Source organism: Orcinus orca, chromosome 10, assembly GCF_937001465.1.
Source record: "Orcinus orca chromosome 10, mOrcOrc1.1, whole genome shotgun sequence".
Classification (NCBI taxonomy): Eukaryota; Metazoa; Chordata; class Mammalia; order Artiodactyla; family Delphinidae; genus Orcinus; species Orcinus orca.
This window is the reverse complement of record NC_064568.1, coordinates 42,538,505-42,660,400: the sequence shown is the minus strand read 5'-3', so window position 1 is coordinate 42,660,400 and position 121,896 is coordinate 42,538,505. Positions and strand designations below refer to the sequence as shown.

The 121,896-nt window shown below is 50.2% G+C and overlaps 1 protein-coding gene and 1 long non-coding RNA gene across 2 annotated transcripts; one reads left to right on the top strand and one right to left on the bottom strand.

Annotated features, from left to right (window-relative positions):
- The first annotated feature begins 3,794 nt into the window (after positions 1-3,794).
- SCN5A (sodium voltage-gated channel alpha subunit 5) lies at positions 3,795-92,097 on the top strand. The gene is made up of 26 exons (XM_049693627.1): positions 3,795-4,110; positions 6,635-6,753; positions 13,834-13,923; positions 15,251-15,379; positions 22,378-22,469; positions 25,753-25,983; positions 27,369-27,432; positions 28,755-28,896; positions 29,399-29,596; positions 30,593-30,772; positions 31,402-31,773; positions 36,789-36,921; positions 37,860-38,095; positions 47,186-47,359; positions 48,645-49,001; positions 53,437-53,877; positions 58,142-58,262; positions 59,177-59,331; positions 74,267-74,440; positions 78,204-78,326; positions 80,165-80,446; positions 82,576-82,629; positions 83,219-83,356; positions 84,024-84,128; positions 85,326-85,596; positions 88,658-92,097. The coding sequence occupies exons 1-26, from the start codon at positions 3,838-3,840 to the stop codon at positions 89,896-89,898; spliced, it is 5,895 nt and encodes a 1,964-aa protein (XP_049549584.1). The 5' UTR covers positions 3,795-3,837; the 3' UTR covers positions 89,899-92,097.
- Positions 92,098-96,986: 4,889 nt separating this feature from the next.
- LOC117195851 (uncharacterized) lies at positions 96,987-113,023 on the bottom strand. Its single transcript, XR_004475723.2, has 4 exons — positions 112,520-113,023; positions 112,325-112,424; positions 97,997-98,362; positions 96,987-97,594 (listed from the first exon to the last, which is right to left on the bottom strand). It is a non-coding gene; the product is annotated as an uncharacterized LOC117195851 (long non-coding RNA).
- Between the last annotated feature and the right edge of the window lie 8,873 nt (positions 113,024-121,896).

Genomic DNA, 121,896 nt, shown 5'->3' with positions numbered 1-121,896 from the left:
AAAAGGAGGGTTCACAGTTTGCTCCCAGTGACTCTCAGGAGCCAGCAGAACTGAGGGAGAGATGCACCCAGTAACAGAAGCTGATGAACTTGAGACAAGATGGAGTAGGGGGTCCCTAGAGCTCAGGGGACACCGATAGGACAGGGGAAACTGGCCCAAGAAGAGGGATCATCTGGAAGAAGCTGTCCCAGCCTGGGGAGCAGGTGTAGGGCTGGTACAGATGGAGAAGCTGGTGAAGGTGAAGTTGGTGCAGGTGGAGAAGCTGCTACAGGTGGAGAGACTGTTGCAGGTGGAGAAGCTGGTGCAGGTGGAAAAGCTGGTACAGATGGAGATGCTGGTACAGATGGAGAGACTGTTGCTGGTGGAGAAGCTGGTGCAGGTGGAGAGGCTGTCCTGCGTGAGGGTGAGAGTCATGGGGTGCCGGCATCTAGAAGAGTATGATCTTTGTGTGATCTTTGAATCAAATCTTGTCCAGGCTCCCCTACATGATGGAGCTGTGTGAGATAGAGGCTCCTTGCACTTCCCCAGCCAGAAGTGGGTCTTCCCTGCAAAGCTGGGGGCCTGCCGTCCCAGGCCTGAGAGGTATGGCTGGGCCTGAGCCTGGAGTGTCCTCAGGTCTACCCCGATCTCTCCTTACCCTGGCATCACTGGAAAGCTTGCAGCCAGGGCTCAGCCAGTCTCAGCCTCAACAGGGCGTGGGCCCTGAGCTGCTGAAGGAAGGGCAGGGCCAGAACCAGGTGCAGGCAGTGGGAGAACAAGGGAGAAAACAGATCCCACCCACTCACAGTGAGCCACCTGTGGGGACCCAGAGACAGAGGACGCTCTTGGCAGGTTTACCTTGGAACCTGAAGCTGCCTGGCTGCTGGGGAGCAGGGAACTTCATCTGGAATCTGGTTTCACAAACTGCCGAGTCCCAGGGGTTCTGGTGCCCTGCTGGAGGCCAGCTGGGGCAAGACCCTTCCGAGGACCCAGGGCCCTGTCATTGGGGCTTCGTTATTACTATATTAAATAATAATATCTAATAAGTGTTGTAATTTTGAAGTAGCCATGGCATTAATGCTATTTGAGATACTGCAGCCCCTGTAATGGAACAGAGAAATAGCTGCATTTCTATTGGTCACAGGTATCGCTAACACTTCCATCTTGCTGCCTGCATTCATAATGGAAGGAAATGTTAAAGTTCAGAAAGAGGTTAATGAGAACGAGATGCAGTTCCCCCCAGATTTTTTCCCATTATTCCAAGAGGTCTGTTAGGTTCCTCTGAGCTGCAGAGGCAAACAAAGCTAGTCTCCTGACTGTTAGCAGTCGGGAGAGTGGTTATCCAGTTGCTGACTAGAGGGGAACCCCAGTCAGAGGGACTGGAAATTATCCATTTCTTGACCTGGGCGCTAGTGACTGGGTGAGTTCAGTTTGTGGAAATTCATCCACCTGTGTGTACACTTAGGATTTGGGCACCAATCTGTATGAACAGTTGACTTCAATACAAATTTTAAAAGCACCTTTACCAGAACAGATGTATATGCAGGTGCAAGCTTGCATGCACACGCACACACACACATGCACGCACACACACCACACACATACACACACCACCACCACACACACACACACACACACCGCTATGTACCAGGGGCCCTAGGTCCATGGGTGTCCACGTGTCTCCAGAACGCTCGCAGGCATGTGGACACAGATGGATACAGTGAGACAGAGAACACTGTTTTTAGGAAATAATTCCAAGTAAACGAGGAGACTTCCTGATTTACAGGACTAGTGATGGCTCACAGTGGAGAGGATTGCCCTGCAAGGAAGGGGCTGCTGTCATTCAGGCTGCCTTGTTTTTTAATAAAAAGAATAATGACTTTATTGTTTTTGAAAAATAATATAAGATCATCATAAATAATTCAAAACTGAAGAAAAGCACGAAGAAGAAAGTTTAAAATTACCTAAACTTCCACCAGCCGAGGAAAAAACGTCACCATTCATGTTTGGTGGCGAGTATTACGGACGCCTCTCTTTGTTCACGCAAAGATGGAGTTAGACAGGGACAGGCTTTTATTAAATAGGGATCTACTCCTTCACCTGCTGTTTTCAACAAAGATGTTCCTTTAACTTTACTGGAGTGAACCAGAAGAACAAGAGGCTGAAGGATGGGGTGGTTCTGACAGTGTCTGTCCCGGGACCTCTCTCCTCTGGCTTCCCTTCACACATTCCGTGCTGCATCTCCCTGCGGACCAGAGGCGGCCTTTTGAGACCTGGCTGTGTTGTGTTTGCTCACTGTTTACCTGTTACCTGGCCAGGTGCCTACTTCACGGTGATTGGAACCTGGGCCCTTGGCGGGGTGTGTGCAGGGGTCGGGGTGGCAGCCACTCACTGGGGTCATTGGTGACATGTGTCCCAGGAGTCAGATCAAGGCAGAGCTTGTCTTTGACGGAAAGGGATTCTGTCTTGGCAGAGATCTCCAACAGGTGCCCGGCCCTGCCCGGGTTTGATGTGGTAATTAGTGACACGGCCTCCCCCTCCTAGTGGCAGTGGCGTCCCAGTCAGGAGCTACGCCGACCACATCCTGTTTTGGTGGGGCAGTCGGGTACACATTCTCCGGCCTCCGTGTCAGAGTCAGAGCCTGTTCACACCAGGTCCTGGATCATCTGAGGCCACCGGGGGCCACATTCTCCCTGTTTGGCGTCACATGCAGCTGCTGGCTGGACGTCCTAGCGGAAGTGCGGTCACCATGTTCTGGTTCTGCTATTACTCGAGATGGGCCCTGGTTTGTTCAGACTCAGGAGGAGGGGAGTGAGGAGTCTGGGATGCTCCATCAGCGTTTTCCATCTCTGGAAGGATGCCTCACTCTGGGGATTTCTTTGAGATCCTCTCAGGGGGCTCTGTGGCAGCTGTGTACACAGCTCTGCAGTGCCAACATCTGGATGGCAGCTGCCAGGTTGTTACCCAGCTGTTGCCAAAAACCTGCAGGACTTGCCTGGGCCTCGGTGAGCAGATCCAGATACCCCCTCAGTGGCCAGATGTTGGAACCTCCGTGCCCCAGGTGAAGTCTGGGCACCCTCCCCCACGCAGGTGCGTGGTGCTATGGGAAGACCAGACAGACTGTCCCCCACCCTCTGGTCCCACCACTCAGGCCGAGGATCTGCCTGAAAAAGAAGCCCAGGGTTGGGACGTTGGCCCAGGAGGGCTCTGATCACCCTCCTAGGGTCCCAGGGTTTCCTGTAGAAGAGACAAGCTGAGAGGAAGGGCAGCAGTGGGTATCTTCTAACGCCCTTGCCCCTCATCTACGTATTCGTCATTCATTCCATCCTTCATTTGTTCAGGACCAGCCTGGCCAGAGATCTGAAATAAAAAGGTGACAGGCCCCCTCCCTGCCCCATGGAGTGTCCCCCTCAGCCCAGGGTGTGTCGGGATCAGTTGTGAGAAGTGTCTCAGAGTGGGCTTGGTTAAGGAACCAATAGATGTGAGTGTGCCCTTTTATATCAAGTGGGGTAGAATGAAGGGTCCCTGATGACCCAGTCACTCGTGCCTACTTGCATTCAAACGTGCTCGTTGGGATGGGAAAGGGAGGAACGACCCTCCTGCAGGTCCCCATGCATTCCCTGGAGCCTGGAGGGCTCTGGGTTTGCCCAGGCCGGCATCCGCCAAGTGTGCCTGTGGAGAGGTGGGGAGCATCTTTGCCAAGGTGCTGGTCCTTGCCTCCACCAGCCCAGCCACTCCCCCCAGGTCTGGCCACCCTGACCCCTGGCCGTGGGCACAGCATCAGCCCCATGTCTGTGTCTTTCAGCTTCCCTGCAGGTAGCGTGAGGACAGCCTGTGCCCCAGAAGCAGGATGAGAAGATGGCAGACTTCCTGTTACCTCGGGTCACCAGCAGCTTCCGCAGGTTCACCCGGGAGTCTCTGGCGGCCATTGAGAAGCGCATGGCAGAGAAGCAGGCCCGAGGTTCGGCCGCCTCGCAGGAGAGCCGAGACGGGCTGCCCGAGGAGGAGGTTCCCCAGCCCCAGCTGGACCTGCAGGCCTCCAAAAAGCTGCCGGATCTCTATGGCAACCCACCCCAAGAGCTCATTGGGGAGCCCCTGGAGGACCTGGACCCCTTCTATAGCACCCAAAAGGTGACTGCTGCCCACCCCCCACCCCCACCTCCCTGCAGCATCCCTGTCAGCACAGCAGACAGCGAGAGGGCCTCACCTGCATACGGGGGCTCTGTTTGGGGTTGGCTTCCCTGGGCCTTGGGAGAGTGAGTCATTAGTGATCTATATTCCCATCACCTTAATGTTAGAGTTCCAGAATAAAAGGCCAGAATTATGCAGCCTGAGATGGTTTGGTGCTATGAAAGAAAGAGCAGGCAGCCACACTTGAAATCTTGCCTCCCTGTGGAGTATCTACTTTGGGAATCATCTGTGGTTAGATTATTCTCACCCCTGGAGGACTCCTCCCGGTCCCGTGGTATGTGTGAATTGGAGTCGGGCCCTGAGTCCAATTTGGGCCCCAGAGCACAGCATGTGATCCCTCTCCTAACCAGAGACAGCATGTAGCCCCCATCCCCCACCCCACGGAATTTGCTAGGCACTGGCTGTGTAATGACAGCTCAGGCTGGGGGCCACGGCAGCAGCATCCTGGGCCTTGTGGGCTGGTGATGGGACCTTGATGGCCAGTGGGAAATCTGAGAGGGGTAGGGAGGGGTGGTCCTGCCATTGTCCCTCCTGAGTGTAGGGAGAGGAAGGGGCTTTTGTCCACTAGGGCAGGGTAACCCAGGCTTCCTCAGGCGTGGATTTCTGCCCAGGAGGTCAGTTCCCCCGTCTGGGTCCCCTGCCCGGCCTCACCTCTCAAGACCGTGTGCTCAGCCCTGCACCCAGCCAGACCACGGGCATGCAGGGCTCCTGCAGAGGCCTGGTACCCACCCCAGCTGCCCACACTTCGGGCCTCACTGCCGGAAGAAGGCGGGTTTGAATTTGGGGGAGGCCTTTCCCCAGAAGGCTGGGTGCCGAGGAGGATGGTTCCTACCCACGTCACTGCAGTTGGTCCAGGGCTGAGGAAGCGCTGAGGAAGTGAATGTGAGCACCTGGCGGGTATGAGTGTTGCGTGTCAGTGTCACCGGGCGTCTGAGTTGTGTGTCACTGTGCAATGAGACTGCATTCAGGAGACCAGGAGTCTGAGGGTGGGAGAGGTGCCAATTGTCTCCGTGTGTACACGCACATGTGAGTGGGTAGGTGGAAGGAAAGCCCACCCAGGCTATATGCACAGGCGGGAGAAGAGACCTTGAACCTGGTCTCGATTCCCCCCAGAGTTCGAGTGACTCAGGCTGGGTTAAGGTGGGGGCCTGGGGCCACGGTTGGGGTCAGAGTTAGACTAGACATTGGGATTAGTCAGGTTGGGTGGGCCTAGGTCCTGGTTGGTCAGAGCTGGAAGTGAGAATTAGGGTCGGGTTAAGGCCGCAGCTGGGGACGAGTCAAGGTTTGAGTGGAGCATCAAAGTGGCGATGGGGTTGAAGTTAGCTGGGACAGGAGGAGTCATGGCACGGGGACCCGGCTGAGAGTAGGCCAGGGCTGGGCTGGGCTTTGGGGAGCTGGTGGCAGTTGAGCCTGGGAGGAGTCAGGGACACTCTCCTGTCCCTGTGATCGGGGACACTTGAGTGGTGGCCCCAGGTAGGATTCTGGTCTCTAACCTCCCGTCTCCCCTTGCTGACCCCTGGTCACACTGCCTGCAGCCCCACCGGGTGATTCAGGCACCACAGCAGAACTTTCAGTCCTCATCTCTCTGGTCAGCTTTCTCCCCAGCCCCGAGTAAAAAGAACCTTATCTCAACAGCTCAGCCCTTGGAGAAGCACAGCCCCAGGCTATGCCACCTCAGCTGTGCCCGCTGAGCCAGGGCAGGGGGAATGGACTGCTGTCCTCAAGGGTGGCATCTGGCTCAAATGCCCACTCGATGTGCTCATGGCTCAGCCTCTAGCACCCATTGTCCGCTCAAATGCCCCGTTGAGCTGTGTAGATAGAATCTTCTGGAAGCACAGGGAGCGGGTTTACCCTGGGCTGCACATGATCCCCCGAGGAAGACACTAGGTTGTGTCCTCTGGGGTCAGGTGGGGCTGCCATCTGTCTGGACTCCAGGAGACACGGTCCCCGGGAAAGCTTCACTCTCCTGGGCTGGGCTCTGCATTTTCCTCATCCCTACTCCCACCCGTTAGTCCTCCCTGCTGACCCAGCTCCCTTATCAGACCCTCGCTCCTCAGTGGGCCTCATGGGGAAGCACAGAGGGGTCAGAAGGGAGAGGGGAAGGAGGGGGCATCAGCGGGGTCCTGGCCTCCGCTATGATAACAGCTCGGCTAGGATCGTGGAAGGCCTCTTCTGGCTGGGACTGTAATTTTCAAACGAAACTAAATCCACCCAACCTGACAATCCCTTAAACTTGATCTCATCCCACCCCAGCCGTGGGTGACCCAGCAAGGGTCCACTCACCTGTCAAATGTGCCGACTGCCCCTACCCGCCACCTCTCCCTCAGGCCCTCTCCTCTTCCTCTCACCCTACCCTTTCTCCAGAGTTCTAGGGCTCTGAGCCAACAGCTGCCCCCCAAAAGCCTCTGTCCTCCATAAGGGCCTAAGGGCTGCCACCCGACCTAAAGCAGCTCTCCGTCCACAGACCTTCATCGTCCTGAACAAAGGCAAGACCATCTTCCGGTTCAGTGCCACCAACGCCTTGTATGTCCTCAGCCCCTTCCACCCCATCCGGAGAGCGGCCGTGAAGATCCTCGTTCATTCATATCCTTGGCAGTCCGTCCCCGCTGTGTGGGCCCCAAACAGGACGGGAGAGGGGGGCGGGTGGTGGATGGGGCGTTTAGGGCTGAGGGTGGTGCTGATTGCCGGTCAGTCCTCAGACGAGCACACAGTTTTCACCTGGGAGCAGTTGGACATCAGTCTCTCGGACCCCACCCCGAATCTGCATCTGCATTTTAACAAGATCCCAGGGGATCGTGGACCCATGAAAGTTTGGGAGATTCGGCTCTGATCCTTCAGGAGAGAAATGTCCTAGAAGCTCAGCTACTGAGGATCCCAGAAGAAATGAGGCCGATCAGTGTCCCCTGGTTCTGGTCTTGGCTCCACATGTCCCCTCCCACTGCACCCCCGGGCCTGCACCTCCCCGCCTACCGGCTGGGACCTCAAGCAGGTCCCCGGTGCTCAGCCAAGGAGAAAACGCTTCCCAGTAAAGAGGCCTCTGGTTTATTCACATGTGGGCCTCTTCCAAGGGAGGCATCGCTTGCTTTTTGATTAGGTGTTGACAAAATGTCTGCAGTTTCCGAGTATCTCAAAGAACTCTGGTTAGCGTTAAGTTACATAAACCACAACCTAAAAAATCTTCAGGCTGCGGAGGAGAGCTCTGGGACGGCTGCAGTATGGTAAGGGACGGGTACTGGTCTTTGGGCCCTAGGAGGACCCCATTCGGGCCGAGCATGGGACAGGGAAACGGCTGTTCTCTGGACTTCAGAAAAAGGGCCCTATGCATGGAGCCTCTCGGGGCGGGGGGGCAGGTATCTGGCTGTATACATGGAGCCTCTCGGGGCGGGATGGCAGGTATCTGGCTGTATACATGGAGCCTCTCGGGGCGGGGGGGCAGGTATCTGGCTGTGGAGTCAGAGACATCTGTGCTTCACTGTGAGGGCCTGGGCAGCTTTGCTTTAGCTGCAGCTGACTTGCCTGTTAATTGAATCAATGATGCTGGGCTCAGTGGTGTGATTAGCTGTTAGATTGGTGGCTTGGCCCGAGAGCTCCCCAAGGTCCCCCCTCAGTTCCCCCCTCCGGATGGACCTCTTCTGAGGCGAAGGCGAAGGTCTCACCCATTAACCTCTGGTCAGGGCAGGAGGCTTCAGGAAAACAGCTGCTCAGTGGGGGACTGAGTAACAGAGACAGATGCTGACTGCTCGGGGGACATTTCCTGTCCAGGCAGGGATGAGGGATGCTCCTTCCTGGCTCCACTGTCTGCCCACCTGTGCCCCGGTGCTGGATCCCAAACCCAGGGACCAGTCAGAGGGCCCCAGGGACCCGTTTGTTTTCTGCTTGCAGACGCTCTCCAGCCCCCTCCAACTGGCTCCTGCCTTTCTCATGGAGATGCTGAGACACATGTATGTCCAGGGACCACCCCCTGCTCCCAGCCCATGCAGGCCATGGCTGTGGCGTCAGTAGGGTGGTCTCTAGGGTGGGCAGACACTGTGGGGAGAGACTATATTCAGGGGCAGCCTACCATTCACAGCTGCATCCTACTTTATGAGGCAAGGGTGGTCCTGGATTTAATTTTGAGCCATTCTGCAACTGTTCCCAAGCTCCCTGTAGGTGCCAGGCACTTTGCCCGGCACCCTGGAGGTGTCAAGCTGAATAAGACACTGTCCTTGCCCCCTTGGGAATTTTACAGTCCCCTCAGCGTGATTAGACAACCACACGAGGAGTTGTCATTTCTGCCAGCATGTGGGCATAGCCTGGTGAGAGCAGTGCAGCGGGAGGAAAGGCCAGCCTTCTTGCTCTGAGCCTGTCTCCGGCCTCACTCCAAGGGCGTGGCGTCCCCGAAAGCATGCTCCGGCTCCCACCTGGGGCTTCTCCTCCAGGTATGTAACCAACCCAGCTCTGTTTGGTAGCCACTGCAGCCCCTAGGGATGAAGCTGCAGCCCCAGGGCTCCTGCAAAGCTGGGCCATGGGGCAGCTGAGGCCAGGGAGGCGGTAGGGGCAATGCAGTCCCCAGCCTGGCCAGAGGGTCCACCGAGCGGTGGCACTGAGGCTGTGTAGGGCTGGTTCCGCCCGGCAGGACCGGCCCTGAGGTCACTGAGGTGGACCTTGTGTCCCAGGGCAGCTGTCCCAGGGAAGTGGCTCAGCATCTGGGAGGCCCTGTGCTGGGCTCTGAGCAGCTGCCTTGATGCTCCACTGCCTGGGGATGGGAGCACGCTGCTGGCCTCCAATAGCGCCCCTTAGCGGGCTTGGGGGGCACTGAGGGAGAAGAGGGGCCTGGATTGTGGGGTTTGGGAGCAGCCCCTCTGTGTCCTTGAGTCTTGCCATCAAAGTGTGGTACACCAACCAGCAGCAGCAGTATCACAAGGATCTTAAAGGAATTGCTGAAACTTGGGCCCAGAACCCGCATTTCAGGAAGGTCTCCATGATTTCTGCACACACTGCTCTAAGGCAGTCATTTCCAAATGTCAGTCTGCCAGTGGCACCTGGGAAGTTTGTTAAAAATGCAGATTCCTAGCGCCTTCCAGACCAGAATCACCAGTGTGAGGCCTAGAAATCTACAAGCTCTTCATGCATTTCCCTTTTTTTCAATCAAGATACAGTTCGCATACCATAAAATGTACCATTTAAAGTGTACCATTCAGTGGACTTCAGTATATTCATAAGGTTGTGCAATCATCACCACTTTCTAATTCCAAAACATTTTTGTCACCCCCAAAAGGAACCCCATGCCCATTGGCAGTCACCGTGCGTTTCTAATGCCCACAGATTTCAGGTTTTGAATTAGGAGCTTTCTCTCCATTTACACTTTTTTTTATTGTGGTAGAAAACATGTAACATAAAATTGACCATCTTAATCATTTTTAAGTGTCCAGTATAGTCATATTAACTATAGGCACATTGTTGTGCCATAGATCTCTAGAATTTCTTCATGTTGCAAAACCGAAACTGATTGTTGGCCTACATTTCTATAGCCATTCAAACATCTCAGTCCCCAGTGTGCAAAGTTCTGTGCCAGGCCCTTTGGACAGGGCAGTAGGGGCAAAGATTAACTTACGAGGGGGCAGGAATGCAGTCCCTGCTCTCCAGAAAGAAAGCCCGCTCACTTGCGACAATCCAGGCATTCCCAGTGACATGCTGGTGATCGTGCGATACCTCAGTTCAGCTTTGCTCTGGGCTCCACGCTTGCAGCGTGTCCCTGGGAAGTTGCCTAAAAAGTAAATATGGGCATGTAGAATTTTTTTTTCTGAAGTATTTTTGTTATAATCCTGCAGAATGTGTTCCTGCCAGGATTAAATAAAAGAAACCAACAGAACGCCAAATTCCACTGCAGTCACATTCAGAGAGCCCGCACGTTCATGGCAAGCAGCATTTTGCCTTCCTGGGTGCATAGGATCTGTTCACAAAATCCTCCCACATTCCCTTGGAAGATTCAAATGGGCAATCAAACTACATGTTTGTGTGTGTGTGTGTGTGTGTGTGTGTGTGTGTTAATTTAATAGCACAAATATATGAAAATACCCCGACCATTAATTCCCTTCTCTTTGATGCCTTAGGATCTGAAGACAGGCAGCCCCAGTTTCAGACTTTCCCCACAACCCAGGCTGGCAGTCCTTGCTGGCATTTTAATTATGAGGCTGGGAGTGGGTGTCTGGGGACAATGACACGGCAGGATTGAAGATGTTCAGCTGAACTCAGCCCCGGAGAGCTGGCCTTTGCCTCTGCCCACACATGAAACCAGCTCAATCATCGGCCTGAAACCACCAGGCAGTGCAAACAGGTGTGCCCTGGCCAGGAGTACACTTGACTTATCTCTCTGGTATTGGCTGTGTGCGTGGCTCCATGGGGGACCTAGGGATGCTTGGGCTGAGTCACAGGGACTAAAGGCTCAGTCTAGGTAGGAAAAGATCACATACACAGGAAAGACTGAGAATAATGGAAGGGCTGTCCTCAAGGATAGGAGAGCCAGGCAGGGTTTTGAGCGGTCAGGTGGCAGAGACTAGAGTCTGTGCACCTCACCCTCCATTGCTGTGTCTGGAAAAGCCAAAATTCATTCAGGGAGCACTTGTCTTTTCCCACCGTGTGACCCAGGCCCTGGCTAGTGGGGCTCAGCAGGGCTGTCTACTCTGGTTCTTCCCTAAGTCTTGATGCTAGACGTTGATTCACCTCTGTCTGTGTCCCGCCAAGTCCTCTGGTCCAAGGCGGCCTGTCCGCACTGCTGCTGTCTGCCAAGTGACCTTTTCTCCTCTCTAATGAGAGCTATGAGTGGTGTGTGCACTGAGAGAGGGCTTGGGAGAGGCTTGGCTCCCCAGACAGGGGTCTCCCCAGTTCTGAGCCTCACCAGGACTGACGGCTGGAGGAACCCTAACCAACCTTCAGTGCCTGTCTAAATGCCTCCTCCAGGAAGCCTTCCTGCCCAGCCCAGCCAGAGGCGGGTCTGGTTTCTCATAATACCCTATCTTGGAGCAGTTCAATGGCTAAGAGGCCTCCCTATCTCCCGCACAGAGCCACGCACATGTGCTCACATGAGGTTTGTTCTTAAAAATGACAAATAATTCTGTTCCTCTTCCTGGGTGGCCATCTGCTCACACTTTACAGAGCCCTTCACCCTGTGGTTTGTACCCACAGTCGTTTTCTGTGACTGCCGTAACAAACTACCACAAACTTCGCCACTTGAAACAACACAGACTTACCACCTTATAGTTCTGGGGGTCAGAAGCCCAAAAAAGTTCTCACTGGGCTAAAAGCAAGGTATCGGCAGGGCTGCAATCATTTCTGGAGGCTGTAGGGGAGAGTCTGTTTTCTAGGTTTTTCTGTTTTCTGAGGGCTACGGGAAATCCTCGGCTCTGGCCCCCTTCCATTTCCGAAGTCAACAGCAGCTGGTGGAGTCTTGCTCTTAGCATCATTACTTTCATATTTCAGGAATCATCTGATCCTCAGTTGGTTTAGCAATGGATCTGTGGGGATGAATAAAGTCTGGTTGAGGGGCTTGTTAACTGCCCAGTGAGGAACGCCTTGGCAGGGAGCTGGGGTGTGAGGAACGGGAATGTGTGTGCGCACATGCGCACGTGTGTAGGGGAGAAGGGCTGCTGAGTTGGGTATCTGATCCTACCCTTGAAAGCTGGAGAGGAACTAGGCCTGGCCGTGGAGACCCTCCCCCGGGCAGAGGGATGCACAGATACCAAGCTGAGGGAGGGACCTCGGTGTCTGGAGAGACACCCTCTGGCCGGGAAGGAATCAAGGTTCCCTGAGGCCCTGGCCGCTGAGCTAAGCAGCTCTGGTTTGAGTATCCAAACCCTGGGGTGTCCCAAAACCTGACCCCTCTCATCTCAGATGAGAAATTGGAGAATTCGTTATATACTGGGGGCCAGGTCTGACATGCTATTGCCTGATACCCTGGATTCCCTAGAAGGAGTGCTGGAGGTGTGGAGGGCATTCACCTAGATTCCTTGAGATATCCCACCTCTCTCTCCAGCTGGGCCACCAAAGTCAGTACCCCAGCTCAGCCCCATCTCCAGTCTGACTGCATGGGGCTCCCCATCGGGCCTGAGGCTGGGCCAAGCCATGGGAAAGGGTGGAACTGTGATGGGGAGGGAAGAGGCAGGCCCCCGGAGCTCAATTACTGCAGCTCCCGGGCTTCCGGTGGGAATCGCCTGGCTGGCAGCTGCTGCCCGCAGGGCTGAGGCCGGGACAAGGTGGTGAGCCTGGGGGCAGCTGCAGGGAAGGGAGGCCCAGTTTCCTCTCTTGGGCTGGGGAGAGGATTTGTGGGGCAGCAGAGTGTCCCTGTTCTAGGCTGGGCCTCTCGGGGGTGCCCCTACCCACAAGAGGCCCAGGGTCTGGCCCTTGTTCCTCTGCAGGTCCAGTAGAGGTAAGGGAGGCCATGGCGGTCAGTCAGAGCTTTGTTCAGCCTGAAGCAGTGTCTGGGACTTGGAGCCAAAGAGTCAGGGATCATGGTGACACAGTGGTTAAGAATCCGCCTGCCAATGCAGGGGACACGGGTTTGAGCCCTGGTCTGGGAAGATCCCATATGTGGCGGAGCAGCTAAGCCCGTGTGCCACACTACTGAGCCTGCACTCTAGAGCCCACGAGCCACAACTCCTGAGCCCATGAGCCACAACTACCGAAGCCCGTGCACCTAGAGCCTGTGCTGCACAAGAAAAGCCACCGCAGTGAGAAGCCCGCGCACCGCAACGAAGAGTAGCCCCCGCTCGCTGGAAATAGAGAAAGCCCACGTGCAGCAACAAAGACCCAACACAGCCAAAAATAAATAAATATATTTAAAAAAAAAAAAAAGACTCAGGGATCAGACAAGGCCTGGAGCAGTTCAGCGTGAGGCCAAGGGCCCAGAGGATGCCCGAGACGCAATCCCAGCGTTTGAAGAGCTCCCCTTCCGGTGGTGACAGATGGGCACTGCCATTCAGGGAGCCAGACGTGCTAAAAGAGGGATGCCTGGTGCCATGGGGGTGCAGCAAGCAGGAAGTCAGGGCAGGTTGCTCAGAGGAGGCCCTCGTTGAAGGAGGGAAGCAGTGCACTAGGTGGAGAAGAGGCCACGAGTGAAGAGCATGTGCAAAGGAGGGAGCAGCCAGAGATGTGGTCCCCTGCCTCCCCTCAGGTCACTGTGTCCGGACAAGGCATGAACGTTTTGGCAGAGGTCCTAGTTCAAAGGTCAGCGTGGGCTGCTCCCATAGAAGTGGAGGAGGGAACTCGGGGCCCTGCCACCGTGGCTTTCCTCTCCCTGAAACAGTGGCGCCTGAGGAGCTGTTTATAAACGCCCATCTCCCTCTAATTGTGGCCAAGGACAGGGCTCCCACTAGGCCATGGGTAAAAACCTCTGAGATCTGGGGGCCGGCCCCTCGTCCCTTCTCTCCAGGATGGGCCCTACAAGGGACTCTGCTGTTTGAATTCAGGTGTCTGGTCCCTGTCGGGGGCTGTGGAACAGGGCAGGTGTCCAGCCTCAGTGGGGAGGGGTTGGCAAGGACTGGGCAGAGCCCCGGTGTGTCTCCTGGGAGCCCCTGTCTCGTTGATCTGGCAGCCCTGGCCTGGCGGTGCCGACACCTGGGGCGGGACCCCCTGGCGGTGGCAGCCTGTCCGGCCCCCTGCAGGCGGCTTTCCTTGACCCTGCGCCATGCTCTTCAGCATGCTCATCATGTGTACCATCCTGACCAACTGCGTGTTCATGGCCCAGCGCGACCCTCCACCCTGGACCAAGTATGTCGAGTGAGTATCTTCAGGGCCTCTCCAGCCAGCCCCTCCCGCCCTGCCTTTTCCATTCCAGACTCTTGGCCTCAAAGTTACCCCAGCAGAGGCCCAGGGACTCACCCACCTGGTGGGGGGGGGGGTGGTCCTTGCCCTAGCCCTTCCCTCTTTCGCTGCTTCCAGTCCTGCCAAATTCATGCTTTGAGTTATGTCCTCAGGAGAGGAAGCTCTCCAGGTTGGCAAAGTGAGGGTTTCCCCCTGACCCACCTTAAAGAGGACTGATGATACTGGAGAAGGCTCTGAGACAATACTACTAATAACTGAGCACTTAGTGCATGCCAGCCACTATCCTGGAGCAATAAGCATCATGTAACCCCATAGGGCAGGTACAGACACTATGCCCATTTGACAGATGAGAGACAAAACTGGAGAAGTAACCACCCCAGACCTTGCAGCTAGGGGGCGTGGCAGCCGGGAAAAGGCCCAGGACTATTCCGACCTCAACACCACACTCTGCTGCCTCTTTTCCCTAAGTCCTGCTTCCTATAACCGTTTGCACAGTTTTAGAAAACTGTGCCTGGTTCTTTCTTCCCACATGAACGTACCTGACCCATAGGTTCTAAGTGGAACCCAACAGGCCTTGTTTTTAGGGGACCAATGAAATGTTGGGGACAGCCTCTCTTACCTAAGTGGCTTGCCTGGTGGTGCTCCTTGTTCACACAGGACCCAGCAGCACGGCCGGTGCTGGGGTCTGCATCCAGCTGCTAAGACCTGGAGACAAGCATGGCTGTGGCCCTGTGGGCCGCAGTCCCAGCATCCGAACATTTGGGATTGCTCAGCTGACCCCGGACACAGAGAACAGCAACCTCCCAGCCTCAAGTGTTAGAACATCAACCCCCTTTCCGAGCCCAAGGTAGACAGCTGTACCCACCTACCTGTAGATGGTTGAGGATGAGAAGCCTCCCATCACTGAGGATCCACAAACAAGAGTGAGGGGCCAGAACTCTGAGTGTCCTAACTGTCCCACAGTGGCCACCGTATGCCTGTGTACCTGGACCCCCAGGGCTGGGGTGAGGAGATACGTGGAGGGTCTTCTTACATCAAGACAACCGAGAGACAGAAGATGGAGGGTTCACATGGGCATGCACAACGCTGAGTAAATGGGAAGATGCATAAGTTGACCAGGTGTTTGGAACGAAGCTCCGGCCCCCAACTCCAGCTCTGCCATGGGGGCTTTGCTGGGAGCCTGGTCTGAGAGCCCTCGAGAGGGAAGCTGCATAGGGCTCCTGCCAACCTGGCCTGCGGGCCTCACCCTCCCTGAGAAAGCCCACCGGTCTCTCCTCCCCAGGTACACCTTCACTGCCATCTACACCTTTGAGTGTCTGGTCAAAATTCTGGCTCGAGGCTTCTGCCTGCATGCGTTCACCTTCCTTCGGGACCCGTGGAACTGGCTGGACTTCAGTGTGATCGTCATGGCGTAAGTACCTCGCCCTGTGCTGTGCGGGGTGTGGCCCACACTGACAGGCGTGGGCGCCACTCCTGGCCCCAGGCTGCCCAGCCCTCTCTGCCTCCCTGCAGAGGCAACATCAGCTCTGCAGGAGGAAGATGGCGTGGAGGCCCTTGGCTCACCCTGGTGGGGAGAGACGGGTTCAGAGTAGCTCACGCGGCCATGCTGGTTAGGCCCCCTGGCTCATCTGTGGCTCCGTGGCAGCCCTTTGCTCAAGGAACTTCATTAACATTCTGGTTTAGTATCCTCTGCTGTTTCTGTCAAGGGAAACCAATGGTACAACCTGAAATCTCTGGACCACTATGAACAGTGATCTGGATTCCAAGGTGATTTAAACTGCAGGAAAGAGAGCAAAGGAGCTGGAGAAGTGGCTGGGCATCCCCAGGAGCTTATGCCAGGTGCCCCAGCATGGCTGCAGTCTCCACTCAGAGAGTCAATGTCTGGCACATTGTGAGATGCCTGGTCACTGACATGATCCATTGGGTCCTCACACCAGCCAGAGAGGTCACCTGGATGGGGGTTCCTTACTCCCATTTTACAGATGAGAAAACTGATGCCAGGGACACAGTAAGCAAATGTGACCCCAGGCCTGCTGCCATGCCAGCTGAGGCCCCACTTCCTTGCCAGGGAAGGGACCCTTGCTTAGGGGTTGGGTTGAGGCACACCACTCTGGATGTCTCAGGCAACGGATGCTGGTTTCTGGTGGGGATGAACGATTAGGGCAGGCCTCCCATGCAGGAGTCATGGTCAGGGGCTCAGCCATCAAACCCTTTATGAAAGCCTGATGTGTGTGGAGAACCCAGTGTGTGCAGGGCTGGGCACCACACCTTGGCAAGAGCAGAGCTGATGAGGGTTATACTCCCTACCCTTATAGAGCCTCAGTTTCCCCACTGGTGAAAGGTCGGTGTTGAGCTGGGTGGTGTCAGAGGTTCAGTTCAACTGCCACTTTCTAGGATCAGATTCACTGAACCCACCTGTTCATGACAAAGTCTTTATTTACCCTTGGATGTGAGCGGCTCTGAGCTCATCCATGCAGTGGAGGAGAGAGGAGAAGAGGGAAACGACCCTGCTGATGGGGTGCTCTCTGCCCGGTGGTCAGAACATGCATCAGAACCCCTGTTTCTAGGCACGCTGCTTGTGAGCTGACTCCAGCCTGCTGTTTTACAGGTGGGGAGACTGAGGCTCAGAGAGAGGCCACCGCTTGCCATGAAGCCAGTGTAGATTTAGGCCTGGGCAGAGCTAAGTGAACAAGGGGAAGAGTAGTGGGGTGTGGGGGACAGATTGTGCAGCCTTACAGGCCATGATCAAAGCCAAGTGTGATGGGAGCCTGTGGGGGTTAAAAGCAGGGAGGGACGTGGTCTGATTTACATTCTAGGAAGATCACCCTGGCTGCTCTGTGGACAGGACTCTGTGGAGGGTTAAGGGCGGAAGTGATGGAGGAGCTCAGAGGCTATTTTCGTAGCCAGGAGAGAGAGGATTGTGTCTGGGACCAGGGTCCCGGTGGAGAAGGTGAGAGACGTGGTCAGATTCTAAGTATATTTGAAGGTAGGCCTGACAGGAGACCTCAGGGTGGCTATTGGCTTGAGCAGCTGGGTGGCTGGTGCGACCATTCGTTGGCCTGGAAAACAGAGGGAGGAGAAGAATCAAACATCCGGTCTGGAATGTATTAGGTATGAAAGCATCCAGGGTAAGATATCGAGTCGGCAACTGGATCTTCCAACCTGGAGTTCAGGAAAGAGGTCCACTCAGAGGTATAAATTTAGAAGCTGTCGGGATACAGATGGTATTTAAAGCCAGGAGACCGGATGAGATCATCTGGGAGTGTCGCCAGGGAAGGGAAGCCGCCTGGGGACTGTACCCTGGGATGCTCTAACATCCTGAAGTCCCGAAAAAGGAGGATGGAGCGAAGAAACTGGAGGGAACCGCCAGGGAGGGCTGAGGAAAACCAGGAGAGAGCAGTATCCTGAACACCAGCGGGGGAGTGTGACTCGACTTGAAAGAAACCACAAGGAGGCTGAGGAAGGTGAGAACCAAGATGGACCGTTGAAGTCAACAACATAAAAATGGTTGACGATTTTGACCTTGACAAGATGGCTTCCAGGGGAGTGGGGGACACGTGGCTGATGAGAGAAGGCTTGAGGGAGGGTGGGAAGAGGGCGGGGCGGGGGGGAGGCAAATGTACCCATCTGCTTTGTGGGGTTTGCTCTAAAATAGGACCCAAAGTAGGGTGGTGGCCAGAGGGGAGGATGGGTGAAGGGAGGACCTTTAAAGAAGGGAGGCATTGTTGCAAGTTGATGGGAACAATCCACGAGAGAGGGGAAGTTGGTGATGGAGGAAAGGGGGCAGTTGCAGGAGCAAAGCGCTTGAGCTGGCCCGAGGGGTAGGAATCCAGGGACTGGGTGGAGTGTTGGCCGTAAGAGCAGGGAAGGCAGAATTTCGAGTGGCAGTGGAGGTAGGTTGATAGAGCCGATAGTGAGAGGAGGAATTTCTTTTCTGATTGCCTCTGTTTTCTCAGTGGTAAGAAGCAGGATCATCATCTGAGAACACAGAGTTGGGAGGCAGGTCTGATGTGTGAGGATGGGGGGAGCATTCTCTGTCAGAGCCAGGGGATTGCACTCATGGGAATGGAATAGGGTGGCTAAGGCGGGCCCAGGCTCCAAGGTGCCCTACGGCAGGGGTGGGGTGGGGGGGCGGTGGGCAGTGATCCATGGGCCCCTGAGGGCCCGAAGTCACAGGAAGGGGCTTCAAGAGGATAGAGCATCTGCCTGAGCCTTTTCTACCTTCCCATCCTGGAGCCTCAGCAGCACTGTGTCATGGCAGCAATGCTCCCAGAACCCGGGCCCCTTGTCTGATGGCAGGAGCCAGGCTTTGGCTTGTCCTCAGCCCACGACTCTGGGAGATGCTCTGAGTCCTCCCCATCCAGCCCTTAGCCAGTCCTCCTGTCCTGTCTCATGCTGGTCAATCCCTGTGGAATCCCGCAGAAAACGTCTCCCCCCACTGGGAATCGCAGAGCAGGAGTCCCTTCCTCACCAAGCCCTCCTGCCTTCACTTTGGGCCAGAACCAGGGGAGAAAAAGCAGAACGGGGCCTCAGAGGCCACGAGACTATTTCCAGGTTTCCGAGTGTCTCACGGAAATGGTCCACTGACTTCCCCTGGGGCTGCCTGGGCCCATTGGCATGCCAGGTTTGTGCTCTGGGCTGGACTGGCCTGGCACTTTGATGGACAGTGCTCCTGCCTTATGAAAACAATGAATTACTGCCGTAGTAATGCTGTGAAAAGTGTTCTGCTATAGCCAAAATGATTCAATAATAAGGGGCTCTTAGAATCATCAGAGGAGCCTAAAGTGGCAACAAAGTTCTATTCGATGAAACTCCCCATCCCACCTTCCATTTTACAGATGGAGAAACCGAGGCTCAAAGAGAGCCTACCACTTGCCTAAAATTGTAGAATGAATCAGCAGCAATGCTGGGGCTCAAACCAAGTCTCCTAACTCGTAACCTTGAGAAGCACCCCTATTCTGATGTTTCTGGCTAGGCCTCCACCTGATCCCCAACCCCACCCACTTTAGAATTGTGGAGGGTTGGAGGGGGTGCCAGGAAGCCTGCCAGGCTCCACTTGCAATCCCGCAGCCAGAGCTCTTCCTGTCGCCCCCTTTGAGCTGGGCATTACCTGCGAGTTAGCGCAGCCTCCCACCTTCTGGGGTTGTTATGGAAACCAAACATGGAGGGGAAGGGAGGGAGGGCAGAGAGGAGAGGGTGGCAATCACCGCAGTAGCTAACGTGCTGTGCTGTCTGTACCTCTGCCTGGCAGCCCAGGAGGGGCCGTCTGTATGGAATGGGAGGGCTGCACAGCAAGATAGGGGCAGAGCAGGAAGAAGGCCAGGGTCTGCCTTCCTCATGGTTCCCCAGCCTCCAAAAGGCTCCCTCCTGCGCTGGGGCTGGTGTGGTGGGGTAGAATTCTCACCCACCACCGGCTGCTTTCTCTGTGTCAGGGCCCACGATCCACCCCCGCAGCTGTCTGCCCCTGCCCAGCCGCTTGGCCGCAGCAGAAAGAGTAGAAGGACTTGGAGGAGCGTTTTGGCAGCTTAGCAGGAGCAGAGCTCCACCCTGACCTGGGCCACTGCTGAAGCTGGCCCTTTGCTAAATACAGGGTCTCTCCTGCCTTGCCATTCTCCGGGGCCCCAAGAGAGGCTTTGGTGGGGGTCTAGGGCCCCCAAACGGGAAGTAGCCAGGCACTAGGTTCTGGGTCAAGTAAAAGAGGCAGCAGCCCCCGTGTCACAGACACGGTCACAGACACACCTTGTCCTCACCCTGCTCTGTGCCCCACCGTCAAGTCTTCTTCCCCCTCAGTATTGCTCTCCCACATGTGACCTGACTTCACCCACACTCAACCACTGGCCCCAGCCTGTTCTCAGCCACACAGCTGGCCTTGAAGGCTGCCGGAAGCACATACCCTGGGGTCTCAGCTTTCCTATGCCCAGCAGGTATTGAGCAAAGGGCAAGCACTGTCAGCGCTGGGGGCCCTGAGGGGGTGGGGAAGGCGGGGTCTACACTGGGACAGGCGAAGACGGGCTAAATCCAAGCAGGAGATGGGCAGGGCTTCACTGGAGACACGAGGGGACAGGCAGGGTCTGGAAGGGACAAGAGGCTGAAGCAGGGACGGTTGGTTCCCTCTCCATTTGGCACAGTTCTCTGCCCATTCCCTGTAACCAGAAGAGACAGCCTTGAAGCCAGTGTCCTGAACAAGAAAACTTTGTCCCAGGCCACACCCATTGGAGTAGCAGCAGAAAATGGATCCAGAGCCATCCACAGGCTGGAACTGTGGCTTCCATGTAACAGCGACATCGGCAGTGGTCCAGGTTCAACCTGGCAGTCCCATGGCCACACCATGTCTGGACAGAGAGTCCAAGCCTGAGAGGAGAGTGTGGGACAGAGGTCTGAGGGTCAGAGCCCTCACAGAAAGTAGAATAGCCATCAAAAGTTGAGAGGGAGCTTCGACTAAGTCAGTAGATGTATATGGGCCAGAACAAGGGAGGTGACTTCTATGCCCCCCGGAACACAGGGCTGCATCTGACTGTCGCGCCCAAGAAAGATTTGCAAGCTGCAGTGAGTCCAGCAGAAGGAATGGAAACCACACCATGGAAAGGATCTGGTGTAGACAGAAGGAAAGCTCTGCTGAGAATGAGTCTGCTGACTTCCCAGCTCTGAAGGGATGTGGAGAGTAAGGAGGGAGCAGTCCTCGTCCATGGGGCCCCATAAAGACGAATAGCACCATGAGTGGATGGAGAGGAAGCTGGTGTCAGCCCAGAGTCAGAGCTGGACCCAGCTGACCCGAGGACATTGAGTCCCTTGTCACAGCCTGCCAAGTCCCTCCCTGCAGACCCCAGAGCTTGAAGGCAGATTCAGGAACTCTGAGCCGAGTGGAAGGGCCTAGAGGTCCACAATGATAGGCAGAGTGAGTCTGTCAGCACTGTCAGCCCACCGTCAACACTCAGCCAGTGTCCCTGGACTGACGTCACTCAGACAACGGGTCGGACACAGTTGGTTAAACATCAGACATCCTGAGTCTGCTGTTCTTTGTCAAACATCAGACACCTTTGGTTAAATCTCAGACACCCTGGATATGAAACCTTTGGTTAAATATCACAAGTCACTTGCCACTGTCCCAACAGCCCTGGTCACACACTATCCATCCATCTCTCAGACATCCTGGTCATGTGACCCATCCACGCGTGTCTTCACGCTCTGCCTGGGCGGGTCCCTGCCAGCCAGAGACCGACTCCTTCCTCCTGTGATTGTGGAAGCTATGGATGGACGATTGTCCAAGTTGCAGGTGGGAGCCCCACGGCCACTCAACCCTGCTGAGCACCACTCGGGCCCAAGCAGGACACACACCGAGGAGGGCTGCTTGCCTCCCGAGGTCACTACTCCTGTGGACACCCAGGGCCATCGTGAGGAGACACCAAGACTGGGGTGGACTCATGGGAGAGGGGCTGGCACATCCCTAGGACCCCTCAACCTGCTTTTTTCTTTTCTTGTGTTGGCCGTTGCCCGTGAGTAGTTAAGAGCTAAATACTTGGGCAACCTCCCATCTCATCTTCCAAAGCATCATTTTGGGAACTCTTCTCCCTTTGAGTACTCAAGTCACCTCCACCTCCTGACTTCAGGGACTCCTGAGCCACGCCTTGTGCAGAGATTTGTGGTTGGAAGGAGGGAGTGGGATGCCCTCGGACACCCAGCCATGGCTCCACAGCGGCCTCAGCTAGACTTCAGGGTCCCACGGATCAGAGCTGCCAGGCACAAGCTGGTGACACTGCAGAAGACATAGAACAAAACCAGGACCAGAAACCCGCTTGCTTCCTATATCACCTGGCCTGAGCCTCCTGGAAAATGGAGTTTCCCTCTTTGCTGCATCCCCAGTCTCAGACGCCCCCCCATGTGGCTTCGTGTCATAGTCCCCAAGTGGCATGGAGAACGTGGCAGAGTCGTTCCCTCGTGGCGCTGGTTATTCACAGGACCATCACCGAGAGAGCCGCCTGGGAGCTTGTTCTGTGGACATCCTTAAGGCACCCTCACTGAGGTTCCCCGTGGCAGGAGGGTTGAGATCAAGAAGAAAACCTAGGGGAGGCCCCGGGTCATGCACAGCCCTCCCCGTGGGAGGGGGAGAAGGGAGAGGGCTGGTCGGGGGGGGCGGGCTGAGGTGCTGCTTTGTAATTCCCAATAACTGTGATTTGATTCTACAGGTATGTATCAGAAAATATAAAACTAGGCAATTTGTCGGCTCTTCGAACTTTCAGAGTCCTGAGAGCTCTAAAAACTATTTCAGTTATCCCAGGTAAGATGCCCAGGTTTGCCTCCCAGATCTCAGCTACAAGTGACTCTCTCTCCGTCTCCCCCACCCCCCTCCTCTGACTGTGTGTCCTACTGGCGTGTTGTCACTGTCTTGTGTGTGAATTTCCCTTGTTACAGATACACCACTGAATTTGTGGACCTGGGCAATGTCTCAGCTTTACGTACCTTCCGAGTCCTCCGGGCCCTGAAAACTATATCAGTCATTTCAGGTGAAAATCAGGTTAAACGCCAAGGCTGGAGGGACACGCTTGGGCCTTTCCAGCTACCTGGGAGCCAAGGCGACCCTCGGGAAGGCCCCTTCAAATGTGCCTGTCCCCAGAATACCTTTCCCAGAGCTTGGGTATGGGGGCTGTCTTCAGTGGACACGGCTGTCCCCTCCATGCCTCAGAATGGGCTTCGGACTGTCCACCCCAGCAAAGCCCACCACCATAGACCCCCGGGGGCACAGAGTACTCCATGGCAGGTCCTGGATTGAACCCAAATTCTTCCCAAGGTAGTGATTTATTTCCCAAATTGAACTCAACTATTGGAATAGCTGAAAGCTTGTATGTGAGTTGCTTCAGCCTGAAGCATCATCCTCCGTTAAGGAAACTAAAAGTACTGTTTGTGAGGGAAACCACACCCAGAGTAAAAAAGGACAGCTCAGGCATGGCCTTTCATGGCTGAGTGCCCGTTCCCTGCCTTGAGCCCCCTTTGGTGATACACACACAGCCGACACTGCAACCCCATTCTGTGAAACGGAGAGTACTCTGTGGACAGGTGTCACCGGGCCTTGGCGTCTAACAGCCCTTGCTGCATGTGCGGTAGAGGTTTAGCAAACCGTGCATGGTAGCCTCGGGAAGAAATTCTCCTTGACGCATGTTGGCAATTGTCCCGGGAAACCTTCTGAGGCCCAGACGACCTCTCTAGAAAGCCAGTCTACCCCATCCATCTAGGAAAGCTCTCAAAGACTATAATGATTTCAGAGCCTAGAGGCCCCTTCCAGAAACTTTTCTGAGTGCATCCCCACTCAGAGCTGGAGAAGGCATTTCTTTTAAGAAGGCAGCTGGAAACAGGTTGCATGTCACCGATCTGGAGAGATGTCAGAGCTGGTGAGCCAGATGGTTGTATCCACTCCTGACTTGGAAAGCCCGGGCGTCCTGGGCCCTTGGCCTGCATTTGCTATTGCTGCCCCCAGGGAGGCAGGGGCCCTGCTGTGAGCTCCCAGAAGGAGTTCAGACTCCCCCGGTGGGGCTAATTATCTAATAAGAGGAGCCCGCACTTATGCTGATTTCACACTGAGCCTCAATACTCCTCCTGGCTCTGAAGCCACCATGGGGTGAGCACAGGAGCCACTTGCCCGCACACTCCTCGCACATGGCCCAGACCTCTGCTAAGAGCCCGTAGCGAGTGGGGCACTCTGTTCCCATCCCCATGGAGCCCCCCAACGTTGTGACAGGCGTCATCGGCCAGGGTCTGTCCTCTAGGGGACTTCACAGCACACACCTGGCAAGGATAGGTAAGCACACTGACCACAACAATTAAGAAAAATCATCTTCCAGTTTGTTTTATTAAAAAAAAATAAGGCTGACAAAGGAAAATATTTCTCAGTCCGGGGTTAAGGGAGGGAGCCAGCCAACCCCAACCGAGTCCCACTGGATCTCATCAAAGCTGCCAGCAGCCCAGTGAGGCAGCACACAGCAGCTGCTGAAAGCGGTCATTAGGAAGATGCTGTGGTCACAGCATTACCGACGTCTCCCTTGAGGAGGTGTTCCCTGAGCTGAGGCTTAATAGCCGTGACCCTCTCCAGACCTCAGTCTCCTTTCCTTTAAAATGGGAATGAATCGGAATGGTTAGTTTCCAAGGGCTCTTCGCCCAGCCTGTTAGAACTTCAGTGGAGGGAGAATTTCCCACTTGATCCCCAGCACCCATCTCTTCCTGGGTCTTCTCAGAAAGAATCCCTTTACTTGGTTGGAATCATTCTTGCCAGAAGTGGACTCTCATCAATGTGAGAAATGGTTAAAGGAATGGGTCACCAACTGATTGTCCCCAAGGACACTATCTCCACAGACCAGGAGGTGCTTTTCAGAGCCTTGGACTGAGTGATTCAGGCCACAGATACTTTGGAGGCAGAGTTTAATTTGGGTATGTGAGCTGCTGCCCACGGCCCCTCACTTTGCCCCCACCATGCCCCACACTATGGGTGGATCTCCAAGCGTGGTGAGGAGAACCAGATGCCCACCGAGGGTCCTAGAAGCTCTGCTAGAGATGAAGTGTAGTTCTGGACTACAGAGGGCTCATGAACCCCGCCACCACCATCACCACCTCCACCACTCTGGGCCCAGACCCCTGCAAGGTCCACCCAGTGCCCAGGCGGTTGCCAACATCTGCCAGGATGATTTCACAGAGAACGCTGAGTGCCTCCGAGCCCTGGGCAGGCAGCAGCATTGGCGGCACTGTGGGAAGGACTTCCTCTCCCCTCTCCCATGTTTGCCCATCGCTGCCTCCTTGTCTCTGAGTCATGGGCACAGCAGCTGCGGGCACAGCCGCACAGGTGCTCCTAACACATTAACCGGCTGGACGATGGATGGATGGAGCTTAATCTGAGATCTGGCCGCTTTGATGGGGGGGAGGGGTGGGGAGGAGGGATGGGAGGTGAGTCCCTGCTGCTGGCAGAGAAGCCCCCTCGCTCCCAATGCTCTGCTCGAACTTGTGAACTTGCTGTAGGACCGCAGCCAAGTGTCAGACCAGAGGCGTCTACACTTGCTTTTCTGTGCGGCGCTGGCTTCTGCAGGGAGCTGGGCCGTGCAGCTAACAGATCACGGCCTCTTAGCTTTGGGGGGTGGGATGGACGGGGGTGGGTTCCAGGGGGACAGGGCAGAGGAGGAAAATACAAAACAGGTACCCCTGTGCCTTTCCCAAAAGTGGGGCCTGAGCCAGAGCAGGCCCCTTAGGACATCACCCACCATGGCCTTAGCCAGACCCACCTACCCCCCCCCCCCCCACCGCCCCGTCAACCTCCCCAGTGCACACACCACATTTCCCTACCAAGAATGGCTGAGTCTCTCCCCATCTCAGGATCAAGGCCAAGGCTGTCCATTGCCCTGGAGGGGGCCTGGCCCTCTGTCTCCTTTCCAGGAACTACATTTAAAGGGACAGGCCTGGCATAACTTGGGACTAACTGCGGGGGATAGGCTTTGAGTGTTTTCTCCTGCAAGGAAACAGCATTTTCCATACTTATTTCATTTATTTGGCTATGGACAGCAAAGAGAACTAGGCCCCTCTGAAAATACACAGCCAGACTGGACTCCCGCCCCAGGGGGACCAGGACAGACTCTCAGCAGCAGAGGAAAGGGAGGTTTTGGTCTGAAAAGCCCAGGAGAGGCCTCCTTCCCCTGCCCCCCCATCATGATGGCTCCCCCAGCCCGGCACCCCTCAGGCCTGGCCCCTGTCCACTGGAGCGGGGAGCACGGGTGCCGTGGGTGACTCCGAGCTCCTCCTCGTCTCCCCCAGGCCTGAAGACCATCGTGGGGGCCCTGATCCAGTCTGTGAAGAAGCTGGCCGATGTGATGGTCCTCACGGTTTTCTGCCTCAGCGTCTTTGCCCTCATCGGCCTGCAGCTCTTCATGGGCAACCTGAGGCACAAGTGCGTTCGCAACTTCACGGTGCTCAGCGGCACCAACGGCTCCGTGGAAGCCGACGGCCTGGTCTGGGAATCGCTGGACCTCTACCTCAACGACCCAGGTGCTGACTGGCTCCGTGGCCCAGGCAGGGCTTTGTGGGGCCACCAGGGCCGAGCATCTCCCACACAGGCCTCCTTCTGAGGATGTCCAGGCCCTACCTGCTCCCCCAGAGACCCAGCTGCGTGTCAGGGATCCCAGCCCCTGCCCTTTGGGGCTCTGGGAGAGAGGACAGGAGAGGAGCAGACTCAGCACCTATCCTCCTGAGTTCTCAGGCTAGATGGGGAGATAACACTTGAAGAATGGGAAGTATGGAGAGGTAGATAGGAGAACGGCAGCTACAACATTTGAAGGGTCAGGAATGGTGAGGAGACCAGCCTGCCAGCAGGGAGAGGGCTTTCGCTTGGGAAAGGGTGGGGGGACGGAGCTGGGGTAGTTTGTGAGGCTTCAGAGTAGAGGCCCCATTTGCTTGGCATGGGCTTTGTCACTTGACTTCAGTGATCCTTGTCAGGATGTTAAGTCCATACCCATGCACCCCAGGACAAGCTCGGTGATTGTACAAAGCCACGTGAGCCCCTCGAGTTGTTTCACTGCCCCATGGGTTACACTTCCATCCTCCGGGCTGATGACCAGCACCTCTCTTGACTAGAGCCATCAGTCTAGGCCAAAGGTAGATGCTGGTACAAGGCCAGATTCCAGGCCACAAGGACCCCGAGGGCCATTCTGAAGTTAAGGCCTCTAACATACACCAGCAGTCCACTGTAGAAAAAAGAAATAGATGGAAACTCAATGAGTAAATTTGCTTGTGATTCAGTGTGGCCACGTAGCAGCTGTTCTAAAACATATGTGTACACCAAAGTCACCTGGAAGGCTCTGGAAAACACAGACTGCTGGGCCCCACCCCACGAGTTTCTGAGTCAGTAGCTCTGGGAAGTTCCCTTTCTGACCAGTTCCCAGTTGACGCTTGATGCTGCTGGTCTGGGGACCACACTTGGAGAACTGACACCTAAGACTAAGGCAGGTAGTGGGGAGTGATGGGGGCCGATGGATGGTCACAGAGTGGAGGCGACAGGACTGATGTCCTACGTCTCATCTGGTCCAGCCCCAGCCATGTCTGAACAAACCCCTGCCTCCTGTTCGGGGCCTCTCTTGACCCAGGTTGGCCCCCTGAGTGATTGGGGCAGGGTCCGGAAGCTCCTCGTGGGGATTTCCTGAGTGCACCTGGGGACACTGGCAGCTGAAAGTCGGAGGAGGAGCCAGAGGAAGCCCAGGGAATCAGCCAGAGTTGCCTCAGACCTGGTCAGGCAGAGGGCAGAGGTCCGGCAGAGGGCAGAGGAGCGGATGGAAGACCCCCAGCAGTGTCTACCTCCCCAAATCCCAGGGTGCAGTCTGGAACCCCCAGGAGTCTGGGCCACACGTGCCTCTCAACATTGGATGCTTCTCTTCCAGAAAACTACTTGCTCAAGAATGGCACCTCTGATGTGTTACTGTGTGGGAATAGCTCTGACGCTGGGTACGTAGCACCCCCCCCCCCCCAGGGCCACCTCACCCAGCTGGGGGAGTCTCCTTCCAGTGCTTTATCAGCTGACTATGCTTTCAGTTTATGCCCTTGACCCCAGGGACAGCAAGACCTTTCCCTGCCTCCCTTCCCTCCCAGGCCCATGGCAGCTGCCCCCCACCTCCACAGGGAGACAGCTGGGAAGGGGTGAAGAAAGAGATGGGGGTTTGGCTTTTCAGGGAAGGCAAACAGAGCCTTGAAGATGGGACTGGACTTGGGGGGCAGCCCAGGAAACCCTGCAGGGCCCCACAATAGCCCAACCCTGGCTCCATTCCCTTCCCAAAGCCCCCCAGGGCGGCACCCACCCCCTCCTGTCTTCACTTCCTCCCTCCTCATCTGTCCATTAGGTCAAAAGTGAGTATGGCCTCCCCTGGCAGCCTAGACTCTCCTCCAGGGCAAGCAGGGCCTGGACCTGCAGCCTGGGTGTGGTACCCAGAGATGCCCAGTAGCCATGTGCAGCTTCCAGGGCCCTGTGCCCACCGGCACCTGGGTCAGTGTGACTGTGTCATAGGTTGTTACGGGGAGGGTCACACAGGCTCACCTAAGGGAGGTGCTCTTCGGGGCTGTAGTCCCGCATCTCTGAATATGTAGATCTTCCCTGCAGACCTCAGGGTCTGGGGGAGCAAGGCTGTGCCAGGGGTTCAAATGGCCGCAGAGCCCTTCCTATCTCTAAAGAAAAAGTCTTAATTTCTTAATTTAGGACATTAGCAAGACACAGAGTCCCCTTGGCTGCATCCTCCTCCTTGCCAAGTTCCCCTTGCCCCCATCCTCTCTCTCACACACTCACTCCACTCGTGACTCCATACCAGCGCTCCCTCTTTGGGAGAGAGGCTGTCCCCTCCAGACATGGCCGGGCCCCAGCCCATCCACCCTAGAATCATCCCACAGCCCCACGGCCGCCTGACCTTTGCCTTGGGCTCCATCCTGTTCACCTCAGCCTCATGCTCCCCCTGTGTGTCTGCACTGTGCCCAGCTCCCCTGGGGTAGGCAGGCAGGGAAGAAATCTGAGCCAGGCCCTTGGCACTTCCTCTGGGAGGGGAGAGGCAATGCAGACAGCAGCTGGGATGGTGTGTCACATGGGCAGAGGGAGCTGGATTTAGGCCTAGCAGCATACAGATGGGTAGAGAAAAGAGGAAGACGGTGTCCCGGGTGGGAGGCACAGCATGAAAAGTCACGGCGGCAGGACCCCGCAATGTGGCAGTAGGTTTGTGGAGCTAGCGTCTCAGGGGCAGAGGGCCCCCCACAGCATGGGGTAAAGTCTGTGTGTCTGGCCGTAGGACATGTCCCGAGGGCTACAGGTGCCTGAAGGCAGGCGAGAACCCTGACCACGGCTACACCAGCTTCGACTCCTTTGCCTGGGCCTTTCTTGCACTCTTCCGACTGATGACGCAGGACTACTGGGAGCGCCTCTACCAGCAGGTACGTGGGTGCATGGGGCCAGCAGAGAGCTGCCAGGAATGGGCTCAGTGTCTAGCACCAGGGCCCAGGCTGCACAAATGACTAGTCACAAGCGCCCCAGCAGCTTCCCCACTGGTCAGAAGAGAGGAGGCACAGGGGACGTTTGAGGGATGGGGACTCAGCAAGCAAAGAAACTTTCCTTTAGCTGGTGACCAAGTACCCAGCCCTCTATGTAGGATACTCCATGCTCTGTTAGTGGAACACTGGTCCACCCTATGTGACACTTCCTGTGTCAACTGAAATGTTCTGCCTCCTTCCATGGGTGGGGTACTGCCCCCTGTGTGCAGGTCACTCTCTTCAGTAGGTTAGGACACTTCCCTCTATAGGTGGGACATGCTCTACCCGTTCTCCAGGCTGTGGCCATTTGAACCCCTGGCACAGCCAGGCTGGGCAACTTGGGATTTATGACCTTGACCCGGAAGGGGCCCCAGTGAAGATGACCTCCGCCCCCTTGCTCCCCCAGACCCTGAGGTCTGCAGGGAAGATCTACATGATCTTCTTCATGCTTGTCATCTTCCTGGGCTCCTTCTACCTGGTGAACTTGATCCTGGCTGTGGTTGCCATGGCCTACGAGGAGCAAAACCAAGCCACCATTGCTGAGACAGAGGAGAAGGAAAAGCGATTCCAGGAAGCCATGGAGATGCTCAAGAAAGAGCATGAGGTGGGTGAGCAGTGTGGCCACGGAGCCTCCAGAACAAGCCTTCACCTGATTGTGGATGCCTATAAGTGTGGTGCCTGCTGGGTAAAAGCTGGTGGCTGTAAGTGATGCATGCTGGGTAAAACTGGCGCCTGCTGGGTAAAGCAAGTGTCTGGTGGGTGTAGGTATTTCCTGTGAATGTGGTGTCTGCTGGGTAAAAATTTGTTACCTGCTGGGTAAAGACAAGAGCCTGTTCATGGGGAGGTAAAAATGGTGCCTGCTGAGTAAAGGTGGGTCCTGTGAGTATGGTGCCTGCTGAGGAACGCTCTTCCCTATGACCGTGGTGTCTTCTGGGTGATGGTGGTGCCAGATGGGTAAAGGTGGTAGCTCCTGGCTAAAGGTGGTCACCGTGAGCCTAGTGCATGCTGGGTAGAAGAGAACCATGTGTCCATAGACGTAGTTTATCCTAGTCAACGGATGCCTTCTGATGGGGTAGTGAGGAAGATCCAAGGTCGGAGGCCTGAACAGGCTCAGCAAATGAGCACTGGCGATGCTGCCATGGCTGTCCCCACATTTCCACACATGGTGGGTGCCGGAGGCTAACTGCAGAGCAAACTTTTTAGAAGCTAGGCCAAGGACATCCACTTCCTTCTCACTGCTCCATGCCACATCCTGCAGCAGCCATTTTGACCAGCCGAACCTTCTCAAAGATCCCCTGCCCTCTAGTTCTGTCACTACCTCGGCTCATCAACACCCCCTCTCCCACCTGCCCCAACACTCCACTCTTGCAAGAACTGCCCACTTAAGCCACTACTCTCTTCATCCCTGGATCTGGATCTTTCTCAAAACATCCTGGGTCTGTCTGAGCTCACCTCTCCATGATGTACTCGTTTGGGGGGGCGTGGGCAGGTCCACTTAACTGTTGGGGAAAACAGGTGCTGAGAGTTGCCTGGCCTACCTTGGCCTGAGGTTGCATCATGTCTCAATGACCAAGACATCCCTTCTTCCACCATTTTTCAGGCCCTCACCATCAGGGGTGTGGACACCGTGTCCCGCAGCTCCTTGGAGATGTCCCCTTTGGCCGCAGTAATCTCCCACGAGGGAAGGAGCAAGCAGAGAAAACAAATGTCTTCAGGGTCGGAGGAGTGTGGGGATGACAGGTTCCCCAAGTCCGACTCGGAGGATGGTCCCCGAGCACTGGTAATCTCCGGCCGTGGCTCTGGCCCTTTCAGGGTGGATCCGGCATCAAAAGGCCATCGTGCTAGTCCCCTGGTGCTGTCACAGCCCCCACGGTTGCTCCCCAAGGAGAATATTCCTTGAGCCCCCTCCCAGCCCCTCCTGTTTCCCATGGCCACTCTTAGAGTGGAGGAGCCCTGGGCAGAGGGATAGGGTAGGTTTGGGTGTTAGGATATCCCCAACCTCAGCTAAGTCCCCAGTATTGGGGCTGGGACTGAGGGTCTCCCCATGGTGTGGATTGGTAGGAGCTCAAGGATGTGCCCAAATGAGTGAGGGACATGACTGATTGCCCCAGGCCCTGCTCGGGCCAGGCCTGTTTGCAGGGGCCTTCCTGCCCCCTTCTCCCCCAGATAAGCTTCAATCTCAAAGCCCCAGAGGCACAGGCTTCAGGTGAGCAGAGATCCCAGAAGATGCAGGATTGCCTCTAACGCTGCACCCCTCCTCTGAGCACCCCCGGCTCAGCCCATCCAGTTCCTATGTGGCCGACAAAAGCCCTCAATGCTCCAAGTTGAGCTGGGGCCAAAGCCACAAGTGATAAGCTGGGAGCACGGGGAGAGCCGTCTTCATCACGTCCCCTCTCTGTGTGCCCTCAGAATCATCTCAGCATCACCCACGGCCTCAGCAGGACCTCCTTGAAGCCACGCTCCAGCCATGGAAGCATTTTCACCTTCCGCCGACGGGACGTGGGTTCTGAGACAGATTTTGCAGATGATGAAAACAGCACAGCCGGGGACAGTGAGAGCCACCGCACATCACTGCTGGTGCCTTGGCCCCTGCGCCGGCCTAGTGCCCAGGGACAACCCAGTCCCAGAACCTCAACTCCAAGCCACGTCCTCAATGGCAAAAGGGACAGCGCTGTGGACTGCAACGGGGTGGTCTCCTTGCTGGGGGCAGGCGACCCTGAGGCCACTTCCCCAGGGAGCCGCCTCCTCCGCCCTATGATGCTGGAGCGCCCTCTGGACACGGTGAGTCCGCCCCGCCATGCAGCGCCAGGCGGGTCCCATCTCCCAGACTGGTCACCAGAGCCAGGTCTAAAAGTATTTACTTTTAGAGTAAAGTACTTTTAGAGTAAAGTCAAGTATTCACCAAGTATTTATTGAGCGCCTATTGTGTACTGAGCTCTGGGGGTGAATAAGCCTACCAAAAAAATCTCTGCTTCCTAGAGCTTCCAGACAGACAAAAGTTAAAGAAAGAAGAAGAATGTGTATGTATGCATATATGGTATGTAATGATGATGAACAGGGATGACAGTTAAATATTTAGCAGCGAGTAAGGCATGGGCACTGAGACACTGTGGTGACACAGGACCAGTGCCCTAGAGGTCTTGTGTGTGCCAGGTGTGAGCCCTGGAGAGTTGCGGATCATGGAGAATCTGGAGAAGGGCCAGAGTGGCAAGGGAACACTTCTGAGCTTCTGGGCGACAGTTATTCATCAAATTCAAAATATGTTGGCACTTTACAAACTGATACATGTCAAGTAATATTAGCCCAAGCTCTAAGTACTGTGCGAGGACGAAAGTGGGGAAGAGGGAAAGGGAAACCCCCTTATTACAAGGCATTTAAACAATGACCTGAAGGAGGCAAGGAGCGGGGAACCAGGTGAGGGGTGGTATAGCAGAGGGGTTAGCACCCAGATTCTGGAGACAGATGGGGTTTGCTTACCAGCTGGATGGCTGTGAGCAAGTTATTTTATTTCTCTCTGCCTCAGGTCTCTTGTCTGTAAAATGGATTTAAAATACCCACCTCAGGGAATTCCCTGGTGGTCCTGTGGTTAAGACTCCACACTGCCACTGCAGGGGGCGCAGGTTTGATCCCTGCTAAGGGAACTAAGATCCCGCATGCCACGCGGTGCAGCCAAAAAATAAAATAGTAAAATAAAATAAAACACCCACCTCAGGATCGAAGCCAGGATGAACGCGTAAAGCAATCAGGACACGCACGAGTACGTTGATGTGGTGATAATGTTGTAGTAACATACTGTCATTGCATCATCTGTGGGAAACATGTTCCAGGCCTAAGGAACAGCAAGTGCAAAGGCCCTGAGACAGAAGCATGCCTAGTGTATTGGAGGAAATGCCACGAGGGCAGTGTGGCTGGAAACCAGGGAGTAAACGGGAGGGGAGTTGGAGCAATTGTCAGAAAGGTGACGGGAAGGGAGGGCCAGATCATGAGAGGCCAGTCAGAGCTTTGATCACTCAGTCAGCCTATCCCATGACAGGCTGATGTCTGCCCAACCAGTCACCGAGTGCCCTTGCTGACCCCTGCCCCCAGCACAGGGCTCAGAGCAGCCCACCCAGGAAAAGGGCAAATGTGGGTCTCAGACCCTGAGGCCTGCAGGAGGTGGAGGAGGGCAGACCTTCTGAGGAAGCAGGGCAAGACAGGGAAACCTGATCAGGAAGGTGGAGGCAGGCTGAAGAGGGTGCTCACAGCCAGATGGCCTGTTTTGCTCCAGCTCAGACACTTGCTCTAGCTGTGGGACTTTGCACAGGCAATTAATCTCTCTCTGCCTCAATTTCGTCATCTGTTAAGTGGAAATAAAGATAATATCCACATCAGAAGGTGGTGGTGAGGACTAAAAGTGTTAATACCTGTCTGGTGCTTAGACCAGTACTTGCCTCATGTTCAATAATAATTATTATTATCTATGATTGTTATTATTGAGCAGGACGGAAGGAGTGAAGACTTGGGGCCCTCGTGCTCCTCTGGAGCAGGGAGTCAAGGAGAGGGTCCTGGGAATGCACTGGGTGCAGACCATAGCTTCTGGGTGGGTCTGGGGACCCACCTGGCCATTACCTGGAGGGTGGGGGTCTGGCTTCCCAAGAACACAGATTCCCAGTTGCTGCAGGTCCAGCCCTGGAGCCTCAGCCTTGTGGAATCAGGTCAACAGCTGGAGCGCTAATAGAATTCCCTAATCTCATTAGGGAGAAAATCATCTCATTGTACTGCACATGTCCGGAGGAATCCAAGTTCAAACACTTCATTACGGGGAACTCTGACTTCACCCATTCTCACTTCTGTGGGGCCCATTTATAACCTTAAAGGGATTAGCGGGCCAAGGGGGTTATCTGCAAAGTTAAAGGAATTAGTGGGCCAAGATGGAGATGTTGAAAAGTTAAAGAGATTAGCAGGCTGTAGGCCTCTGAGGATGCCTTCCCTGCTTCAACTGGGTCCCTGGTGACACCTCTGCCCAGTTCTAGTCTGAAAACAAAGCACAGTGTCGGGCACGTAGTGGTTTCTTCATCAACATAGGAGGCGGCAGGCCCAACAGACAGCTCACTTTAATTTGGGGCAGAGGGTGAAGGTTTACTTTGCCTGCTGTCTGTATGTGTGCCTGGCCCCAAAGGCAGAGGGAGTGGGGGAGGCATCTTGAACAGATTCTTCTCCCTCCTACCCACGCCCCTCCCTGCCCCCGTCATCTTAGGGACAGAGCTAGAACTTAACTCAAGCCCCTGAGTGCCAAGTATTTATCCATTTAACCCATATCTATCCAGTGCCAACCCTCTGCGTAGAGTGCCAGTCTTTAAGGCTCCAAGGATATAACAGTGAACAGAACAGACAAGAGCTCTGACCTCATGGAGTTGGCATCGTAGGCAGGAAGACAGAGAGTAAACTGATCAATATTTCTAGGGACCAGTAAGGGTCATGTGATAGATAGTTGCTAGGGGGAGGGCTGGGAATGGGGGCTATTAGTTAGAATATGCAGGGAAGTCCTTTATGTGGAGGTGAAGTTAAAATTGACCAACAGGTGATTTTAGGGAGCCAGCCACGAAGATGTGGAAAAATAGTGTATTAGGCAGAAGGGACAGAAAGTGTAAAGGCACTGAAGAGGAATAAGCTCAACATGTTTAAGGGATGAGAGGGGCCAGGCAGGGCTGGGTGTGGTGGAAACAGAAGGGGATATAAAATGAGTTTGAGGAATTAGGATTTAGGCTATGCAGGGCCTTGTAAACTATAGAAAAGTTTGGATTTACTCTGAGTAAGATGGGGGGAGTTGTTGATCAGAGGATTATCATGATCTGATTTACTTTTTAAGGGAATCCCTTTCAGCTGTGTAGAGAATAGAGGGGAGAGAAGAGGCCAGTTAGGAGGCTGTTGTAGTAGTTTTGGGAAAGAGATGATGACAGCTTGCACTAGGACAGTGTATCAGTCAGCTGTTTCCACAATACTGCTGTGTACCAAACTACCCCCAAAGTCAATGGTTAACAACAAGCCTTTATTCTCACGCTCACTTCTCTGCAAGTTGACCATGGTTTGGCTGGTCTAGGTTGACCTTGGCTGGGCAGCTCTGCCTCAGACTGCACATGGCCTGGCTCCATACTATAGGTTAGGCTCAGGGCTGCTCCCCTTGTCTTTGTCCCGGGCTGAAAGTGTGGCAGCTACTTGGGGAAGCTCTTTTCCTGGAGGATTACTGGAGCACAAGAGCAAGGCAAATGGCACAAGCACATTCAAAGCTTCTGTTCACATCATGTCCACTAACACTCCCTTGGCCAAAGCAGGCGTGTCACCAATAAGACAGGGAATTTTGCTTCAGTCACAGTGGGAGAGGAAAAGGTAAATATTTGCTGAATGATAACCCAAACTATCACAGATGGTAAAGGAGAGAAGTTGGGAGAATTTAAGACATGCTTGTGAGTTAAGCTGGCCAGATTTGTAGTTGCATTGGACCTAGGGTACTGCTGTTCCACCAGCTATCTCAGCTTTCTCAGGTGCCTCTGCTTGAATACTTCAATGACTGGGAGCTCACTCCCTCCCTAGGCAACAGTTCAAGGCAGTCCTACCAATCGCAAAAGCTGACCTGAACTTGAGCCCAGATCATTTTGGTACCCACCCCGGGCCCTGGCTCTGCCACCCTGCGTTGTCTAGGCCCATCTTCCCTCTGACAGATTATGGAGCCTCGCTCTTGCACGCTGAACAGCGCAGTGCCTTTAGCAGCCCCAGCTTGGGCTCACGGACTGTGGTCATGCACGGCCATGCTGACATGAAGTCTTTGCGGGCCCCTCTTGGTTCTGTGGGGGGCTCTGAAGTAAGCCTCGGGAATGTCTGCTGCCACCCCCTTCATTAGGACACACCCCGTCTCCATTTGTAGGCCTGGTTCTTTTACTTACAAAAATGACACAAGCACGTTGAAAACAAATCCAACAGTGCAGAAGTAAAACTCCTTGCCCTTCCCACACAATCCCATTCCCCGGATATAGCCACTTTAACAATTTAGTGTGTTATCTTCCAGATCTTTTTCTTGTTTTCTCATCAAACTGTTTGTCTTGGAAGTGCTCCCATGGGAACATATGTGTAACAGCCTCGTTCTCCTTATTGTCTGCGTCAGAGTCCCGAGTTGGACTGTATCCATAATTGATTTTAATATTCTTCCTATTGATCAGTTGTTTTGTTTTTACGGTATTTGCAACAACGCTGCAGTGAACATTGTTGCATACGTATTTTTGGTGCACGTGTATAATTATTTATGAAGTTTGATTACTAGACAAGGAAATGCAGAGCCAATGTAAAATTTTCTTGGTAGATGTAGCCAACCTGCCTCCACAAAAGCTCCCACCAGCTGTGTCTGAACATTGTGCTTTATGCTTCCATTAATGTCACCTTAGAGCACGGTGGATTTCTTTTCAGCTTTTGTTGACTCTGGGGAGCTTGGGGTCAATTAAGACTCCCAGATTGTTTTTGCATGTACTAATGTATATGTCAGCATCTGGTTAAAAGAACCTGGTACATGTCATTTCCCGTCCACACTCAGGAATCACCACTAATGAGAGATGGTGAAAAAAAAAGAGAATGAAGGAGATAATGATTGGCGAGAGGGGAGTTGTTAGCTGGGAGGGAGTTGGGAGCAAAGAAGCCCAGCACCCAGTGTCCCATCAAGACCCCCATGTGGCCCCCTGTGACCTCTCCAACCTGAGTCTGGGGCAGCTGCCCCAGATCCAGGCAGACCCCCGTCCCCAGGCTGATGCATATCTCCCGGTTACACCCAGACCACACCGTCGGAGGAGCCAGGCAGGCCTCAGATGCTGACCCCCCAGGCTCCGTGTGTGGATGGCTTCGAGGAGCCAGGAGAGCGGCGGCGAACCCTCAGTGCAGTCAGCGTCCTCACCAGCGTACTGGAAGGTCAGCCCTGGTGTCATCCAAACACTCCCCACTTCTAGTCTGAGCACCCTCACAGTTAGCCAGGCCTGAGCCAAGTTCACCCCAGCTGCTTTGCCTGCCTTGGACATCCGCACAGCTGTCCCAGACTTTTCAGTCTCTGTGGCCTGTCCTGGGTGTCTTTTCGTCTGTTCCAGCGTGTTTTTTCCTGGGCATCCTCAGGAGCCATGTCTGTGTTTCTTCCAAGCATCCCCACAGCTGTCCTGGCCTGTCCTAGGGGCTCATTGGTCTCATCCTGTCCTCTCCCAAGCATTCCCATGTCTGCTGGGACCATCCCATCCCAAGCATGCCTGTTCTAGCTTATCCCAGCCATCCCCATATCTACCCCAGGTTATTCCAAGCCTCCCACATCTGTCCAAGCCTGTCCCACTTTAGGCAACCTCACATCCAATCCATCCTGAACTTGGCACCCCCTGATTTGTCCTCTCCTGTCCAACATGACTTCTGTCCCAGGCATCCCCCCGCATCTGTCCTGACATGTCTCAGATATCCACATCTGTTCCTACCTGTTGGGTCCTGGGTGTCCTTATATCTGAACTCGCCTGTCTCAGATGTTGTCTCAGCCTATACCTCCCCTGAGTGTCCGCAGATCTATGTGGGAGTGTTGTCTCAAGAGAGCCCACATTTGTCCAAATCTATCTTGTCCCAGTTTTCCCCACATCCATCCTGGTTTTCTGTCCCTGTGGCCCTCTTCTCCCGTATTCCCAGAGTAAGGAGCCAGGACATAGGCCACTCTTTCCCTTAGTCATCCCTGCCCCTCTTTCTGTCCCCCTGTCATGTAGCAGCCCTGTCATCTCCTGGGTAGGTCATACATCTTTTCTGGAATACCACGAGTTATATAAGAGTTGGTCAACAAAAACAAACCAGCTCACTGGCTCTCTGCCCCGCCCCCTCCCACCCAGAGTTGGAGTCTCACCGCAAGTATCCGCCATGCTGGAATCGCTTTGCCCAGCGCTACCTGATCTGGGAGTGTTGTCCACTGTGGATGTCCATCAAGCAGAGAGTGAAGATCATGGTCATGGACCCATTCGCCGACCTCACCATCACCATGTGCATCGTGATTAACACACTCTTCATGGCACTGGAGCATTACAACATGACAACTGAATTTGAGGAGATGCTGCAGGTCGGAAACCTGGTAAGGGCTGCTGGCAGCTGACTCTCAAATGGGCATCGTGTTGTGAAGGGCTCTTGGCCAGCTGGCACAGCCTTTGTGGGTAAGGGAGGAGTGACTCAGAACACGAAAGGATCTTCTGAAGATAGGAGTCATTGTGGAAGACCTTGTGGGCGGAGCCTCAGGATCAGCTTTCGTGACAGATGTAATTGGGAGTGAGAGGTTAGGGATAAAGATGCCCAAAAGCTAGAAAACAAAAGTGAGTTGAGTGTGAGCCTGAAATGTGTGGGGACATGAGGTGTGGCAGTTAGTAACGGAGGAGGAGAGTGCATGCAAAAAGAGGCAGTTCTCTTAGGGAAAGGATGGATGGATGGCTGGATGGAGAGAAGGAGGAAGGGAAGGATAGAGAGATAGATGGATGGATGGATGGATGGATGGAGTGAGTAAATCAGGCAGAGCCAGATTTGAATTCTGACTCAGCTCTTACTAACTATGTGACCTCTAGCAAATTACTTAGTTTCAGTAATTGGTACAGTAAGTATTTGTTGAATTTAATAAATGTAAAATTAGTATGACAATATCAACTTCATAGGAAGCTAATGAGGATTGAATAAGATAATGTGTATAATGTGCTTGGCTCAGAGTTTGATAAACCATAAGCACTCAAAATAAATGATAGCTGTGGTTATTATCTTCGTTGTTGTTATTAAGGAGACTGTCCCTGGAAGTCAGAATGTCTGGGTTCTAATTCTGATTTCTTTCTTCTTGACACCAAATCAAGTCCTAGCTCTTCACTCTGAAGATGGAAAACTGAGGCCAGAGAGGTGACATAGTGATGGCATAGCTGGGCATGTAGCTGTTGTCTCCTGACTCTGGGGGACAGGGTCCTACTGGCTCTGTCCAGGTAAACAAAGGGTCGACCCTTCTGCAGAAGATCCTAGAGCAAAGCTGCAGAGAGCCCACTGGCCTCTGAAAGGAGCTCCTGGGATCATCACTGAGGTTGAGTGGGGGGAGGGGGTCATTCATTCCAAGCTCTCTCCTCTTGCAGACCCAGCCCTGTCTTGGTCCCAGCTGCACAGGTGGCCCCCACACGTAGACATGTCTCCTACACTGTGGAGTGTGAGGATTTTCTTCCCTTATTACTTACCATATCCAGAACTCTAGATAGTTCTCTACAGGGTCTATTCAAACTTTTTCACAAATGTGAGTCCGTTTTGCTGTGATTCTGCTTTTCTTTTCTTCTTCTGTATACAAACAGAAGGAAAAGCTAGATATCAGTCTGTAAGAGTCTTGTGGCACAGTTGTGCCTGCCTTGTGTTGGGTGGTCTTCAGAGGGTGGGTACATAGGATTTCAGTTGAATACAGTTTTAATGGAATGTGACCGTTGGGTTGGACTGAGCAGCAGTCGAGGTGATGAAGAGCACTGGTGGCTTCCCTGGAGCATTAAGTTGTGATTGAATTGCAGTCGTGTTAAATTTGTGGTTCAGTTATTAGTAATGGGTCATGTCATTGGATTACAGCTCTATTTTGTTCTGTTTGGATAGCTTTATTGCTAGTATGTAAGGTTTTGATTGTCTTGCAGTTAATATATTCTAGATGGTTTAAATATTAAATGTAAAGAAACTAAATCACAAAAATAAGCATGGGTAAATAATCTTGGTGTGAAAAAATCCTTTCCAAGCATGTCACTAAAGACAAATTCCATAAAGGAGAAGAATGATAGATTTCACTAATGTTTAGCCCATCATATAAACAAAGGCAAAAGGCAAATGAAACGTCTGTTCCTAGCAATACTGTGGACAAGGAAACCTGAGATGTTTCCAACTGTGAAACAAAAATACAGCAAACATTCTTTGACATGCATAATAAAGTTCACGAGAAAGTGACAAAAACCCCCAAGTGCCAAAAACAAAGAGGTACTTAAAAACCATAGCAGTAAACGTGTGAAATCGTTCTGTCGTTGCCCTAGGGGGTGGGAGGGGTGCTGATTTGAGTAATCTTGGGGGCTTGGATTTCTGTGAACACGCAGGGACAGGACTTCTATTTGGGACAGTGCAGGTAGGGTTTGGAACTGAGTAGCCCCATAAGAATATGACCCTATGTTCAGTAAAGTGGTGAACTCAAATAAATCCACACACTGACCCTGGGAAACAATAAGGAAGGAAGGTTGTCAGTCTCAGCCAGGGCTGGAGGGGGGTGAGGGGGTGGGGAAGGTAACCTCCAGAAGCTTGTGACTATGAATTTGACCTTATACAGATTTGGAGTTCAGATTTATACCTGGGTGTTCCTGGAAGCTATGTCTGAAAAATTAACACACAAAGTGATCCTGGCAATCATAGCTAATACTTGTTGAACACCTAATTTTTAGAACAACCAGTAAGGGGGATGGTATTATTATTACCCTTATTTTACTAATAAGGTAACAGAGGCACAGAGTGGTGAAATAATTTAACCAAGGTCACACAGCCAGGAAGTGAAAGACCCAAGATTCAAATCCAAGCCCTTTGTATCTAGAGTCCATCCTCTTACCTAGTGCCTTACACTGCTGTGCTGCAGCACTAGCTTTCTTCCCATCTCCCTGCTTCGAGTCCAAATTATACTGGAGTCCTTGTCAGTGTGGTAAGAGAAGAAAAAGAAGAATTATCTATAGAAACAATCCAAGAAAATCTACAGAAAGACAATTGGAACCAGTAAGAGAGTTCAGCAGTGTTGGTAGGTACAGACTCTGCATACTAAAATTAATTCTGCTCCTAGCCACCATCAGTGATCATTTGGAGAGTAATTTCTAAAAGTTAACACTTACAATAGCAATAAAAACTGTGAGGAATCTAGGAATAAATGTAGCAGAAGATTGTAAATTTTATATGAAAAAAATTACAAAACCATTGAAACATATAAAAGAATAAATTAGTGAAGAGATATGCCATTTTCATGGATAAAATTCTGAATACTGTAGAGATATCAGTTCTTACCAAATTAACGTGGATGTTTAATGTAGTTCTGATCAAAATCCCAACACATTTTTACCCATGGGATTTGAAAAGGCGATCCTAAAATTAATATGGAAAAATAATGTCTATGAAACAAATTAATGAATCAGCTGGGGAGCTTACCGTACCATGTATAAGATGTATTATAAAGCTATAGTAATTGAAACATTATAGTATTGGTGCAATATAGAAAAATGGACCAGTACTACAGAATCAAGAACTCAGAAATAAGAAATGCATATTTGGAGACTTGATAAATATCAGAGATGGCATTATAAATCAATATGAAAATGACCGACTATTCAATAAATAAGATTGGGAAGAATAGTTATCTCCTTTTTTTTTTTTGGCTGCACTGCATGGCATGCGGAATCCTAGTTCCTGGACCAGAAATCGAACCCACGCCCCCTGCAGAGGAAGCACTGGAAGCATGGGGTCTTAACCACTGGACCATCAGGGAAGTCCCCAGAATGGTTATCTCTATGGAAGAAAATAAATTAGATCCCTACCCCATACCATATTCATTAATTAGTTGCAGGGAAATGGATTCAACACCTAAAAGCAATAAAATAAAATTTTAAAGCTTTTAGAATAAAAATGTGGAAGAATATTTAAAATTTGGAGGTTAGGAAGGCTTTCTCCAACATACAAAAAGTTTATACCATGAAAGAAAAGATTGCTAAATTTACCTATGTTAAAAAATTTGTAATATGTGTACAATAAAGGATATGGTAAACAAAGTGAAATCACTACCCCAAACTGGAAATTGATGTTATAAAAAGTATTTAACTGGAAAGACATGGAATCCAGAATATGCATTGAATGCTTACACATCAATAAAGAGAAGAGGGACAATCCACTGGCAAAAACACAACCACAACAATGGACAGAAGAAATGACAGAAGAGGAAATTCAGATAGTTATAAACAGATGAAAAGAAACACAGAGGAATGCAAATTAAATCAACACTGAGATACTGTTTCTCACCCATTAGAGAATCAGAAGTAAAATTCTGTGTGTTGGCAATGATATGAAACAGCGGCAACTCACACTTTGTAAGAGTGTCAATTTGTTACAACCATTTCAGGGAACAGTTGTACAGTATCTGATAAGTCACGGATATGCATACCCTATAACAATTTCAGATATACATATTCTTGAGAAAGTCCCACATGTCTGTATAAGGAGACATGTACAAGAAAGCTCTTTGCTGCATTGTTAGTCACAGGGAAAATTGGAATCAATCTAAATGTCTATCCCTCCACTTAAAAATGGATAAATAAATTGTGGTGTTTTCATACTGTGCACAGTTAGAAGGAATATGTATACATCTTTCAGTATGGATAAATCTCACAAACATGATGTTAAGAATAAAAGGAACTTGCAAAAAAGAACACATGTGGTTATAGAAACCTTAAAACAATGCAAAAATACTATGCATTAAAACTGTAAAAACATGCATGGGAATGATAAACATCAAATTCAGGATGGTGATTACCTTGGAGTGAATGTAGTTCTATGGGTTTTACCTGCGATGGCAGGTGGTGATCAAGACTATACAGAAGAAGACAACTGTTTAGGTTCATGTCAGTTTCCATCATGTGGGCCAGTGACTTAACTTCTCTGTATCTCAGTTTCCCTATCTGTAAAATGGGGATAACAATAATATCTCATAGAGTTATTGTGAGGATTAAGTGATTCAATATATGTAAAGCACTAGTATAGTACCTGGCATATAGTAAATGCTATTTAAGTCTTTGCTATTATTTTGAGGGAAAAATGAAACAAGATTTGCAGCAAATATGGCAAAATGTTAATATTTGGTAGAGTTTGGTAGTGGGTACAAAGGACGCATCATATTATTCTATACTTGTTTATATGCTTAAAATATTTTATAATTTTTAGAAAGTACAACGACAAAGATAAATGACAAACCAAGAAAATTGCAATGCACACAGTAGATAAAGGGATAATACCCTTAATATATAAAGTATATATATAAACAACAACAAAAAAAGGCAAACACCCTAATAGGAAAACAAGTAAAGGATATGAACAGGCAATTTCACAAAAGGAGAAATACAGAAATCAAAGAAATATCCAACAAGGCAACAGTAAAAGATGGCTTTTGTCCTATTGGATTGGAAAGGTTAGTGGGACAGGAATTAACATTTTTATGAGGGAAACAGTTATCCCATGTGGTTCATGGATTTGGTTAAAACCGATCTCTGAGGATCTTTTAGCAGTTATGTGTCAGAATCTCTAAAAATGCTTGTTGGCTATGCAATTCCATTTCCAGAAATTTATACTAAGAAAATAATTGGGCAAGTTGTTTTAAAATATGTATGTGAAAGGATATCTATTATGGCAATGGTTTTTTAAAATTTATTTATTTTATTTATTTGGCGTCATCAGATCTTAGTTGCGGCATGCGGGGTCTTAGTTGAGGCATGCAGGATCTTTCGTTTTGGCGCGAGGGCTCTTCGTTGCAGCACGCAGGCTCAGTAGTTGTGGTGCGCGGGCTTAGTTGCCCCGAGGCATGTGGGATCTTAGTACCCCAATCAGGGATCAAACCTGCGTCCCCTGCATTGGAAGGAGGATTCTTAACCACTGGACCACCAGGGAAGTCCTGGCAATGTTTGTAATAGGGACAAAAGAATGCCCATCACAAAGAAATGGTTAAACTACTTACAGCACATCTGTACCGTGGAATATCCCACAACTATTTTTTTTTTAAAGGAAAAAGAAAATAATGCTGTAAGTGATGTTTAAATGGCATGGAAGGATGTTCACAAGGTGTTACATTTCAAAAGCAAGTTTACAGTGTGTACAGGATGATCCCATTAAAGACATTAGCCAAGGTCAGGAGAGTTTGGGGTTTCTCAAAAGTCCTCCCACTTTCTGGGAAGCCACCATTAGCACTGATGACTCCGTGTGCCACCTGCCAGGAGTCGGGGGAGGTGGGTGCCCACACTCACAGCCTGCCTGCTAGATCCCAGTGAGCCTATAAATCATGCAGAGCCGTTTGTATCTGAAGCCCCTGCCTGGGCCTGGAGTTTTCAGCAGCTATAATAAATGAGGCCAATGAGAACAACAACCGCCCTCTCTCTTAGGCAGTATCCACTTGACATCCATTAGCTCTAACTCTTAGACACCATCTATGGTGTTATTATTATTATCCCCATTTTACATATGGGAACACTCAAGGCTCAGAGAGATGGGGAAACTGGCCCAAGATCCCACTGTGGCAGACCCTGCTTTGGAACTCGGGTCTGGCTGCCGTTCTCTGCACATCTTAAACCATCCAGCTTTGATCTCATGTCCTTACAATGCCAGTGGTGATCCTTTGAAAGGAGTCACACCAAAATTCATGTACTTCTAAAGCAGTGGTTCTCAAGCTTAGCTGCACATTAGGATCACCTGGGAAGTTGATAAAACTCTCGCTACTTGGGTACTCCAGTCCAACTTAACTCGAATCTGTGGAAGTGGGACCCAGGCATCAATACTTTTAAAATTCCTTAGGGGGTTCAAAGCGCACCAAGTTTAAGAACCATTGCTCAAAAATAGCACTTCTCAAACTTCAGATCACCTGTGAGTCTGGTCACAATGCAGATTCAGATTCAGCAGGTCTGGGGCCTTCAAGATTCTGCATTTCTGAAGACCTTCCAGGTGATGCTGTTGGTTCTTCTGCTCATCACCTCCCCAAAGGCAATCCCCAAGAGCCTCCCTCTGCTGTCTTTTTCTTGCTGACTTCCAACACCACCTTGTATCTGTTGTTTTGCTGCCAGAACAGCTGCGAACCTGGGCAAAGTGAGGTGGGGGGTCTTTCCTGAGCTCCTTTACCGAGACATGCGTATTAGCACTCGTGGGTCTTAAGCACACACTCACTCACCCTGGCATCCTCAGGCAGTGGCCGGGGAGACCAGAGGGCTGGGGCCAAGGAAGGGCAAATCCAAGCCCCACCCTTAGGAGCTCTCAGCAAAGCCCGACGCAGGGAATGCAGCTGGGTGAGGGCCGTTGCTGAGTAGGGAAGGCCTCAGGAAGACAGGGACATGGAGCTGGGCGCTGCAGGAGGTCTAAGGCCCAACCACTTGCATGCTTATTCAGCCAATATTGATGGCCCGCCTGTAGGCTGGGCACTGTTCCAGGTACAGTAAGACAGGAAAGGTCCCTCCTACTGTGGAGTTTACAGTCTAGCCAGAGGAGACTCAATATACAAACACATAACTACCGTACAGTATGTCAGGGTGGCATCTGAGGGAACAAAAAATAAAGCAAGGAAAAAAATAATAATAAAATAAAAATAAATAAATAAAGCAAGGAAGAGGATAAGCACAATCGTGGGCGGGGCCCCGATTTTAAGTGTTGAGAAGTTTTGTTGAGTTGATTAGGTGGCTTTTAAGCAGAGACCTGAAGGGAGTGAGTCCTGTGGATTGGGGAGGGGAGGATCCAGGGAAAGGGAGCAGCAGGTACAGAGGCCCTGAGGAGGTGATGGCAAGGAGGCAAGCGTGGCTGGAAGAGTAGTGGGAGATGGGGTCAGAGAGATGGAAAAGTTATGGGGGCAGGGAAAGCGGCAGAACCCAAGGATGCCTCTTCACATGTGAGGGCAGCCTAGGAATTTGAGCAGAGGCTGGAGGATTTCGGGGGCTCTCCCTTCCCTAAGACCCCAGCTGGTGGAAGGACAGTTCTCTCTGGGCACAAGCACTAAAGGGACCACTGAAGTCACATGGGCTGGGCTGATGGGTGGTGCCCTGTATGGTAGTGCAGAGGTGCCCACCCACCTGCCATCCTAGTGCCCTCCCTGGGCCAACAGCAATCCCCTGCCCCCCAGCCCACTGCTACAGGGCCTCATTTCCGGAGAAGGGAAAGGGCTGGCGCTGGGGCCACCAACAGGTGCAGATGCCTCTCCTTCTCTCCTTCCAGCACAGAGTCTCCTGAGGGCAGGTGCCAAGGACAAGGTAACCCCCACTCCTGAGTGCTGACCTCAGTGAGATGCCTCAGCCATGCCTCTGCTTCTGACCTCCACAGCTACTGAGGCCCTCGGACCTCAGGCCTCCCCTGCAGAAGACCGCAGAGCCTCCTCACCACTCTCAGGATAACCCCACCCACTACCCCACCTGGCTCCAGGAAGGCCTGATATACAGGCACCAACTTCCTGCTAGCCACACCCTCAGGGGATATCCCCTCCTCCCAGAGCCATGCGCCCTCCTGCCATAGCAGTTGACACAGCTCAGAGCCGTAGGCCATGGTCGGGGCTGCCTGGCCCATCACACGATGGACTCCTTAACCTTGAGTCTCTGCCTTCTGAAGCTGGGCTGCTCAGGGACTCATGAGTCAGTGAACCAGGTGAAGCCCAGCCCCTGCCCACCTCAGGATCGTTTCTAGAAGGGAGAGTGGTTGCTCTAAATCTTGAAGGACTGCACTGAGTTCATCTCCTGGTTCTCAAATTTATGAGCTACTTGACCCCAGGCATGTTACTTAACCTCTCAGTGCCTCAGTTTCTGTACCTGGAAAATGGGGTTAATGATACCTTTCTCGTCGGGTTGTTGGACAGATTAAAAGAAACAATGTATGCAAAGCATTCTAGCCCAGCTCTTGGTACATAGTCAAGCCTCAAGAGATGGTGGCTGGTTCTTATCACAGTGAGAAGAGTCAGCATGTGGACAGGGAGGAAGTGGGAACAGCATGGGCAAAAGCCATGAGCCATGAAAGCGTGTTTGTGGGAATGTGTGTATTTGGCATGTGTGAAACTTCCTGTGGCCACACGGGCTGGAAGGGGTCTAGAGTTGTGGTGTCAAGGCCCACCCCAGCTTCCCCTGATCCCAGGTGCCTCCCAGAGCTGTGAGTCCCTGCAGAGCCTGCAGTGGGCCCGGCTGTTTCTGAGGCCCAGGCTGGTGGGTCATGCCTGGAACAGCAGAGTTGGCTGGAGGCATCAGGCTGGAGGTGTCCCCAAGGGACCGGGCCGTGGCTGAGCAGGCACCCACTGGGATTCTGGGCGCAGTCAGAGCTGGCAGCCCAGAAGGGGGACCCTACAGGAGCAAGAGTCAGGAGGCAGGGAGCCCCTGCTGCCAGAGGCTTTTTCCAGCCTAAACGTCGGGAACCCCTGATTCCCGCTGCTTCCCAGGTCTTCACAGGGATCTTCACAGCAGAGATGACCTTCAAGATCATCGCCCTGGACCCCTACTACTACTTCCAGCAGGGCTGGAACATCTTCGACAGCATCATCGTCATCCTCAGCCTCATGGAGCTGGGCCTGTCCCGCATGGGCAACTTGTCGGTGCTTCGCTCCTTCCGCCTGGTACACGGCTGGGCCCGGCAGGGGGCGAGTGGGTGGGGGCCTGGGGTACTGAGCCACACCCCCTCCGAGGTCACCACTCAATCACCCCTACTGTGATCTTTCATGCCTTACCCAACAGCTGTTTGCTAGGTACCCCAGGGCTGGTGATGTGGGGGACACAGAGGTGGGCAAGACAGAGGGAGATAGCCCTCCCTCCAGAGGGGCAATTGGTGCCCATCCATCCTGACGATTTGCAAAGCCCTTTGTGATTCACCGTGCCCCCTTTAGTCCTCATAGGATCCCAGGAGAGGAGCTAGTATTGCTACATTCCCATTCCACACTCAGAGAGATGAAACGATTTCCCAAAGCCACATGGCAAGCAACAGGTGGAGCCAAGTCTGCTGAGGCTCTACCTGCTGGTTTTGGAATCTGCATTTTTGAAACTTTAATGTGCACACAAATTGCCTGGGGATCTTGCTAAAGTGCAGATGTGGATTCAGTAGGTCTCGGATGATGTCAAAGCTATGCGTCTGTGGACCATGCTTTGAGTTCAAAATGTCTAAGAGGTCCAGGCATGGGGCTAGAGGTAGGTCAGGGAAGGCTTTCTGGAGGAAGTGGCTTCACTTGGGGCTAGGTAGGCAGGCTGTTGGGGGCAAAATAGAAAGCCTAGGCTGTGGGTTTTAATTCCGACTCCACTGCCAAGAGCCGAGGGACCTAGACACCATACCCCACCTCTAAGGGTTGGCTTCTTCATCTGTCAAATGAGGTAATAATAGTACCACCCTCATGTAGTTATTTGGAGTTCTGAATGAGCTGATCCATCCTAAACATAAGGCCTGGCACAGTGGGTGTTCAATAAATGCTAAACACCAGCTCCCTTTCTCTGTGATGACTGAGAGGAGGGAAAGATGGAGGTGACTGGGCAAGTCAGGGATGGTTTGAGCTCGCCCAGAAGGATACCTGATGAGGAGGGTTCTGGAAGAGGGACATTCCATGATGGGGAATCTACTGGGTGGTTCCTGGAAGTGAGACCAAGGTGGGTAGGAGGCTGGTGTGGGGACAGAGAGATGGGGTGGGTTGGGGGGAGGAGTCTGGAGCTGTTGACCTGACTCCCAGAGCAGGGCCCGATGAAGCTGCCCTCAGGCTGTGGAGAGAAGCAATAGTGTGTGCTCTTGGACAAACGAGGAGAAACAGGTGTCGGTGACCTTTAAGGGTGCCCTGGGTTCTCAGGCAGGAGCTGTCAGGGGTGAGGGTGTCTATGGGCAGTGGGAGCCAGAGCCCCTCACAAGGACCCCTCCCTCCCCAGCTTCGGGTCTTCAAGCTGGCGAAGTCCTGGCCCACCCTGAACACACTCATCAAGATCATCGGGAACTCAGTGGGGGCACTGGGCAACCTGACGCTGGTGCTGGCCATCATCGTGTTCATCTTCGCTGTGGTGGGCATGCAGCTCTTTGGCAAGAACTACTCAGAGCTGAGGCACCGCATCAGTGACCCAGGTGTGCTGCCCCGCTGGCACATGATGGACTTCTTCCATGCCTTCCTCATCATCTTCCGCATCCTCTGTGGCGAGTGGATCGAGACCATGTGGGACTGCATGGAGGTGTCTGGGCAGTCGCTGTGCCTGCTGGTCTTCTTGCTTGTTATGGTCATTGGCAATCTCGTGGTAAGTTGGCCGGTGGCCTCACACACACTCACTCACCTACCCATCCATTCATCTACCCAGCTACCCACCCACCCAGTCATCCATCTGTCCATTCACTTACCCTTCCTTCCATCCATCCACTCCCTCACTCAGCCATCTATCAAACAATCCATCCACCCATCAATCTCTCACCCATCCATCGATTTACCCATCCATCCATCTACTCATTTACCCATCATTCCATCTATTTACTCACCCGTTCATTCATTCACCCATCTGTGCACCCACTTACCCATCCATCCATGTATCATCAATCCATCTATTACTTACCCATTCACTCTTTCATCTCTCTACTCATTCATACATCTACTTATCCAGCCATCGATCCACTCATCAATAACCCACCCACCAACTCACCTATCCACCTGTCCACCTTTTCATCGATCTGCCTACTCAGTTACCAATCTCCCTACCCATTTATGCACTCACTCACCCAGTCATTCATCCATCAACGTCCATCTACTCATTCACTTACCCATCCATTCATCTATCCATCAACCATCCATCCATCAACCCCCATTCACACACACATGTGCACACCTGTTCATCCATCCATTTGCCCATCTATCTACCCATCCATTCATTCACCCACCTATCCATCCATTCATTCATCCATCACCCATCTTTCCACTCACTCATCTATCCCTCTATTGATTCATCCACCTCTACATCCATCTGTCAACCCACTCATCTATTCTCTCATTCATCAGTCCCATCCATCTACTCATTTATCCATCCAGCCATCTACTCACTCACTCATTTAGCTATCCATTCATGCACATCACTCATTTCCTCATTCTTCCATTTACCCATCTATTTACCTATTTATTCATTATGTATTCATTTTATATCCATTAATTAATTATTTTCTCATCTACTCATTGTTTTATTAGTTATTCACTGTCAGTGATTTATCACCTGGTTCAATTCAGCTTAACAAACATTTGTTGAGCTCCCATTGCATGCAGAATATTGTGCCAAATGCTATTGGGCATACAGAGATGAATGTGGCTCTGACATTGCTCACCACCTTGAGAGAGTGAGGAGGTGGAGAGTTCAAACAGGCCTGAGATAACTCTCAAGCTGGTCAGAATGGTCAGAGCCATTAAGAGGGAGCCCATGGGTGCTGAGCCCCTTCAGCTGGGGAAATCAAGGAAGGCTTCCTGGTGGAGGGGGTTTCCCGCTGACCTGATTGACAGGTGATGCTAGAGAGGGAAGAAGCAAGGTAAGCAAAGCACAGGCTCAGGCAGGTAGTGGTGGTCCAGGTGAGGTGGGGCCCGAGAGAACCGTGTATGTCATCCTGAATAGCTGTGGTGAGAGTCCCTGCTGTCCTGTAATGAGAAGCCCAGGTCTTTGCTCCCATGGCCACCTGTCTGTCCCAGGGAAAGTGCATCTTGCCTTGTGTCTTTACAATGTGGGCAATTCTGGAGTTGAGAGAGATCAAAATCTAAATGCCAGAGAAGGAGCCTTTGGAAGAGGCAAGTTTGAGAGGGGTCAGTTGTTCAGGGAGAGGTCAGTGTCCACTGTGGACATGCAGCCACCTTCCTGGGTACACAGGGGGACCACACACGCTCCAACGTCACACCTGCAGTGTCTGGCTACCACTGCCCATGGTGTGGGCAGCTCAGGCTCACAGCGGCTCACAGAGGGATTTTAGGTGATGTGAGTACTGTGGGCTGCAGATTCCAGAGCCCTTCTCCAGACCTGCCTGCTTTCTCCTCCCCTGTGACTTAACCAGGCCAAGTCGGGGTCGGTCTTCCTCAGCCTCCATGGGTGGAGCCCAGAGAGGAAGCAGAGTGCACAGTGCCAGTGGAACCCAGCTCTTTGGCGGGCCCTGCAACCCCCCTCCCATCCCCTCAAACCTGCCGCCCCTCAGGGAGCCCCTCACTCAGCCCCTGGCACAGCTCTGGGACTGCCAGACTCTGTGTGTTCCAAGGAGGATGCGAGTACACAGAGCTTTCAGCCCAGGGCCAGGCTGAGCTGCCCTCACGCACACACAGCCTGCGACTTCCGAGTAGATCTGCCTGGGGATGAGAAGATTAGAGGCTGCTGGAGGAGGGAAGCTAACGCAGCCCACGCGGCCCCCTCCCTGGCTGCCTCAGGAATTGGGCTGCTTCGGGGCGTGGGTGAAAGCAAGATTGTCATTGAAATGGGAAGTGATCATCAGGCAGGGGCTGGGGAGCAGCAGTGTGATTGACAGGGAAAGCACTGGAAGCAGCCGAACTTCTGAAGCCGGCGGCAGGGGAGGCCCTAGCATCTTCTGTGGGTGGACAAGGCTGCCCAGGCACCCCCTGCCCTGCCCCCAGCCTGGCCCCAGATGCCTGGCGGTCAGGGGATGTGAACCCAGGGTGGGCTACCAGGAGCTGAGGCAGGCCAGGCCTGGGCCAGTGTGGACAGAGGCCGGGAGCCTGGCCAGAGGTCAGTGTAGACAGCAGCTCTGCATCACATCACATGCGTCACCCCTCCAGTGACGACATAAAAGAGACTGCCAGGTGTCAAAAGTGATCATCTCTCTGCGGAGATAGAACAGGAGAGCCTACTCCTTAAGCTTTCCATACTGTCCACATGAATGTTAATGTTTAAAGCAAAGGCACGTTTCTGAGGCCTGGCACTCCAACCTTGCCCACTGCTTTCGCCAGAATTCTCACTCCCAGCTCTCTGACAAGCATGTCTCAGGGGCTTGTAAGAAGCCAGAGCAGGGACTCAGATTGGGTGTCCACCTTCACACACCACCCTGCTATAGGGGCCCCCATTCAACTGGACTCCCTTCTGGGAGTGGCTGCGGAGGGGAGACCTGAGCCCAAGGTGGGGAGATTGTGTCTCTGTCCTGTTGGCCTGGTGATGCTCATGAGCCGGTCTGACCCCTGTGTGGAACGAGCCCACCACCATCTTCAACTACCCTCCCCAAGCCCAGTCCCGTGTCACTCGGTAAAAGTTCTCTTTTTTAACAAAAGCTAAAACTTCACACTTGCAGGGTGGTTTAACAACAAGCAGTAGTCCAGAACCATCCAAAGACAGAGAGATTTTTCAAACCCCCCTTAGGGACGGACATCAAATCCATAACCCCTAATAAATAACTTAAGTAAAGACTGTGTGTTCCGGCACCTCTGAAGCCTCAGCCCCAGGTCCCTCTCCTCTATCCAAGTGTCTAATCCTGCACGCAGCACCCTCCAAGCACCCCTCACTGCCTGGACACAACTCTGTCTCAGTAGCTTGACCCAACAGGCGCCCAGGCCCCCAAGGGCTGCCACCTGGCCTCTTTTCCTGGCATCGCCCTCTTCTCTGCTCATTCTCCCATGTCCTTCACCTGGAAAGCATGGTCGGATCTGGGGAGAGTGGAGAGTGCTCCACAGCTGGAGCCCCAGATCTTTGAGTGGTGACCCAGCTTCAGTGGGGAACTCAGAGACATATCACTGCCCCTCCTTCACCAACAGATGCAGAGGCCTCTTCCCCGGAAAGCCCCAAGAGCAGATGGGTGATGGATGAATGAATGAATGGATGGGTGGGCCCTGCTGATCCCAGATTGGATCTCACTTCCCAGGGAGCAGCCCTGTGCTCACCCTGACCTCACTGCCCCCCATTACTCCCAAGACAGCAAGGCCCCATCTGCAGGCTTTGACATCAGATGAACCCATGGTTCTCCCATTGAACCTGGGCCAATACCCAAGAAACCTGGGTTTGAACGCCCTCAATTCAGACTGTATCTGAGTCCTTGGGAGGAGGGATTGATTCTGGCAGTGAAACGCTGGAAGAAGGACCTCAGTTCTTCTTTGAAGAAAGAATTCAGCAAAGAGACGAAGATTGTGAAAAAGATAAAAGCATTTATTAGAAGCAAAGTACATGTGGAAAAAACAAAATATCTGTGGAAGAAACAAAGTAAGTGTGGAAAAAACAAAGTATGTGTGGAAGAGCACACAGGCAAGCTCAGAGGGAGGGGCTTAGGTTGCTTAAATAGGGCCAGTTTTCCGGATTTTTTTTTTCTGGCCGATCATCTCCATATCTGGTTCTGGAGTGGGCACGCATCTCTCAGCCAAGATGGATTCCAGCTGGCGTCTTCTCCCTCCTTTTGTCCTTCCCCTAGACTGAGGACCTTCTCTGAGCATGTGTCAGGCCAGGAAATCCATGAGAATGCACCCAATCAGGGCCCAATGCTCCCGCTGGTATCCCAACTGAAGCATCAGCAGGAGACCAGCTGCAGCTGCTTAGCCTGGGCCTATCGCCTACCTCAGGATGAGAATTTGTCTTTCCTTTTATAGCCAAACTCTCTATATTCAGGAGTATGGGGGGTTAGGATGAGAGCCTAGGGCCCAGGGTTTAAGCCTCGAGCTATCTGCCTCTGGCAGTGCTCATCATAGCCCCGAGGCTGAGCACGCAGGACACGGCATTATCTCCACAGGTCCTGAACCTCTTCCTGGCTTTGCTGCTCAGCTCCTTCAGTGCAGACAACCTCACAGCCCCTGACGAGGACGGGGAGATGAACAACCTCCAGCTGGCCCTGGCCCGCATCCAGCGGGGCCTGCGCTTCCTCAAGCGGACCACCTGGGACTTCTGCTGTGGGCTTCTGCAGCGGCGGGCTCGGAAGCCTGCAGCCCTCGCCACCCAGGGCCAGCTGCCCGGCTGCATCACCACCTCCAGCCCCCCACCACCCTCAGAGACAGAGAAGGCGCTGCCAGCCCGCAAGGAGACACGGTTTGAGGAAGGCCAACGGCCAGGCCAGGGCACACCCGGGGATCCGGAGCCCGTGTGTGTGCCCATCGCCGTGGCCGAGTCAGACACGGATGACCAAGAGGAGGATGAGGAGAACAGCCTGAGCACAGAGGAAGAGTCCAGCAAGCAGGTGAGCCCCATCCCACATCCCAGCCCCGCACCGTGTGTGCAGCACCTACTGTCCAGGGGACCCAGCCTCACTCAGAGCATCTGCCCCAGCAGGTGTGGCCTGGAGGGAGAAGACAGGCCATCCCCCAAAAACCAGCCTCATGGAGGCATGCTGAAACCAGCTCTCAACCCTCTCTCCCCAGCCCAGCCCAGCCCAGGAGGGCATCTTGGGAGGGACTGCTGTCCATCATTCATCCCCTGGCTGGTCACGGGCAGCTAATTGTACAGAAAGGGAAACTGAAGCACGGCAAGAGAGAGAAGAGAGAGACTTGCTAGGAGTTCCTCATGCGTCTAGGACAGAGCTAGGACACTTGGCCCCCAGACCCTGCCCTGACCTTGTCACCTCCAGGACTAACAAGGTGGAATGTCTTGGTGAGGGAGGAATGTGGCCTCCAGACCTCCCCACTGCCCCTTCCCCTCCTCCCAGGCCCAGGGCTAATTCTGAGATTTAAAAATAAGCATCCCTAAGATGGCAGGTGTCAGAGACAGCACTATCTTATCTCCCAACCTGTTATTTTTAACACTTAGGACTAGAGTCTGGACAAACGGAATGGTACCCCTCACCGCCACCCCAGCTCCCTCAGTTTTCTCATGGCCTGAGCTAGGCTTAGATGGCTTCTCCCTATAGGTCTCAGGTCAAACAGCGAGGACTGGTTCTCTCTGTTTCGTTGGGCCCATCCTGGCCGCTTCCTCAGGGCCTGCACTGGGTGGGTCTGGCTGAGAAGAGCAGCTGTTCCCTTGCATGGAATTTGATCTGAGGCTCCAGGCTTGATTCCACATCCTCCTGCCTCCCTGTGGTCCCAGAGGCCAGCTTCTGCCCTTTCAGTCGGGCTGCAGGACAGCCACAGCGTCGGTTGGGAGAGGGGGAGCGTTGGCGTTGCCAGGACCACAGCGTCCAATTAGCTCCAGGACGTTCCCAGCACAGGAGTGGAATTCCGCCTGCCCCTCCTTTTCCTCCTCCTTTCCTTCTCTTGAGCCTTTTGGCCCTGGCTCCCTGGGGCCAGTGTGTGTGTGTGTGTGTGTGTGTGTGTGTGTGTGTGTGTGCGCGCGCGCTCACACGTGCGGGCACGCAAGCAAGCTGGGGTGCCATGGGAACTCCTGGGAAAAGTCAGCATGTCCTTCCTAAGTAGAGTTGCCAGCATCTGGGAGCTGGGCATCATAGCCCAGCTGTACCCTTCAAGGAGTGGGAGGAGAGGGAGATTTGTCTAGCCTTAGGCCCTTTGCCCGAACCTATCAGGAGCCTCCTTCAGCCTCAGGATGGCCGAGGGAGGGGTCTTCAGTGAGATGAGACCTCATGAAGAGGGCAGGAGGCAGTGCCCCGCTGCATGGGCAGGGCCTGAAGCAGAGCCAGGGTCCTAGAAATACTCCGACCTGGTAGCTCATGGGCTGGGGGGGTCTCTTCAGCAGGAATCCCAGCCTATGTCTGGCAGCCCAGAGGCCCTCCCGGAGCCCAGGTCCTGGAGCCAGGTGTCAGAGACCACCTCCTCTGGGGCCAAGGCCAGTGCAGCTCAGGCAGACTTGCAGCAGCAGCAGAGAACAGAGGCCCCAGCCCCAGGGTGCAGTGAGGTAATGCACACCTTTGTCCCTGAAGCCGGTGGGGCACTGCTGCTGGGACTAGAGGCCATGAGAGTCCCTGGGCACAGGCCTGCATTTGCTGCTGGGAACCACAGCCATTGTCACAGCCAGTGTGGGAGACCCGTCTGCGGAGCGGGGCATGGGCAGCCCTGTCCTGTTAGGGGAGACACGGCTTGGGGACCAGAGCCATGAGGAAATTCTGGAAGCAGCCGCTCAGGACCACGATGCAGGACTAACCCCAAACTTCTGCTTGTTCACCCCCTCCTCACTCGGTTCCTGTGCTTTGGTCCTGTCGGCACATGTTTGTCCTGTGAATCAGCCCATCCCAGGGGGCTGTGGGAGCTCTGAGAACAAGTTCTTGGCACACAAGCCACCAGCTGCTTCTCACCTGGAGAAGAGCAGAGGCAGCAAACACAAGGCCTGCTGGAGGGCTTTGGGACACAAAAGGGTTTTAATTTGAATTTGCTACCAACATTTAAAACCCAGAAGCTTTTGTGTAAAAACATCTGCATTTCTGGTTTCTCTTGAAAAACAAAAGTTGCAAGAAGAGCCGCCCTGCTGGAGACGAGTGGTAACCGCCGCCTCCTTGACACCGGCTGGAGCGCTCCGGTTTGCCAGTTCCCACCTGCCTGCCCTCATTCCATCACCTACCTGGCCCTGTAAACATTTGAGTTTGCAACCCCTGAGCTAACTGGACTGTGGCACAGCTGACTACACCCCACCTCGGCTCTGCCAAGCACCAAGGAAGATGGAGGTCATATGTTCAGAGACAGCACTCAGGGGCCCTTGAACTGCTGCCTGACCTCGGTCCTCATCCCGGCAGCTGTGACTTGCTCCAACAGGATATTTCTCCTTTGCCTTGTTCCTTATGTGAGATGGGCCCATTGGAGGCTTTGTGATCGTGGCCAGTTTGTAAGCACGAGGGCCTGGTGGAATCATCATCCTGACTGTACAGGTCACACTTCTCCCCCTGGAGAGTCTGACACACCAAGTCTTGTGGGAACAGGAAGACATAGGAGGAGCAGGTCACGGACAGAAGAGACTCCTGTACTAGAACGTTGACCTTTGAACGAGTTTTGTAACTTCATCACCTCTTCAAATCAGGTCACGGTGGGAACGAGGGAGAACGAGGTGGGCTGGGGCTTTCCTGGGCGAAGGACACCTCATCCCATCTGCAGCGGGATTCTGAGAACTTGTCCTCCCACATGACAGCTCCAGTGTCTGAAAAGAAAAGCTGCATGAAGACCTCTGACTGTGCCTCTCCCAGCTCAGTGCCGCTCAACGAAGCTGGGAGAAGGACATGACCCTCAAAGCCACGGGAGACCACCCTGCACCCAGGAGCACTCTGCATTCTCACCAGGATCCAGCCCTTCCTTATCGCAAACCTCAAGGTTAAAGAGGACTTTGAGACAGCGGTGGAGTGAGTAGTGGAAGGAAGGGAAAAGAAGGCAACTTTGAGAGCAGAGGCTGCCCAAGAGCTCAAACCAGCTCGCCCCTAAGTGGAGTGGAGCTTGAGTGGCATGAGGCTGGCCAGTTGCGCTGGGGAATGTAGACGTGATCTGAAGCAAATGAAGGCTGCCCTTCCTTTACAGATCCCCCTTCCCCACCATACTTATCATTAAGGTGGGCTCCTACAAGCAGAGCTGGAGCCTGGCTTCCTGTGCTGATGTTTCGTTGAGGGAGTGCCCTCAGGAGAGACCCATAAGGAAGTGAGAGAAGCAGGATGAGGCAAAAGAAGCAGCTCCAGATGGCATGCTGGCTGGATTCCAGCCTCAGCTTGGTGTCCTCCGTATCAGTCAGTCACTAGGCGTCACCCACCCCTGGCTTCGATGTAACCACCAAGCCATTTCCAGGGATTGCAGGTCCCTGGCTAAAGACACTTTTCTGGAGAAGGGGCTGGCTAAACAGTATTCATGGCAGCTGGAGATGGGTGCACTGGCCCAAAGAGGGGAAGTGGGCAGAACTACAACACCCCTATACACTGGCACCCCACATGTGACACACACAGACACTCATAAGGGCACCTGCACACACCTCTCTATAATCAAGTTATGTGGGATCAGGGCAGCAGAACCCTGCACAGCCGGGCAGGAAAGCTTCCAGCACCTTCTTGCTCTTGTTCCAGGCTCTGCATCACACCAGCACCCACATGAATTGAGTGAGAAATGTGGGCTGGGTTGCTGGCCTGTCCTTTGCATGTCTGACCTGGTACCTGGGTGTGCCCATGATCCTGGCTCTGACTCTGTTCTGGGTGTGGCATGCCTGTTTCCTCTGTGTGTGCCGAGCTGCCACTCTGTGTCCGTGTCCCAGTGTGTGTCCCTGTTGCACCCCATGTCTGTTTTACTTCTACCTGGATGCCTTCCCCATTCCCAGGGTTTTCCCAGAACCCTTCCGCGACCCCCTGTACCCTGACCTAGACACCAGTAGACCAGAATCACAAATGCAGGAGCCCTAAGGTCCAGGCTAGGTGACCTTCATGGGAGGTTCCCATCCACCCGGGCTCAGATTCCCCAGGTGTGCAATGGAGGATAGTCTGGGCACCTCCACTCTGGGAGCCCCAGGCTCCCCCAGACTCTGGGCCTGAGGCTGGAGGCTGCTACACAGCCCACACTCATGCCCTCACCCACCCTACCCCACGGTCCTGCCCACAGACACATGAGAACAGTTACTCTGAGGGGAGCACAGCAGACATGACCAACACTGTTGACCTCCTGGAGCAGATCCCCGACCTCGGAGAGGACGTCAAGGATCCAGAGGACTGCTTCACTAAAGGTACTGCCCTGGATGGGCCTCTGGCCCAGCCTCAGCCCTGCCCACCAGGGCAGGAGGACCTGCAGCTCCTGGGGGTAGAGGGCCATGTCGCACCCCACTCTGACCTGGGTGCCTGCCAATTTTCCCCCATTCTTCGAGACCCTGGGGGCCCCTCCACCTGCCTGTGACATGAGTCATGGCAAGTGTGCCCGTGACGTGCTGGGCTGGGCCGCTGTGGGTCGGCTGCGTGTGTGGGACGGTAGCATGACCAGGTGTCTCCACAGCGGCAAGGACTGGATCTAATTCCCCCTGTTCCCTCAGGCCCTGGCACGGCACCTGGCATATAATAGGCCCTCTGTAAATATTCAAGGTGGGTGTGGCACGTGGCTGTGCTGGTGATTGGCATCTAGAGCTTTTATGAATCCATGGTATATTCGGAGGGCCGCTGGGGATAAGACGAGGGTTTGCCCTCCATGTGGCACATCATTTGGGGCTATCAGTGAGGAGTCTGCCCTTCCTAAGGCTCAGAAACTGCAAACATGGAGAAAGACCAGGGACACAGCACCCCAGGGGGTTCTGGTACATTCCCCCAGGGGGAGAGTTTCCTAGATGAGCACAGGGCAAGCTGGAGCTCATCCCAACCCCAGCCTTGCCCCTGCCCAGAACTGCCAGGCCCTTCATCTACTTACTGGTTGCCTAGTCCATCCAGCTTATCCACAGGGTACCTGCTGAGTGTGGGCTCCTGAGGGCAGCACTCAAAAGTCACCCCTCCCTGCCACCCACCCCCTGCCATGGCCCCACCCACCATGTTACCCAGTTCATTACCCATCATTGTAACCTCTTTCAGTCATTCTTTCAACCATTCAACTTTCTGCCATCAGATGTGGGCATTTGCAGGCCCTGGACTGGGTCTGACTCCTCTCCCTCCCCCAAAGGCTGTGTCCAGCGCTGTCCCTGCTGCACCGTGGACACCACGCAGGCCCCAGGGAAGGTCTGGTGGAGGCTGCGCAAGACCTGCTACCGCATTGTGGAGCACAGCTGGTTCGAGACGTTCATCATCTTCATGATCCTGCTCAGCAGTGGAGCGCTGGTACCCTCCTGGGGATTGGGCAGGGAGGTATGGAGGAGGAGGGGAGGTAGAGAAAGGAGATCTCCAGCTGGAAAACCAGGTCAGAAACTGGGGCGGAGCCTCTGTTGAAAATGCATTCCCCCAGGGCCCCAGATCAGGACCAACTCATAAACTGTCAACACGCACAGCACATATGGAGGTCAGAGCAGAAAGGGCTCACAGAGGTCATCTCTCCAGGCCTCCTTGTTCCACAAAGGGAAGTGATTTGCCCAGATCACAGTGCACAGCTGGCATAGGTCGCAGGTCACCAGTCACCTACACCCAAGCCCTGGTGACACACCCACCTGCACACAGTGTCAGACACTCCGTCAGACTGGTTCAATGCAATTAACAATGCAGGCTGATATTACACTGGTAGCTCCACTCATTCCATGTCTTCTAGGGCTAGAGGCCAAGCTATGTAGTTCACGCATTATCACATTTAATCCGCATAGCAACCCTTTGTAGAAACATTAAGTAACTCACCCAAAGCCCCACCACTTACAAGCAGCAGATGTGGCATTTGAGCCAAGAGAGTCAGATTCCGAGTCCTTTGTCTTGACTTTCCCTTTGTTCAATAGATCTTTACTAAGCTCTCCTTGTATCTACTGGTCCTGTGAGCCGTGGAGGAGCAACAGGAGGAAGAGACTCTGGCTCTGGCCTCAGGGGCTCCCAGTCTAGTTGGAGAAATCAGATTCAGCAGGTTTGAGATAGTCAGATATCAGCTCGAGAGAGAGTTGAGTAAGAATGAAGTAGATGACTCAGGGTGATGGGAGGTCAGGGGGAACTGGAGCAATCAGGAAGACTCCCTGGAGGAAGCAGATGGAACTGGACTATGGAAAATAGGGAGGTTTGGTGAGGCCGGGAGGAGCAGTGAGGCACTCCAGGGATGCCCTATCTGGTTCCCAAGTACCTTACTCATCTCTCAGAGCCCTTCTAGGAGATGGAACAGCCCTGGAGAGGGTTGTGAAAGGTGCTGGTGGGCAGAGAGAAGGGTGATCAGAACAAACAGAAACTTTCCTAGCCCAGAAGGAGCAAGCACCTGATATTGTTGAGGAGTTTAGAACCCCATGGGTGAGCAACTAACAAGGAATGCTTTAGACTATAGAGCGGGAGAGGGCCACTCTGATCCCAGGCTGTTTGCCTCCAGCACATGCTGCCTCCTGTCGGGGCAGGCCATGGGAAGACATTGCAGCTATCACTTCTAAACCTCTGGGCCTCCCGTCCCACCCTGTACTGCCCTGCCCCTGTTCCAGAGTGGGCCTGGAGCCGTGGCTTGCAGGCTACATGCTGTTTTACCATCAGCAGCTAGAGCCAAATCTCTGTAGGCTTCAGAGAAGGAGGATTTGACAATATGTTAACGAGTTTTGTTTTTAAACAGCCACAAACAAGGGCAGCCAGAGCCATTTAGTCTGGGCTGTGGAGGAAAAGCTCAGCCTAGCATAAGTGAGGAGGAGTTTTGGCAAGCAAATGGTGAATCTCATCAGGGTAGAGAGCCAAGCACTGTAAAAAAAAAAAAAAAAAAAACCATCAATGATATACAGAGAAAAAGAAGTCAGAGTGTGTTATTTAAAGTTATAAACTTGTTTAACAGAAAGCAGAGTATGTATCACTTTGAAATTGCTGAAGGGAAAAATTTTTTAAGAACACAGAGATTTTACAGCAAAAGATAGGGGGAAAAAAGGAACAAGGAAGCATTAAATCAGGAAACAATATGGCAAAGGCAAGATCAAGCATGTGTTTTAATAATAAATGTAACTGGATAAAATTCATCTTTTAAAAGAAAAGGACTCTAAATGGACTGAAGAAAAAAATCTTCAGCTATGTGTTCTCAAATGACAAATCTGAAACACTGTGACTCAGAAATAGGAGGAAAGGAATAAGATATAGCAGACAAATGCAAACAATGACAACAAAAATCAGAGTGTTTTTGTTTGTTAATGTTAAACAAGGTTGAATTCAAGGTAAAAACTGAGATAAAACAAAGAGGGTCCAACCTATAATAAAAATACAACTATTATGAATATATTTGCTTGGGATTTCATAGCACTTATACAAAGCAAAATCAGAAAAAAAGTGGCAACAGTGCAGTAGTACAGTGAGATTTCACCACACTTATATTAGCGCTTGACAAATCAAGTAGAAAGAACAAGACAATGAGATATGTAAAAAAATATGTATAGTTAATAAATTTGATCTAACATAATAAAAATAATAGCTAACACTTAAATAGTACTGACTATGTGCCAGGCCCTATTGTAACATTTTACAAACATTAATACATTTAATTCTCATAATAACCCTGTGAAATAGGCACTGTTTTACAGATAAGAAGACTGCTAAGTGTAGCAAAAATAGAAAGATTAAAAACAAACCCTTAAAAATATAAAAGTTATTCTTAAACTTTGGATCAAACAGAAAATAGTTTCATGGTGGGTTCATGGGTGTTCATTATATTAATAAGTAAGCAAATAAATAGAGACTATTCATGGACTAAAGATGACAGTGTGTCATAAATCAAAGGTTACAGTTCAACCGGTTTTGTCCACATGAAATCTAGAAAAATAAGAACGGAAAAATAGAGGTATAGAAAAAACTTCGACTTGGGAGAGGGGGAAAGAAACTAGAAAATAACAGTATCAGTAATACTGCATGTGGGATGCAGCCAAAGCTGTAATGAGTAAAATTAATAGACTTAACCATTTTCATTATTAAATAGAAAGAATAAATTCATTAACTCAAGAAATTAGAAATACAACAACAAATTAATCTTAAAGAAAGCAAAGGAGGGACTTCCCTGGTGGTGCAGTGGTTAAGAAACTGCCTGCCAATGCAAGGGACACGGGTTCGAGCCCTGGTCCAGGAAGATCCCACATGCCATGGAGCAACGAAGCCCGTGCACCACAACTACTGAGCCTGTGCTCTAGAACCCCCGAGCCACAACTACTGAGCCCATGTGCCACAACTACTGAAGCCCACGTGCCTAGAGCCTGTGCTCAGCAACAGAGAAGCCACCACAGTGAGAGGCCTGCACACCACAAGAGTAGCCCCCAGCTCACCGCAACTAGAGAAAACCCCTCGTGCAGCAATGAAGACCCAACACAGCCAAAAATAAATAAATAAATAAACAAATGTAAAAAAAAATTTTTAAATAAAGCAAGGGAATAATTAATAAAATAAAAACACAAATTAATGAATTAGAAAATAAATAGTAAATCTGATAAAATTTCCAAAGCTGATTCCTTCAAAAATTAAAACAATCAAATAAACCACTAGGTCTAATCTCTTACATCTCCAAGAGTGGATTCTTTCATATTTTCAAGGAAGAAAATAATTTCAATCCTATTTAAAATCTTCTAGGGTATGAAAAAAGATGGAAAACCTACAAATTCTTTTCATGAAAGCTAAATAGTGCTGATTTTTAAAACCTTAAGTATACCAGAAGTAAAACCACAGACCAGTTTTCATACTCTATACTAGTGAATAGTGATGCAAAATTCTTAAAATACATGCAAATAGGATCCAGTAAAATATTTGAAAGACTAAATGAGTCATAGCTAGGTATATCCTAAAAAGTCAGAACGATGCCCTACTAGGAAATCTATTTATATGAGTCAGACAAAGAAAAACCATATAATTGTCTCAATGAATGCCTGATTTTTAAAACTTTGGTAAGAATAGAAATAAAATATATTTCCTTTGCTTAATGAAAAACTTACTTTCAAATTAACTTTTTCCATCATCATTAGTAGTAAAGCACTAGAAACATTTTTATTAAAGTCAGGAATAAGAAAAGGATGATTTAACTACCTTTTAGCTGTTTTTCATTATTTAATAATAATCTTGAAGTACTAGCCAGTGCAATTAATCAAGAAAATTAAACATACAGTATAAAAATCAGAAAAACAGAAGAATTTAAGTTAATATATTCAAGTGTAAAATGAGTTTAAAATAATAGAAATATATCATTACTTGTAGATAGTGATTGCTTAGAAAAATTTTAAAACCTATTAAAAATATTATATGACCAGTTATAAAACAAATATACAAATAATTGTTGCTGTTGTTTTATACTAACAGAAACCACTTAGTCACAAGTAACATTTCTCCAATAGTCCTTACATGCCAGGCATTGTAGCCATAAAATAATTGGGAATGAATATAACATGGAATGTATAAGAGGTACATGAAGAAAACTATTAAACTTGCCTAACGAGAGTGTAAAAGAAGACAAACAGATAAACATACTATAAATATACTCTCATCTTGGGCAGAAAGACTGTAGTAGTTCCTAAAGCTAATGAGTTATTAAACTCAAGGCAGTAATAAATTTCTAACATTTTAAAGGGAATTTGACAAAACATTGCTTAAGTTTGTCTTAAATATTATGAAAAATGGCCAGGAAAATTCATATGACACTAATTCAGAAATAGACCAAGACAACAGTAGAACCACACCGAGGCTGGAAATACATTTAAGCAAATATAGAAATGTGGTAGGTGATAGTGTTGACTTCTACTGTGTGGATTCTTTAATAAAGTGTTAGGACACTTGACTAGTCACTCTGAAAAAAAATTAAAATATATATTTGCTCCAACCAAAATATATTAGATTTAAAAAATTGTAATATAAAACAATGAAATGAGAAAGGAAGGAAGGAAGGGAGGGAGGGAGGAAGGAAGGAAAGAAGGAAGGAAGGAAGGAAAAAAGGAAAAGGAAAAGGAAGGTCATTTTTTTTCTATCCTTGGAATAGGCAAGGGCTTTCTTTTTGCTTTTTTCTTTTCATTTTTTTTCATATGTACCTCATTTAAAAATTTTTTGTAGTATTTTTTTATACATTAAAAATTTTTATTTATTTATTCATTCATTCATTCTTTATTTTTTGCTGCACCGGATCTTAGGTGTGGCATGCAGGATCTTTGTTGTGGCATGCGGGATCTTTAGTTGCGGCACGCAGACTTCTCAGATGCGGCACATGGACTCTTAGTTGCAACATGCAGACTCTTAGTTATGGTATGCATTCAGGATCTAGTTCCTGGACCAGGGATCCAACCCAGGCCCCCTGCATTGGGAGCACAGAGTCTTACCCACTGGACCACCAGGGAAGTCCCTATAGTCTTTTTTTAATTAAATTTTTATGCTATATTGGAGTATAGTTGATTTACAATGTTGTGTTCATTTCAGATATACAGCAAAGTGATTCAGTTATAAATATACATATATCTATTCTTCTTCAGATTCTTTTCCCATATAGGTTATTATAGAATATTGAGTAGAGTTCCCTGTGCTATACAATAGGCCCTTGTTGATTATCTATTTTATATATAGTAGTGTGTATATATCAATCCCAAACTCCTAATTTATCCCTCCCCCCCACAACCTTTCCCCTTTGGCAACCATAAGTTTGTTTTTTCATGTCTGTGAGTCTGTTTCTATTTTGTAAATATGTTCATTTATATCATTTTTTTTAGATTCCACATATAAGTGATATCATATGATATTTGTCTTTCTCTGTCTGATTTCACTCACTATGATAATCTCCAGGTCCATCCATGTTGCTGCAATGGCATTATTTCATTCTTTTTTATGGCTGAGTAATATTCCATTGTATATATGTATCACATCTTCTTTATTCATTCCTCTGTCGATGGACATTTAGGTTGCTTCCATGTGTTGGCTGTTGTAAATAGTGCTGCAATGAACACTGGGGTGCATGCATCCTTTTGAATTATGGTTTTCTCCAGATATATGCCCAGGAGTGGGATTGCTGGATCATATGGTAGTTCTATTTTTACTTTTTAAGGAACCTCCATACTGTTCTCCATAGTGGTTGTACCAATTTACATTCCCACCAACAATGTAGGGGGGTTCCCTTTTCTCCACACCCTCTCCAGTACTTACTGTTCGTAGACATTTTGATGATGGCCATTCTGACTGGTGTGAGGTGATACCTCATTGTAGTTTTGATTTGCATTTCCTAATATTTAGTAATGTTGAGCATCCTTTCATGTGCATTTTGCCATCTGTATGTCTTCTTTGGAAAAGTGTCTATTTAGATCTTCTGCCCATTTTTGATTGGGGAGTTTATTTTTTTGATACTGAGCTGCATGAGCTGTTTGTGTATTTTAGAGATTAATCCATTATTGGTCACTTTGTTTGCAAATATTTTCTCCCATTTTGTGGGTTACCTTTTTTGTTTTGTTTATGATTTCCTTTGCTGTGCAAAAGCTTTTGAGTATAATTAGGTCCCATTTGTTTGTTTTTATTTTCATTACTCTAGAAGGTGGATCCAGAAAGATATTGTTGCAATTTATGTCAAAGAGTGTTCTGCCTATGTTTTCTTTTAAGAGTTTATAGTATCTGGTCTAACATTTAGGTCTTTAATCCACTTTGAGTTTACTTTTGTGTATGGTGTTTGTTAGAGAATGTTATAATTTCATTCTTTTACATGTAGCTATCCAGTTTTCCCATCACCACTTATTGAAGAGACTGTCTTTTCTCCATTGTATAGTATTGCCTCCTTTGTCTTAGATTAATTGACTGCAGGTGGGCTTATTTCTGGGCTTTCTATCCTGTTCCATTGATCTATATTTTTTTGTGTGTGCCAGTACCATACTGTTTTGATTACTGTAGCTTTGTAGTATAGTCTGAAGTCAGGGAGTCTGATTCCTCCACCTCCGTTTTTATTTCTCAAGATTGCTTTGGCTATTCAGCATCTTTTGTGTTTCTATACAAATTTTTAAAAAATTTTCTAGTTCTTCAATAAATAACATTGGTAATTTCATAAGGATTACATTAAATCTGTAGATTACCTTGGGTGGTATGGTCATTTTGACAATATTGATTCTTCCAATCCAAGGACATGGTATATCTTTCCATCTGTTTGTGTCATCTTCGATTTCTTTCATCAGTGTCTTATAGTTTTTGGAGTACAGGTCTTTTGCCTCCTTAGGTAAGTTTATTCTTAGGTATTTTATTCTTTTTGAGATGATAGTAAAGGGGATTGTTTCCTTAATTTCTCTTTCTGATCTTTCATTGTTGGTGTATAGAAATGCAACCGATTTCTGCATATTAATTTTATATCCTGCAACTTTACCAAATTCACTGGTGAGCTCTAGTACTTTTCTGGTAGCATTTTTAGGATTTTCTATGTATAGTATCATGTCATCTGCAAACAGTAACAGTTTTACTTCTCCTTTTCCACTTTGATTTCCTTTTATTTCTTTTTCTTCTCTGATTGCTGTATCTAGGACTTCCAAAACTATGTTGAATAAAAGTGGCAAGAGTGGACATCCTTGCCTCGTTCCTGATCTTAGAGGGAATGTTTCAGCTTTTCAGCACTGAGTATGATGTTAGCTGTGGGCTTGTCATATATGTACTTTATTATGTTGAGTAGGTTCCCTCTATGCCCATGTTCTGGAGAGTTTTTATCATAAATGTGTGTTGAATTTTGTCAAAAGTGTTTTCTGCATCTGTTGAGATGATCATATGGTTTTTATTCTTCAATTTGTTGATGTGGTGTATCACACTGATTGATTTGTGGATATTGAAAAATCCTTGCATCCCTGGGATAAATCCCACTTGATCATGGGGTATGATCCTTTTAATATATTGTTGGATTTGCTTTGCTAGTATTTTGTTGAGGATTTTTGTATCTATGTTTGTCAGTGATATTGGCCTGTAATTTTCTTTTTTTGTGGTATCTTTATATGTTTTTGGTATCAGGGTAATGGTGGCCTCATAGAATGAGTTGGGGAGTGTTACCCTCTGCAATTGTTTGAGGTAGTCTCAGCAGGATAGGTGTTAATTATTCTCTAAATGTTTGATAGAATTCACCTGTGAAGCCATCTGGTCCTGGACTTTTGTTTGTTGGAAGTTTTTTTTTTTTTTTTTTTTTTTTTTTTTTGCAGTAGGTGGGCCCCTCACTGCTGTGGCCTGTCCCGCTGCGGAGCACAGGCTCCGGACACGCAGGCTCAGCGGCCATGGCTCACGGGCCCAGCCGCTCTGCGGCATGTGGGATCCTTCTGGACTGGGGCACAAAGCCGTGTCCCCTGCATCGGCAGGCGGACTCTCAACCACTGCACCACCAGGGAAGCCCCAATTTCATTACTTGTGATTGGTCTGTTCACATTTTCTATTTCTTCCTGGTTCAGTCTTGGAAGATTGTACCTTTCTAAGAATTTGTCCACTTTTTCCAGGTTGTCCATTTTATTGCCATATAGTTGCTTGTAGTAGTCTCTTATGATCCTTTGTATTTCTGTGGTGTCCACTGTAACTTCTCTTTTTTTTCATTCCCAATTTTATTGATTTGAATCCTCTCTCTTTTTTTCCCTTGATGAAACCTGGCTAAAGGTTTATCAATTTTGTTTATCTTTTCAAAGAACCAGCTTTTAGTTTCATTGATCTTTTCTACTGTTTTCTTTGTTTCTATTTTATTTTTGTTCTGATCTTTATGATTTCTTTCCTTCTACTAACTTTGGGTTTTGTTTGTTCTTCTGTAGTTGCTTTAGGTGTAAGATTAGGTTGTTTATTTGTGATTTTTCTTGTTTCCTGAGGTAAGATTGTATTGCTATAAACTTCCCTCTTAGAACTGATTTTGCCATGTCCCATAGGCTTTGGGTCATTGTACTTTCATTTTCATTTGTCTCTAGGTATTTTTTGATGTCCTCCTTGATTTCTCCAGTGATCCTTTGGTTGTTTAGTAGCATATTGTTTAACCTCCACATGTTTGTGTTTTTTACAGTTTTTTTCTTGTAGTTGATTTCTAATCTCATAGCGTTTTGTTTGGAAAAGATGCTTGATATGATTCCAATTTTCTTAAATTTACAGAGGCTCACTTTGTAGCCCAGCATATGGTCAATCCTGGAAAATATTCCATGTACACTTGAGAAGAATGTGTATTCTGCTGCTTCTGGATGGAATGCTCTATAAATATCAGTCAAGTCTATCTGGTCTAATGTGTCATTTAAGACCTGTGTTTCCTTATTGATCTTCTGTTTGGATGATCCGTCCATTGATGAAAGTAGGGTGCTAAAGTCCCCCACTATTGTTCTGTTACTGTTGATTTCTCCTTTTATGGCTGTTAGTATTTGCCTTATATATTGGGGTGCTCCTATTTTTTGTAAGTATATATTTTGGGTGCATATATACTTACAATTGTTATATCTTCTTCTTGGATTGATCCCTTGATCATTTTTGTGTGTCCTTCTTTGTCTCTTTTAACAGTCTTTATTTTAAAGTCTATTTTGTCTGATATGAGTATTGCTACTCCAGCTTTCTTTTGATTTCCCTTTGCATGGAATACCTTTTTCCATCCCCTCACTTTCAGTCTGTATGTGTCCCTAGATCTGAAATGGGTCTCTTGTAGGCAGCATATATACGGGTCTTGTTTTTGTATCCAGTCAGGCAGTCTGTGTGTTTTAGTTGGAGTGTTTAATCTTTTTACATTTAAGGTAATTATTAATATGTATGTTCTTATTACTATTTTGTTCACTATTTTTGTTTTGTTTTTTTTAGGTCTTTTTTCTTCCCTTCCTCTTTTGTTCTCTCCTCTTGTGATTTGATGACTATCTTTAGTGTTGTGTTTGGATTCCTTTTTCTTTTCCGTGTGTGTATCCATTATAGATTTTTGGTTTGTCGTTACCATGAGGTTTTGCTATATCAGTCTGTATGTATACAAGGTTGTTTTAAGTTGCTGGTCTCTTACTTTCAAATGCATTTCCAATATCCTGCATTTGTACTCTCCTCTTCTCACAGTTGCTGGTTTTGATGTCATATTTGTGTGTGGATTATTTCTTACCTTTACTGCATGTTTGCTTTTACCAGTGAGCCTTCCCATTTTAAATTTTCTTGTTTCTAGTTGTGGCCTTTTCTTTTCCACCTAGAAAAGTTCCTTTAACATTTGTTGTAAAGGTGGTTTGGTGGTGCTGAATTCTCTTAGCTTTTGCTTGTCAGTGAAGCTTTTGATTTTTCCATTAAATCTGAATGAGAGCCTTGCTAGGTAGAGTATTCTTGGTTGTAGGTTTTTCCCTTTCATCACTTTAAACATATCATGCCACTCCCTTCTGGCCTGCATAGTTTCTCCTAAAAAATAAGCTGATAACCTTATGGGGATTCCCTTGTATGTTATTTGTTGCTTTTCCCTTGTCGCTCTTATATTTTTTCTTTGTCTTTAATTTTTGTCTGTTTGATTAATATGTGTCTTGGAGTGTTCCTCCTTGGGTTTATCCTGTATGGGACTCTCTGTGCTTCCTCCAAATATTTTCTCAGGCCCTTTCTCTCTTTCTTCTCCTTCTGAGATCCTTGTATGTTTAATGTTGTCCCAGAGGTCTCTTAAACTGTCTTCATTTCTTTTCATTCTTTTTTCTTTATTCTGTTCCACAGCAGTGATTTCCACCATTCTGTCTTCCAGCTCACTTATTTGTTCTTCTGCCTTATTTATTCTTCAATTGATTCCTTCTAGTGTATTTTTCATTTCCGTTATTGCATTGTTCATCTCTTTGTTCTTTAAATCTTCTAGCTCCTTGTTGAACATTTCTTGTATCTTCTCAGTCTGTGCCTCCATTCTTTTTCTAAGATCTTGGATCATCTTTACTTTCATCACTCTGAGTTCTTTTTCAGGTATATTTCCTATATCCACTTCACTTATTTGTTCTTCTGGGGTTTTATCTTGTTCCTTCATCTGGAGGATATTTCTCTGCCATCTCATTTTATCTCACTTTCTGTTTTTATGGTCTCCATTGCTCAGGCTTCAGGATTGTAGCTCCTCTCACTTGCAGTGTTTGCCCCCTGGTGGGTGCAGTTGGTCCGGGGGCTTGTGCAGGCTTCCTGGTGGCAGGGATTGGTGCCTGCCCACTGGTGGGTGGAGTTGAGTCTTGTCCCTCTGGTGAGCAGGGGTGTGTCAAGCAGCTGTTAGCTCAGGACATCTTTAGCCAGCCTGTCTGCTGATGGGTGGGGCTCTGTTCCCACCCCGTTGGTTGTTTGGCCTGAGGCATCCCAGCACAGGAGCCTGCAGGATGCTGTGTTGGGCCAGGTCTCAGAACCAAAATGTTGACCTTTGGGAGAGCTCATGCTGATGAACATTCCCTGGGGCCTCTGCCGCCAGTGTCCTTGCCCCCACAGTGAACCACAGGCAACACTTGCCTCCTCAGGATACCCTCCAAGACCCAGGTAAAAAAGACCTAAAAAAAACAAAACAAAAATAATGAACAAAATGGTAATAAGAACATACATATTAATAATTACCTTAAATGTAAAAAGATTAAACACTCCAACTGGTAGGTCTGGCCCAGGCTCCTGTGGTGTCACTGCTTTGCCCTGGGTCCCAGTGCACATGAAACCTTGTGTGCACCCTCCAAGAGTGGAGTCTGTGTTTCCTCCAGTCCCGTGGAGCTTCTGTACTCAAGCCCCACTGGCCTTCAAAGCCAAATGCTCTGGGGCCTCCTCCTCCCAATGCTAGACCCCCAGGCTGGGGGAACCTGATGTGGGATTCAGAACTCTTACTCCTGTGGGAGAGCCTCTGTGATATAATTATTTTCCAGTTTGTATGTCATCCACCTGGCATGCATGGGATTTGACTGTATCGCAAAAATGCCCCTCTTACCATCTTGTTGTGGCTTCTTCTTTGTCTTTGGATGTAGAGTATCTTTTTTGGTAGTTTCCCATCATTTTTTGTCGATGGTTGTTCGGCAGTTAGTTGTAATTTTGGTGTTTTCATGAGAGGTGATGAGCTCAAGTCCTTCTACTCTGCCATCTTGTTCAGGGAGTCTCTGGCAAGGACTTTCTTAACATGATGCCAAAGGTTTTACTAAATGAAAATCATAACAAATGATATAAATATATTAAATTATATAATTGAAAGTAAAGTGTAGAACTTCAGTACGGTAAACAAAAGTAAACAAAATTTAAAGGCACAGAACTAGGATAAAGTATATAAAACAAAGAGTTAATGTCCCCAAATAAACCAGACCATCAAGTGAAAAAATAGGTAAAGGACATGAACAGGCAATTTATAAAGAGAACACTGCAAATATCCAAGGAAATGATGTCAGTATCACTAGTAATAAGATAAATTAAAATGTAACAAATACAAATTTCATTCATTAGTCTGGGAAATGTGACAAAGGAGAAACTGCACCAGTATGGGTGGTGGGGAAAGAGCCACATTCATGCACTGTGGAAGGAGTCTCAAATTGGTGTCCCTTTTTGGAGGTCCTTTTCCTAATCTGTACCAAAAGTATAACTTTGACCTGGCACCTCAATTCTAGAAATTTATCCTCAACATAATCAGACACTGTGCTCATTGCAATGTTGTTTCTACTAGGGATAAATTGGAAACAATGGCTAAATTAACAGTAGTATATGCAAGTAATGAAATATTATACAGCCTTTAAAAAGAATGATAGATCTTGTATGTATTCACATTACTTAGTAGGTAAATGTTCACAAAAGATTGTTTCATGGAAAAAGAAATTTCAAAGCAAAATATTTTAGCCTGTTTATAAAATCGTGCACTCAAATATATACACACAAATAGTGAGGGCTGAAAGAATGTTAACCTAAATGTTAGCAGAGGTTACTTTAGTGCCATAAAATTGGAGATGCCTTTTATTGTCTTTTTTTAATCAATTTTTTTAATTGAAGTATAGTGATTTACAATGTTTGTTAATTTCCGCTGTGCAGCAAAGTGATTCAGTTATACATATATATACATTCTTTTTTTTATATTCTTTTCCATCATGGTTTATCATAGGATATTGAATATAATTCTCTATGCTGTACAGTAGGACCTTGTTGTTTATCCATTCTATGTATAAAAGCCTACATCTGCTAACTCCAACCTTCTACTCCCTCCCTCTCCCAACCCATCCCCCCCACCTTGGCAACCACCAGTCTGTTCTCTATGTCTGTGATTCTGTTTCTGTTTCATAGATAGGTTCATTTGTGTCATATTTCCGTTTCCACATAAAAGTGATATCATATATTTGTCTTTCTCTTTCTGACTTACTTCACTTGGTATGATAGTCTCTAGTTGCATCTGTGTTGTTGCAAATGGCATGATTTCATTCTTTTTTATGGCTGAGTAGTATTCCATTGTACATATGTACCACATCTTCTTTATCCATTCCTCTGTTGATGGACATTTAGGTTGTTTCCATGTCTTAGCTATTGTGAATAGTGCTGCTATGAACACAGGGGGTGCATGTGTCTTTTTGAATTATAGTTTTGTCTTGATATACACCCAGGAGTGGGATTGTTGAATCATATGGTAATTCTATTTTTAGTTTTCCGAGGAACCTCTGTATTATTTTCCACAGTGGCTGCGCCAACTTACATTCCCACAAACAGTGTATGAACGTTCCCTTTTCTCCACACCCTCTCCAGCGTTTGTTATTTGTGGACTTTTTAATGACGGCCACTCTGACCAGTGTGAGGTGGTACCTCATTGTAGTTTTGATTTGCATTTCTCTAATAATTAGCAGTGTTGAGCATCTTTTCATGTGCCTATTGGCTATCTGTATGTATTCTTTAGAGAAATGTCTATTTAGGTCTTCTGTCCATTTTTTTGTTTTTGTTTTTTTGGTTTTTTTTGCGATATGCGGGCCTCTCACTGTTGTGGCCTCTCCCGTTGCGGAGCACAGGCTCTGGACGCGCAGGCTCAGCGGCCATGGCTCACAGGCCCAGCCGCTCCGCGGCATGTGGGATCTTCCCGGACCAAGGCACGAACCCGTGTCCCCTGCATTGGCAGGCGGACTCTCAACCACTGCGCCACCAGGGAAGCCCCCCTTTTTTGATTGGGTTGTTTGGTTTTTTTGTTGTTGTTTATTCTCTTTTTTTATAATTTCTGTATTATTTCATTTTTTATAGGACGCATACATTTTTATACTCAGAAAAAAACAGGCCTACTTTCTGTCTTGAACAACTCCCAAAGTCCATTTTGGGGCCTGAATTACCCTGTTGTCATATCTACATGGACCAGATTAGCTATGTGGTCTGCTAATCTGACTGCTGACAGCACCGGCCCCCTGGATCACTGTAGCTCACAGGGGCCCTGCAGTCAGACAGGGAGGCCCAGAGCGACAGGTGGAGGCAGCTCCCTGGGGCCCTCAGTGACGCATTCAGTTGCCTAGACTGGGAGCCTCAGAGCACATTCTGGATAGGGGAAGGTAACTCAGGAGGGGCAGGTACAGATCAGAAGCCTGGAGTTAGAGGAGGGCAGCGGGGCCACCTGAGTCTCTCTGTTGGCTCGGGGATTTGGCTTGAGGCAGCAGTGAGGAGGTGGGGAAAGACCGACAACTTCTAGCATTTTAGAAATGTTGACTCCCAGATGCTGAGGACTGCAGGAGGTGTGACTTCATCTAGTCCTGTGTTTCCTAATCTTCATATCTACAAACCGCCTTTACTATCATTTCTTTAAAATTTTGCCTTAGATGAACATTCACTGTTTTTTTGTTTAAATAAGTTTATTTTAAAGGGCAACTTTGAATGATTGTTGTCATTGGAAACAAATATTGTTTCCTATGAAAAGTAGGTAATTGCCAAAGTAAATTGAGTAAAAACACAGTGGAGTAGAGGGGGTGGGGAAAGTGTATGCTGTTTCTAGCAGCAGGCCTTGAGCTGTTTTAGAGAGGTCTTAACAATGCACTAGCACTGAACTGAGACTTGCTCTTTAAAGTGAAGGAGGAAGCATTCTCACTACACATTCTGCCTTGTTGTCCACACACCACATAACATCATTTCCTAACCCAGCAATGGTGCACACGCGGCTCAGAGGGCACACTCAGGAATCCCCTCCACGACATGGCTCCCCTCTGCCCCGCTCTCCTGGGCAGCAGATACTGTCAGAGATGAAGACTTGTGCGGGGTGGGACTGGCTGGGTCAGGATATCATGTCTACCTTGTCTACCCTGATCTGCAGGCCTTCGAGGACATCTACCTGGAGGAGCGGAAGACCATCAAGGTCCTGCTGGAGTATGCCGACAAGATGTTCACCTACATCTTCGTGCTGGAGATGCTGCTCAAGTGGGTGGCCTATGGCTTCAAGAAGTACTTCACCAATGCCTGGTGCTGGCTCGATTTCCTCATTGTGGGTGTAAGTGTGGCCCCTGAAGGGAAGAGAGGAGGGGGGCGCCCGTTGCCAGTGTGAGAAGGAGCTGAGGCCGAGGGACAGAAGGACAGAAGGACAGGGCAGCAGGAGACAGCAGGACGAAGTGGAGCATCTTGGCTGTGCCACGGGGTGGGCAAAGGGGCAGGAAGCCTGAGTCTGGGGTCACAGAGCGGATACCTGGGCTCTGCCATCAAACCCCCCGACTGGGGACACAGGGAAACCTAGGCTTCTGGGAGAAACTATACTCACCACGGGGGATAGTGAAGTGCAGTTCCCGCAACGGTGTGAGCCAGGGTAGGAGTGGGGTCCCACCCTCTCAGGACGTCCAGAAGGGGGAGCGATGAGCCCGTATTGCAGCCCTCACCACGGCACCTTGTGAAGTGTCTGTCAGGCCCACTACACAGATGACCGGTTAAGAGCCTACATGTCCACACACAGCGGAGGTGTTGTATAGGAGATGGAATGAGCCAAAGGCCAGAGGGCACGGGATTGGGGAAAGAGTGTTGGGCAGGCAGGAGGTCCTCCTGGCTCAGGTAGAAGGTACCACTTGGGGAGGATGAGAGGGGTTGCAGTCCCCTGTGAGAAGGAGGAAAGCATGAACACTGGCTGAGGGGTTCCAGGTGGCTGCCCTGGGTGATCAGGCAGCTGGCAGGGCTTGCCTGACCTCCAGTATGCCCAGGGGACCTGGGGCAGGAGGTTGGCATATCCCCTGAGCACCCAGTTGGCAGATGGAATGGGAGGCCCCTGCCCCACAGTTCCCCAGGCCCCAGGACACTTCTGGGTGCCAAGCAGGGTGAGTGCAGGGTCTTGTGGGGCTCCTGAGCACAGTCAGGTGGGAGGGTAGCCATGGCGGGGTGAGAACTGAGACTCAGAATGCGGGGCAGCGTTGGATCTGTGCTCCCTAAGGGCAGAGGGAACATGGCGAAGGGCTCCGGCGAGGACTTATCATCTGGTTGTGGTGGGTCTCGCACAGCAGGATGTGGGTCAGGATCTGCAGGCTGGGAAGAGCTTTCCAGAAGACACTCGTAGCTCTGCCCACCAGCAGGGGCTGTCCTTCCTATAGTTATAGAAGAGCTTAGGCCTGTGCTTGGTCCCCACTTCGGGCCCAGAAGCTAAAGGGAGGGGCTCAGCTGCCAGTGGGCCTGGCCAGGGTCCAGGCCTGGGTGGGAGGACAAACTTGAATGGCTCCGTGGGCTAGAGTATGTGTGGAGACACAGATCCACGTTGCTGGACCTCCAGCCCAGGCCTCTTTCATCACCCCAAGTGGCCGATGCTAATGCTGGGGTGAGAGGTGCTGGGTTGGCAGAGACGGGGGGAGCTCAGGATGCTCTTACAGCCTAGAGCCCTCAGAGCCTCCCTGAGATGAGGGAGAGGACCCCTGAAGCCTCCTTGCCAAAGGGCCAGGGGAAGGCCTGGGATCCTGGCAGCTCTGCCCTGAGGCCCCCTCACCCAGCTGTTCTTGCAGCTTTTTGGGACTCCCCCAGGGCAGGCCAGATAGAGTTTGCAAAGACTTCTGGGGAAGCCCACCCACCTCCTACCACCTGCCACCTTGGGGAATTCCGCTGAGGCCAGGTCTAAGGGCCTGAAATTCTCAAGATTGGAGAATTAGCCTGTGGAGAAGGAAACTGAGGCTCACAGCAGAGAAGGGCCTGGCCCAAGGTCAAGGAGAATGAAGTGGGTGCTGGAATCCAGCTTTCCAGACACTGGCCATGCCCCCCTATCCCCACACTTCATGGAAATGGTGGACTTCAGGCCTCAAGGTCTGGAAAAGGATGTTTCCATGTTCAGTTCATGCATTTTTTCGATACTATTGAGCATCTACTGTATGTGGGTGCTATTGTAGATGCTGAGGATCTTGGGGGACAAAACAGACAAAACCGCTGCCTGCACGCAGGAAGGTGACTGTGAACCAGAAACATAATACATGAGCCAGCTTTATATTACGCTGGTGATGTATACACATGGAGAAGAGGAAGTAGAGAGGGAAGGGGGTTAGGAGGGCCAGGACTCAGGGAGAAAGGAAGATAGAGATTAGAACCTTAAACAGGCTGGCCAGAGTGGGCTCACTGTGGTGACATTTGAAGGAGGTTGGGGTTAGCCAGGCAGATGTCTGCAGAACATTCCAAACAGAGGTTGGAACAGCAGTGCAAAGGTCCTATGGTAGGAGGGTGCCTGGGATACTTGAGGAACTGCAGGGAGGCCAGAGTGGCTGGAGCAGAGGAGTGGGGAAGGGAAGTGCAGGAGATGAGGCCAGACTGCATGGGGTAGAACGGATGCAGCCTTTGAAAACCATGGGCCTTTATTTAGAATGAAATGGGGAGACGTTGAAGGGCTTTGGACAGAAGAGCGACATCATCTGACTCATGTTATGAAAGAATCACCCTGTCAGGGTGGTGGGGGAGGGGAGTGGAGGCAGGGAGAAGGTTGGGAGGTTGTGGAAGTGATCCAGGGGAGAGATGATGGCGGCCTGGCCAGGATGGTGGCAGTGGAAGCAGTGAGAAATATTTGGACTTCTGACATATTTTGAAGGCAGAGCCAACAGGAAATCCTGATGGGTTGGATGTAGGATGTGAGAGACAGAGAGAAGGCAGAGATGATGCCAAGGCCTGTGGCCTGAGCAGCTGGAAGGATGGAGTTGCCATCAACTGACATTGGGTGGAGCAGGCAGGGCGAGCTTTGGAAGCAACAGACAAGGCTGGCCTGCTGGGAGCTAGGCGGGGAGACTGGCCGGACCTGGCTGCCCTCAGCAGCAAGTCCCTGAGAGATGCCCCTCATCCTCTCCCGGGTGGGGGCAGCACAGAAGTCCATCCTGGGAGTCTTCCTCTTCCAAGCCCCTCTGCCCAGCCTTCTCCCAACCTGCTGCTTCCAAGCCTGGGAGGAGGGTCCGGGAGTCAGGGCCCCGCCTGCAGCCCCTCGCCACCGTCAGGCTGCCCTCAGAGCTAGGGTGGTGGTAATGGTGATTGCCGGCGAGGTCAGGCAGGAGGCCACTTCTAACCTGTGATCACCGGCCAGCATTGACATAAGAAGGGTTTGGATGCCCCTGGAACTTTAGAAGGATAAAATCCGCTGGGTGGAAATGCCCTGGTGAGGGCGGGGCAGAGAAAGCAGACAGCAGAGAACAGCCCTCAGGGGCTCCATCTGCGCTTCCCTTCTTTGAAGACGGCAGAATGTTGTGAGGTCCAGCTTTGGGGAAATGCCCCAGGATTGTCTTGTCTGCTCATACTCAACTCAGGACAGTCCTTCTTCCCCAGAGAGTCTACTTCGGGGCAGGGAAGGGGCAGGCCCAAGAATCTGACTTGAAGGAAAGCACATGGGACCTAAAGCCCAGGCTTTGTGACCCTGCTCCTCCACACTAGCGGGTGGCTTTGGAACTCAGTTTTGTCATCTGTAGCATTGGGAGGTGCATTACAAGTCCTGGGGTGATTGCGGCTATTACAGACGTGTGAGTGTGTGTGTGTGTGTGTGTGTGTGTGTGTGTGTGTGTGTGTGTGTGTGAAGTGCACATAGCAGGCCCTCGGTGAAGGTCTGAAAGCTGGGACATGCTTGGGCTTGCCCCCAGCCTCTTGGGCCGCAGGAAGGCTGGCCCAACGCAGGACAGCCTGTGAAAACGATCCAGCCGGGAATCAGAAAGACTGGACACAGGAAGACCTGCTGGCTCTCTCACACCCAGCCTGTTTTCGGTGGGCCAGGAGCCCTGCCACTGTCTCGAGCTGTCCCCGTGGCTCCACTCCCACCCTGCCTCCCACAGGTCTCGCTGATCAGCCTGGTGGCCAACGCGCTGGGCTTTGCTGAGATGGGCCCCATCAAGTCACTGCGGACCTTGCGTGCGCTCCGACCCCTGCGAGCCCTGTCACGATTTGAGGGCATGAGGGTAAGAGGGGTGGCTCTTCCCACAGGGGCAGTGGGAGGTGGCTCCATGGAGGGGACCTGCAGGCCCACTTGCTGTCCAGGCGGCCCTGACCCGGTGGGAGCATGTGCAGGATCTCCAGGAAGCACGGCTGGGCTTGGTGGCATTCGGAGATGGAGAGCTGTGCGAACCTCCCCCCAGGCCTGCCACCCCCAGCCCTGTGGGCTCCACGAGGGCCAGAGAGCCCTGGATAATGGAGAGGAAGTGAGGCCTGGGGCACAGGCGTCTCAGCTGCAGCCAGCCCCACCGGCCCAGGGCCCCTTCGGCTTCTGCTCTCCAGCGGGGCCTCGTGTCTGTGTGCGCCCCGGCTCCATGTGTCCATCCCTGTCCCCTGCCTCCTGGCCATCACAGGCTGCCTTCCCTCTGTCTGTGATAGGCGGTAGGGCAGTGCTAGGGAGGATGAAGGAAGCAAGGAAGGAGCCAGCTGTATTCTCACCATGAGAGAGCAGCTTGTATTTGCTTAGTAAACTCTTTGGCACTATTTTCTAAGTGCAGAGCCCTCTGCGTTTGTTTCAAGTCACCAAATTTTACCAAAGAATGTGCACATATAAGGCAAATTGAAAAGCCCACCAAGAAAAAACATTATCCATTTTATATAGCAAGAAAACGAACCCATGTGTTTGTGTGGGGGTTTTTTTTTTGTTTCTTGTTTTTACAAAATGTTCACAGTTCTGTTGTGACTTTAGCAGACACATCTGTGTGTCTCTCACTGACCCAGGAGGCACCATTACACAGCCCCAATTTGGTTGATGGTTTTGAACTTTGCTCACACCCCCAATCCATGGAGAAGCAAGCTGTTTATTTCTGGTGGGAAGCCATTCACAAGTGAATAATCCGACCTAAGTTAAATGTCTCTTTGGGAGCAAGGACATTTTGTTCTGGGACAAGGGGACATGGGGGAGACACTAGTTGCCAGGAATGCCTCTGCTGTGGCTGCTGGCCACAGAGCCAGAGAAGGGCAAACGGGAGAGTTGGTTTCCCACCCTGTTCCCAGGTTCATCATGCCTGCTGGGGGGCCACGGACCGACCCCCTTCTTTGCGTGTGTCAGCATTACCATATCCACCGCCCAGCTCCACACCAGCTCCGCTCCTAGTCTGTGTGGCAAACATGTTCCTGGCTCACAGACAGCTGAGAACTAGGTCCCTCACTGGAGTGGAGTCCCCAGTTATTTTTGCCAAGGATACTTCTCCTGGGTGCTGTGAGTTTAAATGAAGAGCATGGGGCCATGGCCCCATGGGGTCAGAGAGCCTCTCCCTGCGGAGGGCAGAGGCACAGGGAGCGCGCACACCACCCGCCCTGCCAGCCCTGCTCCCACCGCAGCATGGGAGGGCTGTCAGAGCACCCTCCAGACGTACCACCCGGAGGTCCCCTGGGCACACTTTACAGGAGAACACCCATCCATTCCGGTAGCAGCAACCCCAAAGGAAACCAGAAGCTTAGCTCAGAGAGTGTATCTCCAGAGGCCCTTTCTCATCAGACTTGTGGCATACTCATCCAGCAGAGACCCTGCTGAAAATTAAGTTTGAAGGTCATGGATTCCGGGCAGAGCCAAGAAGGGAAAGGCAGATGTTCTGAGCTGTGTCAGACTTTAGGGTGCAAAGCAAAAGGCGTGTGTGTTCTCTCTCACTCCCCTCGCTGCCCACCAGAGCTTCCAGCCATGGGTTCCCCTTCACTGGGGACAGGAATTGTTCCCCACCCCCATAGGGACCTATACCCAGGAGGTTGAGTAGTTTGGGGCTCTTGAAAAGGGTGTGTGTTCTGGGCACCCCCAGGAACTGAGCCTCTTCTCTGCCCACTTGAGGTTGTGGTCAATGCCCTGGTGGGCGCCATCCCCTCCATCATGAACGTCCTCCTCGTCTGCCTCATCTTCTGGCTCATCTTCAGTATCATGGGCGTGAACCTCTTCGCGGGGAAGTTTGGGAGATGCATCAACCAGACTGAGGGAGACCTGCCCTTGAACTACACCATCGTGAACAACAAGAGCGACTGTGTGTCTTTCAACGTGACTGGTGAATTGTACTGGACCAAGGTGAAAGTCAACTTTGACAACGTGGGGGCCGGGTACCTGGCCCTTCTGCAGGTGGTAAGTCCTGTGGGGGTGGGGAAGGGCCTTCCTTCCTCCTACTGGCTGACCAGCAACAGGCACCTTCCCCTATGCTGTGGGCAGGTGAGGGAGAGCGGGGCCACTCTGGATCCTCACGATAGGATCATGTTGCCCAAAGGAGGCTTAGGATTCTCCAGGGAATTCTTGGCTGTTTGGGAAGGCCCCAGATTTTCCATTCTAAGGAAGATGCTACATTCTCCAAGTATGGCCTGGGGCTTCAGCACTACGGCAGAACCAGCTCCCCAGACAGCAGTCAGTTTGGCAGTACGATGGCACAGATTGCAAGTGAACGACCATAGACACCCAGGGACTGAACTAGTAGCAAAATTGTGACTCTGGCCACCCCTCTGTTATAAAAGGTAGTGATACCTCCTGCGTTGTTAAAAGAATATATTTCCTTTCATCTCTAATGTGCAAGATGTGTGATGTTTAAACACGCATGGCCTTCCCCAGTCTTTCCAAAGTTTCCATTGATTTGCGAGGACAGTGGCGTCAGTGATTATAATGCACAGCATACAAATAACCTTGACAACAGAAATCAGTCTGAACCATAACATGCAAAGCTGCAGCTTGTTCTTCTTGCTGTCCCAACCAAAAGCCCAGACACCTGTCTCTAGTTCCCAGAACAGAGGGAAGCTTGGCACATCCCCTCACACCTCCACCCACCTCTTAAATGACAGGGATAGCTTTCTCCAACGACTCCCCTGAAATACATCGTGGGGAACATGATTAGAGCCAAACTCAGAGCACCTTCCATCCCTGTGACTGTCCCTTCTGAATGTCAGAACTCGGAAGGAAAGCCCCCTTTCTGTTGCAGACAGAACCGCACAGTGGCTGGGAAGAATTCGGTCACGGGCATCTCGTAACCTTGGGTGGTCCCCAGCAGGTCCCACAGCATCTCCAGGCCTCTCTGTACAGGTGAGGGCCCCGTGGCACAGGGAGCTGAAGCAGTTGCCTTCTCTGCGGCTGCCTTGGTTTCCCTCTGCCCTGCCTGACTCATGAAAACTCTTAGACATGGAAAGTCTGTGCAGACCAGCTTATACCCTGAAAGTAGGCTCAGGACACGATCGGATTTTGCCAAGGACACAAGTGAGGTCGCTAGGCAATTGGTCTCACCAGCAAGCATGTCCCCCAGGCTCTTTCTGAATCATCATAGCATCCCAGACTTGGGCAGTCCATGCAGCCAGTGCCAGGACCTTGTCCTATTCAGCCTCCTCTTTCCTGCCTTGTGTGCCATGCCAGCGCCGGCACGTATGGACTCACAAGAGCCAATTGCTACATTTTCCAATATTTGGCAAGCCATTATTAAAAATTAGATTTTTAAACTTGTAATTAACTCAATGATATTGAAACGAAATCAGAACTCACCATTACCACTTATTATCATCTATGCTCCTGAGGTTATTCACACCTATTATATCCATGCAGTGGAAATATTACAACGCTGTGCTCCTGTGCATCTCTTCCCAACTCTGTGTTCAGTAATGACATGTTGGCAACTTAGGGATGGCAATGATGGGAGTATTTACACAGAGAAGCTGGCAAACGCAACAATCAGGGCTTTTCTTGTTCTTCTGGAAAGCCATTTGTTAGCCATTTGCCAACACACCACTAGCAAAAGGACCCCCTTAAGTATGAGGGAAGGTTGGGATTCTTCAGGGACTTCCTTTGAAAAGCTATGAAGCAGAAGCAATAAGGCTCATGACAAAGGGGACCAGGTCAGCCCTGGAGTCCACCTTAAGTAAGAACTGAGAGCCCAAGAGCCACCTCTCTCTCCCTGATACCTGCTGTGCGCTTCCGTGTCATTTTAGAATCTGAAATGAATGTGGATCTGAAGGGAAGTCGCTTGGCCAACATCAAGAAGTTTATTCCCCCACTGTATGACCTTGTTGGGGTGTCTGCTTGGCTGGCTTCCCCTCCTCCTCAGCCCTGAACAAGAAGGCCTTTCCCTGACCGCCCAGCCGTTTGGATACTGCTGAAAGGGTGGGATGGACTGATTGCTTCTTGTAGGAGGTTATTTCCTGGCCTCATCTGCCCAGACGGGAGCCCTAAGTAGCTCCATAGATGCAGGATTAAATGATTTCCTTACTTTTGTTTTTTCCTTCCAGGCAACATTTAAAGGCTGGATGGACATCATGTATGCAGCTGTGGACTCCAGGGGGGTAGGTTGTCACACTGGCCTCTCTGCCTGAGTCAGGCACCCGAGGTTCCCAGCTTCTTGGCCCCCAGGGTATCAGGGTCTACATCCCATAAGGGCCAGGTCTCTTGTGTCAACCCAGAGTTGAGCCTCTCTGGAATGCCTAGGCCTGGCCCTGGGGCAGGGTTGTGTGGTCTCCCAAGGAGTCCCCAAATTTACAAATATCTTTCAAATTAAATTCACTGTAATTTAGTTGAATCAAAGTCTTACCCCAGGAGGATGGGGTGGAACCAACAGAGCCATAAATCAAGTTTCTCCTTTGTCCTTGTGCTCCACCCCCATCACACTGAGAGTTGCAGGCTGAGAGATGCCCCCATATACTCAAACCTCCCAGTGGCCCAGGGGAAGGAGCCATGCAGGGACGCTGTGCCAGCCCTGAGCCCAGCATGCCTGCCCTTATCACCTGCCACCACCCACTCTTCTCAACTCCATCCCCACCCACCCATCACACACACTCAGACATACACGCTGTGTGGTGACCTTCCTCTGACACACCCAGCCAGCCCACCCCCATTCCTGCCTGTCTGACCTCCCGTCTGGTTTCTCCCCTCTAGTATGAAGAGCAGCCCCAGTGGGAATACAACCTCTACATGTACATCTACTTTGTTATTTTCATCATCTTCGGGTCTTTCTTCACCCTGAACCTTTTCATCGGTGTCATCATTGACAACTTCAACCAACAGAAGAAAAAGATACGTAGAGCACAGGTTCCCCAGGCTGCAGGGCAAGGCTGGATGCCAGGGACTTGGGAGCCTTTCCAGCTCCTGGCCCCATTTTTCCTTCCTGTTGGGGATGGTCCTCTTCTTGCTCCTGTTGGGATAGGGTGGGAGAGGGGTGTGTCTATAATGTGACCTGCTTAGGGCTGTAAGCCTGTAACAAGGTGCCCCACGCCTGCCGTAGTCTGAGAGATGAGGCTCCTAAGAGAACCTGGGGTGAGGGTTGTGTCTGTTTACCTGGTCCGTGATCAGGGACAATGGTGGGGGCGGTACTGCACAGAGGCCAGGGTCTTCCAGGAGCTCCATCAGAGGGGCCATGATTGGGTGGCAGGCAAACCAAGTGGGCAGAGAGAACTTCCAAGGTGGCTGAGCTGAGCAGGGGAGAGGATGGGAGTAGGGACTGGATTTGCAAGTCACAAAGTCAGAGAGAGCTCAAGGAGAATGGGGACAGGGACCCAGGAGAAGCAGGTCCGGGGGTGGGGGGAATCTCTGGTGCAGGATAGAGGCACACTTTTCTCCCCCAGGAGAGGAAGTGCGGAGGAGCGCAACCCTGGCATCCTCATCAAGGAGGCGAGATCCCTGTGCCCTCCATGCTGGGGGCTCTGAGAACTCCAAAATGAAGCTGGTGCCTGTCTCTCTGCACTTAGGGGGCCAGGACATCTTCATGACAGAGGAGCAGAAGAAGTACTACAATGCCATGAAAAAGCTGGGCTCCAAGAAGCCCCAGAAGCCCATCCCACGGCCCCTGGTGAGTCAGGCTTTCGATTTGGTGGGAGTGGGGAGGACCAGCTGAGGGGACCCTGGGAAGGCCCCATGCCACAAGACCAGCTATCAGGGCCTCTTCACAGTCTTTTGGCCCAACCTAGGGCCCTCAGCCTGTCCAGGAAAGGAGGGACCTGTAACCACACACAGGGGCCTCAGTCTCACGGAGATAGAAGGGAAGGCATGAGACAGCTATGGCAGCCCAGGGGACACTCCCCTCCCACAGGAAACTCTCAGTGAGCCCCTTCTCCCCTGCAGGGCTGCAGGCTTTCCCCAGGGAGCGTAGGGCAGCCTGCCCCCACCCCCGTGCATAACCTCATCCTTGCAACTCCCTGAGCAGTAGAGTTCCCTGGTAGGTGGGGCCCAGAGGGGTGCTGGGTTCTCTGCTAGGCTGACTCCCTTGGCCCAAAAAAGTGTGTGTGTGTGTGTGTGTGTGTGTGTGTGTGTGTGTGTGTGTGTGTGTATTGGAGCAGGATGGGGGCAGTACTGAGGTTAATTAGGTGAATGGTACCTAAATCACTAGCTTGTAAGTGGCAGCCCCAGTTTTTGCATCTAATTCATCCATTTCATCTGATACTTTCCTGTTCTCCATGCTCGGTTCTAGGTTACATGTGTGTGTGTGTGTGTGTGCATGCGCAGACGTGTGTTTTCACTTATTTATAATCGTCTCTCTTCCCCAAAATAATCTTACAATTAAAGACACATATAAATACAGTCAGTAGAATCCACTGGACCACTGGGGGAGTCCCAAGTAGAATAAATAAAATAAATTCCATAAAAAGGGTGGAGAAAATTTGTTAACCTGAGGACTGAGACAATTACTAGGACTGAAATTTAAATCTGACCTTGAGCCTTCAGACAGTGGGAACAAAAAGGGAAGCATGATGAATGATGTGCTGAGGAAACTCGGGGTAAGAGAGGTCCCTTTCTGAAGAGCCATCAGAGATGGTCTCAGGGAAGAGAGAGCCTAGGACTGGGCCTGGAAGCCCAGGGAGCTTTCAGCAGGAGAGCCAGGTTGGCCAGCATCCTGACTTCTTCTTCTTCCCGTGACTGTCTGGGGGCATTGGCCCCCCCCCCAGAGGATGAAGTAGGAGGGTAGGTGGCCTGGGCTGAGAGGCAGCAATGGGGGCGTGCTAGCCTGTCTGAGACCCCTGCTGAGCCCGTCCTTTGCCCCTCCTTTCAGAACAAGTACCAGGGCTTCATATTCGACATTGTGACCAAGCAGGCCTTCGATGTCACCATCATGTTTCTCATCTGCTTGAACATGGTGACCATGATGGTGGAGACAGATGACCAGAGCCCTGAGAAGGTCAACATCTTGGCCAAGATCAACCTGCTCTTCGTAGCCATCTTCACAGGCGAATGTATCGTCAAGATGGCTGCCCTGCGCTACTATTACTTCACCAACAGCTGGAACATCTTTGACTTCGTGGTTGTCATCCTCTCCATCGTGGGTGGGTATGCAAGTTGGCTGGGCAGAAAAGCCCTCCCCAGGCCAGGCCTTTCCCTCTCCTCCAGCCCTGGATCTGTACTTCACCATAACAAGTACACCAGGCTCCTACATTCTTTTCTGTCTACATTCCTTGCCTCTACCCCCATCTCATACACACACACACACACACACACACACACACACACACACACACACACACTCACACACACACACATCTGGGAGGGCCCAATCAGGCCAAGGGGCCAACCTGGTAGAGGACCCAGCACCCCTTCCTGGCCCCACCCTCCCTGGAACACAGCTCTCTGATTGGAGAGCTTCAAGGATGAGTCTGGGAAAGGGAATGGGACCTGTGGGGGCTTTCCTGCCTTCCCAAGGGAAGCCTGCCCCTTAGGCTGAAGGAGGAAGAGGTTCCAGAGTCGGGAGGCAGGTGGCCCTCTAAAGTAGAAGTTATCCTTGGAGATGGAAAATTCTGGAGTCTAGCCACCCAGGTATGTGCCAGGTTCCTTCAGACATCACCTGCCTCATGCAGTTTACCTTATAAAGTCAGCACTGAGGCAGGGAAATCATACAACTAGGGAGAAGCAGAGACAGGATTCATACACAGTCTACTCAGGCTGCTATAACAAAATACCAGACTGGGTAACTTATAAACAACAGAAAGTTACTTCTCACAGTTCTGGATGCTGGAAGTCCAAGATTAAGGCACCAGCATAATAATGTTTTCTGGTGAGGGTCCTTTTCCTGGTTCATAACCTGCACCTTCTTGCCATGTCCTCACAAAGTGGAAGGGGCTAGGGAGCTCCATGAGCCTCTTTTATAAGGGCACTAATCCCATTTATGTGGGCTCCACCCTCATGACTTAAGCACCTACCAAGGTCCCACCTTCTAATACCATCATCTTTGAGAGTTGGGATTTCAACATATGAATTTAGGGGGAGACAGAAACATTCAGACCATAGCACATGCCCATATCTGTTTAACTTCAGAGCCCAAGTTCTTTTTTTAACAACAGTTTTATTGAGATATAATTTACATAACATAAATCCACCCTTTCAAGTGTACGTCAGTACTTTTTAGTATATTCACATAGCTGTGCAACCATCATCACACTCTAATTTTAGAATATTTTCCTCATCCCCAAAAGAGACTCTGTACCCATTTAGCGATTAGTCCCCATTTTCCCTCTCCCCAGCCCCTTGGCAACCAGTAATCTAAAATTTTGAGGGGCCGCCAAACTGTTTTCCAAAGTGGCTGCACCATTTTACATTCCCATCCTCAATGTATGAGGGTTCCATTTACTCCGCATCCTTACCAACACTTGTTATTTTCTGTATTTTTTAATTATAGCCACTCTAGTGGGTGTGAAGTGATATCTTATTGCGGTTTTGGTTTGCATTTCCCTGATGACTAATGATGATGAACATCTTTTTATGTGTTTATTGGTCATTTTCCTTGGTATATCTTGGTATATAATAAGAGAAATGTCTTGGAGGAATGTCTTCAAATCCTTTGCTCAATTTTTTAATTGACTTATTTACGTTTTTATTGAGTTGTAAGAATTCTTTATATATTCTGGAGGCCAGTCCCTTATCAGATATATGATTTGCAAATATTTTCTCCCATTCTGTAGGTTGTCTTTTCACTTTCTTGGTTGTTATCTCTTGAAGCACAAAGCTTTTATTTTTAAGTCCAATTTATCAATATTTTTTTTCTTTTGGCACTTGTGTTCAGGGCCCAGTCTTGACCCTGCCTCCACAGACCGCTGCCTTGGGGTGACTGGCTTTCATCTTTCTGCCATGTTCAGACCCTGCCTTCAGTGCCTCAGAGGCAAAAGCAGGGGCTGCTATGGCTGCAGTGATGGACAGATGGTTAGAAGCTGGAAGTTAGGTCAGGAAATGCTCCGAGAGGTCCCAGGCAGGGGTGAGGGCGAGATTGTGCCTGGTAGGACTGGAGAGAAGCTTTAGAGAATGCGGGTGTCAGGAACAGGAACAGAGCCCTTGAGGCATAGTCTCAGAGATTCCAGGAGGTGCCGTCTGTCCTCAGGAACACCTGGTGATCCCAGAGCTTGTGTACCAGAGAGGCATAGTTAACATGTCGACTTGGAGCCAGAGTGTCTGAGTCAAATCGCAGCTTCTCACTGACTAGGTGGTAACTTAGATAAGTTTCCTCTTCCAGAAAATGAGGATGATGGTATCAGCTTTCCTCCTAGGGTAAGCCCTTTCTTCTGTTGGAAGGGCTAAATGGATGGGTATGAATTGCTCAGCCCAGTGCCCTATTGACAGTGAACACTGGACATATGTCAGCCGGTGACATTATTATCATATGAGGAGTTGGGAAAGGTCACTTGGGCCAATACGAGGCAAGTGCATTCCACTCTTTCCCCTATAACTTACATCCCTGCTTCTTGAAACTCCAAATCCAGAGTAGTCAGTGGAGATGGGTGGGCAGGCCTGGCAGCTAGCAGAGTTGAGAGGGTCATAGGAAGCACCTCAGAGAGGCTGAGATGTGACAGGTGAGGTGCGGGGAGTGGGCCGACTGCCTGGCCAGTGCCTCTTGTATTTCAGTGTGCACACAAACGACCTGGGCTTGTTAAAACACAGTGGGTCTGGGGCGGAGCTGAGATTCTGCATTCCTGATAAGTGCCCAGGAGATCAGGCTTCTGGTCCTTGGACCACACTTTGAGTAGCAAGGAGCTAAAAGTTCCCGAGTTCTGGTCCAAGGTGGGCCACCAAGATGCTGAGAAAGTCCCCTGAGGCCTCAGAACCCAAGATCTGGAAGATGGGCCTGGTACGGCTCTGCAGGTGTTCTCAGGAGACTAAGGAAAGGAGAGCTAAGAAGGCACTTTGCAAAAGATGCAGGTACTGTAGGTCCTCCTTTTCTGGACCACAGATGCAGCAATGGAGGCTCAAAGAGGTGGGTGGAGGCAGGGTCCTTGCAGGCCCCAGGTGACCCAGGCCTCCACTTCCTGGCTCCTCGCTGTACAGAGACCCCTCCCAGCGATGCTGGGCTGGAGGGAGGACAGCAATGCCATCAGTGGCCACAGTCTGCATTGTTTCCCACAGGCACTGTGCTCTCAGACATCATCCAGAAGTACTTCTTCTCCCCAACGCTCTTCCGAGTCATCCGCCTGGCCCGGATTGGCCGCATCCTCAGGTTGATCCGCGGGGCCAAGGGCATTCGCACGCTGCTCTTTGCGCTCATGATGTCCCTGCCCGCCCTCTTCAATATTGGGCTGCTGCTCTTCCTGGTCATGTTCATCTACTCCATCTTCGGCATGGCCAACTTCGCCTACGTCAAGTGGGAGGCTGGCATTGATGACATGTTCAACTTCCAGACCTTCGCCAACAGCATGCTCTGCCTCTTCCAGATCACCACGTCGGCAGGCTGGGATGGGCTCCTCAGCCCCATCCTCAACACGGGGCCTCCCTACTGCGACCCCACCCTGCCCAACAGCAACGGCTCCCGGGGGAACTGCGGGAGCCCCGCCGTGGGCATCCTCTTCTTCACCACCTACATCATCATCTCCTTCCTCATCGTGGTCAACATGTACATCGCCATCATCCTGGAGAACTTCAGTGTGGCCACGGAGGAGAGCACGGAGCCCCTGAGCGAGGATGACTTCGACATGTTCTATGAGATCTGGGAGAAGTTTGACCCGGAGGCCACCCAGTTCATTGAGTATTCGGCCCTGTCCGACTTTGCTGACGCCCTGTCTGAGCCGCTCCGAATCGCCAAGCCCAACCAGATAAGCCTCATCAATATGGACCTGCCCATGGTGAGCGGGGACCGTATCCACTGCATGGACATCCTCTTTGCCTTCACCAAGAGGGTCCTGGGCGAGTCTGGGGAGATGGACGCCCTGAAGATCCAAATGGAGGAGAAGTTCATGGCGGCCAACCCGTCCAAGATCTCGTACGAGCCCATCACCACCACACTCCGGCGCAAGCACGAGGAGGTGTCGGCCTCGATCATCCAGCGGGCCTTCCGCAGGCACCTGCTGCGGCGCTCCATGAAGCACGCCTCCTTCCTCTTCCGCCAGCAGGCGGGCGGCAGCGGCCTCTCCGAGGAGGATGCCCCCGAGCAGGAGGGCCTCATCGCCTACATGATGAACGAGAACTTCTCCCAGCGCCTTGTCCCGCCCTCCAGCTCCTCCATCTCCTCCACGTCCTTCCCACCCTCCTACGACAGCGTTACCAGGGCCACCAGCGATAACCCCCAGGCGCGGGCATCTGACTACAGCCCCAGCGAAGATCTCGCGGACATCCCCCCGTCCCCAGACAGGGACCGTGAATCTGTCGTGTGAGCGTGCCCCGGTGGGCCAGCGCACAGCGTCATGGCAAACCCAAATGCAGCCCCAGACCAGCAGCCGTTGGGCCATCTGTCCTTGCTTTGGGCTTCAGGAGTGAGAGATGAGCCTCAGCCCCATGGACCGACAAGGCAGAGCCCTGTGCACCATGCTGATGCCTGGAAGCATTTGGCTACGCCAGCCATTCGGGGTGGCCTGTCCCTAGAGGCCCCAAGTGTACCAGTCCTGGCGGAAGGTTCTGGTCAGGCAACACCCCAGGGCCCTGACAAGCAACTCCATCCCAGCTGCTGAGACAAAATACAAAACTGAGACTGTAGGTGTTGTGAATGGGCTTTCATAAATTTATTATATTTGATATTTTTTTACTTGAGCAAAGAACTAACTTTTTTCATGGACGGATCGGCAGCAATTCCCGCTGCCTCTTCTTAACTCTGCACAAGAGTGTCTATGGAGCTGCTGGGACTCTGTTGTCAAAGCAAAAGTGAAATCCAGTGTGGGTCCCACAGGCCTTCACTGCCCAGGGGTTGGGCTAAGGTGCCAAGAGGGCTGAACCCCTTCCCCTTCATGCGTGTGCACGCTCCCATACACACAGAGGCCAGACACAGGCCACGTGTGGCCTGGGCTCCCCGAGGTGAGCACCAGGCAGCCTCTTCTGCCCTAGCCTAAGGGAGACAGGCCTTTCCTCCCGGCCCCCATGGGTGGGATTCTTGTCAGCCGGGGCTCATCCTGGCCTTCCATTGTACCCAAGGTCCATTTTCCCCTTGTATTTTTATGCAGGCCACCCTGGGGTCAGTTCTACAGATACAACAAGCTTCCAGAAGAGAGTGTCCCGGGTCCCAGGGCTGGTCCTCGGCACTGATGTTGCCTTTCTTCCCTGGAGAGCGTGGCCTCTGTTAGTGTATTAACGTTAAACGAAGGGCCTGAGGGAGGAGCCCCACTCACTTCCTGCCACCCAGCTTGTCCTTGCTGCCCAGCCTGGCCGGCCCTGCCCCACAGGCGAGGAAGAGAAGGCTGAGCCCGTGGGGTTAGGGCTGAGAAACACAACAGCCCTCAGAGCGGGGGCCCCTGGCCCATGTGGAGAAGGGAGTCTGTTGTCATCACCCAGGCTCTCTCTCCGGACCTTTCTGCCTCTGCCCAGCTGTGAGGGGATGCCCGTGTGGCCTCCAGCTCCTCTCCAGATGCAGTGGCATGGGAGTGGGGAGGGCTGTTCGGGCCCTGTGCAGAGAAGGGGCCTCAGGCCCAGTCCCTGTGCCCTGGGAGGGGAATGGACCCCAGGCCCCCTGGGAAAGGGAGTAGTGTGACCCTGGACCAGCCCCTCCCGCTCAGCCCAGGGTCCTGGTGGCACCCGCATGCAGGACCTTCTGGGGCAGCGGCCAGGCTGCCCTTGGTCTTGTGAGCAGGCCTTTTCAGGGAAAAATACTTTTTCTAGTCCAATTACCACCCCCAGGGCCTCTTCAGCTGCTGACAATCCTACTTAGCATATGCAAATCTTTTAATGTAGAGAACTGTCACCCTGAGAGTGACAGTGGTGGCTGGTGGAGCCTGTGCAGGCAGGGGCTCGGCTGCCCAAATCCGCTCTCCAGCAAAGCCGCCCTCCACCCGGCGGCAGCCACCTCTCAGGGCAGCCCGGGAAGCCAGAAGCTGGCTGTCCTAACCTACCTCGCCGAGCCGTCAGGGAGCTGGCCGTGGGGAGCTAAGGGGACACTGCCGGCGAGACAAGTATTATGTTTCTTCTTGTCACCTGAGTTCCCTTGGTGGCAGCCCCAGCCTCCACCCCCTTCCACCCCAGTGATTTCTCTTCTCCCATGTTCCCTTTGAGTCCAGCGTGGGATGTGGTTTTTAACTGTCCCAGCGACACTTCTCTGAGTGGAAATCTTATTTTTGTAGCTCTCTGTGCTGTGCTCTTAAGGCTTGGAGAGGTGTGTGCCCTCCCTGGCACCTGGCACCCAGAGCCTGCTGCATGGACGGGGATGAGGCTGGGAGGCCGGCCGGCCTGCAGGCCCAGCTGACCAGAAGGCAACTGGGGTTTTATATGTGGGGACAGCCTGGGAGCCTGAGGCAGGTGCCCGGGGCCGGCCGCTGACAGACGACACTGGCTGCACCAAGTGCCAGCCGTTGTCTGAACTACCCAAGCACTTCTCACCAAACTTCGTGCGTAAATAAGATACATATTTTTAAAACAAACCAATAAATGGCTTACATGACCTGGCCTGGACCCTGTTCTTTTTTTTTAATTGAAGCATAGTTGATTTACAAATTTACAATATTGTGTTAGTTTCTGGTATACAGCAAAGTGATTCAGTTTTATATATCCAGCCTTTATTTTTGCCTCTTCCTGTCCCTTTCAGCTTCATTCAGTGGAGACAATCTTCCCTGGCCCCGGGTAAAAACCAGGCCAATGCTGGGGCTTTTCCACTCAGTCTTGGGTGAAACAGCAGCCTTCAGCCACTCTGTTGTAAATACCATCTTAGCCTCATCCTGAGAGTGTCCAGTCCTACGACAGTCGGAGATAGGGTGGCTGGACGGCTAGAGGGAACTCTCATACGGGCATCTTCTGGCTTTCTGGAGACTCCCTACTGGGCCTTCTCCCCGTAGTCTCCTCAGCCCTAGGAATGCACTCTTCCAGGTGCTCCGTGACCCTTCCTTTGCCTGTGGGCACCTGTGGGTCTACTCCCAGCCTCTTCCTGCCAAGCCCCTGGACCTTCCCGGTAGCCCTGTTGTGGAGGCTCACACAGGCCCTCTCTGCCTGCTGCCTCTGGTCCTCAGGAAGCACTAAGCACACTTGCCCCACCCACACTGGCCCGTGGCTAGGCCCCGGCAGCAGTGTGCTCCAAGGCCACCACCAGAGCAACCCTCCCTCCAGGTCCCAGGGCTGGTCCACTTGAGCTTTCTCAGGCCCAGTGAGGCCCAGTCTTCCATGTCAAAGCTCTCCAAGAAGGCCCAGGAAGCCCCCCTCAGCAGGCCAGGGTTAGAAGGTGGCACCCTCCACACACTGGCCATCCTCAAGAAGAAAGCCACAGCGTCCTGGAAACAACTCATGACAGTTCTCTGCAAGAAACCCACTCACAACAGGTTCCCTTGGACCCCTTTTTCTATCCTTGATGTGACTACGGGGTCCCCATGTCCGGCTCCATTTCCCTTGTAAGCCATCTGCATACAAGAGACACATGGTTTGGCAACCTGAAACCCTTGGTATTGGTCCCTTGGTCAAAACAGGGGCAGAGACAGTCCACTTTAACCTCCTGTGACACTTGTTTAATTGTCTCCCCAGCCAGACCAGGGCATTTCAAAGGGCAGGCCATGTCCCAGTGTAGTGGGCCACGACCAGCTTTTTTTAAAATGATATCAGAATTTAAAATAGCAGTGGATGCTATGTGCTTAGGATAAGTGTTGTTTTGTGAAGCTATTGTTTCAGATATACATAGAAAACTTGGGTGAGTGCCTGTATGTACACTGGGTGGTGAAAGAAAATATATTTTGTATTAGAAATTGCAGCAAAAAGAGTGAAAACAACATGAGGAGAGGAGTGTGAGACAAGACAACGGAGTAGAAGGACTTCAGCTCACCATCTCGCACGAAAGCACCAAAATCACAATTAGCTGCTGAACAACCATTGACAAAAAAGACTGGAACTATCAAAAAGATACTCTACATCCAAAGACAAAGAAGAAGCCTCAACGAGATGGTAGAAGAGGCGCATTCACAATATAATGAAATCCATACCCGCAGGGCGGGTGGCCCACAAACTGGAAAATAATTATATCTCAGCGGTTCTCACACAGGAGTGAGAGTTCTAAGCCCCATGTCAGGCCCCCAGAGCATTTGGCTTAGAAGGCCAACAGGGCTTGATTGCAGGAACTCCACAGAACCAGGAGAAACAGACACTCCACTCTTGGAGAATGTACACAAGTTCTCATGCACACTGGGACCCAAGGAAAAAAGCAGTGACTTCATAGAAGCCTGGGCCAGACCTACCTGATGGTCTCGGAGGGTCTCCTGGGGAGGTGGGAGTAGCTGTGGCTCACTTTGGGGACAAGGACACTGGTGGAGGAAGTATTGGGAGTATTCATTGGTGTGAGCTCTCCCAGAGGCTGCCATTTTGTCACCAAGATCTGGCCCCACCCAACAGCCTGCAGGCTCCAGTGCTGAGACCAAACAACCAACAGGGTGGGAATACAGCCTCACCCATCAGCAGACAGGCTGCTTACAGTCTTCCTGAGCCCACAGCTGCTTGCAAAAATCCTTTACAAAACACTAGCAAACCAATCCAACAATACATTAAAAGGATCATACACCATGATCAAGTGGGATTTATCCCAGTAATGTGAGGATTTTTCAATATCCACAAATCAATCAGTGTGATACACTACATCAACAAATTGAAGAACAAAAACCATATGATCATCTCAGTAGATACAGAAAATGCTTTTGACAAAATTCAACTCCCATTTATGATGAAAACTCTCCAGAAAGTGGGCCTAGAGGGAACTTACCTCAACATAATAAACACCATATATGACAAACCCACAGCTAACATCATACTCAACAGTGAAAAGCTGAAAGCATTTCCTCCAAGATAAGGAACAAGACAAGGATGTCCACTCTTGCCACTTTTATTCAATGTAGTTTTGGAAGTCCTAGACACAGCAATCAGAGAAGAAAAAGAAAAGGAATTCAAGTTGCAAAAGGAGAAGTAAAACTTACTGTTTGCAGATGACATGATACTGTACATAGAAAATCCTAAAGATGCTACCAGAACACTACTAGAGCTCATCAATGAATTCAGTAAAGTTGCAAGATACAAAATTAATACACAGAAATCTATTGCATTTCTATACACTACGAATGAAAGATCAGAAAGAGAAATTAGGAAACAATTCCATTTACCATCACATCAAAAAGAATAAAATACCTAGGAATAAACCTACCTAAGGAGGAGAAGACCCATACTCCAAAAACTGTAAGACACTGATGAAAGAAATCAAAGGTGACACAAACAGTTGGAAAGATATACCATGTCCTTGGATTGGAAAACTAAATATTGTCAAAATGACTACACTACCCAAGGCAATCTACAGATTCAATGCAATTCCTAGCAAATTACCAATGGCATTTTTTTGCACATCTAGAACAAAATATCTTAAAACTTGTATGGAAACACAAAAGGTTGCCAAAGCAATCTTGAAAAAGAAAAAACAGAGTTGGAGGGATCAGGCTCCCTGATTTCAAACTATACTACAAAGCTACAGTAATCAAAACAGTATGATACTGGCACAAAAATAGAAATATAGATCAATGGGACAGGACAGAAAGCCCAGAAATAAGCCCACACACCTGTGGTTAATTAATCTTTGACAAAGGAGGAGGAATATACAATGGAGAAAAAACAGTCTCTTCAATAAGTGCTGGACAGCTCCATGTAAAAGAATAAAATTAGAACATTCTCTAATATCATACACAAAAATAAACTCAAAATGGATTAAGTACCTAAATGTAAGACTGGATATCATAAAACTCTTAGAAGAAAACATAGGCAGAACACTCATTGACATAACTTGCAGCAGTATCTTTTTGGATCCACCTCCAAGAATAACGAAAATAAAACCAAAAATAAGCAAATGGGACCCAATTAAACTCAAAAGCTTTTGCACAGCAAAGGAAACCATAAATAAAACAAAAAGACAACCCAGAGAATGAGAGAAAATATTTGCGAATGATGCAACCAACAAGGGATTAATCTCCAAAATATACAAACAGTTTATGCAGCTCAATATCAAAAAAACACAAAGCCAATCAAAAAACGGGCAGAAGGGCTTCCCTGGTGGTGCAGTGGTTGAGAGTCCGCCTGCCAATGCAGGGGACACGGGTTCGTGCCCTGGTCCGGGAAGATCCCGCATGCCGCGGAGCGGCTAGGCCCATGAGCCGTGGCCACTGAGCGTGCACGTCTGGAGCCTGTGCTCCACAACAGGAGAGGCCACAACAGTGAGAGACCCACGTACCGCAAAAAAAAAAAGGGCAGAAAATCTAAATAGACATTTCTCCAAAGAAGACATTCAGATAGCCAAAACGCACATGAAAAGGTGCTCAACGTTGGTAATTATTAGAGAAATGCAAATCAAAACTACAATGAGGTATCACCTCACACCAGTCAGAATGGCCATCATTACAAAGTCTAAAAAGAATAAATGCTGGAGAGGGTGTGGAGAAAAGGGAACCCCTATATACTGTTGGTGGGAATGTAAATTCGTAACAGCCACTATGGAGAACAGTATGAAGTTTCCTTAAAAACTTAAAAATAGAATTACCATATGATCCAGCAATCCCGCTCATGGGCATATATCCAGAGAAAACCATATTTCAAAAAGATACATGCACCCCAGTGTTCACAGCAGCACTGTTTACAATAGTTAACACATGGAAGCAACCTAAATGTCCATCGACAGAGGAATGGATAAAGACGATGTGGTGTATATACACAATGGAATATTACTCAGCCATAAAAAAGAATGAAATAAGGCCTTTTGCAGCAACATGGATGGACCTAGAGATGATGGTACTAAGTGAAGTAAGTCAGACAGAGAAAGACAAATATTATATCACTTATATGTGGAACCTGAAAATTGATACAAATGAACTTATTTACAAAACAGAAACAGACTCAGTCATAAAAAAAACAAACTTATGTTTGCCAAACGGGAAAGGTAGTGGGGGTAATAAATTAGGAGGTTGGGATTGACATACACACACTAGTATATATAAAATAGATAATCAACTAGGACTACTTTATAGCACAGGGAACTCTACTCAATACTCTGTAATAACCTATATGGGAAAAGAATCTGGAAAAGAATGGATATATGTATATGTATAACCGAATCACTTTGCTGTACACCTGAAAATGACAATAAACTAACACAACATTGTAAATCAACTATACTCCCAATATAAAATATTGGCCTGGGAGGTGTCAGGTACATCTGGAGGGAGGCAAGAGTGGGCCTTGCGGTCACCACACCACCAGCTGTCACCCGGCCACTCTGGGGTGAGGCTGAGGTCCAGGTTCCACGAGGGACGGATGCCGGCTCCTGTGTCAGAAGGAAGGCATGCAGCCCAGGATCTCAACCCTTGGCAGGGAGAGAGATGCTCCCGGACAGACGTCAGCTCTCACCCTGGGGCCAGGGCCCTGGCTGCTCCCTGCCCCGTGCCAGCCGCTCTTCCGCCTCAGCCTTGACGGCCACGAGACTCAGTGCTGGGCGGCTGGGAGGGGCAGGGAGACAGCACAGGCGCTCACTCCTACAGGCGGAGACAGAGCGGGCAGCGGCCGAGAGCTAGGAGGTGCCAAAGGCCACCGCGGATGGGCTGGGGAAGCCGCAGGACTGTGTCTCCTGCACACCCCTCCAGCTCACCGTCCTGTGCGCTGCCTGAGGGCTGGGGAAGGCCAGGCCGGCCCGCTCGCACCACACTCTCTGGCCCCCGCCCCGTGCCTGGCACAGAGAGCAGCCCTGGAATGCTGGCACAAGAGACACCCCCTCAACCCAGCTGTTCACCGTCCACTGGGTTCACCTGGATCCTCTCCTCCATTTGAGTCCTTCCTGCCCTTCTGTTCTCTTAGGTCCCTGGCTCCTATTCTCATCCACAGCCCCACCTTCCACTCTGTTCTTCTGGAAGGACGCCACCTACATGAGATCCTCGCCTACATGGAGAGGCAGGTGCGGATTCACACACATGCACACTCAAGGCACAGCAACCAGGATCCGTGTTGGAGAGCGAGCAGGGCGTGACCATAGGGAGATGCCTGAAATCCTAAGAAGGAACCTCAGGCTTCCTGTTCCAACCACCCTGGACCAGGGGCCTCAGGACATTCCCAGGGACAGAGGCAGGCAGACAGGCCTGAGGTGGGGGCCGAGGGATTTGGTTCAGAAATGACACTCAAAGGCCGGCAGCTGCCAAGCTCTGTCTCAGGGGATCCTGGGGGGATCCCAGAGGGACCCGGGGGGCCCCCACGCAAGGTGCCACTCTCCTGTGGGCGTCCCAAGTCAGCCTGAAGGGCAGGGGACGGGGACGGGCCAGGGCCAAGCCCAAGCCCAGCACGTACAATCACCACTCCGACAGGCACTTCCTCCCAGGCCAGTTCACGGGGCTGGCATCCACGGGCAGCTGCCAGGCACCTGCTGCCGGAGAGAAAAGCCCCATCGCCCCGGCGTTCGTGGAGGGAGGCGCCAGCTCAGATTCCAGAAAGGCGTGCAAGTCGAAGCAGAGCCCCCTCCCCGGATGTGGGCTGACCGGCGGCGGTACGTCCTGCCCTCCCAACCCGCTGTCCTCCGGCCCGGCCTCTGTGGGGCTGAGCTTGCCTCCTGTCTTTGCTCTTGGAGCCGTGTCTCCTGGGGACCGTCTGTCTGCCACTCACCCTCTTGGGCTGCACTCCCTCTTCCTGGACAGCCAGGGACCAGGCTGCTTCTGCCTTCAAGGCAATGGGAGATGCTGCAAAGACGGAGAACGGGGAGGGCTTGACCAAGAGGAGAGGCCGGCTCGACAGAGATAATTGGGCCTCCTGTATCCCGTATCAATCCATCACATTTATAGTCTTCTCTCCAGACAGGAGACAACGAGGAAATGACAAAAGCCAATAAGTCCAATAAATAAAGGGTAATGGAATAACCAGTACAGGCAGCCCATCCCCTGAGCCCCAGAGCCAGGAGCAGGGCTGAGCCCTCCCCTGTATCTGTCTTGACTTCAGCCACAGGCCCCAGGCGACAGGTAACACCGGTCAGCAGCCCCCATGGGGTTTTCAGCTGGAGCTCCAGCTGCTCAGGCCAAAAACCCTCGCATCATCCCTACCTCCTCTCTCTCACACACCCCACATCCAATCCAGCAGGAAATCCTGCCGGCTCTGCCTTCAAAATATATCCCAAGTCAGACCACTCCTCAACACCACCGTCGCCATGCTGGTCTGAGCCACCACCGCCTCTTGCCTGGATTCTTACAAAGTCCTCCTGGTTGGTCCTTGGCCCAGACTGTTCTCAACACAGCAGCCAGTGGCGTCTATTAAAAGGCAAGTTGGGGCTTCCCTCGTGGCGCAGTGGTAGAGAGTCTGCCTGCCAATGCAGCGGACACGGGTTCGTGCCCTGGTCCGGGAGGATCCCACATGCCGCGGAGCAGCTGGGCCCGTGAGCCATGGCCGCTGAGCCTGCGCATCCGGAGCCTGTGCTCCGCAACAGGAGAGGCCACAACAGTGAGAGGCCCGCGTACCGCAAAAAAACAAAAAAAAGGCAAGTTGCACAGAACCCCCGAGTGGCCCCCATCACACTCAGAGAACAGCCTGAGCCCTCTGCAGCCCCCCAATGCACCCCGCTCCCCAGGGCCTGTCTGAGCCCGTCTACAACCCCGGCTCTTACTCCACTTCAGCCACACCAGGTCCTTGCTGGCTCCTGCCTAGGCCGTGCACGCCTCACCTGAGGGCTTCAGCAGCGGCTGTTCCCTCTCTGTCACAGTCTTCTCCCAGAGAGTGCATGGCTCCCCTCTTTCCTCTGATGTCACTTTTGCAATGAGGCAACAATGACCATCGTACTTTCTATCCTCTCCAGCCCACTGTTTCTATACTTAAATCAGGGGGATGTGAACTCTTAGCTGCAGCATGCGAAGTCTTAGTTGCAGCATATGAACTCTTAGTTGCAGCATGTGGGATCTAGTTCCCTGACCAGGGATCAAACCTGGGCCCCTTGCATTGGGAGCATGGAGTCTTAGCCACTGGACCATGAGGGAAGTCCCAAAATTCACCCTTTTAAAATGCACAGTGTGGTTAGTTTTGACAAATGTATAAGCAGTATAATCACCACCAAAATCAAGATATCAGATATTTCCATCACGTCCTCATGCTCCTTTATAGTCAACCCCTTCCTCCACCCCAGCCCCTGGCAACCACTGAGCTGTTTTCTGTTCCTATAGATCTACTTTTTCTGGAGAATTCATATAATGGAATAATATCGCACGTAACCTTTGTGTCTGGCTGCTGTCATTCAGCATAATGCATTTGAGCCTCATCCATGTTGCTGCCTGTGTTGGTTTGTTCCTTTTCATTGCTGAGAGGTATTCCATTATATGGATGTACCATGGTTGGTTTTGCATTCAGTAGTTGATAGACATTTGGGTTGTTTACAATTTTTCACCATCAGGTATAAGGCTGCTGCTATCAACATTGTGTACTGGTGTTTGTATGGTCATATGTTTTTATCTCTTGGGTAAATGCCTAGAAATTGAGTTTCAGGGGACAACTAATCAGTTTCATCTGATTAGTGTATGTTTAACTCTATAAGAAGTTGTCAGATGTTTTCCAAAGTGGTTGTTCATCATCCATTCCTACCAGCAATGAGAGTTCCAGTTGCTCCGTATCCATGCCAACATTTGGAATTGTCAGTCTTTTTTTTTCCTTTAATTTTAGCCAGTTGGGTGGGTGTATCCTATAATTTTAATTTGCATTTCCCTGATGACTAATGATGTTGAGCATCTGTTCATGTGCTTCCTGGCCATTCCTATATCCTCTTTGGTGAAACGTCTGCTATTGTTTTTAAGGAGCTCTAAAGACAGACTTTATATATATATATATATATATATATGTATGTGACATATATATATGTCACTTATATATATATGTGACATATATATATGTCACCATTTGAAGGAGCAAAACTCCCTGTGTAGTGTGACAACATTCCACCACTCTGCATGGGCTTGCTGCACCATGTGGAGAAACTGACCTCACTGTTCTAGTCTCCATTTTCTCATCTGTAAAATAGGCATGACAATACTTACCTCCTAAGGTAGTGTGAGGATTGTGTAAACTAAGACACATAAAGAATTTACAATAATCCCTAGTACACAGTAGCACTTAATAAATATCCAGCATGATAATGATGAGCATGATTACCAGCCCCCATGTGACTTGTTCATGCCAATCCAATTTCCCTCTTCCAGAGCCCTGTGTTTTCATCTGTAAATGGTTAGGGACAATCTCTAAACCCCTTCCACAGTAACATTCACTGATTTCCTGAACTGCTCTCTGTTTACTGACACACCCCTCACAGGTCCCTTCCTCCACCCAGGGGCACCCCCGATAGCCACCCACCCCCCGGGACACTAGTTACACACACAATGCAGCAGAAAGCTCCCTGCAGCCCGTCCTTCCTGACACGCAGAATGGCCTAGGCCCCAGCTCCTCAGTCACCAATGAGAGGGACCGTGAGAAGCTGGAAGGACCAGGGGGGGACAGTGGAGACTGAGGAAGAGCTGGGAAGGGCAGATGGCGCCAGGCAAGACCAAGGAAGCTGGGAAGGTAGTGTGGCCTTTCTGGGACCCCATCCCCTGCCCCGCAGGGCCCCGCATGCCCTTCCCTCTCCCCACACCACCCTCTCCCTAGCTCAGCTCCACAGCTCAGCGTCGGGGGGTGGGGGACCAGGCCCTCCGTCAGCCACACCCTCCCCCCACCTGACCTCTGGGGGGCTGGATCCCCAAGAGAGCCCCTCCCTGGGGGTGTGGGGCAGGGAGGACAGGAGTGTTGGGAAATCAGTCCACACAGACCTGGGGCTGGTGCCAGGGCGCCACAGGGAGTGGAAGGAGGTGAGAGAAGGGGGCTGACCATCAGGGCCCAGGCCGCTGGCAGGACAGGCCAGAGGTGGCGACTGGGGAGCTGAGGGACAGGGAGGTTGGGAGAGCGGACGGCGTCACAGGGGCTGGGGGCCTGGGGGTTCTAGAAGCCCAGAGCATGGAGACTAGGAGGCAGTGAGGGGCTGGAGTACAGGAGGCGTGAGGAAGACCAGAGGCCAGGGGCACGGCTGGCTCGGGGTGCTGAAGCTCTGGACTTCCTACCCCCAGTCCTCCATTTCGCTTACACTAAGTGGGCTGTTTACGCCCACTGTCACCTCCTCGATTATGGGCAGCCCGCCCAGCCCTCCTAGCCATCAGCCCAGACTCTCTTGGCACCTTGGCCACAGTGCCCTTCTCTCCCCAAGGCAAGTCACCAACTCAGTGCCACCCTCGCCACCCACCTGCTGCCAGGCCCCAGCTGCAGAGCCCCTCGTGCCAATTTCTCTGCTCCTATGCCCCGGCTGAAGACCACCTGGCCCCATGTGTCTGCTTCCCGCCAGCCCCAGCTGCTGCGTGACCACCCTCCTCCTCCTGTAGAGACTCTGGTGTTTGCAGGATAAATAAAAATGGAGCAGTGGGGCCACAGCCTGGCCTGCGGGCCTGATGGCAGCGAAACTCCCCAGGTGCGAGGGACAGGAGGCCCCGGAGCCAAAGGAGTCCCTTTCCTCACTCACTCACTCCTGCTAAGTGATGTCAGCCTACACACGGGACCAGCTGGGGAAACTGAGGCATCTGTCCATTCTTCCTTTAGCAAACATGTGCTGAACATCTCCCAGATTCTGGAGAGCACAATAATGAGCACAAACAGACAAGACCCCCGCCCTCATGGAACTCAGTCATGCTGGGGAGACGGACATTAACCTCAAAATCCACAAACCAGAGCTCTTTATAATTACAAAACAGTGAGGGGGTGGGGTGGGACAAAGTACAATGAGTACAAACATCAGGGAAGACCTCTGATGAAGACATGGCATTTTTGTCGACTGAGGTGGGTGTTTCCAGGCAGAGACCAGGAAGGGCAGGTGTGAAGGTCCTGAGGTGGAAGAGTCGTGGCCTGGTCCAGAAGGGAAAGATGGCCCACGTGGCTGGCTTGGGAGTGAGGACGAGCCAGGAGCAGAGTGTGGACGTGATCCAGCGGCACACAAAGAGGTGCCTTGTTGTACATGCTTTCTATTATTTGCAGGGAGGGGCAAGGTTGCCAGCTGGGTTTGTACTTTAGAAAGATCCTACCTCTTGCTCTGAGGGAAAGATCTGTGGGGCATAAGAATGGATGAGGGGAAACAGGTCAGGTGGTCTCTGTAGGGAGAGATGACGGTGGAGGGTGAGAAATTTGGGAGCAATTTGGGATGCAAAATTGGAGAACAGAGCGCCCAAAAATGGGTGAGGAGGTGCCTCTGGTCTCCGACTAGGACAACAAGGAAGGTGCCACAAGAGGCTGTCGGCCTCCTCAGGCCACCTCCTGGGCTGGCCCTCAGGCCTCTGACATCTGCCCCAAAGAGTACTTGGCAAGCAGGGTGGATGATTCACTGGGGGCCTATTCTATTTAAGAATTAATTCTCCACTGTGGAGAACAGTATGGAGGTTCCTTTAAAAATTAAAAATAGAGCTACCATATGATCCAGCAATCCCATTCCTGGGCATATATCCAGAGAGAACCATATTTCAAAAAGATACATGCACCCCAAAGTTCACTGTAGCACTATTTACAATAGCCAAGACATGGAAGCAACCTAAGTGTCCATTGACAGAGGAATGGATAAAGAAGATGAGGTACACAGAGACAATGGAATACTACTCAGCCATAAAAAAGAATGAAATAAGGCCTTTTGCAGCAACATGGATGGACCTAGAGATGATCACACTAAGTGAAGTAAGTCAGAAAGAGAAAGGCAAATATATGATATCACTTATACGTGGCATCTAAAAAATGACACAAATGAACTTACTTACAAAACAGAGACAGACTCACAGACATAAAAAAAAGCAAACTTACTGTTACCAAAGGGGAAGGGGAGGAGATAAATTAGGTGTCTGGGATTAACAGATACACACTACTACATATAAAATAGATAAACAACAAGGACTTACTGTATAGCACAGGGAACTATGATCAATATCTGTTAATAACCCATAATGGAAAATATCCGGTAATAACCCATAATGGAAAAGAACCTCCTATGTCTACCACAGACAGCAGAAGCTCCACAAGATAGCAAGTTCCTGTACCCGCCTGAAGCATTGCACTATGTCGCTGCTGATAGGAAAACACTGCTTCTCTGGTCGTTGTGAATGTAGCTATATGAACTGCCCCCTGAGCATAGAGCACAAAGGCGGCCTCAGTCAGCTTTTTTTTCTTGGCTGTGTGGCTTGGGGGATCTTAGTTCCCCAACCAGGAATCAAACCTGGGCCCTCAGCAGTGAGAGCTTCAGAGTCCTAACCACTGGACTGGCAGGGAATACTCTCAATCAGCTTTTAATGTTTTCTATCAACCTATCAAGAATTTACATGACACATCCAGTCCCTCTCTTGAGGGAACTTCCCCTTCTGCTTGAATTGTTTACAAAACAAAATTGGGGTTGAGGTCTGACGGCACTGCCATGTCACTGTTGAGGACACTTGGACACCTCACAGGATCCAGCCCAGGCTACCAGAAGGCGGTACCATTCCTCAAAGTCACGGGGAGCCCAGGGAGGGAACCCCACTTTGATTCATCTCTAGGTGACACTCCTGTAGATAAATAACCACAGTCTCCAGTCGAGAGCACAAGCGCAGCTCAGCACCTCCCAGCAGTAGCCTGACTCCACGCTGAAGCCAGCGTTCCCCCATGCAACACAGGGGAGCCCTTGCTGGGATCCTGTCACTACCCCTGACCTCTGCTTCCCCAAGATGATTTCATTTCAGAAGCCCCCGGTCCAAGGCCTTTATTGTGGTCACGCCACTCCCACACAATACACCTCCTTCCCTTCTCATCTCAGGATGTAGCAGCTGGATACTGTTTCCTCCATCCCAGAGGCTCTGGGTCCTTCTGTAAATTGATGCACTTCCTCCAGAGGCCAGCTTTCCATACCCCAGATCTCAGAGAGAGGAAGCCTTGAATATAGTCTCAAAACAGTTAACTAACTCCCAAGTGGGGGACCAGGGATATGTACTCACCCTACATTTGAATAACTAACAAAGCCAGCCAAGTGGCCTTCCCCGGACTCCAGGCAGTTTCTTCTTAAGCCACACCTGTACCTGCTACCTGTGGACATGGCAAGTGGGCTGCACTAGGCATGTAACCATTCCTGCGGGTCCCCTGAGCTTTGCAGAGGCTTATTTGGAGAGCAGACCTCCAACGGCACCCCAGCCTTAACCTCAGCACAGGTTTGGGTCTGTGTGCTTTTCATGCCGGAAAAAGGAACATTTCCATGTGGAAATCTTCCAAATGTGTCTTCCCCAATCACCCTGTCACCAGATTGTTCTAAGCAAAAACTTTCTTGTAAATTATCTTTGCCTTTGCTGTTCACACACAAAGGTTACATAGTTGTCTGTCTCTGATATCACACACGTAGCTGGGGAAATGGTTTCAGAGGTTCCCACAGCTGGAATCTCCAGAGGAATTCTGACCAAGAAGGGGGACATGAGGTCATGATGAAGAGGGAAAGAAGGAAAGAGAAGGTGGGGAGGACTCAGAGAGCCAGAGAGGAGAGGGGACTCTATGCAGGTCACCTTGCTCCTTTGCCCCTCCCATCTCCAAGCTGCCGTTTCATTGGTGCTGCCCCAACCTTCGCATACAAGTGAACAGATGATAAAATGGTCAAGGAGGAAGAATAATACACCGGTATCAATGAGCACATGCAGCCCCAAGTCTTGGTTTCTAAATACCATTCTCCATTCACAGGAAATCGGACTCCTTGGTGAAATGGCTGATTCATTGCTAGAGCAGAGAAAAAATACAAGATGAGCCCCGGACCATCCTAGAAAGTAAGAGAGTGCTTAGACTGGTATATACACGTCAAAAGACATGGGAGCCAGTTTGAATGGTCCAGTTAGTAAGTTTAGAAGGAGGGAGGGAGTAGCAAATCATCAGTGGATGAAAATTAGGATAAAAGTTTGATGAGGAACATAGTCTCAAAGTATTTTCCCACAGCTGCTCTTTAATTTACTTAATTTAACTGTGGGGGAATTTGGCACACACGTCCTAAACCAAGTGATCGGGGACAACATTGCTACCAAATGGGAAAATGGATATTTCGTGCCTCCCCCAGTGATACTCCGAGAGAGATACAACATCCCCTTTGTGGTAATCTTACCAAAAATGCATAACCTGAAACAAATCATGAGGAAACAGCAACAGAACTTGAGCAACGTCATTCTACAAAATAACTGGCCTAAACTCTTCAAAACTGTCAAGTTCAAGAGACACAAGGAAAGGCCAAGGAATTCTTCCAGATTAAAGGAGACTAAAGGGACATGACAACTAAATGCAACAGGTGGCCCTGGACCAGGAAAAATAAATAAATAGAAAGAAGACATGATTGAGACAACGGATGAAATTTGAATATGGCCTGTGGATTAGATAACAAATTTTCTGATTTTGTTAACTGCATTGTGATTTTGTCAAAGAATATCCTTGTCCTCACCAATAGACTCTCAAGTTTTTAGGGGTAAAAAGGCATGATGTCTTCAACTTACTCTCAAGTGATTCAGAGAAAAAAATCTGTATGTGTATATACTATGTATAGTATATATACAATATAGAATATACAGTATATTATACATACATATATGTAGAGAGAGAATTATAAAATTAATGAGCAAAATATAAATAATTGGTGACTCTGCATAAAGGATATATGTGAAATCACATTAAAGTAAAATTTACACAAATAATAATAATGGCCAACAACTCCACGGTTCTTACTCTGTGGCAGGTGCTGTTCAAATACTTTACATGTAGTAACTCATTTGATACTTGCAAGAGTCCTACAAGGAATGTGGTACTATCGTCCACGTTGTCATCTTCCTTTTGCAGATGGGGGAACTGAGGCACAGAGCAGTTAAGATGGCAGAGCTGAGATCTGACCCCAGGTCAATCTGCCTGGCTCCAGAGTCTGTGCTCTTAGCCAGTGGGCCTTGATGCCTCATAAGCTGTGCAGAGGCTGAGAACGGAACCCGGGGATGGGAACATACACAGAGGACACGCACATCTTTACACCCAAATGCACATGGATGGGCTGCCCGATGCACAATGGTGGCAGACTGAGAATCAAAGCAATCTTCGGCTCTGAACATGTTAGTGAGCCTCTGAGAAAGCAGAAGGAAGCTCCGAGTTGAGTGCCTTAGGCCTGGGGGCAAAGACCCTCCTTCCCGGGGGTGTCCTGCAGCCTCTAGCCCAGCCTGTTTGCCTTTCCCTTCCCCTTCCTGAGAGCTCCAAGCTCAGTTTCTCTTCTTCTCAGACCCCTAGGCCCACAAACCCAGAAATTAGGGGTTTCTGGCCTTGGCCTGCTGGTGGTGAACACTGGCTGGGGCCTTGGAGGAAAGAAGGTGGGCCCCGATGAAACAGTGGCCCCAAAGTCAGAGTTGAGGTGGGATGACTGAAAGCTGATGGCCACAGAGACTGGAGGAGACTGGGTGAGGGCAGGAGATGAGAGGACCATCCAGGCCCCAGCCCCACGGTCACTGCAGGAGCAGCTTGGCAGGGGTGGCTGTCCTCCTCGGCTCTTTGCCAGAAAGGACTGAGGGAGTTCTGCTCCCTGCACCCCTGAGGAGGCTGAACCTCGCTGGCCGAGTGTCAGGGAGGATGGGGCTGCTTGGGCCTGTCCAGTCCAGCAGGGAAAAGGGGGTGGGGGAGGAAGGCGCTGACGTCCGGATTCAGCAGAGACCTGGACCCCCGCCATCCCCTCCCCACTGAAGGACCTGTCACAAGGCGGCCGTGGCTCACACCCGCTTATCGGGGCTGGGGTGTGGAGAGGGTGTCGCGGACGGGAGATAGGACTGGGACAGGGCTGTCCACACCGGCCTGCTCTGCCTCTCCCTCATTCACGCCTCCTCTGAGGCCCCTCAGCCCACTACCCCCCGCACCTCCAGGCTGCCCCTGCATATCTCCCTGCAAAGCACCCCTGCAGGCTGCGTTATGAGAAGGAGTGCTCTGCCCTGGGCAGTCAGAACACCGAACACAGAGGGACCCTGGAGAGTGTCCGGCCCAATCTCACGTTGCACACAGGGGACTAGGCGTAAGGGGGTGCCACTTACCTGAAATCATATTGCAAGTATGCAGAGGAGCAGAGCTAGGCTCTGACCCTAGACCAGAGCTTGTAAGGCTCCGAGCCTCAGCCAGGGAGCCCGGAGGAAGGGTCCCAGGGCCACAGTGAAGGAGACGTCGCAGCACACTTACCCCTGAGGAATCCCAGTCTATTCAAGTTTCAGCCTCATATGGGGAAAGAGGACATAGACACGTCACACTGTCCTGGACTCCACTGACCTTGGAGAAGATCCAAGGTCTCTGCCCGTGTCTGAATGGCAATGACAGCGAGAGGTTGAAGGCTCCCTCTGCAGTGTGGGGCAGTGCGGGGCAGAGAGGCGAGAGGGGGCACACAGCACAGAAATCAGGAGGCCGGGGGAGAAGTCAGGGGCGCATCATGGGAGGTGGTGGGAACTAAAATATGTGTCCTGCCTAGTGGGCTAAGAAAGAGCCAGTTGGGCCCCAGATGTGCCAAGGCCTCGGAGCTCCTGGGGAGGCCTGGCAAATTCAAGGCCACTGTCTGCCACTGTCCCCAGACTTAGAAGACATTTGGGCAGAAATGAGCCCTGGCATCACCAGAGGCATGACGGTTCATCCTGTGCCTGTCGAGGAACTGGGGCTGGGGGAGGCAGAGGAGAGAAATAATTCCAAGATCCTGGCTGGGGGCAGGGGAGAGGGCAGGGTTCCACACCTGCACACAGCTGGAAGACCTAAATTTAACTCCGCTTCTCTCTGGGCCAAACACACAAAAGCCCTGCTCAGCACACTCTGACGGGCACCTCCGTGCTCCCATCTTCCCACTGGGACGGGCGGCCTCAGGACCAGACCCTGTGGATCCTGATGAAAAGTGAGTGGGGAAAGCGCCCGGGGAACTCCAGCCGGCTGGAAGCAGTGCTCAGCACGCCGCTGGGAGTCATCCCAGCACAGGGCCCTGCTCCACGCAGCGCCTGCCCACAAGCTCACAGCCAGAACAATGCACATGGCTTCCTCCCTCCTCTGAGAAGCCATCATCTCAGAGGCCAGTCTCTGTGTTCCCTGCAGGGGGACTGGCCCCCCAGCCAGGCCCTAGTCCTCAGCCTTCCTGGGTTCCCTCACAGGGACCATGAGCGCAGTGACACTCAAGCAGGATAAGCTCAACATTTCCGACTTGCCGGTAACTCCATAACACGTCTTGGGCACGTGCTGTTTACAGAACCCTCTGGAGGCCGCAGAAAGGAGTCAACTCTGCAATCTGCCTGCCTCCAGGAAGTTAGCAGGCCTTGGAGGGCAAAGACAAGTAAATGATGAATGACTGAACTACAAAGCAAAGTAAAGTAACGGCAACAGCCTTGCGGGGTGGAGGGCAAACATTACATGTGTAAGTGGGAAGATGGGCTGGGCAGTCTCCCTGCATAGCACAGGTGTCCAAAGCGCTGGCCCAGCCGTGCTGTGTGCAACCAGAGGTGCAGTGGGCAATCTCCCTGTCCCAGAGTGACTCACAGGCAAATTTTCATGGAGACCTATTTCTGCATTGTACAATCAATTTAGTGTTTTTTTTTTTAAGACATAGAAGAGAATTGAATGTAAGTTCTGAAAATATCAGAGCCCATTATTATCACATGAAACTTGCTGCATGGGTATGTGAAGCAGGTTGCCATGTAAAATGAATTTTTTACCAAAGGGACCTTCCTTGGCTCTTGTCTCCTTCAATGTTTTTAACGGACACATTGAAGGCTTGTTTTTCCAATCTGCAATCTCAAAGCTGGGAGGCATAGCTAACATGTCAGATGGCCAAATCAGGATCATCGAGAATGTGAACTCGCCTGAAGATGGGTAGGAATTATAATCAAGTGGAATCTTAATAGTTGGGCATACATAAAATGCCATATTTGTGTTCCAGAAATTGACTGCGTGAGCACATGATGAGAAAGTGATTTGACAGTAGATCATGTGGAAAAGACCCGAAGCCGTTAGTTGGAGCGAGTCCCACGTGAACCAGTGGTATAGTGAGAAAAGTGGGGTGTCAATCCCCCACCTCGATTCAGCACTGCTATCACCTCACCCTGAATGCTTTGTCCAGACGTGGTCGCCACACCAGGAAGACATGTGAAATCATGGTGAAGGGTCTGAAATCCATGAATGCCTGGGCATGAAATGAGATGCCCTGATGTCATTAGGAGCACCTTATCTCTAAAGGGCTATCAGGTGAAAGTAGGTGCCAGCCAGTTCTGTGTAGCCTGGAAAGGCGGTTAGGGCCTGTCATTGATGAGCAGGAGTTACAGGGGAAGGTTTCAGCTGAATGTTATGCAGCTCTTCTATAAAGAAAATTGGGCACCTGGGGGCCTAATGGGATAGGAGAAAGTTTTCCCTTGATAGTCACAAGGTCAAACTCAAAGACCACCTGCTTGCCAGAAGACTTCTGTCTAAGGAATGTGTGCCTTGGGGGAGGGTGGGAGCAAAGAAGGGCATATGGTCCGGTTCCAAATCCTGGTTGCTCCTCAGGATTGCCAGTGTTGCTTGTTTAGAAAATACAGATTCCAGCTTCACATCGGATCTACTGAATCAAAATCTTCAAGTGTGGGGTTGGAGAATCTACTATTCTTTTGAAGCTCACCAGGCAGACTATTCTAGATTGAGAGACTAGACATAATTAACAAAATATAATATAGGAACCTTGTTTGAAGCCTGGATGTTTCAAAAAAGTATAAAAAACATTTGGGGAACATGCAGGCAAATTCTAATTGAGATTGTTTATTAGACGATATCGAATGCTTGATAATTTTCTTAGATGTGATAATAGTTACTTTGGAAATAGGGGAATGTCTTTTTTCTTAGGTAATTCAGGCTGAAGTATGAAAAAGTGAAGTGCTGTGCACTATTCACAATAGCCAAGACATGGAAACAACCTAAATGTCCATCGACAGGTGAATGGATAAAGAAGATGTGGTACATATAGACAATGAAATATTACTCAGCCATAAAAAAGAATGAAATAATGCCATTTGCAGCAACACGGATGGACGTAGAGATGATCACAGTAAGTGAAGTAAGACAGACAAAGACAAACATCACATGATATCACTTATATGTGGAATCTAAAATATGATACAAATGAACCTACCTACGAAACAGACTCACAGACATAGAGAACAGACTTGTGGTTGCCAAGGGGGAGGGGGCTGGGGGAGGGATGGAGTGGGAGGTTGGGGTTAGCAGGTGTAAGCTATTATATATAGGATGATAAATAACAAGGTCCTACTGTATAGCACAGAGAACTGTATTCAATATCCTATGGTAAACCATAATGGAAAAGAATAATTTAAAAAAGAATGTGTAACTGAATCACTTTGCTTACAGCAGAAATTAACTTTGTAAGTCAACTATACTTCAATTTAAAAAAATAAAGTAAAAAAACAGCAAAGGACTTCCCTGGTGGTGCAGTGGTTAAGAATCTGCCTGCCGATGCAGGGAACACGGGTTCGAGCCCTGGTCCGGGAAGGTCCCACATGCCGTGGAGCAGCTAAGCCCGTGCGCCACAACTACTGAGGCTGCGCTCTAGAGCCCGTGCTCCGCAACAAGAGAAGCCACCGCAATGAGAAGCCTGCGCACCACAATGAATAGTAGCCCCCACTTGCCGCAACTAGAGAAAGCCCACGTGCAGCAACAAAGACCCAACGCAGCCAAAAAGAAAAAAAAAAAAAACAAACAGAAAAAAGAAAAGTGAAGTGCTGTGTCTACAACTTACATTTTTTTTAGACAATAAGTTACTTTTAAATGGTTCAAGACAAGAATGCAAATGAAACACAGTATGGAGGGAGAGGGCATTCGTTGCACTTTCAACTTTTCTGAAAGCTTGAAATTATTCAAAATAAAATTGGGGGGAAAAATTAAACTCTCTAGGCTTCTCTGATGTGAGCCAAACATGAGGCGCACTGGAAGAGATGACCCCTCCTGTCCCATCCAGCCTGAGAGCCTGGAGCCTGCCTACTGAGGCTCTGTGCTGGGGCGAGGTCCCAGCGGTGTGGCATTAGGCCACAGTGACCCCTAGAGGTGCTGTGCACTCAGGGTGAACCAGCCCTTGGCCGAATTGTCAAGTTCAGGAACATGGAAGAGAAGCCCATCCAAGCACCCCATCTCCCCTGCCCCAAATTATACAGAGTGCAGTGCATCCCACTCGGCCCTCTGATGACCTGAGGGTTGGTCCCTGGAGGTGAGGCTGGACTGCAAAAGCAGCACTGGATCCCCTGATAGACCATCTCCATGACGACACCCAGAAAAGCAGGCCAGGTGGAGAGGCTGGGCATGGATGTGGGCAAGAGCAGGGCTTCCATGGTCGATGTGAGGCTACCCCTGACCAGCTCCACCAGAATGAATTAGAGGCTCAAGGAGGAGAGTGAGGGCCCAGAAAGGGGAAGGGCACACAGGGTGGATGTGGTAGGGAGTTAGCAGGGAACAGAACAGCAGACCCTGGGGTCGGGGACAGGCCGCTGACGGGAAATTGGAGATTCGTCATGTTAACACCAATGACATTTATGGACTCACGATCAAGGCAGGGAACACAGGCGACATGGTAATACTCACAGTCACTCCAAGAGCAGGGCTGCAGGCTGAGCCCAGCTCTGCAAGAAGCCATTCCCTCAGGATCAGACTCTGTATCTCCTGCTGGGCTCTATTCTAAGTCCTGAAGGAGGGACGGAGGTTTTCAGTCGTTTGAAGATGGAGTCACAAGTGCAGAAACACTAGCAGGTAGTTAAGGGGCTAGCACACCCATCCTACCTTTGCCACTTGTGTAAGGTCCCCCTTTGCTGCATACGATATAGGCGAAATAGTCTCAATCCACAGACCAAAGAGCCTGAAGTCTCGAAAAAAAGATGTTACTGCAGGTGGAGAGAGATTAGGGAGTGAGTCCCTCGCCCCCAGAGGGGGGTCCCAGCAGCAGAGCCTGGGTCCTTCTCCCTCGGCAGCCTCCCTCAGACCAGGGGCTCCCTGAGCATAAACAGAGTGGAAGGCAGAGTCCCAGGTGCAGCCTGAGACCGCGGCAGGACCCGGAGAGGGCCCGGCTGGATGGTGATTGGCTCAGGTCAGTAATGAGGTCCTTCTTTGACCAGAGGGACACACCTGATGCTTGGGGGGAGGCCTAGGGCTCTGCTGCGTCTGAATCCAAGTACTCAACAGTCCCACGGGGGAGGCAGAAGTGATCTGATCCAGAGGAAAGTCCTGAGCTCTACCCAGTGTTTACATTTCAAAGTTTGTTTTGGAGGGACTCTTAGTGGAAGTGTTGAGACAATTCAAGCATCACTTGTCGTATATCAACAAAACTTTTACGTATAAAAATGAGGACTGGGAGACTGCTTTTTTAATTGTAAGTAGTTATCTCTTCTTTTTCACAATGACCAGGTAGCACTTTTCATAGGAACTAAAAACATGTTAAGACACTTTAATTTATTGATCTAAAAATCAAGATTCTCTACCATTGAGGTGGTGACACAGGAGTGAGAACAGCATGGGAATAACCCCCAAGGCTGCTGGAAATTCAGGTCAGAGGAGAATGTAGTGACAGGCCCCGGGGACAGTGGATGGGGGCTTGCCTCTTGAGATGGGCGGTAGGACCTCTCCCACAGAGCCGCCCTCAGTCTCCTGGAAAAACACCCAGACCCCACTGTCACCTCTCCAACAAGGAGAGAAAGTAACAGAGTTTTTGGTCACAGTGACATTTGGGCTCTTTCTCCCTGAGAAGAAAAAGACTGGCACAAGCTAATGGGGAACAGTGTGATAAAACAGGCAGGTATTAATTGGGCTGCAGTGTTCTGACCCCCCAACTTCTTTCTTTTTTACCCAAATAAAGCAGAATAATGTCAATCATTATCATCTTACCTTTATCTTAAAGCCTTGGCATGTCTGTTAGAGACAAACACAAAGCACCATGAAAACTGTTCTAGTAACAGCCCTTGGAAAGACAGCAGTGACAGGACACAGTCAGACAAGTTCCTGTGCCCTATTTTAAGACATTTTACTGCCTACACTTATGAAAGCCCATGAAAGGATTCCACATAAACCCAAATCTAGAAATCTGGCTCAGAAAACAGCCACTGTTTCCCCCAGAGGTAACAGTTTTTGGGTCTTTGGGCCAACCACCAGCCCTATGTATGCCATCCAGGTAGGCACGCTGGCACAAAGGTGAGTGAGCCACAAGCTGGTGAATCTGTGGGCACAGACCCTTCTAAGTTTCCTCAGTCTCTAGAACAAAAAGCCCATCTGGAAAGCAGGGAACACATCGATTTGGCACCAGCCAGTCTCTAGAAGAATTGCATTTCTGAAGGCAAATAGGGACCCTGATAAACCCCAAAAAGCACTGACCTTTAACCTTCAAATACCTGTGACTGTTTCTTCCCAAAGAACTAAGGAGGGTTCAAGTCAGAGGACATTCAAGTCCCTCTGGCTTGATGGCAGACAAGGAACCAGACCCCTCTTACCAAGCAGGCCCCAGGATCACAGACACCCCTTCCATCACTCAGGACATATGTCTTTCTGAGTCAAAAGCCTCTGTATCAGGGAAGATTTTAATGTACCCCATGTTGTGTGCCCATTCCTTGTGGATTACTTCTTTGGGAAGATGAACCTTGGGCAAAATACTTCAGCTCTCTAAGCCTCAATTTCCTCTTGGGTAAAATGAGGATAGTGGTATTTCCCTCAGGGGGTAGTTGTAAGATAATACACGTAAAGCACTGAGCTTAGTATATAGAACATACTAAGTGAGCAGAAAATGTAGTTGACAGAAGAGGAGGAACAGCAGGCCCATGAGGGGAGGAACAAGAAACAAATATATGATACACATGGTCAGGACAATGCATAGGGGATATCCAAAAGCCATCTCTAAGACCAGCTCAAGTCCCAGGGAAAGAACACGTACAATATTGGGTTCCACGAAGGCTGAGCAGATACATCAAAGACACTGTATGATGTGGAGGCAGAAAATGTAACGCCTTCACATACAATACATCCAGAGAGACACGCACACAGAGTCATCCTACAGACACAGCCCTCCTGTTAACTTGACACAAGACCAGCCCGTGATCTGCAAGCGTTAACAGTTTCCTTAGTTTCCCACGTCAAATAAAATACCAACCAAAACATTTGACATCTTTGATCTTTTGGGGAGAAATTTAGGAGTCCATCATTTTAAAGCAGAGCCACTAAAACATAGTATCCCAAAGAGGCTGCACCTGCTTCATTACAGACAATGTCGCACTTCTGAGAGGTGAACTACAAGGGCTTTCTTTCCAGGACCCCTGACTGCTCTGAGCTTTGAGTTCTTCCAGCTTCTTCTTGCAGTGAGTCATGAAGTCCTCACTGGGTTCAATGCCTGCGTTCCGCAAATTTTCCATGAAAGGATTTTCCCGTCTGAGTACCGATCGGGCTCCCTGAATCTTCCTTGTGCTCAGAGTGAACTTCCTGAAATCCAGGAGCTTACAGGTGTCCACCAAGCAGATGTTCCTGATGTCACTATTTCCATCCAGATGAGGGAAAAACACCAGTCCTGACAACTTCTCCAGGTCCTGCAAGCTCACCTGGAGCTCACTTAATTGAGGCTGGAAGCCAATGGCCTCGCTGGGCACCACAAAGTCCCTAGTGCCAGGGGCTCAGTAGACCCCGGGTTTCTGCGCACCAGGATCACCTTGCAGAGGTGGGCGGGCACCGCCACATTGTCCTCGCCAATCACCTAAAAACAAAGCAGCTGTATTAGCGATGCTAATTTGCACTAGCAGGTCCCAAATTTTTGCTGAAAAGACTTTTAGATGCATTTCTGAAAATGTACTTACAAACTACCCCACCCCATCCCCAATGGATTTAAATTCAACTGCCAAAGGTAATAATAACCAAGACACAGACTCACAGAGAAGATGAGCATTTAACAGGTAGATTCTGATTGTCTTTAAAGTAACACCACCCCAAAGAGCAGGGGTCCCATTCTCTGCTCTTTGTAGGACAATGGAATGCCAAGAGTGGGTCCTGAGTTTTTTAATGGACAAGAAAATCTTTTGCCTTTTTCTTGTCTCATAATCAGCACTTCTGGGGCTCCTAACATTCAAAGGTCAAAACGGCCAGCTTGGGGAACTCCCAGCTCTAGAAATAAAAATATGGCCTTGGTTTATCAAATTCGCTAGGGAGCTAAACAAACAGCCTTTCAAGAAACGCCCAGACACACCACATCAGTATTACTATCTCCAGTATCACCTAGACTGTGGCTCATTTTAAAAATTACATTAGGTAAATGTAAATGCTGTTTGCTCAGAGTTCTGCACACTCTTGGGTCTGCTATCAAACACAGACCCCTGAATGTGTCATCAAATCAGACACTTTGGAAAGGTATCCACACAACGAAAAAGCCAGAGCCAGGGTCAGGCCTGAAAACAACTTGGCTGCCTGTGGAGGCTGGCTGTAATAATGAAATAACACTGTTATGAAACCTTTTCGAATTTCCTTCCAATTGGCTTAGAAGCCATTATCTGCTTTCTGGAAAAGAAAAAAATGAACGTCCATTTCCTTAATGGTCTCCAATAAAATGACACAATCCAGCTACAATATGCTTGTGGTACTACTGCTCCTCCTGGGCCAGCCCTTCTTTGGCAAGAGGCCTCCCTTCCAGGCCAAACCCGCTCGCTGTGGGAGGCCCCGCTGGGAGCCCAGATAAGGCAGAGGGATGAGAGCTACAGAGGATTCTTTTCTGCTTTTCCCAAGCTCCTACCCATACAGCACACAGCCTAACAACTCCGAGGCCATCTGCTGCCTAACACGCAGGGAAGTCCCACCGCCAAGGCCAACTGCATGGCTGCAGGGAAGACCCATCATTCCACAGGAATGATCTCTGTAACTGTCTTGGAAGTTAGTGAAAGTGGTTGGTCAGGGTGCAGTTTGGAGTAAGGTTTATGAAACTACACAATCCCCTCCAGCAAGTCATTTATGCAGCTGGGAAAAAAAACATGCCGTTCAAGACAAAAAACATACTGAACATGAATGCAATGGAGGGTCACAACTAGCGCACAGATCACCAAGAGATGTTAATTCAACACTGCAACTCAGAGGTCCTGTGCCCGGCACTGATGGAAATACCGAAAGGAATAAGCTTTAAAGTAAACTCATTTGGCGCTGCTCTCAAGAAGCTTCCCATCCAGGGGAAGAGTCAACACCCACAGTGTGGTGAGACGCAGCCGACACAGAGCAGCAGCAGCAGCACTGAGTGGGCGGGTGCAGGGGAAGTCAAGGACCAGAGCTGAAGGTGTGGCTGCAGCTGAGCCTTAGTTTACAAGGTGGGGGGAGAAGTTTAAATGGGCTTCAGGTGGTCCAGTCACTAACTAGCTGGGGAGCCAACAGTTAAGCAGCTCCTTGGTGTCACCTGGTGGACATTTTCCATCACTGCAGCACAGATCTCAGACTCCCAGCTATCTGGAGCCTTAGGAGACCAGTCACTTGATTTTATTCTCTCCTCACCGACTCCTTGTCTACAAACAAATGACAACTCTCAAAAAACTTAATCAGTCATGCCCATGTGCTGCTAAACAGGGCTTCTAATCAGGTGCGTTAAATTCCAGCCAAAAGTAAAGAAGCTTGACATTTTAAGATCCATGGATTTACCACATGGAAATCTACCGTTTCTATTAGATTTTCAAAAACTCTCACATAGCTAGAGGACCTCTAATACTACCTTTGAGAAACCTCATGAACACAGAAATTCCTACTAAGAACCACAAAGTGTGACTCTTCCACCCATGACTTACAATATTTCAACAAAGAGGAGATAAAATACTAGTCCCAGAAATAAAGAGAAAAATGAAAACTTAGCCAACTCACTATCTTCTCTGATTCAGTCCACTTTGTTCTCAGGAAGTAAACATATTTAACCTATCTAATATAGGAACCAGTCCTATTTGGAAATTCAGAAAACTCGTTTCTTCCCTGATTTTAAAACTTAAAAAAAAAAAAACCTGAAATATCTTAGAGCTATCTTCTCTGTAGACAACTCAACCTACATAATAAATTCTTCCCACTTTTGGGAAAACTGGACATGTTTCCAGAAACTAGGGTACTGAAGCAGAATGGTTCCGCAGATTGAAACCCCAGAGACCTGGGGCTTTGGCATGAAGTTGCAAGTCACGACCATTGGTATCTTCTTTTTTCATTCATAAAATGAGTAATAACAATCCCCAAGCTATCCCATAGAATAGTTCCGAAGATATAAAGACAGGTTAGTTTAAAAAAAAAAGATTTTGAAATCTGCAAGGCCTATGTAAAAAGCTATTTTTGTAGCATATGTCATTCAAAAGACAGGAATGCAATTGCATTTGGTACAAAAGGTGGTTCTGCAGAGGGATAGTGGAGAAACATGGGATCAAGCAAGATTAGACCAGTTCAAGGTAGACAATAGGGTTTCAGGAGAAGAAAACAGGTTGGACACAAATGACACCCTAAACAAAGGACTCGAGGGCTTAACGTGAACCAAGTCTTTAGTATCAGTAAATCAGCAATAATCCTTTTCCTATGACATTTAGGTATAAAAATACTTTACAAAAGGAAATCTTTGCTGCTGTTAAATTACCAGAAAGCACTGAACTCTTGTCAAGGCTGTAACAAAAGCTGGAAATCAACTGGGAATCACTAGAAAATACAATATATATAACAATCATAAAGCTGGCACTTGTGACCTGAAATTAGTTTCCGTACGTGCTGGCCTGCGCTCGTTCCCTCCTATCCAAGAGACAGAGATGACAATTTGCTCCCCCTTCCCACCCCCAACTCCACACACACAGAGCTGGGCCTTCATGCTGACTCAGTGCCAGCAGAGACTGGCCACAAACGACACCCAGGCTAAGCCTGCCCTCTGTCATGTCATATCTGCAGCAACCGTGCCTTAAGTGAAATAGCAAGCAGCATCGTGAGGAAAAAGTATGTACCTGCAAGACTCAGATAGATAGATAGATATTTGGTTACATTCCCCTGGTAAGACAAAAAAAAGAAATTCTAAAAATAAAACTGTTGGACACCTCAAGAGATAAAGCCCTTAAAATAAAGTCATGCCAATCAAGAGAAAGAAAGAGACCATGACAGTGTGATAAATAGGGAGGAACCAGAAGTGAGGGAGTCACAGGGGTGGGGAGTCAACAGGGGTGTGGCAGCCCCGTGTGCTACCGGTAAAGCCTCTGCGGGAGCTCAAACCCTGGGAGACGGTGCTTCCCACACGGGGCATCCACCCAGCGCAGAGGTGGGAGATGCCAGGCCAGTGAAATAAGCACATTTTCCCAAACTGTCAATTCCACTGGGTGATTTAGGATGGGGGTAAAGAAATAGTTAACCAGTAAAAGAAGTAATTTCAATTAAAACAAATAGATATGAAAATGAAGATTGCCTAAAGATAAAAGAGGAGATTTCAAAAAAAATTCCCGATCACTTCAGCTGATGCCTCAAGATCCCTGGAGACATATTTTTGATTTCCTCCCCCTCCAGGAATTGTGGAAGTTTGGAAAATAATGCTGTAGAAGGAAAACACAGACTGTTAAGTACTTCTAACATCACCACCACCACCACTACTGAGCTGTCAAATCTGAAGCTCACTTTCTTGCCAGGTCAATTATAATGTTCAGGCCAGGATCTTCAGGTATGTTTCACTTGTCTTGATTCACTCTTTTCTAGAAATAGGCACATGGATGACCTAAGCTATAATAAAGGGGGTGATTCTGATTAGAGCTGTCAGATGACTCACTCTGATAAAATCATTGCTACCAATCTTCCCTCAGGCTCACATTCACTCAAGTCCTATGATGCTGTGATTCCTTCCTACATATTCTAGCAGACGTTTCTGCCTGGCTATAAGGAATCTTCCTCTTGGCCCATTTTCTGTTCTTATTTTTGCAGGCTAGCAAATATCACTTGTAACTGCTCTCCATCCACATCATTTTTTACCTCCTGGCCTTAAGCTTCTATATATGAAGAGCACAGCAATCCCTTCACTGTAGACTTATGAGATCTTAAAAAACAATACTATGAATGACTGGCAATTCTCATACAAGTAGAGAGACGCACATTTGGATTTCCCCCTTGACAATTACTAGCAATGTCACTTGGATGTGACCCCTCAAAACTTCAATTTCCTTACCTATAAAAGAAGATAACCACTGCTTGTTTGTAAGAGCTGTTTGTGAGGACTGACTGGGATGGCGTGAACAAAGCTACCTGCATACTGGGTGGTATATATGGCCCTCGATAAATACCAGCTCATCTGCTTCACTTCTTCTGAAGTATACACATATATGCTTCATTACCTAGATAGAAAAGTAAATTAATACCTCTCTTTTATTAGGTACATTCTCCTAAAATAAGGTTCAAAGTACAGTCATAAACAAGAAGTAAATACTAAATGGCTGGATTTAAGAAAACAAAACACGAACACTTCTCATGCATTCTGAATTGCCGCACATAATTGTAAGACATTCCCTGGGAAACAGGAATTCATGATTCAAATACGTATTTATTCCTTGAGAGGAACAGACCCACCTTGAGGGCTGGGCAATGCTGTGTCCCCTTTCTCAGCATCACTAAAGGACATGGTTTTATCCACAATAATTTTATCATGAATTGCTAGAAGATAACCCGAATTTTTAGCTGGGCATTAAAGGTTTCTACCACCTGGTGCAAACCTTCCCTTTTTTTTTTTTTCAAAACAACTTTTTATTGAAGTATAGTTGATTTAAAATGCATTCATTTCAGGTACGGCAAAGTTATTCAGTTTTATACACACACACACACACACACACACACACACATATATATTCTTTTTCAGATTCTTTTACATTATAGCTATTACAGGATATTTAATATAGTTCCCTGTGCCGTACAGTAGGTCCATGTTGTTTATCCTTTCCTTTTATGTTTGTCTCCTTCCCTATACAAGTGCTCTAATCCAACTGTCTGAGGGACTTACTGTTTCTCGGCACACATCCTACCTTTTCCTACCCCTTCCCCTTGCCTAGCTTTGCCTCCCATGTCTATTTTCCTTAACCAAATTTGCCCAAGTTTATATGTGTATATATTTGTATGCATACATATAATATTTTTGGCCCAGCTAAATTCTGAAAATGGCAAACTCTGAGACAACTTTTCCAATTTAATTTATTAAAGGGTCATATTTTGCTTTCATGCTAATAGACATACTAAAGATTTTTAAATTTAAAATTCCACCTGAAATAAAGTTTCATCTGAAAAATGATGCCAAATCTAACAAAAGATATAATAGAAATTGTTAGTGAAAACCATAAATACGTATATAAAAGTAGATGTCACTTTGATATGCTTTCCAGAAAGATGAAAAACTACATACCCATCCAGAGATATAGATTCCTATCAACATCCAACTTTACATACACATACATAACACACAGGGTAAGCTGCTTCCTTTATGACCAGGGTCTATAAATCTCCTTCTCAAAAAGCATAGGAATATTGAAGATGGAGAAAAAAGGCCTTCCCAACAGTATGTCACTAAAGGCAAAAGAATTCACATACTATGTTCTTTGGGACTCTCTCCACCCACTAAAAAAGTCTAAAAATAAATGTAGTGAACACACATGACAAGCCAAACAGCAGACCGAGTACTCGAGAATCAACTTGCCCAGAACTTGGTTTCTAAATACCAATCCCCATTAAAACGAACCAAGAGAAATGGCTGATTCCAGAGTTTGCCCAAGTGGAGTCTGGAACATCCCATTATGCCAGAAAGTAGGAAGTGCAGAGAAACTTAGTGGAAGCCACAAAAATACTGCAGGTGTTCAGAGCTTCAGCAAAATCTGAGTACAATTTATGAAGTAAAAGAACTGATAAAAGTTGCTGACACCAAAGAAATTAAGAGAGAGAGATGACTCCCAGGGTGTGAAATAGAGGAAAGAAGGGAGAAAGTAATCAAGAATGTAGTTTGAAGCATGTCATTTATAATTCCATATACATTCCTCCCACACGACAGGTACTTAAAGATGTGCCGAATTAAAGATTTGCCAGTGTGAGCATGAATAGGTCCTATCAATTAATACAGACGTGGAAAACTAATGATATAGGTTCAGAGGCCCAGAATCTGAAAGAAAAGACCAAAGACCAATAATGCTTTAAAA

What these genes read in the sequence shown, in the direction of transcription:
- SCN5A (XM_049693627.1), top strand. Translation starts at nt 3,838, where the DNA reads ATGGCAGACTTCCTGTTACCTCGGGTCACCAGCAGCTTCCGCAGGTTC. An exon ending in TGGAGCGCCCTCTGGACACG is followed by an intron (nt 31,774 to 36,788) that starts GTGAGTCCGCCC and finishes GGTTACACCCAG; the next exon opens with ACCACACCGTCGGAGGAGCC. An exon ending in CAGCTGTGGACTCCAGGGGG is followed by an intron (nt 82,630 to 83,218) that starts GTAGGTTGTCAC and finishes TCTCCCCTCTAG; the next exon opens with TATGAAGAGCAGCCCCAGTG.